At 31.3% G+C, this 144,179-nt stretch overlaps 4 protein-coding genes across 8 annotated transcripts in view; 2 read left to right on the top strand and 2 right to left on the bottom strand.

Annotated features, from left to right (window-relative positions):
• Positions 1–41,535: 41,535 nt before the first annotated feature.
• On the top strand, positions 41,536–56,460 carry LOC116774240 (calpain-D). Of its 3 annotated transcripts, none has more exons than XM_061524867.1 (21): positions 41,536–41,973; positions 42,987–43,118; positions 43,334–43,392; positions 43,608–44,871; positions 45,361–45,519; positions 45,673–45,800; positions 46,231–46,345; positions 47,217–47,326; positions 47,806–47,875; positions 48,019–48,161; positions 48,250–48,362; positions 48,440–48,644; positions 48,866–49,065; positions 49,374–49,470; positions 49,670–49,866; positions 50,040–50,296; positions 51,344–51,508; positions 51,998–52,109; positions 52,569–52,838; positions 53,061–53,203; positions 54,051–56,460. In XM_061524867.1, exons 1-21 carry the CDS (start codon positions 41,732–41,734, stop codon positions 54,238–54,240), a joined length of 4,371 nt encoding a protein of 1,456 aa, XP_061380851.1. In that variant the 5' UTR covers positions 41,536–41,731; the 3' UTR covers positions 54,241–56,460. The 3 variants fall into 3 exon arrangements, with proteins under 3 accessions (XP_061380851.1, XP_061380850.1, XP_061380852.1); XM_061524866.1 differs by having other exon boundaries at positions 47,217–47,332; XM_061524868.1 differs by lacking the exon at positions 41,536–41,973 and adding an exon at positions 42,054–42,199 and having other exon boundaries at positions 47,217–47,332.
• Positions 56,461–61,493: 5,033 nt separating this feature from the next.
• Positions 61,494–72,468, bottom strand: LOC116774489 (myb-like protein X). 3 transcript variants are annotated; one of them, XM_061524939.1, is made up of 7 exons: positions 70,855–72,468; positions 66,966–67,033; positions 65,911–66,003; positions 64,610–64,768; positions 64,137–64,301; positions 62,405–62,506; positions 61,494–62,095 (listed from the first exon to the last, which is right to left on the bottom strand). In XM_061524939.1, exons 1-7 carry the CDS (start codon positions 72,389–72,391, stop codon positions 61,910–61,912), a joined length of 2,310 nt encoding a protein of 769 aa, XP_061380923.1. In that variant the 5' UTR covers positions 72,392–72,468; the 3' UTR covers positions 61,494–61,909. The 3 variants fall into 3 exon arrangements, with proteins under 3 accessions (XP_061380923.1, XP_061380924.1, XP_032523127.2); XM_061524940.1 differs by having other exon boundaries at positions 65,933–66,003; XM_032667236.2 differs by lacking the exon at positions 65,911–66,003.
• Positions 72,469–93,006: 20,538 nt separating this feature from the next.
• On the top strand, positions 93,007–121,482 carry LOC116774453 (helicostatins). The gene is made up of 4 exons (XM_032667192.2): positions 93,007–93,129; positions 120,372–120,584; positions 120,904–121,031; positions 121,110–121,482. Exons 2-4 carry the CDS (start codon positions 120,373–120,375, stop codon positions 121,415–121,417), a joined length of 648 nt encoding a protein of 215 aa, XP_032523083.1. The 5' UTR covers positions 93,007–93,129; position 120,372; the 3' UTR covers positions 121,418–121,482.
• Positions 121,483–140,484: 19,002 nt separating this feature from the next.
• Positions 140,485–144,179, bottom strand: part of LOC116774361 (apoptosis-inducing factor 1, mitochondrial-like) — an 11,322-nt gene continuing 7,627 nt past the window's right edge. Inside the window, exons 13-16 of the mRNA XM_032667073.2 lie at positions 142,600–142,721; positions 141,521–141,644; positions 141,123–141,247; positions 140,485–140,605 (exon numbers count right to left, since the gene is read on the bottom strand). Coding sequence (XP_032522964.2) covers positions 140,590–140,605; positions 141,123–141,247; positions 141,521–141,644; positions 142,600–142,721 — 387 coding nt within the window. The 3' untranslated portion in view covers positions 140,485–140,589. The remainder of the gene's footprint in view (positions 140,606–141,122; positions 141,248–141,520; positions 141,645–142,599; positions 142,722–144,179) is intronic.

Genomic DNA, 144,179 nt, shown 5'->3' with positions numbered 1-144,179 from the left:
ACTTATTGGTCGTCGTTACTATTGTTAAAAGTAAAACGAAATCAAAGAGAATAGAACTATGTTTGAATTCTGGTATAAATATGACGTCTGGACGCACGACAGCGGACTGCAGAGTTCAGCGGGTGCGGATCATAAAGAATGTGATTATGAAGAACCTTCGAGAAATACAAGAACATTTAGAAGAATTGAAGTTTCATTTTGAAATATCTGGAACGTACTGAAAGAAGTGACATTAGTGACGTCAGCGAGGCTGGCGTCCTCTCTTTAAAATAATGGATTTGTAATAAATCCGATATATATAATATATATTGAGTTCCAGTTGATAGAACACTCAGTATTGATGTACCTACTTGTATCTAAATAATGGTACATAATGAAACTAATATAAACAAAAAAAGAGGTATGGCATTAGAAATTAAGTGGAAGTACACTCGCGTGTCTCTTTAACACATTACGTTAAACGACTTTCATATTACATGTAAGGTTAAATCGAGTATTTATGGTAGTTTGTTTCAATTGAACTCTGAGTACATTACATCGTATCGTGTTAGCAACGAGTCCACACCTTCGTTACTGTCGACATAATAACTTGCATTAAGAGAGTATAAATCAAATTTCACATCATACACATCTCAAGATATTTTCTGTGCCATTTTTATATTAATTTTATTTGCATTTCTGTATTAGCAAATAGATATTTAATAAGTATTTCATTTGAACGCAGTTGATAATTATTACTTTACAATGACCATTGCTGTTTTTGTGATTTACCTTAAATACTCTTTATAAAACTTTCAACTTAAGCTTTATGGAGATTCTAACCTTCGTGAGTACGAACGGTTCGTGCCAATATAACATTTATATATAAATTAATAGCTAATGTGAGGAACTGATATATTTGGACCGTACGTTTAAGAAGGACGCAAAATGCGACAGTCATGGGGACGTTAAGAACAGCCTTTTTATGCCAATGGAAAAAATACACGAAAGAATTTTATTGGATTTTGAAAAAGGTAGGATGAACATATTAATGGCACAAACGTCCTTTGAAGACACAAAATAAAAGCAACATTGAAACTATTAAAATTTTTTGTCCATATAGTCAGAACATTAAAGTTGAAAATCTCGGTAACGTAGATGACAGACTTGAAAGGTAAAATTCAACAAAGCTAAAAGACTTAAATGTAAAATCTAGTTTTTTATATTATGAAACACGCTCATTCACATTGTTTTAAAATTGTAAGTGTTTTTAGCCACTTTATCTATATGACAAATCCCTCAAAAGGAAATGTTTGCTGAAGTCTTAAGTTGACCAGATCGTGGAGGTCAGTTTAAGTTCCTATCTCTGTGTTGTTTGCTAAGTAAGTTTGTTAACATCACAACCAAACTTCTCAACAGCTCTTTAATAAATTTATGTTGGTTGTTATACAAAGTGTCCTTATTCTGTTTCCTTACAAAGTTTTATGCCATCCCACATTTAGATTTATTTATTTACAAAACCAATGTTTCATTTGTCAGCTCATCTTCTACCTTGTTAAGTCTCCCTTCTACTTTTGTATTTAGTGACTGCAGCCATTGTATCGAAATGATAATGGTCCCTACATCCTCATTGTAAACAAAATCGACTGTACTTTTAAAAGAGAATGTTTATTAAAACACCGTTTTCAAATCAATGTACTTATTGTTATTCATTTAAATATAAACCTAGCACGTCACTCCCATCTGTAAACTCCAGTATGGGCGATTAAATATACTACATTGCATAGACTTTTACTTCACTTTTTTTATCATGATCGTTTATCAAAATACTCCTTTTACATGTAATGACAAGTCTTCTTAATAATACAAAATATATGAGAGTAAAATGGTAAACAATCGTAAACAAATCTCTCAGTACGAGCTTATTTTGCTAGTTTATAAATAGCCTCATTATGTTTTATACCGACATGAGCAGGCATTCACCGCAAAATAACATTCTTTGTAGAAATAATTTTATGCATAAATTTAAGGTTGTATACGCTACAGCGTGCCACATTTCCCAAAATACCAAATGCTGCTCCTATGTATTGTATACATTCGATAAAAATCTTTTCAGAGTTTAAAAAATAATGATTGCTTACTCTACAACCTAAACTGATTTTATGATTATTTGGCAAAAAAATGATTTTGATTTTAGTAAAAATTCATGCCAAGGTAAACCCGTCCTACAAATAGAGACTGATTTAAGTTCACACTTCTCGTGAACTGCCATAGGTTTCACAAAGTGTCTAGTTACTCTAACAGATCGGTTTAGTATTTTATTTAATTTGTGTATATGCTTCTGGGTACTACTATAATGAAGAAAATTTTAATAGTCTCTTATACTTCTTATTACAGCAGTAAACGACGCCTGGAATTTATCAATGTACTTCCCAACCTGAACCTGATACAATTTAAAATTTATTAATTGTTCTAAAGTAATTTTGTTTCCAATGAATATAAGGGTATCGATGAATTATATGCTGAGTCTAGACTTATTAACGATGAAGTCACAAAAATATTTTTTTAAAATGGACAGCTACTTAAACTTTTGATTGCATGTTGATTTTGATCTAAACTTTGTCAAATTTATTTCCTCTTCGAACGTAATTTACTCTTGAGAAGTTATGTTTGTAGACAAATTTGGGATAGTAATAGAACTAATAAATATATTACATATTATACCGTTTCGTCTGAATCGTAAGTATTGAGACTGACTGATACATGAGGATTATAACACAAAATCATTTGCGTATTGTGGAATTGTCACACTATTTCCGACAATATTACAAATTTCCGATGTTACAATATTATACTCCAAGGGAGACTGAGAGTGGCCTTGTTCTAAGCCGTGGTTTTCCTGCAAATCGTACAATAAATCCTCCTCTTCCTCGAATCATTAAATTTCTTTCTCAAAGGAAGTTCCAAATATATTTACTTATTTTACTACCGACATCCAAAGAATCCCAACATTTTACCAAACAAAACGACTCGATGTTATTATAAGCCTTATTTAACTCGAATAAGCGTGCAATCTTGTTTGTGTACACTCACGTTAATTTCTACTAACAAATGAAGATTGATTTTAAATATCGATTAACATTTATAAAACCGTTGGAGGGGTTCAGTAATATATTATTTTGTTCAATAAATTATTTTAGTGTTATGAAAATATATATAATCATGGATATTTATTTACAGAAGCAAGCATAGTCTCAACTTAGTTAGGGTATTGGTAAAGTTGATGTGTTTCGCCATTACTTGGGTTTAAAATTGTATCAACAAATATATGTACTTATAAAATTCCAATAACAATCCTTTGCCGCTTACTGGTAAAAACAGAACATATTACACTTTATTTCATAAAACCGGGTGAAGCACATTGCTTTGTAGACATATTGCGTTAATATATTTGTAGACATAAATCATTGCGTTGTAATAATCAGTTTGTAAGTCCAATGTTAAAAAAAAATTTGATTCAGATGCAAATCTTTAACCAATAAGTTTATATTTCATTAAATTATTTTCAACGACCTCATTTTATTTTACACATTCTTTTGTGTACCTAGAACTTTCAACTTATGTAAGTTACAAATACTAACGAGGCAAAAAAACGAATGCCAGGATTTATAGAGGTCCTCACGTCTTAATTTCTGAGGGTAAACTACATTTCGCTCTCAATTTTTCCAAATAATACATTAAGTTTTGAATATTGCTTCCTTTCAAATTATTTCTGTCTGAAATCTACATGATATATTGCAATTTTCTCGATATCTTTCAAATGCTTCCTTCTTTTTCGAATGTCATGTTCACGTTCATTTTTTGCATGTTGAAAGATTTCACCAGTTAGGAATCACCGTCTTCCTTTTGAGTCTATGCAACCTCAATGTATTATTTAGATAAAAAATAGACTATGATGAATTTCAAAACATTTAAAACCTAATAATGTACTTCAACAATTGTATGTGTCTCTTAATAAGACAGTATATGGCAAAGTCCTATTTGCTATGATAACTCCTGTAACAGCATATTACAATCTACATGTGGATTTAACATAAAGATAAATAACACAATTGTTATTTGTATTACATGTGACATAATACACAACTTATCAAATTAGACATCGATAACATTAAGGAGAAAAATATATTGTATGTAGGTATACATACTTCCGAATACACAACATCTTATTTATAGCTCGTTACTTCACCCGCGTATTGTCGTGGTCTATCAGATAAGGTCGCCATAATATTGAGCTTCCTTCACTTCTGTTTAATATTTTTGTGATCACGTACTTTATAGTAGACATACGATCCAAGCTTATGACGTCATAAATTGTAAGTTATGCTACCAATATTGATTGCTTTTTCCTAACATGCACCGTATTAACTTATGGTTTGAAAAGGTTTTTTAAAAATAATTGAATATGTTTTATAAACCGTTTTAAGTAGTTCAATATTTTGCCTTAATATCAATAAACATTTGACTCATTTAAGGTACATACTTAAAATACCAAAACAAAGAGAAAGTAAAAAGAAAATTAAATAATTTTGCATATACCTTCATGAATTTAGCATAATCTATAAAATTACTTTCAATTTAGTTACTTTTAATAACAGATAGATAAATTTTCTGATCTAAAAACAATATTTAAATATTTCGTATTATTGTTTCATTTTGTTTTGTATTTTTCAAAAGTAATTGTAACTAATGCTGTCTAAGTCTGTGCTGACGTCGATAAAACATGGTTAGAGTGGCTTATTAATTAAAGAACATAATAAAAACGCAAAATGTCGTTTTCATGGCAATGTATAGCGATACTCGAGTGTATACAATAATGACATGTAATTGAACATTTATATGTATATAAATATTCAATTAAACATGATGATTTATTTCTTTTTAAAGACTGCGATAAATTCTAAACTGAAATTTTATTATATTTCGTAATGTGTACTTCTAATAATAAATTGAAAATATTTTTTCTTGTAGCAAACTTTCTATTCGGTACATAAATATTTAAGAGCTAATTTACATGTTTACGAGGTATTTTGAATCTTAAAGCTATTTTTCTTTACCTTTTTACAGTCACACTTATATGCATCAGTCTAGATACATCATTTTATGTAAAGTACACTAACATAACGCTCAGGGAGTTGTGTGCTGCAATAAGATCCGAGAGTGAGTTATTTTTCAAGAAAGGAAAGGAACTAAAACCATAATACCTTTTTGAATGATATAAAATGAAAAGAAGTATAATTTTTGATATAGTATTAAAGCTGATCGCGAGATTTTGGTGAATGTCATACTTGCTTAGTATGAAAGATTTTAATGTTAAATAAGTTATTTGATTTACTTGTTTTTCTGTACAAGTAAATGTTAGGCAAATAGTTTATTTATTATATTACTCTTTGTGCGTTCTCTATTTCTAAACAATTTACATACAAGTTGAAGTATACTTAAACACCTTCAAAGCTTTTTAACATATTATACTTATATACACTTATTTTTGTAATTAATTAATATATTGTAAGAATGATCTCTCTTCAATTAAAACGTTGAATAACATTAATGTACCTAGATCAATAAACATTAATTTTTATGGTATATCACGTAACTAAAATTTAATAAAAAAAATATTTAGAGAGGAAAATAAAATATCATAAAATAAAAAGCATATATTTTTTTAATATATAATTTATAATTATGTATTAAAAAAAATAACTTAAAATCCCTATCATCTAATTTATAGACTGTTACGTCACTGATTTATCGCTGAACGCTTTCAGATAAAGTTATATGAGAACGTTAAACTCACTTCGACTCGTCTTTCTAACTATTACTTTACTGAGGACAATTTCAATGACGTCACAACTAAAAAACCTTACAATTTTGGTAAAATATTTTATAAGCACCATGAAGTTTAAGCTTCCTATCAAAAAATTGCCACCAAGGACGGTTTGTATTTGAAACATTTACAATATTGTATTAAGCTCGTGTAGTCACAACATAAATAGACCTTACAATTGCTTTTACTTTATTAATAATTTTAACTTTTACTTGAGAAGAATCTTTGATAACTTTACCTCTATGGGTAATAGAAAACTATAGGAGACAAGGTTACAGGTTACAGATTAAATACACTTTAATTTTAAACCTTAATACAATGTTTTTAAAAATTAAAATCCCTAATAGTAAAATTCATATTGAACCTAAACGTGGTTCGAATAACTGCGGTAAGCATCTGTCTATAATAGTAGTCCCACTTTGGGCGCCACTTACAGTAAACGTTTATATTAAGTATACAATAGTTGTAACTTCCAATTAACAATTCGGGGGCCGTCTAAAATACTGTTTTATATATTATTATATCATACCTTTATATACATCACTGAATTTTTCATAATGTTTAAATCTTTCAGCCAGCTGCATCTTTGCAAATTTCTACTGCTTACTTAAGGAATTGTAATTGAAGATTAAACCTGTAATAATAAGTGATTAAACATTGAATTATCTTATATCAAAGCGAAGTATCGTAAGAAAAATAGTAAATTTTAAAAATTTGAAATGATAATATATTGAAAATATTAAGTTCAAGGTTATTGACTTTATTAATATTTATATAAAAGAGAAAATTTTTAACTGTTTTCAATATCACTGTGGATATTGAGTATCAAATTAAATGAACATACTTTTGACGAATGACGACAATCTAGAACTCATGTGAGATGGGAATCAATAATAATAATAATAATATTCTTTATTGTAGACCCTTAAATTAACAACTATTAGGATTACGTTACATAAAAATGTACAACTTGGCGGCCTTATCGCTAAAGAGCGATCTCTCCCAGACAACCAACAAGGAAGAGTAAAATATACATATTAGGTATTTAGTGGACGTAAGCATAAAAGAAATCGTAAAATAAAGTAATGACTTAAATGAAAATAATCTAAATATTTCACGCTAAATCTTAACTAAAAAATATAAGTATATCATATATATAATACAAAATTTTTAATTTTATACATAGCATGATAACATTGATTGAGGTAGTGAAGCTTTACCAAACGCTTATATGACTTTTCTGACTTCGCAACTTTAATATGTAGAGCAAGTTCATTCCAAAGTCGAATAGCAGTGATTGTAAATGAATTCGTGTAAAAGGAAGAAGAGTAGGAGGGAACTTTTAGAGTGAAGTTTTGTTTAGAGCGAAGAGAACGATTGTGGGAATCGCGACGAAACTAGAAACGTTCTTTTAAATAGAATGGAGTTGAAGGGTTGAAGAGTATACCGTAAAGAAGAGACAGGATTTGAGTCTACCAACGGAAACGGATAGGAAGCCACTCTAATTTTCTGCGAAAATCAGATATATGGTCATATTTCTGAAGTCCATAAATAAACCTAATACAAAGGTTTTGAAGGCGTTCTAGTTTCATTAATTGTTCTTCTTTAATGTCCGGGTAGCAAGTGTCTGCATATTCTAGAATAGGAAGGAGAAGAGATTTGGCTAGGGCAATTTTGGTAGAGATTGGAAGAAAATTAGTCTTCTTAAGGAACCCACAGACGCCACAGATGCATACATCCTCCTGCTCAACTCAGTTAATTGAGGGCCCCAGGACAAAGTTTCATAAAAAATGACCCCAAGGTTCTTTACTTTTTGCTAAAGGGAATAACAATGCCATCAATGACTACGGGACTTAGTACAATTTCAGACAACCGTGATATAAGCTTAGAGCTTCCAAGTACAATTACTTCTGTCTTGTTGGGTTTGATTTTAAGGCCCAAACAATTACTCCATTCAGAAATGCATTGCATATCTTCATTAACTAGGTCAAAGGTTCTGGAGAGATCAGTGAGATTTGATTGCCGATATATTTGGAGATCGTCAGCGTACAGGTAATAGAAAGAAGTAATATTTGAGCAAACTGTGTTGATAAACACTGAGAACAGCAGGAGAGACAACACGCCACCCTGCGGCACACCAGCATTGACATAATTCCAGTCTGAATAAATGTCATTCAACCGGACACGTTGTCGGCGGCCATGCAAGTAGCTGTGAAACCAGCCAATGACTGACGGAGATATGTTAAGAGAATACAATATTGCAAGCAAGATATCGAAGGCCACGGTATTAAAGGCGTTACTAAAATCAAGCAATGTTAATACCGTAACCTGCCGATTCTCCATGCCTGACCTGATTTCTTCCGAAATTTTTATCAGAGCAGTCGTCGTACTGTGAACAGGTCGGAAGCCGGATTGGAAATTACTTAATAAGTTTTGCTTCGAAAGGAAAAGGTTTAATAGGCAGCGAACCAGACGTTCGAGGATTTTTCATAGGAAAGGAAGAATGGATATTGGCCGGAAATCGGCAGAACAACTCGGGTTATTTTTTTTAGGAAGAGGATTAATGAAGGCTTCTTTCCAGCAGATAGGAAATTGACCCGTAGTTATTGAGTTAATCAATTTGTTACTAAGTAGTTATACGTAAAGGTTTACAATGTTATACCTAAAGTTAATTATTTGTTGGTTTGATTTAGGTGTTAGTTAAATTGTGCAATGTATACTTTCAAGTTATTATGAAATAATAAAAAATTACGATCTCACTACAACAAGATTTACAACCTAAATTAATTTCATTTATCTATTAAAATAGACCACTAATTTTAGCGATTTCAGGTCGGTTCACTTTCGTTTGAATAAGTAATAACCGAAAAGGCCTTTAAGCTCTTCAGAGAACTAATCTTTATTGAATGGGCTTAAAATGAATAAATTTATTTATAAAAAACATCTAAGTCTAAAGTCTTTTCATTGATTTCATTATTATATTATAAGTTGCTGAGAAATAAAATATAAGTATAAGTGTAGTATACAGAAAAAAGTAAATTAATAAAAATGATTGATAATAAAAATAAAAATTTTGAGACTAAATAAATACGAGGACGTAAATCTCTTGCACCTATATTAAAGCTCGTGTTTTATAAAACCAAATAACCATAATATAACAAGCCAATCAAAACAAAGTATTCCTACTGAGATTTCTTTTCCTCTTTTGATTCCAACATTCATCAAGCACATTTCTGTAATTTTCATTCTTACTCTAAATCATTTGTTTAAATTGAACTCATCAAAACGAAATGATTTTTTGATTGATGGTTTAGAATAAAATCAAAGAATTTTAGTCTAAGATTATGGCACTCATTCATATTTGATAAAATTAGATGAGGGGTTATTTTATAAACAAATTAGTAATAATTGTAGATTGAAATGATTTTTCTCTTAATTATTTGTTATAACTTTTTCCAGTCACAGTATTTAATAAGATGAAATACAATTAATAAGTTTAGAATTTAAATAAAACTACATACTTCGGTTTCGGTTACTATGCACCAACCGTGATTGTGACTAATTATATAATTGATTTGAAAATGGTGTTTTAATAAACATTCTCTTTTAAAAGTACAGTCGATTTTGTTTATAATGAGGACGTAGGGACCATTATCATTTCGATACAATGGCTGCAGTCACTAAATACAAAAGTAGAAGGGAGACTTAACAAGGTAGAAGATGAGCTGACAAATGAAACATTGATTTTGTAAATAAATAAATCTAAATGTGAGATGGCATAACACTTTGTAAAGAAACAGAATAAGGACACTTTGTATAACAACCAACATAAATTTATTAAAGAGCTGTTGAGAAGTTTGGTTGTGATGTTAACAAACTTACTTAGCAAACAACACAGAGATAGAAACTTAAACGGACCTCCACGATCTGGTCAACTTAAGACTTCAGCAAACATTTCCTTTTTAAGGATTTGTCATATAGATAAAGTATAGATAAAGTGGCTAAAAGAACTTACAATTTTAAAACAACGTGAATGAGTGTGTTTCATAAAATAAAAAACTGGAGTTTACATTTTAGCCTTTCAGCTTTGTTGAATTTTACCTTTCAAGTCTATGTCATCTACGTTACCGAGATTTTCAACTTTAATGTTCTGACTATATGGACAAAAATTTTAAATAGTTCCAATGTTGCTTTTATTTTGTGTCTTCAAAGGACGTTTGTGCCATCACTATGTTCATCCTTCCTTTTTCAAAATCCAATTAAATTCATTCGTGTATTTTTTTCCATAAAAAGGCTGTTCTCAACGTTACTATGATTGTTAGATTTTGGAAGAAATACATTTAAAAAAATTAAAATCTTACGGAGTAACTCATAACAAGAAACAAAAAAAAAGAGACTTTTTTTAAAATGTGGAAAATGTCGGGACATATCCTTTTTCCAAGCCAAGCACAGACAAGTAACAAGATGACTTTATAAATCTTACGTTTTCTGTTTGTAAGTTACTTGTTTAAATATAAATATTTTGAAGTTTCAATTTAAAATGGAATTCAAATAATTTGTAATATAACTTTTAACGATGAACTTTATTCCTGAAATGTAAACGATCCGCTCTCTAAGTTTCACGTGTTAGTTCAGTCTAGTACATTTGTTAACATATGTACATATATAAATCAGTCCAGCGTCATGGAAACATTCTATATATATGTATTTAAACTTGTGGTAGATCCGTTTGGTCATATAGAAATGATTAAAATGAAATGCTTTCTAAGAGAGTCGTGTGTCAGGAATTGTTATCATTTACGTAATTTGTAGCATAACTTAATGAGGGTTCTTTCTTTGAATCTTGAATTCGTTCATTCCTTGTGCTTTTAATTACTTGGTAAATTAACGAATTTCAATAATAAAATTGCCAAATTAATTTTGTAAACAGAATTTGTTATTACTTTTACAATTGATTGTACTTTTAGCGGATGGAAAAATAATTTGCTGTAATAAATATATTTTTTAAGTACTTCTTTGGCAAGGTAGGAATATCAGGTAAATTTACTAGCTCTTTGGTGGTATGGCTTAAAACATTACAATCAATTGCAATTGCAAACAATGCATTTTATGAAACTTTAAAAATTATAAGTTGTAACATACTATACAACTATGAAAAAGATGTTGACTAACACTGAGGACTAACTGATTCAATTGTCATTCACACAATGGACTCGAATAGTTTGTTTCATATCTAAGTATACATATATTTTTATTCATAAATATGTTTGTCACTTGTACATAAAAGTGTGGTCCCTGACTTCATGAGCACAGATTATGATAAGGTTGGGGTAGATTTCAAAAGTTGTACAAAGTGAAGTAAGGTAATAAAGGCTCTTAAATAGATTACTGAACCTAGTTTAATCCTTTGAATCACTTGACATTATACCACGTTTTTCTAAAAAAGTGCTTTTCCAAAAACATTAAAAAAAACTAATTTCGTTTTTATATTAAACTATATTGTTAATGGTTTATGCCAATTGAGTTATGAAATACAGTAAAATTCAATAGTAAATAATAATTGAATCGTGTCCATGGCTGGAATCAAGATGTCGGATGCTGTTAGTGGAGTGAATTAATAAGATAAAAATAATAAATTCTCCAAGTTTTATCTCACATCAAACATATTGCTAAGTTTGAAATGTGTCCAAACTATAAATATTTATACGCTCCGTAAGGGGCGAGCAACTCGCGAGGAAATCTTGAGTTACTTGTGAGTAGCAAATAGAAAAGCTTATGTTGAGGCATCAGAGACATATCAGGGCTCTGAGTGCTGTTTAATCTCACCCCAAGGAACTAGAGTCCGGGTACTAGTATATTAGAAATTAAATTACGAGTTATGTTTTACCGTTCTTACACATCAAAGAGGAATTATAAAATATATTTAGTTTTTTCTATTACTATAATAATTAGAAGCAGTGGCGACCCTATATAATATAGTAAATATTATGTTAGTGATAGATCAAACTAAAGTTAAAATTTTTGTTTGTATTAATTGTAGTGTGAACAAAACTAGCTTCAACGGAGATATGCGAAACAAGTCCTAAAGATTGAAACTTAAACTAATTGTAACTAACTAAAATATAGTATCGTATAAGACACAAAAGTGACAATTACTTATTTTAAGAAGGAGTTCCTTTCTTTTTACTGACTTTTCCCTAGAGGGAGATTTTTTTATTGATTTACAATTCATAAAAAATACTTTGAAATAAATATTTTACAACTGAAAGTTTTCTGATATACTTAAACATAATCTTTGTCTACACGACAGGGGCTTACTTCACTCAGTTAAATCCTCAGACGACTCGAAGGATACAAGTCTCTCGAGAGTCATATTAACTGAGTCTTGTAAATAGTTATATGTGTTGAAATACACATTTATATAAATATAAAGAACTAAATGATTTAATGATTAAATAAACTAATGTTAACATAAGTTCCCCTTCAATATAAATATATAACATAAACTTATTAAATTATATAGATTAATAATTTAATCAATGTTTTTAAAGTATTAGTTTTGACAAAATTGTAATTTTAATCATATCTAATAAATTATATAAATATATTTTTGCATCTATCTGATCCATGGTAATATAACATGATAAACAGAAAAAAAATATATAATATAGTGATGAAGTCATCCAAAAAAAGTAATTTAATTTTAAATGTGTGTAGAAATACCTCCTCAGTATAGGGTATTAATGAAATACAGCACAGTAGAGATACACAACTTCGATTTACTGCAATACATTCACACGCGTATACACCGAATATTTTCTAACAGTTCTAACTCCCGTCCGACCACTGCTTCCTATTTTTATGTCTACCGTTTTAACGTTTTTCTACTTTAGTCATCCCTCCCTCCGACAATGTTGCCAGAGGCTAATATTACAATAATTATCTTTATATAAACAAAATCGAATTAATTAATGATTACAAATGGGTGGATGGTCTTATAAATAAGTTTTGATGACAATAATATTGTTTGAAATATAAATTATAGATTATTAAAATTAATTTTCCCTTGGACTTTATTATTTAATTAACAAAACCTTACATATGTAGACGCGAATATCTTAAATATCATTTTTCCCATTTCTTTAGATTTCGTATTAAAAAAATTACCTTTCATTTAATTTTAATTTTAAAGAAAGAACGTTATTTAAATCTCATACATGCTGTATTTACTGTAGTGACAAACTTATGATAATTAACGGTTAAATTTTTATGCAAGTATAAATGGTTTTGATACTGATGATCAATTTAAGGGTTCTCAGTGAAAAATGGCTTTTACATTCACATTTTAAAACCAAAATGTTAAAATCCCACGTCGGGCTCACTTTTTGTAGAATTTCAATTAAAAATCAATGCCATCGGTACGTGATGTATTTGTATTTTCGATGCAATAAATATTTGCAAGTAAAATTCATTGTAAATATTGAAAGATAAAGATACATGCGGGTATCCATGAAAAAACACGCTATCAGAAAATACTTTATATATTATATTGCAGGCAAAATATGAAATGCACCTGGATTACTGAAATTATTGTCAAAATTTTGGAAAGTGATAGATAAGAACAAACCTGACAATCTTAAATTGATATATTTTCAGAAATGGCTCCTATGCTCTCAATGCCTTTTTTAAATTATTTTTCTTTTCATTAGAAAAATTCAAGCCAAAATATATTTGTCTTCGAAGATATTATATAATAAAACAAGTATAAACTATTCAAAACACAAATTTATAATTATCTAACTTTTACAATCAATTGGCATTATAATGTCATTGTAAATCTATGTCCAAATATACATACACATATATATACATTAAAATTAATCGACTTAAGTTATTCTTACATCTGATTTATGATGCTGGCTGTGTCGCTGGCATAGGCTATGGAAAGCTCCCGATCCGACCCGTGGTTAAAACTTCGGTTCCTCTTCGGTCTCCCACTCCAAGACAATAGTCAACTTTTTTCATTGGCGACGAGACAAGCTCCTAAATTGAACCAAAGGGCGTCCAGCACTCCACCGTTTCACCTGTACCTGAACCCCACACCATTTAAACAAGCTCGAAAATTTAAGATGGACTGATATAGGATAGAGCACATATAGACATTCGAGAAGAGGAAAGGGCAACCGGCTCTCTCAACAGCAAGCAAGCTCAACAAATATCCTCAAGCAGCGCAAAACTAGGTAACTAGTGAGAGGATTATTCTCTCCGAGAAAATGCTAACGAGAGCTATACACTTGCTCTAACACTTACATGACAATGTGTAAATCAAATAGTTATTGAGAAGTTTAATTAAAAATAAATAATAAATTTGTAATATATTTAGTACCTTGAAAAATAACTAATAATTATAAAAAAAATTCATAATTCAATATTGAATTAAAGTATCTGCATAGTTTCAATCCAGATATTACATTCATCCAAAACCTAAAAGACAGATAGATCCTTATATTTTATCAGTAATTTAAAATACTTTATAAAGTATTCTTCTATTTTATAAGAATAAATTGAAAATATTTTTCTAAAACTTGTACCTAAATCTTATACTCGGTAAATACATATTTACAAACACATTTACATGTTTACGCGGTCTTTTAAATCTAAGAAGTTATTTCTTTCAATGTCTTGAAAGTAAATTCTTACACATCAGTCAGGATTTACTTTATGTAAAGTATACCGACATTACTTTTAGAGAATAATGTCGTGTATCATAAGGCTGAATGTTTAGAGAGCATGTTAGACCAAGTTCTTTCTTACACTGCAACTATATCAAGATCATTATTTAAGTTATTGTAATAATATATTATTTCTTCTATGATAATAAAATATCCGTTTTGTTTTAATTGAATTCACAAGCTAAGGCACGTCATAAAACAAGATAAATAGCGTATAAAGCACACTCATTCGCCTCTTCTTAATAAAGATAAAAGCTGTCATTTTATATAAAGTAAGAAAGTGTTTTGGTCATTATTATAAAATGGTATTTAAGTTTCATATACCCATTCCAGTTTTGTTATCCAGAATCGTTTTAACAAAGCAAACGTTATATTTCTTTACTAAGTTGTGTTCAGAAAGTAATAATATAGAGTGCGGTTACGCTCAACCTGAGGTTTCAAGAAAATTAGGAAACTTATTTAGACGTATATTCACACAATTTTGATAATGAATACTTACAAGCTTTGCTTAAATCAACATGATTTCCCCGTGTAAGGATAGCAATGATATCACACTTGTTGTGTGGCGTCAGAAAACTTCTGATTCACACGACCAAGTGTTCATTTCTCGGAGGAATCAGAGTCATTGCACGCGATTTTGTCCCCCGTTAGTTCGTTATTAGTTGTATTGCCCCGGGGACGCTCATTTAACTTTCAATATATACTTCGCGTACGCAACTAAGTAAAAAATATACATATATTTAGTATTATCGTTTATTATATGTGAATGCATTTATATACAGTCATTTAGATTAAAGAACAATAAACTGAGTCCAACTTAAAGTATATGATCACAGTATCAAAGCATGTAAAGTCGTTTAAAATTCTCAATGCTTAATGTTTATACTACAGGACCAAAGAAATGTTTTTGTGTGGGGTCAGACGTAAGCTACCTTTTAAGATATCCTATATCGAGACAAAGTTAACAATTTTAAAGGTGACATGAGTAAATTGAACTTTTGTCATGATACATCTAGTCTTCGCAAAGGGTCTAGCCTCACACCTTGTGTCCCATACGGTTTCATAACAATTTCCCCCTACTAACGCTGGAATTATGGAATAATATTGATACCAAAATTCTATGGAGTTCTTCAACAGAATAGTGAACAGCCATTTGGGGGTTTGGCAAAGTGCAAGTGCCCGTACAAAATCCCGTTATATTTCAGGCATCTGTATGGTACAGCGACACTTAATATCATGCGGTACGCTTATTTCCCACCACTGCGGTATAAAATTAATAAATAACTGGAACAGATTTGTCATTATACGACAGCAGACACTCCATATCACGTCAGTGGTAACAATGATATGTTTATAGAATTATAATTAAAGAAATATAAAAAGCATTTTATTGATAAAACATAATACAACTGCAACTTACTTATTTTAGTTTTGGTAATCACCATGATCGGTTTTAGGGTAAATAAAGAAAAATATTGCCTAAAAAATTGAGGCATGTATCAAATGTGTAATTTTGAAACCAAGATTTTGCCACCAAGAACCAACAGAGCTGTTATCGTAGGGAAAATATATAAGATCGCGTAATCGAGCAAACCTAATAAATTATAACAATAGGACTAATTTATTTTATCAAACTAGACTACTTCTCAAACCTGTATACAATTCTTTAATGTAAATATTATATTCACCTCGAAATAATTTAGAATACACTGGAACAATGCCTTTATAGCCAATCATCTTTATCTTTCAAAGCCTAATTTATTGAAAAATCTTCGTATTTTAACGAATCAATTCACTTTACAAAAAAAAATCATAAATGGTGTAATTCCACAAGCATAGATAAATCTAGAATTTGGATATCAGTCCGTACCATAGACGCACTGATGAAAAAAAATTAAATTTGTAATACTTTTATTAACAATATCATCAACTTCAGTATTGAACATTTTCTACTATAAGTCTCTTTTATATGAAAATTCAAAAGGAACTTAAACGTCGTTCAAGTAATTGCGGTAAGCAGCTGTCCACGATAGTAGTCCCACATCGGGCGCCATTTACAGTGAACTAATATTTTTAGTATGAAATATGGAATAGCTGTTGGTTCAGTTATGTTACGGAAATAATGTTTGTAATAATAAAACATTGCTTTGAATATAATTAAAGAATAATTGAAATGACTATTTTCTAAGAAAGTAATAATTATGATACATAATGAGATCTAAGACTTTCGCTAGTATTATTCATTTAAATGAAACTAATGTATTTTCGGATATACTACGCGGATTTTATTATTTTAAAACTACATGATCCCGACGTTTCGGTTACTTTTCAGCAACCGTGATCACGGGCAGACGAGATGTCGTCTAATAAAATCCGCGTAGTATATCGGAAAATATATTAGTTTCATTTAAATATGATAGATTATAATAATATAGACTTTATATATATATATATATATGTCATTTACATCGACTAATTATACTATGTGGTGCAAAGTTGTCTTATAATGTACATAAATATTTAGTTTATAATATTTAGAATAAAACTTCGGTGAAAGCAAAATTTTAAATCCAAATCCGAGTTAATCACAAGCCACTGATTTATACTTAAGTCGTTAATGTGTTTTTGCACTCATAACAAATATATAAAAGCGTCTGAAACAAAATGAATAACTACCCTCTCCTGGAGAGTCGCGGTAAATTATAATTTTTATGAGTTTATTTACTTTGATTAAATTAAAAATACATTTAAACTAAAACTGGTTAATAATTCCGAAGATATATCGTAAATAACTTAATATTTTATCGGATGAATTTTATAGGAAGCTTGAATCACAGGAGATTGCGGTGCATACTGATGCGAACTAATTTGGGTATCGCCGGCCGTGGAGTGCCGACAGAATTTTCTGGTGGTCCCTTAGCACTATTGTCGGGTGTTCCCCGACAACTTAAACTTAAACTGTTGTTTAAACTATAATATATTTTACGGACTAGATCGTATCGAATGATATATGTATATTAAAAAATCATAATAAAATAAAAGATCACATATATATATATACATGTGATATTCATACATTACATATATATTTATATCTTTCTCTTTTGCAGGTATTTTTTTGTAAGTTATAAGTTTCTTTTTTTTTCTTTACATTAAATCCTATCATCTTTATTTTCCACCGTTTACAAAATCAATACATGTTTAGTCGGAAATATACGGCAGCTGAATTAGCAGTTTAATATGCTATCAAAAATAAAAAAACGAATAATAACTAAAATAACATAGGTTGAACATTATATTGCTACTACCATAAAGAGCGTGCTCAGTACTCACTCGCTGTTCAATTGGATGACATCTGTAAAAGTCTTTATATGAACTGTAGAGGAGTGTACTCATCGTTGTTGCTTATTGCCTAGGTTTGTAACATAGTATTTATATTTTCACGTTTGCAAACTGTAATTTTTTTAAATGCTAAAGATGTCAAACGAGCAAACCGCCTACCTGATGGAGGCCGTTACTGTCGCCCGTGGATATCCTCAACATAGGATAATAACTTTTAAAGTTTTATATGGAATTAGACTTATTCTCAAATTGCACGATTTTATTGTAAAATTCATTACAAACAACATAACTCAAAATATATCTAGTAAGTTTTTATGTGACTTTCATTTTTATCGAAATTATTTAACAACAATTCCCGTTGCTCTTGGTGTTTTTAATCGCTTAATAAATAATCGAAATTTAGAAATATGAAGCCTTGTTCAGAAATGATCGGCTTGGGATGATTGAGACTAGTTGTTTAATTGTAATTAGAATACAAATATGGAAATTGTTGAATGTTAACCTGTATTTTATAAGGTTTGAGCTATAGTATGGCGTTTTTAATACATTGAACTAAATACTCATCATCCCAAAACCTATGCAATGTTTAAGTTATAAAATATATAGTCGAATATATTTTCCACACGCTCCCAACTTTTTATTTGATTTTACATACATCAAAACTTACTGATTTTCACGGCAAAAGCGTATATTATGTCTTGAAATAGAGAAATTTTATTTAGTATGTATGTATATAAATAATATAAGACCTTGCAATACCAGAGGCATTATATGAGCTTTGGTGACCTTTCAAATACCTGTACAAGCTTCTCTTGAAGGACCCCAAAATATGATTAAAACATACAAATATTTACATCAATAGTTTTATTGCATTTTTATCAATAGCTTTGTTTTTTTCTTTTAAAATAAATTAGTTTTTCAAAAACGAGACCTCTAAGAACATTAGTTAAATTCAGGAAAAAAATGAGCAATTAAAAAAATATAACACGTATGAAATATAAATAAAATATTCTTCAAAAATGCATTTTAGGATATAATTCGTATTTTACGTAGTCATAGTAAACAACTCCTTCAAAATCATACAACTAAAATACATTTAACTTATTGCAATAAATTAATCTTTACATCTGAAGAAAAAAGTATTATTTCCTATTTTCTGGAATCGTTTTTGTAATGAGATTTTAAAGTCAATTAGAATTAACTTTTCTCAATATAAAAAATAACTTTGTAGATTTTTAACAGAATAATATATTATTAAAGATGATGTCGCTTGGATTTCATGTCCTTGTTTTACAATTAAATAGGATGCCACTGAATTTTATATTTGTGTCTAAACTGTACTGCGAACGAATTTTTGGAGAACTGATAATCATTGATTATTATGATGTAAAAATACTTCTATAAAGTATAAATACATTAACAACTGAATCCAACTATTTAAATACTAAGTCCACTTTAAAAATAATTTGATACAGCACAAATAGAGTGCATAGCTTTAACCTCAAAGCGTAGTTTAGATTTTACGCGAATATCATCAAAACTTTTGTATGTAAACAACAAATAAATATAACTTTATAGTTTACAAATACTAATTAGGTACGTATGTTACATAAGCAATATTATTTAATTCAAAAAGACAAACAAATGAAAGACAATATAGATAAAAATCACTAGAAATAAATACTGATAGCTGTTACAAACGTACCTAGTAACTTAACCTGAATACTTCAGGTTCGACATTTGGCTGAAAAGTAATGAGTTTTAATAGTATAGTTATTTGATAGACTAAGTTTTAAACGTATTACTGCTTGGGATGAAACACTAAAGTTTTGGTTTTAATCAAATCTCTGTTCAGTCACACTTGACCATACATTATACCTTCAAATGTCTACACTTAAATAAAAATTATAAAACATTGAAAGGATTTGTGTTAAATTCCTTGGTGGTTTATGAAAAAGGCTTATTTATATTAGCGCCAGTCATGTTATGCCATTTTTATATATAGTTGATATATGACCTACATCAGTAAGCAGAAGTGTCTTACCTTTATTTAAGCATTAACGTCTCACTGGCAGTGAAAATCGATTATTATACTAAATACTTTATATTCAGTCACAAAGATATAGATAATAAATAAGTTGCACAGAAATATTTTATGAACATTGATATTTATGAAATCTTTATTATTACGGGATCTTTTGAACTTTTCTGTGGTTCCTAAAATCACAGTCAAGTAACACTACAGACTGACAAAAATAGTGTGACTTCTGCCAATATTAGCATAAGATATTTTTGGATACAGGTTAGGGATCAAGAAAGGAAGAGGTGTTAAAATGAATGGAAAAGACTTCTTTGTATTATAAAATATTACACTCGCCTTATCGGGATGTATCTTTTCGCTTTATTCTCTTTTCTGCATGTGGCTTTACCGCATCTGATTTATATTCGTACTTTTATGAAACAAATACTTCTACGGTAAAAAATACGCATCCTTTTAACATACAAAGTCTTGGTATTTTTATTACTTTTTTCGGATCTTACATTATATTATATTATTACAGTTAACATGATTACTAAATAAATATATCTGTTCGTGTGTAAGTAGAGGCATTGCTTAGATTAGTTTAAACTTATACAATATTTTATTATTGATTAACATATGTCTAGAAACATCCCAATATATGTTTACTAATAAATAAGAAACAAATAAACACATTAATATTAAAAAAATGTTGACTATAATTTTTAAATTCTTTAGGCATTGAAATTTAAATTAGTATCTGTATAATATATATATAAATTTATATATGTATGTACGATTAAATTGATGAATCTTTTGTGTTACACGTTTCTCCCGTTACGTTGATTTCCCTCGTGAATTTAAACACATTAATACCAAATATTTAAATCACTTACTGTCTGTCTGTTTACTTCATCTGCATTTTTAAATTTCCAAGCGTAACCTTTATTTTAACTAAAATTTAAGTAAATTCTTTCATTTAGTATTAGCTAGTTGCTGGTTCATATCTGCATCCACGCTATTCTTAAACAGATAAGTTACCAAAGACGGATGAAAGTATGAAAGACGCCTTTTTAATTATGAAGCCTTTAGAAGGAATTGCGTCTTGTATTAGATAATAGGAAAGCAAATAGTTACAGTCCATGCTTATCTCATTAGTATCACTAGTAGGCTATTCTTCTACCCAATATCATTAAGGGGATATTATTTTATATTAAGTCTTTAGTTCAGCAGACACTAGTCATAACATGACTCAATTTTCTTTGTAGCTCACCGTTACCTTACCAGTAATATTAAAGATCTCAAAAAAATCAAAACATCAATATTAAAGAACAAAAGTATACAAAAAGTTAAATGCTTTTTCCGTATTCCTTAAAAAAATATTATCAATTAATGCCTTATAAACAAAGTCCAACAAAAGACTTAACTCACATGTATGAGGTGTGTTCATGTGTATAGATATGAAGGCACCTCATGCGATCAATTAATTATAAAATATGCGATTTATTATATTTTCTGTCATTGTTCAAAAGCTAAAATTCATTCAATGGTTAATCAGCAACTATAGATAATTAATGACTACACACAAATACACTATTCCCATTCCCATAATTAACAAAACCAAACAGCTATATATTATTGAAACTGTTTTGTAAGAAAATAATAGAATTATGTTAATATAACATAAATTATAAATATATAAATGTTGTTATTTAAATATATCGGGTTACTAACAATAAATATTGTCGTACCAGAAGCTACAATATGACATGATGGTTTTATTAAATTGAGAATATTATCTAGATTTTTAATTTTAAAGAGAAAATACCCCTGCTAATATTTAATAAATTGTAACCTATACAAAAAAAAGTCGTACAAAATATGCTTAAACCATTTTATATCCATAAAAAAATACCGTCTTTAAAACAAATAGACACAAAGAAGATAATAATGAGGATACAGATATAAAATTAATTAGAGTTGAAATACAGAATATAAGTTATATTGACATAAAATATATATAAAAACTCTTTTTATGAATGAAAATTTTAATTGCTTATACACCAGTTTTCGTCTCCGACTTTGTTCGCGTGAACATCAGAATTGTGCTAAGAGAGAGATGTATAAAACGTGTTAAAAGAATTGCTTCTCGCAAAACCGCAACATTATCTACGTTTAAATACACGACACTCTACTAATACTCATTCATAACATGAAGTTCACATTCTCAGAATGATATTTAATTATTATTAAAACACGAAATGAAAGCCATCCAGCCAGCGGAACAATCCAGCATTGAAACTTTGGCTGTGAAAACAGTAACATAAATTGTAAAATAAGTCGAGAATTCAACCGTTTATTTGGGAAGATTCCTTAAAACATTTTCCTTATCTGGTGCAGGTTAGAAGCTCACACTGTTTGTGGTGGAATCATATACATATAATAAGACAGTAAAAATCGAATTTCTGTACATTAAATATTTTTCCAAAAAAACTGATAGGAGGCCATTAAAGAAGAGTCAAGGAACCCAAAAAGAAAAAAATTTGGAATTTTTGTCTGTCTGTCTGGTACGTTATAACTTTAAAACTACTCGACGGATTTTAACGCGGTTTTCATAGTTGGATTACATATAATTTATCAAAACTTTGTTCCGTCAAAATCGGTTAAGAGAAAAAGAAGTTATGGTCAATTTTAAGTTTCATATATATATGGTTATGCGAAAAGCGACCAAAACGCGGGCGGAGCCGCGGGCAACAGCTAGTATTAAATATGTATTCTATAAACGTTACTTAGTGACTGGATACATTTGCATTTTTATACTAATCTAATTCTTACGGTAAAATACAAAAACTATTATCACTCAAAAAGATACAATTTTATGTTTTCAAAGAAATTAATGTTTATAACGTAAAATAAGAAATTAATATGTTTGTAATAAAAAAAAATATTTGAAACTATACTATCGCCAGTAGTGTGAGCTGCATTCGCTGGAGCCTCTTCATACCAAAAAGTTTGTTTCAGGATATCTCTTAAACAAACAGTTAAATCCTAGGTTTGTTTTACAATATATTTGAGATTCTGTTCATAGTAAAAGTTTCATTATTAACTAGATTATATAGATTACATTATATTGTTACTAGATTATATTATATTATATTACACAGGCTTTCATATCTTTCATTAATATATAAACGTTAATATTGAAAGTATATTATAAAAAAATATTTTAATTAATAATGTTCTAACCTTGTGTTATATACATAATATTATGAAGATCTCGAATCTTTTTCTTTTCAACAAAAAAACAGTCTATAATGCATCTTTATTTCGACTTTAGTTAATTTAAATTATGTTGTGTATGACTGTATAATTACTTTACAATTTTTTTTCATATTTTTTGTGTGACTTTTAAGTCAAATCAGATTAAGGTCAATAACTAGATTGAAATGCTTTCGAAAACTCGTTCGGAACAAATAGTTACAATTTTTTCCAATTCATTGTGTTCGAGCTCAGTTCGATGACAAATAGGCCTAATAAAAGTCTACTTTCACGTTACAAACGAGGAGTGACATTGGTTTTTTTTTTATGAATTTTGCGAACTGAAATCGACAGCAGAATTTAGATACAATTTTTTTTTTATTATATAAAGCCAATATTCAAATTTAAATAATTTACACTTTCGTTTTATTTATACAACTGAATTAACTTAATCATATCAATCAATCAGTTAGTTAATATTATCCAGATTTAATGATTAAATACATATACGAATTTTCAGTGTGGGGGACAAGATTTTATCGTCAAAAAATAACAAATGATTCTTCTTTAAGGTCTATATTTTGGACTATTTTTAGCAGAACTTATAACTTTGATATCTCTTAATCTGTTTAAATATCATATGAATGTGAAAAGGACAAGAAAATAGAGCGCAAACAAATTTCATGACAGGAATATTAAACAGGGCGTTTGATAAAAACTAGAGGGTATGTTGAAGTCAAAAGTTAGTCGGACTTATTTTCACAAGGCCTTTGTTTGATTTGATTTGCTTACTTTCATAATAAAAAAAATTTTACATGGTCAATCATTTAATAATTTTATCATTCTTAATTTATTTGATGATACTAAGATTTTAGAAGGCCATAATATCTATCAGACAAACTCATGTCACGCCGCCAAATGCTTTGTTGGCTCATAGCGATATGTTGTCTACTGAATCCGCATGAGGATCGGGCATAAATAGTTACAGCCATACAATTTAAGCCGAGTACGATACGCCAAGACCGAATGATCGATTGCATCGTTGCTTATGTCATGGAGTGTAGCGGTATTAAAAACGATTTGTCTGCTAGTCTCCCGAAAGGCTATCACGTAAACTGTGTATAATCCCAGACTGGCTGCATCATACCAGTTTGCAAACCTATTGAGAGAACTCGATGGCGATCTTATTAGGTATTCGGGCGTCCCTGTACAGTACAGATTAGGCCCCTTCTTGCACGGCGATTATGTTTGTGTTGTTGGTCTATAATTTCAAGGCTTTGTTTAGCTTCCATCCCTTATTTTAATCTATTGACTCTCATCACAATATGAAAAGAACAAAAAAATATGTTTAGAGCTTTCAAAATATGTATATATATAATTAAATGATAACTAAGTGTATTTCACTGCCTTTAACGTGGCTTAAATATTTAATGCTGGTCATTTAAAGTGCTATCCACTATCAGTGAAACTGTATTGTCAACGACTTTATTTAAAATTTGGATATGCAGCTTTATTTGTTCATAAAAAACACAATTTTATTCGTGTTTATATGCTTTCTTCATACAGGAATGTAAATTCCTCTTGTCAGACCAGATGTAAAAAAATATCTGAGGCAAAGTTAGAATCAACCTTTCCGTTGATAAATAGAAAATCATTTGAATCAATAGCTCATGATAAAAATAGTTACGACGTCTTTATAATTAAAACCTATTATGTACATTTTTTTTTAATTTTATTTAATTACAAACGAATATAGGTCGTTCCAAGTGATCGGACAGCCAAGCTTGTATTTAAAACATGAAAGTGAACGTTATGATCAACATTTTATTTTGGAAGATAAATGAAACACATTAATTTTTGTGGTCACGAAAATACGAGAACATTAATATCAATGGAAATTAAAAAGGAAGGCTCGCCGCAGGGAATTTAATATAATTTGTTGATACCTATTTTTCTTTTTTATATTTGTACAAATTGAATCTATTTTGATGATAAAATGTAGGTTATCTAAGCAAGTACTTATATTGCGGGTTTTCTTTATAACCATCCACCCGGCTTCAAAAAAAATATTTTATTTCAAGAAACTAATTAATTTTTAAGCAATATATAAAGGACAAAAGACATCGTTGAGCGTTCTTTTAGTATATTTTACTGAAAAAACAAATTGTTTATTATCGTTATTTATTATTTAGTAGAAAAATAACAAAAATAATAATTTATTCCCATTATTCGGCTTATTACGTGTTTTAGATTTAAAAAAAACTGTCAATTACATACATCATGCAGAAGTTACTGAAAATTTTATTGATTTTCAAATAAATAAATAAATTATGCATACACAAGGTTTTGTAAATTTAATAGAGCGTACTCGCTATACATCACAAATCAATTTCTAAGATCTAAAAGGTTGTAAAGTATATCAAAAATTGCAAATCATTTATCTCATAAAGTACTATAAATTGCATGTGAAATAAATAATATGATACAATGTGTTCCAATTTCGTTTTTCAAACACCTGATCCAAAAGAGCGATTAATGAAATGATTTAGTATAAAATAAAATCTAGCTGGTTTTATCGTCCAGTTAAATAGCTAGCTAATCTTTGCATTAAGTTTTTTGAACCAAAACTCATTTCATTACAATGGCCTTTTATAATACAGCGTTCATCCTACAATTTGCTTCGGTCCAATAGATGTTTATAGCGATTTTTGGGGGACGAAAAAGTTTGTTGAGAAATTCTTGCTACCTTAACAGCAAGGAAAAAAGCGATTACTGCTTTCCCTTTTGGTTCCTCACATTCCATGTTTCTAATCACTTTATAACTTGTGACAACTGTATATAGATTAGACTCGAGGCTCGGCTAATTCGAAAACGGGAGAATTAATTAAAGCTTTTACTTTACATTCAGTAAGACGCATTTTTTCAAATCTTACTTAATAGTCTTTTGCCTTTAGTAAAAACTTTTATATCTTTATGAAGTTTCAGAGCCTTAATAAGGCTGCAAAATTTTTATCCAATAAAAAATATAATCTCGCACAGCCACATATACTTTTCAGAGTGAAACTTATGAGCAAGTGGGCAATTTGTTGATACTCTTTTTAACAAGCTCTGGTCAGAGGTTTATAATAGAGATAATACTTCTGTTAATCGTCATAAACTATTTTGTCATGCATGCAACCAATATTTTGGGTCTTCAAGGTAATAGTGACATTGACAGCAGATGTTTTTGCGGACAGACACACATATTCCGGCTCATTGAATAAATCTAAACTTGCAAGCGTAAGTATGGTATGTAAGGAAGGGCGCCTCTGCTGAACATATAATCTTCATCTCGGTCAAAAAGTAAAGTGTGACTTACTAGGTGATTTTAAACTCGCAAGAGATTACATTACAGACCTCTAATGACACTGAGTTGTACTTTTAGAAAGAGGAAGTCAGGGCTTTTCTTCTTTAGACTTTTTAGCTATTTTTTTTAAAGTTGTATAGTAAATACAGACCAAAATCATTTAGCAAAATCTGGATGTTATAACCTAAACACACACCCAGAAACGATGTGCCTATGAAGGATTAATCTGGTGATTAATCTGCGGAGATGCCCGAAAGCCCACAGGGATTTCAAAACAAACTGTTTGGATCGCAGACAAGCTTTTTATGAAGGCTACCCCACTAATTAGATTCCCTACTGACTTTAGGAGGCTAGTAGAGCACCCGTCTTTGGATTCCAGTAGCCTCAATGACCAAGCAGCCGACACAACAAAGATCATGTCGTGTCAACACAAGTCCACTTAACAGACCCATATGATTTCATCAGACAACATACCAGAACCTGACGAATAGGCAGGTGACAAAACTGAACTTATATACTTACTGTCTCCTCATTACATAGAAAGTTGCGATTTAATATTGTATACATAACATGATGTAATTAATTCCTGGTCTATGTTTTATTGAACAATTATTTTCTTCCACTAGACCATATATTTCTGTTAATTATAAGTCAATAAAATAAATGAGGCAAAATGGTTTCCAGATCTCTATATTTTATTTTATTTCGTCAATGAACCAGTCCATCCTCTTTTATATTTTACAACAAATTAAATAATTTATTACTTGTAAGAACCCTTTAATAAAAGGTAAAATTTGAATTCAGTTAATGGCTGATTTATATTTTTCGTAACAATTAAAATTACTTATTTTCCATAATAATTTCAGTAAATTGGTTTTTTAGAGCTTATTTTCATAAAAGTGAATTGTTTATCGTTAATAAATAAATTGCTCCGATCATTCATAACGATATGGATATGACGTAGAGGGCTTTAACTTTTGTAACGATTTAATTATAAACACATAAATTGATAAACACTTGACACAAACGACTTCCGATAAATAACGAATCAACAAGAATATATTAATTACAATATATTGAAAGATCATTTTATAACATTAACCACATTTTCTTGGACTTACATAAACTGTTCTCCAATTCCCTGAAAAAACCATGACAGTGTGTGAAGACAATAAAAACTAAAAGTATTCACTATTCTTCAAATGTCAGCACGAAATGATTACAATTTCCATGCATCACGACGCCAGGTTGTGCTGTCTCTATCAACCTTCGCAGTTATTGAAATATTTTGATATTTAAGTTTAAAGACAGCACAATATGATTTCTGACGCACTGCTCCATGGGAATAGTAATAATCTTCGAGCCAAATACTCGTATAATTAAATAAAATGGTAAGGTAAGTTTATTTGATTGTTAATTATAATTGTGGTAAAAATAGCGCACTTACATCCGCTATGTCGATAGGATTATAAGTATTGAACTCATACTAGTGACGACATTTGCACACAGACATTAATGAAATCACACTTAAGTAATGACGTGATTATTTTAAGTAGGTACTTCAGTATTGTTTTTCTTCTACATGCATTTAGAAGGACGGTGTACACAACATATACTGGTTAATGTATAAAGGTCTGTTTATAAATAAATAATGTTGGTTGTAAATAAGATTGGATTTGTTACGCATCTTATTACAGTAATATTAAACGAAATAATTTTATTTAAATTCAAAAAGAGTTTTTATAAATGTTTTGCTATCTTAAACTTTATTAATAAACTGGTTCATATCGTGACAACTACTGAGCTACCACAGAGAGTTAATTTACGTATATATGTGTCTGTAGGTCTGTGTATTGTTGGCCGTGTGTTAAATCACACGTATGACCTAATTAAATCAGTTCTGTTCTCACCCTGGATAAAGTTCACCTTTTAGTTTGTGATAAATGAGATCGTTTAAGACTAAAATTCGCTTTGATATAATATGAAAGTTTAAATGGTTTCCAGATAGGAGTTTTGGAAATATTTTATTAGTTTTAAAACTTATCAAAACATATATATGTATATATATAAATATAAAGTAAAATTATTTATAAACGTTAAAAAGAGTTTTATGAAAATAATGTACGTGAAATAAAACGAACAGCTGCCAAAATAAAACTTCTAGTTACACGAATGATTACTTTTTACATTGATGAATATGCAATAGAAAGTCGAATATCAACAAATTAGAATTTATAGCATTATTCTGTCATTTACAACAGAAGTAAGGTCTAGAAATAAAATACAATAATTATAAAAAAAATATGGTGGTAGAGCCTAGCTTTACTTTTGAGGTGGAAAAACCTAACTTTGGTCCAGCTACTACAGCTCGAACATGGGCTGACTCAACCGGGAAAGTACCACCCTCTTACAGAAAATCGGCGCGAAGTCGTCATTGGGCTTCGTTTTATCCGATGAGTGAGAAAGACGGTTGTCATACATACAACAACATAAATTAGAAAACTTTCACAAGACAATATTCAGATCTCTGCCTACGAGTATATTAGGCTTCTACAGCGTCACATCATCAGATGTATTTAATTCCGAGTTTAAAGTTACAAAGACGTACAACTTCGCTTCTTTCGCTCAAAAACTGATACAGAAGCAGTCGGGTCATGAAGCGGAAATATCGGACAGAAGTTGGACTATAAAAGTTACCCAGTAGAAAGTATTAATAAGCAAAAGGGGGAAGGAGAGCTTCTTAATCCGCTGAGATGTTCTGAAAAGATTGCATGGCATAAACTAGTTTTCCTTAGCACCAGACGAACAAATCAGCTTCTTTGAAATGTGCCTTTACTAAAACCGGGAAACTTGTTTGATTGAAAGTAAGCCTTTCGTATACTACGCGGTTTTTATTATTTTATAACTACATAATCCAGACGTTTCGGTTATAAAATATTAAAAAACGCGTAGCATCCGAAACTCTTTCTTTCATTTAAATAAGTACTCGCGAAAATCTTGGATATCATGAAACAAAACTCATGTTTACTGTAATATTATATATCAACTATAGCATACCACCAATTACAAAAGGCTAATTATTTATATCATTATTTTAATCACAAATTAATTTTAAATAAACAAAACAAAACAAAAAGATATATGTATAAATTATTGTTATATACACATATTATCTCAGAGGAGAGCTGTCTTAGCAATTGAGTATTACAAATTGTCTGCTTCCAGATGTGAAAAGAATTTAAATTTATAGTTGAAGTAGTTTATTAAAGAATAGTTAATAGTTTTACACTCATTGTTATAAACATATCCTTAACTGTTAATAAAACGGATTCCAAGTTTAATAATTGAACTTTAATTTCACATGGTATAAATTACTTAACCGCAAATAAAATCGCATTCTTTTCATTTATATAGGTGGATTTAATTAAAATAATTATAACATACATTGGAATGCAATAGTTATATTGTAATATAAAATAAATTTATGTATACAAAGGTAGCATTTTGAGTGAACAGTATAACCAGCACCTATATTTATCTCCTTTTTTATGAGATAGCTGATAAAAGAGGAGACGGCCTACTTGATGAAAAGGGAAGGGTGGGAATAAGGAAATGGCAGGAAAGGGTGGGAATAGGGAAAGGACATTTTTTTTAATCCTATATATAACATGTGAATGCCTAGAAGATAAAATAAGATTATAGACAAACAGCATATTACTAATAAAAAATTATTAATTTTTCGTAACATAGAATTATATATTGATTATATTAAACACAAAATTGTATTGAAAATTTAAACACAAATCTAGTGTTGTGATGATCTTTAATAAATTGACTCTATATGTATATAATACATATAGTTATGTAAGCCTAGTCCAGGAATAATTTCTATTTCAAATGAAAATGATTTTTTTAAGTAATGTATCATTAAAATTTATACTCACATATTCATAAAGTTATAGGAAAACATAAAAAGGTATTGCGAATTTTTAACTTTGCTTTTTAGACAGGCTTTTAATCTTTTTTATTTTACGCGCTGTTTCTAAGGGAAGTTTCCCCACTGCTTGTTCCAAAGTATTTTTAAGAGACTCGATGACACCTTATCGTTTAGTTTAAGCCATGAACTCTAAAACTGACCATAATTCGAAGTCTAAAGTGTTGATTTCTGGGGACTAGATGAGGGCCAATCTTCAGCTCTTATAAAGTCCGGAACTTTAGTTTCAGGCCAGGCAGGTAGCTCGTGTCTTACTCCATGTGCAGAGTCTTGCTGGAATGTGATCAAACAACATCACCTAAGACTGTATCTTGATATACTTCAGCTGAAATGTTTCACTGCTCTTTAACAAAAACGTAGTTTTGTAATACCTTGATAAGACAATCCCCACCAAACCATTACTGGCGCATAATAATGACCGCGTTAAACATTTCCGATAACTTGTTCAGCTTCTTTAGAACTGTGAAGGTACACTTTAACATTTTCCCTTTTTTTAGGGTTGAACGTAAAAACTATTCCCTGATGATCCAACCTTCTACCGTATTTAATTTATATGTATTTATTTATATATATAATGTAAAGGATCTCTCCAACAAATCGTTATGCTCATAAATAAATACTCTGAGTAACAAACTACCGAGTAATAAAGAAATACAAAATAAAGAGATGCACATTTAATTAAAGATTACTTGGGGTAACTGATCTGTTGCACCTGAAGTGTTAAAGAGAAATATCGTTTTATACAATAATAATAGGTTATCCTTATTATTATCAATTTACAAAAATATCATTTATATCTAAAGGAACGATTAAGGGCAACTTTCAATATTTGTAAGTTAAATTCTTCAGAACTCATTACTATGCCTCTCAGTGCCAAATGTCTTCGCAGTCGTACCACAAGTTTGAATCGTCACACTATATAAACAACGTATCCAGATTTTCGTGTTAAAACCTCCATTACTACGAACGTGTACGAATATTTATAAGGAATACGCTCCGTATTGAGTTAGATGTAATGTCGTGGTATGAGTGCTAAAGTTCGAGTGGTAGTAAATTGAAACAACTTTATTTCATTTCTAACATCCGTATATAGAGGTAACGAAATTAGTTTATTAATTAAGGGAGCGTAAAAGCGTTAATGTTAATTATAACTTCAGGATTTTCATAAAAGAACTTAAATTACGTCGTTACCACGACATAACGCGACGTGACGCGGCTATGAGACGAGGCGGTTATTTTGGTAAATCTAATATTTAATGGAAAGTAAATCTGAAAGTTAAATTTAATATATATAAAATATTTAGATGCCATTTGAACGAGCCAAGGACTTTATGAAAGTGATTTTTAATTATTTAAATTGTTTATTATTATAAAATTATTTTTTATTTAATAACAGAGATACATTGATAAATTTATCTTAATACGTCTGAGCAAAACAAAATACTCGATTTATTGAAAAATAAAACGTGTTTTTAAGCTCAGTTAATAAATTCGATAGATAATATAAGTTCACATTAAATAAACGTAAAATTTCTATCCTCAAAATTGACCGTTACTTCATTGGTTCATTGTTATACGCTTTCTGATAAACTTATATGATAAAACTATACTTACATCAACTTGCCTCTTTATGGATTGGTTTTTATTCGTCCAATATATCTTTTATGTATTGTGAACAACATTGATAAAGTCAGAAGGTCAGAGTTTGAGGTAACATTTTCATACCAAAGGTCGTATAATGTTATGAAAATAAAGTTTGTATCAGTGATAGCTAAATCGTCTCGCAATATATCTTATGGCGAGTTAGAACAAAATTTATTTGAAATGTTAACGCGTCTAAATAAAATAATTGCCTGTTCCTTAGTTAATAACGGTTACCTGGGATAGTGTGAATGTTATGATGATTGGGTTAAAATAAAACCAATAGATATCACATTAGCTGAATAAGACAAAATTTTAACGAGATAATAGCTTATCACCACAAATGTAATAAATCAATGATAAAAAAGCCTACAAATCATACTTTACTCGATAATTTACCATCACGATAACTAAACCGCAAACATAATAGCGAATAAATATAACATTTTATGGGAAAATAGAAACAATGCTACGGAAATAACTGTGTTACTTACTAAACATTGCATGTGCATTTACAGTTGGAATTTACAGTTGAATTTACAGTTTGAACACTACACAGTTGTCAAAAATTATTAGAATTATTACTTAATGAGTATGATTACTAAAATAACCAGATAAAAGTAAAAGAAAGATTCAGTTAGTTGTTGATTTATAAAATACAAATTAAAACATCAGATGAAATGCAAACTTCTGTGAAAAGTAAGTTAAGTTAAATTATGAAAAACATTTGAAAGTTAAAAAAATATATATTTTTAGTTCAAGTTGAGCAAATCGTTGAAAGTTATTAAAAAAATGCCTTTTAAAAATATATATCTTTTTGTAGTTATCATTATTTTTTTTTGTTAGCTTTAGCACGGCTTCAAATGAATATATCATTACCAATTTTCGATCTTTATTCTCAGAATTATAAAAATGATTTTAGTATAGAATGTAAAATATATTTATTTGTAGTAAATACATATATATATTAATTTGTCAAGTTGTTCTTATTGAGTAACCGTACATTATAATGAGAATTTAGTTTTCAGACACAGAGTACAATTTAAATCTTCCGTATGTGGTGCTTACAAAACTTAATTTAACATGTTCTACCTTTATGAAGTAGTTTCTACCTTCGGAGTAGTTCTTAAGAAAGAGTGTGTTCAAACAATAGATACGTTCTCTGTTAATTGACTTCATCAAAATGATATTTGGATGTATTATCATGACGTGTATCCGAGATATCTAGTCAGATACATTAACACGATTAACTTATAAATTGCAAAGAAATAATATTATTTTCTTCTAAATTGTATAATTAGTAATTTACAATCACAGTAATCTGTGCAGTCTCTTCAAGATGTTTTTTTTACCCTTTCATATTATGAAACATCTGTTAGAATATAAGGCACGAGAGGAATATAAAATCCAAATTCATATTACTATAACAAAACACAGAAAATACTACAGATATTTGTAAAGCATCAACATTGAGAGCTAAATAAACAATTATGTTTGACAATTCGTATTATTTTTGTTCCTTTGTTGCATTCTATTTTATCTCTATAGACTAATAGGACATATTTCGTTACTCTTTAAGCCTAACGGCACATGTAACCACGAAAAGTCAGTTAAGTTACCAATTTGTTAAGTGAAACTACTTGTTGGTTATAGGTACAGACTTGTACATAATTTATGAATATTTAATATCACTCCTCCGTAACAGAAAGACATTTAAGGTCCTTATACAAAAATAGAATCATCTGGTTTTTCGTGTTCCCAGTGGGTATGCTGGCCTTATACCGGATTACACTCTGAGACGACTAAGAGATTAAGGGAATGCTTCCATTAGCAGTTTGCAATTCTGTCAGGAATGTAAATTCACATAACCAGATATTTGGGGTAGAGTAAGCAAAATATGTTTGGAAAAAAATACCAATTTTCATCATAATTTCCTCCTCTAAAGCATTGATAACATGAGATCTAATATTTTCGCGAGTATTGATTTAAATGAAACTAATGTCTTCGGATTACTATGGGTATTTTATTATTTGTAACGGGCAGACGAGATGTCTCCCGTGATCACAGTTGCTGCAAAGTAACCGAAACTTCGGGAGTCTGTACTTTTTAAATATAATAAAATACGCGTAGTAATCAAAACATCGTGAGAAAACCTGGTCTTATATCCAAATTATAAGTTTGAAATCGCCAACCCGTCTTGAGCAAGCGTGGTGATTAATGCTCTAACCTTTTCCATGTGAGAAGAGGCCTTTGCTCAGCAGTGGACTCCGATAGGTTGATGATGATGATGATGAATCAGAAAATATTAGTTTCATTTAAACATTGATAATATTCGCGCATAAAGTACAGCAGTCCGATCAGAACCAACATTTATATATTTTATAAATCTATCAACTGACTCTGAACTACGAAACTACCTTAAAACGATTACGATCTGTCCATCACCACTTTATGAAAGTTATTTAAATCGGAATATCCAGTGGGAATCCAAACATTCTTATTATTATTTGAAAACAACAAATAAGGAAAACAAAACAACTTATTTGTGTGTACACAACCTACTAGCTATTCAAAACTATCATAGTACTTTTTATTAAAACGAGTAAAATTACGTTTTTTTTTATTTAAATCTAAACTCGTTACTTAGTAATTATTTTAATTCTAACAATAAACAATAACAAATGACAACGACAAATTCAACACTGCAATGACAATTGAAAATGTGCTCGTAATTAATATCGTCAAACATACATCACCAGTACAGAGTTCACAGCTATAATTTTCCATGATTCGTTAATAAATTCACTCATTAGCTAGTTAAAACTTATCCACTTGCGCTTAGAAACAGTGGTGTTGTTGAGGCGGACGCTCCAGTACGTCGATTCGGTACTTCCTTTTTGGACAGGAACGCTTTCCGGATATAAAGATGATTTCTGATAAGGAGAATTGGCTGACGTATTGAAAAAAAAAATTAAAAGACTTGCAGATCTTTTTTTAAACAATATAACTTTAGTTGTTGTATAGGCTGGGTAAGCAGTGTTTATTTGCATCTATGTTGTTCACGCCACTGCATATAACCTCAATGAAACTATGTTAAGTGTTATTATGACTATGGAAATTAATAAATACGTTGCCTAATATATATATATTTGTTATTAGCAGTTCGTCTGAGTGTACCAATGTTTAGGGTCAAGGTTTAAATGCCATGCATATTCTAAACTCCACTATAGACAAAGTTCAAAATATAAATCTATGTTGCATATACCAGGGTACATTCTCTTGTTTCCTCCCAAGTGACATATACGTATACCAAGAAGAGAGATGAAGATTTCTCTCTTAAGAGACAATTATATAAACTTTTGGGGAAGCTGAATTGAAACTTAAAAATTGTATTCGTTACTACAATTTTTGAGCATCATTATACTGTATAAATATACATAAGGTCGGTTATACATTAATTACATTAAGATACATTAATTACATCAGTTACATTAAGATTAGGTACATATATAGTGATATTATTATAACTTAATAATAACCAATTTTATAATGGTTTTAAAATAGCTTTAAATTTTCCAATTGGAGCAAACGTAACTCCTATCTATTTAATCTTGCAATTTAAATTAAATTTATTATCTGTATTTAATTTTAAAAAAAGAGTAATATTCTTCAATAACCTTGCACGTCATGTTGACTCATAGTTTCTACTCGGTGAACACACCCTGATATCAGAGCAGGTTTTATGAGGTGGTAGAGCCTAGCTGTGGTTAAGTAATTACAACTCGAACATGGACTAACTCGCCGTTGAAGTACCACCCTCTCACAGAAGATCGGCTGGAAGTAGTCTTTAAGGGCTGCGTTTCTCCGATGAGTAAGAGAGCCGGTCGTCCTTTCAATGTTGATACCCTTTCCTGCCATTTCGTTATTACCACCCCTCCCTCTCCCTCAACAACCATGGTTACCAATAAGGGATGTTGTGGATGTCCTTGGGCGACGGTGACAACTACCCATCAAGTAGGCCGTCTGCTCCTTTGCCACCTTTAGCATAAAAACACAAAGGTTTGATAAATACTACATATACAGTTTGTTACCACCGACAAGCTTAAATAGTTAAAATAAAAATTCGGCATCCATTTTTATTGAATTAAAAATAAAGTAGAATTTGGACGTGCTGCATCTGTTTTTGCGTGAAAGGAAAAACCTTTGCTTGAAGAATTTTAATTAAATATAATATTAAAGATTCATTGATAAATATATAAATTATGTAGGAATACATTTATTTTTATATAATAGTTTTAAAATGATATATTGCTGTAAATAAACCGCGAACCCTTTTGTTTGTCCACTAATAATATATTAACGAGACAATTAAGATCAGGCTTCGTATGGAACTGAACATTTTTAGTTAATTAAGTAACAAAAGGTATTACTTGTATAAAATTAAAATGTTTTTATTATAACAACAAATTAAAATGTTTATTGTTTGAGGTACACTGTCAGTCTCGATTTCAATGTTCAGCATTACTTCCGCTTATGTCCTACAAAATGCCTGAAGTCAATATTTATAGTTTTCAGGTACAAGTGGATACTTAAATGTTGCCATTACAAAATTGCAATGGTTCAGTAATATAATTAATTATAATGGGACATAAATATAATTCTATTGATTATAGTATATTGTAATTAGTACGGCACAGATGGCGCCACTTGTAACACTATTTCTGCCCTCCTTATAAAAGTCACGTTGATAAATATTTTACAAAATATTATTATTAGTAATAATATTTCTTTCTAATATCTCTATCCTTAAAGCGGCTTCGGATTGGACTATAATTATGGATACGTATGAGAAACAATACAAAATCCCAGAGAATATTTGTGCCTCCCCCTTCAGACCAGACATATTTATGTATTCGCTAATTTTAAAGCGCGTTGTGATGATAGAGCTTACGGTTCCTTGGGAAACCAATATCCCCGAAGATCATGCCATCAAGGACAAATATTACGAGCTCACAAACGAACTCACTCGAAATAGGTTCGTCGTGGATTTATACGCGGTAGAAGTGGGAGCGAGAGGTGTAACGGCAAAATCTCTCTACAACCTACTAAAAGACCTGGGCCTGTCCAGAACTAACATCAATTCATTCTTGGAACGTACTTCGAAGGCAACCCTAGTAGGTTCTTTTCAAATTTTGCTTAGGTAGAGAGAGGAGCTTGGACGGTGGAGGTGAGCGTTTAACGTGCACTGGATAGGGGCCCATTAAACCTACACCTGGGTCGCAAGTCCCAGGCACTGTTGAAGCTCCTCTCCCTGCAACGCGATGGACCCAGCACCCGCACCGTGAACCCATGGAATGCTGAGAGGTTTCATCTCATTAACCATTACAATGTCCGTGTAAATCTATGTTCCACTATGAGCCCCTGAACATATAGATACACAAGCCCACATTGAACTCAACCAAATGCTCTTTAGTTTGTAAGTCTTTCCTGAATCATTTTGAATTTAAACTGCTACTATTATAAAAATTGTTTTTTCCATTACAGTGTATTATTTTAGTTTCTTCTGATATTTCTTTTTCATAATTGTATGACAGCAATAAAATAATCAAATTTAAATTGTAAGACGATGATGAAATATATATAATATAACTATATTCTTCTGTCCTGGGACTTCAAGCCAGGCGCTAAATTATATATGTTCACGTAATTAATTATACATAATTAATTTTAAATATGAGTATGAATATATATATATGCACTATAAAAATCAAAATAACTTCATAATTATTTAAAAAATCTGTTTTCAAATCATTAAAGAGATTCATTTAAGGAAGTATACGTGTTATAAATAATTAATAAATATATGTTTAATCCATGACAGACGCAGGTAATAAGTTACGCTGTCAATAGACGGATATTATAGAAATATAAAACAATTTTCAACAGCTTTTTAAAATTAAAATTAATCTCAATGTACGGCCTCAATGTAAGCCTGTATACAATAGTAGTATGAATATTATAAGTAACGGACGATTATTTCTAGAAATCAATAACAATCGAGACATTCATTTAATATAAGATAACATAGCCATTACAAAGAAGTTTATAACGTAGCTCCAGACGACTAATAGTATTTGTCTGAGCAAATACCTATTAGTTACGTCATTAATAATTAAAGGTGATTAAAATTAGCAAGTGTTACCTGCAGAACCACCTGTGCAAGTGCAGTCACAAAAATGAGTTTGGATTGGTATAAATAGAGACGAGAGAACAGATTAAAAACATTCTCGATCGAGCCGTTGCAGCAATCGGGCCTCTATTAAAATAAAGGATTCTTCAAACTGTCTACGAGGTTATCTTAGTTGGCCTGACAGCCTGACGACAGCCGAGAAGAAAGACGTTGGTGACGTCACTTATGCTGACGTCACACTTTCATAAACGATGAAGTGGTACTATATTAAGATGATTAGATGTTTAAATCTTTGGAACTTTGATATATGCTCGTTTGTTGAATGACTTGTAAAGCTGTGAGCAATGTCCTTTACAATATTAATTAATACAACATAGGTTTCATTTTTGTGAACTATACCTTATATTAACAAGAATAAGGTAATTTGTGATATTAATACAATGGAATTAATTAAGATGACCTTATACATTGCCTCCGTCAAATAAGCTTTCCATTCATATTTGAACCTTAAAATATAAATGTATAAGTAATAAAATTAAGGATAATTTGATAAATTATTTCATATGTCAGTTTAAACTAATGACTCTAATGCTAAACCGCTGAGCTCGAACCGCAATGATTAAAAAGTGATTTGTGGCTGTTACCTAAAATAATTCAAGGACATTTAATTATATGTATATGTTACATTTTGAAAGTTTTTCATATAAATTATATTGTTTTAGAGTTATTAAAGATCTGTGGATCACACACGTCATTAGTACAGTTTCAAAGTAGTTTCCGTCACTTAATTACTACGTTTTTTCGTTTCCTGATGATTGCTTTATCAATAAAACCTTTGTAACATACTGAAGGTCAATAATGACTTTATGAGTAATAAACATATGACTGTGACATTACATCTGGCAGTATTTAAATTCGAAAATATGAATATAAAAAAAAAATAACCGTGTCCATTAAAATCATCAACATTTAAGTCGGTGAGAAACAAGTTACCAATTATAATAATATATTAAATTAGAATTATTGCCCAAGAGATACTCCACATCATGCATTATCGTAGATTAGAATTTAAATTTCAAGCACGATGGTTGATTTTAAAGAGGTTTTAAATCTGTTTCTATGAATTCTGTCTTTGTATGTTTAATATATACAAATATAATATTAAAAGAATATTAATGAACCAAGTATTGCAAAGGAACATGAGAATTATGAAGCAAAATTTTAATTACAACCGTCGTGTTTGTTGTTATTTAACGAAATAGTAAGTTCACCCTAATTTCTATAAATCATAATAACTTCGAAAAGCCAAAGGTCAAAACACATTTGTGATCCTAACTATAAAGCCCTTATCAACGTGAAACTGGCAGTTTACTCGTGTTCAAATGTCCGTAACTACAACGTGATATTTAATTATGGAGGCCATTTGTTTTAAATTTACCAGAATAATAAAAACCACAAATATTTTTTTTTTTTTGCTATATATAGCAATAAACTAAACATCGCTAATTAATATTCAGAGAGTTTACTTATAATTTAATTTTTTAAATCTGAAATATCTGCACAGGTAGGTAAATTATTTTCCTATTATTAAATGATCTCCCAAAGCTTTAGCTTTCTATTAAGACAAATGTATGTTTATATATATTTTTTTTTATGAAACTAATTTATTTATTTTAAGTAACTTTTATTTAAGATATAATGAAAAGGTTTAAAGATATATAAGCAAAGGATGTGAACGAATGTACGCTACAGATTGCATTAACAAAAAAAAAACTTTTACTGTATAATAATGTGACACGAAATTATATTATTCTTTAATTAACATACGAGTTTCTATACGCGATGTTAAATGAACTCTATTAGGATGTATATTAGGTTGATATTATCTCACAGATTATATTCGATATTAAGTTGAGTTTTATGTTTATCTCTGATAGAAGATAAATGTAAAAATAAATCGCCTCTCACTCATGTTCTCTTCCCTTCTACATTACACCTTTGTTTGTTATCGCCACCCCGTTCTGTGATGTGAACATATTAAGTCTACTCGCTAACTGTTCAAAGCGCAAACTGGTTCAGTTTGTCACAACTTGAAACTTTATGGTTAAACACTCACTTAACTTAAGTTGCGAAGCTTTAAAGTCTAAAAACATTTTCTAAGACTTTTGTCTCAAACCACTGTTTATGTAAGTCCTTTTATTTGTCCATTATACTAAGTTTCTATTTTTTTTTATATACATATAAAAATATATTTATCACCTAAACCGGTTTCATAGTCTGTGTGATATACGACCTTTTTACTAATATTGGTAAATCATAAAATACATATTTATAGAAATATTTTTTTAACAAGATCGAATAGTAGGTATCAAAATGATATAATCTGTGCGGTTATATTTGGTAATTCAGCAACATGAGAGCCTGATCTCTTGTAATCTCGAACCAATTTGCCCTAAAGCTCTCCGGTATCCAAAACAACAAATATTTTCATCCGCGATCCCCAAACAGTCGAGTACATCAATCAATCTTGATCGTGTTCAACGGGGCACAGTTGTTTCGATGTTTTCAGCGCTAAAATAATTTATCTTGATCCTTGAATCGAGCACCAAAAGCACCTGTAGATTTATTGTTGTAACTATATGCTGAACCTTTTCTGTTAGAACAGTACCTATGCCTGTATAAAACCTTTTTTAAACTCTAAAATATCTTTTGTTTATTTACTCTTCTCTATTCTAGTGGATATTTTTTAGTAAATCTCCCTTGAAATTGAAGTTTTGCTTCTTTACATGGTTGGTTACAATTTAATTTCTTTTCACCGTTCATCTATGCATTTAAGTATAGATATAAACGTCACTTTTTAAATATTCTTTTAATTTGAACCCAGTAGTAGCAGCTTATTCCTATTTATATAGGATGGTTATTAAATAACTGTTATTAAATGGTAAGAAAGTTGTTTTATAGAGTTCATGAAGTAAATATTTTTGTATTATATTTAATACAGCGCCATCTTCAAGCGAAATAACTTCACTCATAAAATCACCACAAAATGACTGTTTGTCATTAAATAGATGGCGTCTATAAGGTCTCGATCAAATTTGTTTTAATATAGAGTTTAAATTTGTGTTATTAGATTTTTTGCTGCATGTGGTGTAAGGTAGAAAAAAATATTTTCAATATTTTAGGTTTGTTACATAGGAATAATACTTTGGCATCCAAAACTTCACCAGAAAAAAAGTTATACACAAACAACATGGTGGATCAGCTGTTTTCGTTTTTCGTTAGTCCTGAATTGTTTCTTTAAAACGCGTATTGTTATGGTTTCATAGCCATGTGTGAATTAAAATGGGTTCAATCGCATCGGTGCTGCAATGGCATTGTCAGACATGCGGACAAATCAATCCTACAGAGAGTGTGAAATGTTTAAAATGTGGTATAAAGAGGATATCTGGTCATGACAGTGATATACAAAAACGTTATCATACCGGTGATTCGTCCTCGGAATACGCTTCGCGGACTGAAAAAAGCGAAGGGACGACTCCAGGTTCTGAAGCCATCGTTATACCAACAACAAACAATTTTAATAGGTAAGTTTTCATTCAAATTATTGACGCGCGAGTTCATTGTTGCTTGTGTCAAAGATTATCGATTTTTCCCAGTCCATATTTAGGTTATATTTCCATTGTATTTAGGAGATGCTTGTGTGTAATCGAAGTGCATTATCCAAATTGTCGACTGGTCTGTTTAGTGAAGTGAGGCCTTGTTATTATTTTAATGAAAATGACGATTTTAATTAGTGTACAATGAGTATAGGTATGTATTCGTTTCTTGACTGTTATAATGGTTAAGTTTTTTGAAGGAAAGCCTTTTTTTAGGCCTATTGCGTTAAAATTTTGTAAATAATACAAATGCAAGCATATAGGTACATAATGTACCATAAAGTTTAATTTAACCAATATCAGTATATGATGATAATAATACAGAGAGAACTAACAAAACATGTACGAAAATGAGAACCCCAGCTTAAGCCTTAACAAATTTTGTTTGTTAAACTAAATTGTAATATAAAGTTTAAAGGTAAAGTGGAAGGCAAAGGATATATGTACTTTCATTGTTTCTTATAAGTGTGGGTTTCTAAAGTAATTTTACCTTAGCATACTGTAACATTAGCGAACTGTACAGACTTCTGAAATGATTTTGTCTTCATTTAATATACAAAATATATGTCAATACATTCTGAAATATAATTATATATAAATATGTATGCACATGTAAATTGATTTCTAATGAGAGTCACTAGCACTTTTGGAGTTTTTACTAAGTTCCTCTAAATTCACTATCATACTAATTGATCTACGGGTGTATTTAGTTATAAGGTGTGTGTGCATATATTATATATGTAATTATATATATTTATGAATTAAGTAATTTTTGTAAATTTCTCATTTGTGATCTCCCTATAACTTAAGAATTGGAAAGTTAGAATAGGAATACATATTAAAATAAATAAGGCTTATGTGATGGCTTATAAATAGTAATGGTTCTATAACTAATCAATCAGCTGCAATGTTGTTATGACATGTATGAGTTTTATTTCCAGCGGTTGGTCATGTGTGGGCTCAGCTCCGCTGGCCAGCAGATCGTGGCGTTGTGGCTGCGGTCTTAGGAATGTATCAGCTTCATGGCGATGTGCCGCTTGCGACAAAATCGCCTCACATGCTCCCGTTTACAGGTTAAATTTAATATAGTTATTTTTATTCTCATGCAGAATTATTTGTACCAAAAATAGCTGCTTTTCTCTTGCAAAGCATCTGTAATTGTCAGTTGTCCAAGTCCCAGTATATTTGCCAATTTAAGTGACTAAATGCAAGTATGAGTATGCCTTTATTATTTGTTTATTTTTTCTTCTTCTAAAAAACTGAGCTGAAAACATTTTTTAAATTCCAGATTATCCGATGACGAGGATCAATCTTCAGGGATGACTGACAAGAATAAGTCTGATCAAGGTAATAATAAAGAATTTTTTGTTTTTCAACAAAATTAAGTCACCTATAAAAGATAGTAGTGAACATAATTTTACAAATTACACATTATGAAGATGTTTAATCTTTTATTTGTACATTATTCCTGTCCTACTGAGTGTAATATATGTCCCAAAATAAATAATGTATTTAAGTGACTTCAACATTATAAAGTTTTATACAAACACCTTGTATTCCAGATCACAGTATGATAAGATCCAACACTCTAGCAGTTCCATCGTATAAGCCTTCGTCGAGTTATTCCGGTGGTCCTTTGAATTTGGACGTTCAGTCTCTTAGGTTGTCTCCGACTCAGATCACCGATCACGCCCACGGAGTCACCAGGTCCCTGTCGCACGGTTCCGTGATCAATTCACAGCACAAATGGTGGAATGTTGATGAAACCAGAAGTACCATCAACAGACCCACGAGCTTATTGGTCTCGGAGAGATATGGCACGTCTTCGTATAACCCAAGGGAGTCGTTTCTGAGAAGCCTTCACACAGTGACGCGTCGTCCCAAAAAGTGTAACGAGAGCAAATCCAATTGGGAGTTGAATTATGTCAAGGAATACCAAAGGGAACAAACGAGGGGATTGCATCTGAAGAAGTGGGCCTGCAGTAAATGTACTCTCGAAAATTCAGGGATCAGAACCCACTGTGAAGCCTGCTTGTCTCCAAGAATCTCACCCCTGGCACGTGTTTCTAATACAAGAGGTCTTAGTGTCACAACTCTGGGAAGACATGAGACTTTGAGTGGTAAAGATGGTGCTACTTCTTTGCCAACGTCGGGAGGCATTATGATAACAGTACCAGATTGGCCGCAGACTGAAAATAACTTGGGAGACTCCTTTCAGAGGTCAATCAGTGCTCAAAATTCACCGGAAACCAGACCGACTTATCGACGCTCGTTTTCTGAACAGACCAGCGAAACTAGACCCGTCGGTAAAGTGATATCTAGTAGGAGAAGTCTAAACGATTATCAGAAATCGCTCGCCAGCTATTGCAACACACTGACGAAAAGCGACGAAGTCTCAGAGAAAAAAATCGATGAAAGCAACGCTGAATTAATAGACAAGGAATGCAGTTGGGATACTAACGCGGAAGGTGTCATATACGCGCTACCCAACAAGGGAAAGTACAAAGATCTCAACCTGCAACTACAGGTCAACAACAATGGCACCAGATATTCGTACGTTTCGGTCCAAGACACGAAAACTGTTATGAGCAATTCACAAAACGAAGTTTTATACTCCAACGACATGGGTGACGGCGACTATGCCAGAATCGATGAGCTGTTGGGAGCCGAAAATTGTATTTCTCCAGTTGGTGATAGTAATATAAGGACTTCTCATATCGGTGCGGGCAAAGAAGCAGGCAAAGTGTATAATATGTTGCCATCCGTCGGCAAAGTGTCTCACAACCCGCGCGAATCAGCCAAAGTGCCTACCGCTCAACAAGCTTCGTAAGTATTTTCAACGTGTCTGTACTTGTGCTAGCTAACACTGAAAGTTCCCGTGCAATATATGTTGACAATGTTTAATCTGCTGTCAAATTGCAAAAAATCTCATACATAAATACTGATACCATACATTTAATAGAAGACAGTGAGAATGGTTCCTGCGCAGCAGAGCTGGTCGAATATATAAACTTATTTCTTTAACTTCAATATTTATTTATTGTTATTAGTAAGTAGGCAGCATAGCACTGCTCATGACCACCGCGGTTGCTCAGATAATGAACCAGCGTCTAGTATGTATTGAACTTCCGCTCGTGTGATGACTCCGACTAATGCGATCCATAATCGCGATGTGGCTTCCAATTGTAACTTTACATGTGTAGTGCTAGATCTCATCTGAACGCTATTCTTGGTCCAGCTTAGATGTGGTTCAAAAGAACATGCTAATGCACAATATTCATATTTTTCACATGTATAATATGAATGTTTGTTCAGTCGCGAGGGTGTGGGCGCGGGGGCCACTCGTATGTGGCAGTGCGGGGAGTGTTGGTTCGCGTACAACGCGTGGGGCGCGAGGTGCGATGTGTGTCGCAGTGCTCGAGCTCCGCACGCCGTCACGCTGGCGCCCGGACTGGAGCGAGATGCGCGGAGCAGGTGCCTTTTATACATACACACACACACACACACACACACACTCGCAACAAACGACTTAGCGACTCGAACACATACAGCCAGCCAGTGATGGTTCAATTTTTGCATTCCAACCATCCAGTATTAAAATGTTTTTTGTTCTTAATACATTTTCAGACACAATTCATCATCGGAAGCCAGCGGCAAACAGGAAACGAACCGAAACGAACCGCCGAAGAAGTTAACAGTCCCTATAGCGGCGCTCGACCACGACCTCAACAGTGACGAACTACTGTTCGCTGTTGGTGCGTACTGTTGTTATATTTTAACGATTCATTTGCATACGAATCTTTTAATGGTATTAATAGAAAATTAAGACTACAAGAAAAATTCTCCTTTCTCATTAAACATATTTTGTATTCCCATCATGACCTAACATTGAGCAAATTCAATAAGTATATTTTCTGCGATTTCTTTTAATAAAAAGAAATCGAAACTTTAGTTCATTTTAAGAAAAAGGAAAGGCGTCTGATTCAAGTAAGTCTCAGGGAAATATATTATTGCATTAAGACCGAACATGTTAAAAGTCTGGCACCGTAATTCCGCATATCGAAAACATTAAATTACCAATTAATAAATTAAACAAATATGAGTGTGTGTGTGTGTGTGTGTGCGTGTGTGTGAGATAGTGTTTGTGTGTATTTATAAAAGTTATGTAAATGTTGTAATCCTCAGAATCTACTCCACCTCCTGAGACCTCGTGGACCTGTGTCCGTTGTACTCTGGACAATGAACCGGAAGACTCGTCGTGTGCAGCGTGCGCCGCCTCCAGACCCACCGATAACTACTGGTCTGATACAAGAATACACACACACACACATACACACACACACACATACACACACACACACACACATACACACACACACTATGAACCTAAACAAAATTGAGTGAGGCGGGTTGAAAGATATACTCGACTCAGGTAACCGAATGTTCGATCAAAGTCGAAGTTTTTTGGGTTGGAAAGCCCAGTTAAAAAATGTTTAGATGGGACCACCAATTTCATTTTAGGGATGGAAAATATAACCGCTGTCAAAAAAACACAGTGCGGTACCAACACGCTGAGGTCACTTCCCTCAACCTGTAGCGAAAGCTTTTTCCAGCGAAGCAAGAAAAAAATAGAAGGTGCATCTCCTATTTTAATCTTTCTCAAAGGCAAAGGTTTTTGTGAGGGCTTATTTTTGTGGGTAGTTTATAAAAAAACCTCTTCACCCTACAATATGATTACCTAATGTTATTTTTTTTTATAAATTATCTAATAAAAAAAAATTTTGTCGTCTTTAGTATAAATAAAAAGTCATAATTTTTTTTTAATCTTATAACTATTCCAGCTTCAACATCCATTTCGTATGACCTCCGATGGTGTCGTGGCTGTTGTGAAAGTCAACTTTCAAGACGAAACAAAGCGGAAAAAACTATTTCCGCTAAAATTACTTAATATTTTTCTTCAACAAAGTAGTGCTACCTTCGAAAAAGTCTTATCCCCACCACCATCTCAGTACTAGCTTGAACACATAAATAAATAAATGACTATGACATGTCAATAACAATTCAAACACTCGTATAGCCAAGGCAATTGATATTATAATTTAAACCGATATGTCGCCATTAGATATCTGTATTTCTCGGCGTGCTGTACCAGCCCCCCCCTCCGCCCGCAGGTCGTGCAGTTCGTGCACTCTCCGCAACCCGATCTCGTGGCGCGTGTGTCGCGCGTGTAAGACCCCGCCCGTCCCGCGCCACGGCCCGCCCGCCGCCGCCGATAATAACAGTAATTGTACTTACATTATTATACTATTATTTGTTTTTTGTTATATATCCGCTGAATCTCGCTCGTTTTATTAAAAGGGTCCGTAAATTATCAATATATATTATGTATTCTTTCACTAGTTCCTTGTCCTCATGTACACGTGTATACGGATATTGGATGTTTGTTGTTCCTCCGCCTAGAACATGCTTAACGGATTTTGATGAAACTTTCAAATAATGCGCCTTACACGGCGAACTGTCATACAGGATATAATAAATTGCTTCATTCCGCGCAATGTACAAAGGAACATGTCACAACAATTGTATGTAGTACAAAGTCGCCACACAGACAACAGATGTCGCTAATGCCTGGACAACATATAAAATATATTAGATACACATTTTCTATTCCCCACTGATAACAATACGGGGATAACGTGGACGAAGTCGTGGACTAAAACTAGTATAAGATAAATTTTATATAAATAATGATTGCGACAGGTCGCAGCCCTTCACGCCTGACTCCGCCGCGGAGAGTCCCGCGACACAAGACGCCTCCGCCCGAACAGAAGTACGGAACACGTTACTCTTCCACTAGATATCAATATTTCATATTACATTTGGTATTCCTCACAATTGCATGCTTTTTTTATATAAAAATACACAAGTACATAGTTTCACTTTTTAATAAGTTCCTTTCCAACGTATCCTCAGGCCGGAGCCGGCTGAGTGGTCGTGTTCTGAGTGTACGTATGTTAACTCCGGAGCCGCGCTGGCCTGCGACATGTGTCAGTCACCGCGAGCCAGGCTGCTGCCCGCCGCGCCCGACCAGGCCTCGCTGGACGACGACGACTCGCGTGAGAACACACACACACACACACACACACACACGCACGCACGTGTACCCACACACTCGCTCACTATACTAATATATGAATGTTACAGCGGAGGGCTCGGACGGCGAGCGCCAGGACAGCACGCCCATGGAGATACTGAGGCTGAGGGAGGAGAGCCACGCCTGGGCACAGTGGCAGGAGGTCATGGCGCAGTGTGCCGCGGTCAGTGACACGCACACACCTCCTACACAATACTATACAGGGACTAACCGAATGATTACAATCCGTACTCCCTACAGACTGGTGAGATGTACGTAGACGAGTCCTTCCCCGCGGCCGCTCGCTCGCTGTACTACGGCGGCGGGGCGGGGGCAGGGGGCCAGGGGGCGGAGCCCGCTGGCGCCGCCGCCAGGTGGCTCAGACCTCACCAGATACACGTGGACGCGGACCCCCGCCTGCCCTGGGTCGTGTTCAGGGACCCGCGGCCGTCGGACATATCGCAGGGTGAGGGAGGGGGGGGGGGGGCTGCATGAACGAAAATAATGTTTCACCGATCGGTTTTTTCATTTGTAATTTAAAAGTTCAGAATGTAACTCATATAACAATATATCTGAATTGAATCACTCGATATATTTTCGACAGAAAAGCACATAAGGGGAGGACGGGCGGAACTGGACGGTTATAATGTGATTGTATGGATTGAGTGTTGTGTGCCTGACGTGCAGGCGTGCTGGGTAACTGCTGGCTGCTGTCGGCGCTGGCGGTGCTGGCGGAGCGCTCGTCGCTGGTGCGCGGCGTGCTGGTGAGGGCGGAGCCGGCGCGGGGGGCCTACCAGCTGCGGCTGTGTAAGGACGGCCGCTGGGTCACCGTCACCCTGGACGACATGCTGCCCTGCAACAGGAAGGGACACCTCGTGTACTCGCAGGTAGGCGTCACCCGACCTGGTAAAGATAGGTTATGTTTATCATATTCATTAATGTTTATATACTTGTATTGTATTTTCTTTTTTCTTCAAGTGTGAGTGTGTCGGTCTAATACTCGGTCTATCGTATCTCCATGTACAGCATTTTTCCCTCGAAAATCTTAGTTTCAAGTCTTATATTGTTGTTCTTTTTCATTAGTATATCCTCATAGGAACACTGTTTTACTCACTTCGCGAACTACTCATCAGCCAAACTAATACTGAATATGGATCAGTTTGGTCTGGCTTAAGTTCAACATGTATAATTTCAGGCTAAGAGGAAACAGCTTTGGGTGCCGTTGATAGAAAAAGCTGTTGCTAAACTCCACGGCTGCTACGAGGCGCTGGTCTCCGGGCGAGCTATAGAGGGTAGAGTGACATTCTTTCAACAGAATAATAATCTTTGTGTTTAGTGTATGGAGTGTGGTGATGCCAACTTTGACTGAGTATGCGGATATATAGACAAGCCAGGCGTGTGACGTCACATATCTCACGACCGCTCCTCTCTATGCTTCAGTAGTGTGTATAAATCCTGTATGTAATGGATTATAATATAACAATCATTCAGGTCTGTGTACGTTGACTGGAGCCCCGTGCGAGTCCGTGTCCCTGCAGGCGGGGGGTGGGGCGGGCGGTGGAGCCGGTGGCGGGGGAGGGGGCGCGCCTCTGGAACAGCTGGACAGGGACCTGGTGTGGGCCCAGCTGTTGTCGTCACGACAAGCCTGCTTCCTTATGGGGGCCAGCTGTGGAGGAGGGAATATGAAGGTCGGTACCAGGAATATACGACCCTACTGCTGATGTCTTTATCGGAATTTCTCAAGATGTGATATATGTAATGTCACCCGCTAATTAGTTCCAGGCTGAGAGTAGAGTTTATTGCAGTCATGTCATTATTATAATGTGTAACTGTATTGTGTAATATGCTTGTGACGTTCCAGGTCGATGAAGAGGAGTACCAGCGTCTGGGTCTCCGTCCTCGTCACGCGTACTCGGTGCTGGACGTGGTGGAGGTGGCGGGGTACAGTCCGCCGCTCAGGTTGCTGCGGCTGCGGAACCCCTGGGGCCACTACACCTGGAGGGGCGCCTGGGCCGCCAACTGTCCGCGGTGGACCGACCAGCTGAGGAGAGCCCTGCCGGCTAACAACGCCGATAGAGACCAAGGGGTCTTCTGGATCAGTTTCGATGACGTCCTCAAGTAAGCGTTGTACCTTTCAAACATCACTGACGATAATTCAATGCCAAAGTTCTCCAAACGCCAAAGACCTTGTTCATTCACATCCCTCCTAACATTGATCAGTATAATATTGACACATGATATTGGCGAAAACTATAAGGGAACGCTACTAACTAAGAGATAGGGAGAGAGAGAGAGAGAGATAACTCAATGATTATTAATTGTATATCAAATGTAATAGAGCAGCATAGGTCATTGATAAAACAACACGAACGCCATATGTCAGAGGCTGCAGGTTCGCGTCTTGCTCGTGACAATACAATGTTTTACGATACAAGGAACTAGCTTAACAAGTAATGGGTTGATGCGCTCAGAGATACGGGGGAAGACTTACATCACTTAAATATAGCGTTGCTGTGTGTGAGACTACATGTGGGGGGCTTACGTTGAGCACTGACCCCCGGGAGGGACTTACGGGAACATGACTGTCGTCTGTATTGTTAGTGAAGGGACGAGGACGCTGTTAGTCTGTCGGGGTTTAGGAATGTACGAGAAGGACTTATAGTACTTTCTGTAAACACTAACTAAAGAAAAGTCAAACTTCGTAATTTTGTAATGAAACCAGGAAGGGGGTGGAAATTGATTTTTAATGAATTTTTTTTAGTGTTTCTTTAAGACAAACTTCATTAACATTTCATTCAAGTCACAGTTGATTGTCCGCATGCGTTCGGGCGCCCCGCATTCCCTCTCGCTCTGTCTCTCCCCTCTCCCTCTAGGAGCGTTCAACATTGAACGCAACCTTGCTGGGAAAACCATCTTCTATAGGAGTGTTTGTGTCGTGTGCAGTGATACGCCACCAGCGTGCCCTCGCGTGCTGCCCTACACACAGACAGCTGCTCGTGCATGGAAATATATTTAAGGCGATTGTTCGAATCCATCAGAAGGCAGTTGTAGAGAGATTTAGCCGTTATGCCTCTCGCCCCCACTTTTTGTGTAGGCTTAACGCTCGCCGCCACCGTCTGAGCTCCTCTCTCTCTGCACATCCATTAAAGTCCCGTATGTTTCCAGATACTTCGACTGTATAGACATCTGTAAGGTCCGCGTGGGGTGGCACGAGGTCCGGCTGGCGGGCATCCTGCCGCCGCTGTCCTCCACCCGCCACCTCACCTGCCTGCTGCTCACCGCCGCACAGCCCACGGAGGTCGACTTCACACTCTTCCAGGAAGGTCAGAGGTCAGTACGATACATATATATTTTCGGATTGCTAGGCGCTCTTTCATTATTTCAACCTGCCCGCTTCCACCGTGTCGGTTACTTCGCTCGCGGCACTGGTCCCGGGCGAGCGGCGTGTGAATGCCGCGAAGTAGCCGCGCCGCCGCGTCGGGAGCATGCAGGTTGAAATAATTTTAAACGCGTAGGACTTAATCCCAAAATATTAGTTTGCTCAGATCTTACTCTCATATAACAAAATGTCCCTCCATATTCGTTTCATTCAAACTCTACTGAAATGCTGTGGGCGTTTCGTTTCGTTGTTTATAGTGTGAGGTTACAAAAAAAACATAAAACTTTAATTCGTACATATCATAAATTGATTTTTTTAGTTTGTAAGAAGCTCTTGCACGTATCACTAACTCCCCGCAATAAACGCCGAACTGCAATACATGTGTTTATACTTATTTGAGCTCGAAGCGTATAATGTGCATAGTGTTCGTGTGTTGTCAGGAACTCCGCTAAGAGCCAGCGTTCTCAGTTGGACCTGTGCGTGGTCGTGTTCCGGACCAAGTCGGGGTCCAACGCGCAGGTCGGCAAGCTGGTCGCTCACAGCAAGAGACAGGTACACATACATCTACTGGACCGTCTGCTTGTAACATACGACGTTGAAGTACACTTGAAGGGTGATTAAATGGATAGTATGTAATGATATATTTATCAAGGCGGCGCCAGCTGTGACGCCGGCGAGTGTCAGTGGTTTTTTTTAATAATATTTTACTGTAACGTGAGCTGTCCGTCTGCTGATCACATATATATAATTTAAAATTAATAATGTTGTCTTCTAACGTAATTATTTTATTTATTCAACAATAAATTGTTTATGAAGTGAATAAGTTCCTCGGCCAGCTCTCGGTCCTATTGTTTCTCTGCTGTTGTAAATTATACTTTAAAGTTTTTATTTCTATCGTTCAATCAATTTTTATATTATCTGTCATACATTCCTTCTCATTGATGTCCAAAATACGTATTTAATTTATCGGTATAATTATCTATGTCCTGCGCTTCATACAACACGAACCAGGTGCGCGGCTTCGTCGGTTGCCACAAGATGCTGGAGAAGGGTTTCTACCTGGTCGTGTGTCTGGCCTTCAACCACTGGCACACCGGCCTGGAGGCGGAGCGAGCTCTGTGGCCTCGGCACGTGTTGGTCGCTCACTCGTCCAAGCCGCTGGGAGTGTCCCGCCCGAGCCTCCACCCTCATCTCTTGGCCGACGCGATCATAGGACTCACCCTGGCCAGGGGACAGCGACACGAGGGCCGGCAGGGGATGACGGCGTACTACCTCACTAAGGTACGTCTAGCGAGAATTATGTACCAGTGATGTATTCTCAATTAAATATTACACTAACTGAGACTTCAGATGAGTCAAGGTGTTAGGACTCACTGCCGTCGAACAACTCGTGCGCCTGGCTGAGATATTTTTATCGTTGTTTATTTAATTATCATCTCTAATTAGTAAATGTTTTAATGAACTGAACATTACGAGTAGTAATTCCTACCGTCATGTCTCCAGGGCTGGGCGGGGCTGGTCGTGATGGTGGAGAACAGACACACAGACAAGTGGATCCACGTGAAGTGTGACTGTCAAGAGAGTTACAACGTAGTGTCGACACGCGGGGAACTCAAGACGATAGACTCCGTCCCTCCTCTGCACAGGTCAATAGAATTATATATACAAACATGTTTTATGTGACCATTTTTTCGTCCATCTTTCGCATGTCGCATTACATTGTTTGCGGAGTGACGTCAAAGTTGGGAAATTCAGTATACTCGCTCTGCTGTATTTGTATTAATTCGTGTTTAAAATTAATGTTGTGTTCAGCTTGTTATTTAATATTATGCATTGTATTCAAGTTTTGTTAAATGCTTAGTACAAAAAAAGATTTTGGTAAAATTTTAATTATAAAAACTACAAGATAGATAATAACAGCATCTTACTAAAATGGAGTTAGCTTTCATTGATGAAGATAATATTTTAATTTATATACAGATATATCTGTATATAAATTAAAATATTATTTAATTTATATACAGATATATCTGTATATAAATTAAAATAACTTTCTTAATTCAAAGTAGCCCAAGTCCATATTACATCAAATATTAACCAGTGAATCATCAAAATCGGTCCAGCCGTTTCAGATATTAGCGAACAGACAGACGGACAGACGGGAAATTTAAAAAAAATAACGATGTATGCTCCGTGTGTGTTCATATATATGTAGCGACGATCACTGTAATACAACCAGCCGACGCTCTAGTTATATGAAATAGAACTAATATTTCTCGCATTTACCACGCGTTTATATTTTTAACAAAATACTACCGACGTTTCTGTTATCACTCGCAGCCGATGGTCGCGTCAGCTGCAAGTAACCGAAACGTCGGCAGTGTGCTGAAAATAATTATAAAAACGTTGGAAACCCGAAAAATATCAGTTTTATAGCAATGAATGCGGATATCTCAGATGTGATAACTCTGGTCATATTGTATAATGTTCCAGGCAAGTGATCATAGTCCTGACGCAGTTGGAGGGTAGTGGGGGGTTTTCTATCGCGCACCGCCTCACTCACCGCCTGGCCGCCGCCGCGCGCCTTCACGACTGGGCCCCGCGACCGGACGACGCCCCGCGACACAGACCGCCACTCGCACGGAGACTAAGCGGACTGCACGCGCCTAGACTCATCACATAGACTAGTCTAGACTATACCACGCGACAATACCTCGAACCAGTAGTACTCCCTCGTCGATGGAACAGCGGCCCGTACTGATATTGAATGCACGAATAAATGATATAAATAGATTCATCGGCACACCGGTCGCTACAGGTCGGGCTTGAAGCGTGTTTGTAGATTGCACAAGTTTAATATAGGTTGTTGGTGAATAATGTTAAGTCCCTCTGTAACTATTAATGAACAGATCCGATTTATGACCATCGTAAGTAATTGATAGACCCCGGTCATCTATTACAGACCTTTCTCTGTCCGAGGCCCTTAAAAGCTCTCTTTAAATGAACACTCGATGAGCTACTTCGGACGCCTGCGCAATTTTAATAGCAATGTATAAAATACGTATGAGTACATGTTTGCTTTAAATCGTATATAGGCTCTCTGTTTAATTGTGCAATCTCAGTTACAATTGTATTATATAAAATACTTCTATAATTTCAAATCCCTTTATTCTTATTTAATCAGCATCTGAACCGTACAGTCTAAGACTCTGTCTATAAACCATTCTGTTAATGATCATTCAAACGAGAGTATCGTTAGTGTCTTAATGTATATATAGTGAAATTTCTTTTAACAGTGAAATGATATCTCTCGCTCCAAAATTGATTGCCATCTCAACTGTTCGGGCAATTACAACGAATTTACCCTTCATATCAACATATCTGAGAGAATTCTTAGTTTTCTGTTATGTCTACTAAATTCTCTTCCTTAACCAGTGACACGGCATACTTGAATAATAACAACAAATAAGATTATGAGCCGCATTAGATTACATTTTATATAAAATTTTTGGTAAATATCAAAATCAATTTTCAATGATCATTAAAAATCATTAAAATATATGTTTTAAGAATAATATATTATAATAGTTTTTATTTCATCTTTTGTAGATCATACTTTATCTATTTTACATCTTATTTATTATTTATGAAGCAGTACTTTAAGTCTAATTGAGAGAGGCTACCAACTGCCATGTTTTATGAGAATTAATTTAGATACATCTCATTATAATAAGGTTTGAAGAGTTAGTAACGCACACGTGGTTAGCTAACTGTTCGGTTTAAATTTTGACAGATACTTTTCTATAGCTAGCCACGGTTTTTGACATTAAAATATAGTTACAGAAACTAGATCTATAATAGATGCTAGATGACTATCTAGACATATATTTTTACATAAAACAAACATTTAATAAGTACTACAAGTAAAAAGAAATTAGAATTAATTAAAAAAAAAATGTCCATAACATTCGGAAATAAAAAAACTATTGTAGAATTAATATGATAATGTATCCAAAAATGTCATGGGATGAGAAGTATGCATGTAATCATCTTTTAGTAAATTGCATATGCATCAGTAAAACGTACAACCAATATGCAAAATCAACGCATATTGTCAGAATCATAACTTTATACTTCACATAAGGCGCACACAAACACTATGCATTAAGTATGTATTTATTACTGTCATTAACTCTCTAAGGCACTCTGCACACGGAGTAATGTTTAATGCGTTGTAATTAGCTTGTTAGTGTTAAAAATGACTTAGTTTTTATTATCATGATATATGATGTGCAATCTTTGAAACAATAATCGTCTGTTAGTGCCTTTTCACACAGTCCGTTTGATTTTCTTTTTGACGGTTTAGTGTTGTAGTGTGAAAGGGCTTTATAATATTTGGAATAAGAAAATTACGTGTTATGTATTAAAAGTTTTGTATGTTTGCGAGCTGTGAATTATTTATTTTCTAGAAATTTTATTATGGATGCAACAAAATCCATTCCGATACTCAGTTTTGTGATTACTTTCTTGCCGTTTACTCAATAGTTTTGTTTTTGTGAAACACAAACTATTAAGCTGTAGTTTAGTGATGAAGTAAGCTAGTGGGTTATTTTAATGAATTGTAACTTAGTAATATTAGGGCACATGTAAAAAAAAAAAAACCATTTCTATCGGCTAACTTTGTACTAATTTAGTTGGGTGTCTTTGTACACAGCTTTTTGTAAACATTTATCGACGGTGTATTGAATTATGTTTTAGATTTGTTTTATATAATATTTGTATGAAAATTTTTGTTAACTGAATATGTAATGTGTAGCGGTTGTTTTGTAGAGGCTTATTTGACATATACAGTATGTGGATGCATGTTATAGTAACGATAAGGGAATAAAGTTATTTAATTTGATTATACAATTTTATTTGATATGAACTATTGGTTATGGGGGTTGGGATCAGAAAGTTTTTGTTTGATTTTTACTTGCACTGACACTAATGAGTGGATTACGAAGGATTTAAAAATTATATCGCAAGACAGGATGAATAAAGGCGAAAAAATATTTTAACCTTCCTCATCTAAAGATATTTAAATAGAAATTTAAAATTAAAAAAACCAAATAAAAAAATAAGTTTGCTCAATCTTTTTACATATATTAAAATACAGATGTTGAAATAGTAACCCAGATAGTGCATTTACCACTTAGGTTTTTTTTTCCACCAACCAGCAAGCTATCCTGTTAAACAAAAAAATTTGACTACTCACAATCTATTTATTCTGAGCACAGTAAAATTAAATCAATAAATATATATCTACGTATCCTTAGTGATCACATTCTAGAAGTTACTCCACCTATTATTTTTATATAAAGCTTCCTAAAAAAAAACCTTTGCCATTACAAATATTATTAAAGTAAATTTTCATTTATCTAGTAATTCGAAGTGATTTACTGCGTGGGCTAAAACACAATTTTCTTGACAGAAAGTACCCATCGAGGTTTAACTTTCATTACAATATTAATCACCATTATAACGACAAGTAGCAAATTGATTTAAAAAATATAAATATAATGGTTCCGGAACCAAACTAAGTCAGTAATTAAACTATAAATTTCCTTCATTTATCATCTTATGTCAAGTTGCAGACAGGTTTGTATCAACCAGTAATTTCCGTCACCTTACCCTTCAACGTTTAGAAATAAACGATAAAATTTACTAGATAGGACTAAATTATATTACATCAAACGTCAAAAGTATTTCATAACAGCATATAAAATGTTAAACAAAACAATATTTTCATGTTGAAACATCTTCGAGGCAAAAATTGTTTAGTGATTAGTGTCATAAAATACGTATTTATGATATATTGAATTTTTTACTTGACAGAAAAGTTACTTTTAAGTGTTGAAAAATGCATTCTAAATTCATCACAAACATAGAGTGATTTTTTTTAGTTTAATATAAAAAGTGTTATATTTTAAAAAAGAATATTAAAATTCCTTGTAAGTGTATGATGCATATTTTAAAATGTGCAATTTAGTTACATGTGCATATCCAGTAATTATATGTCGAGCACACAATGGCACTCGAAGTCCGGGCCTCATTACTCGAGAATTTCATTTCGTAGGGGAAATTGTACTGTTCACAGTCGTCTTGACGCGGTGACCTGGAACCTAACAAAAGTTTCAACCTCAAAAAAGATATTTTAATACTAAACCAGGCCACGTGAATGTTCGCTTGATTTGCACCGACTTTTCCCAGTACTAAAAGTAATGCATTTCATTACATTTGTTAGTTATCTGAATTGTTGTTGACTGTTTTGACTTCGCTTGTTAATCATTAAAATTATTTAACACGATCTTATAGCTTAATTATATATTAAAAAAAAGTGTGTGTGTGTGTATACACACACACACTTTTTTGCAAATCACACACGGTACAAGTGAAACTTCTGAAACGTCCCTGATTAAAAAACTTATTAGAATTTAATATATTGATAGTCGCAGACAGACCCCTTAGAACTATTAGTTTCATTTTGTACATGTGATAATAAGAGAATGAGAACATCAAATGTGTTCTATCTCATTCTCTCGCAGACTGAATCCTATATATTTGTGTTTGTGTCTCCATAGACTTATTTTTTCGTTTCATCGAGTTTGAAATCATTTTGATTTCAAAGAAGTTTCACTTCAACAAAACAATAGCAAAATACGAAATATTACAAATTTATATCGAGCTTTTTCAAAAGATGGATAAACGGAAATCATTAAAATATCATAATTACAAAATTTGTTCCTACTATTTTATAATAAATAACCCTTAATGTTAGCAGAATGAAAACTTTTTTAATATTTCTACAATCACATACTTTTAAATAAATAATAAAACGTAATAGCACTTATCAAAACTAATCTTTTATGTTCAAGTGGGAGAACTACGAGATAGTTCAATTCAAAGGAGAGTTTTCAGATATCGATATAAGTCGGTACGTTTAGAAAAGTATTTCATCTAAACTTAACCGAAATTAAAAACACTTATAGGGTAATTTTTTGTCATTCATAATTCTATTAATAGTAGAATATCAGATTTTAAGTAAAGCTTACTCTAAAGTACTAGATACTTCTGTAAAGCACTCGCTTAAAATAGACTGACGTCAAAGGTTTGACCTTTGATCTATTACAACATACCTCTAATACTGAAAAAGTAATGAATCATAATTTTTATGGCCAGATAATATTTATTTGAGATACCCACATACAATACAAAACATTTGAGTTCTTGGGAGTTGGACGAAAATTGCATTTTCCAAAAAACTTTTTATCACCTATAATATTTGAATAGCTTTTAAATGTCCTATGAATGTCCGTTAAATATCATATTCCCAGTGAACCTGCAGCTGATATATTTAACACAAAACTTTACTTCTGTTATAACTGTAATGTAATGATTATTAACAACAACAGATGATTTTTATACCCTTGATATATATGGCTTTCACGGAAGAAATTCCCTTGAATAAAACAGATTTTTTTTAGAATTGTTTATAAGTTTGACTTCTTTGAAATGAAACAAACAAAAAAGATCACAAAATTTAGCGTCATGACGGATAACCATTATATCTTTATTTATAGTCCATTAAAATATAATTAAACATACAGGAGTATATTCGTATCTATTTCCCGTGAGGCACTTAATCGAGTAATCATAAGTCAAAAATGTGTTACATTTTTAGTATAAAATATGTGACATTTGATAGTCTTTATATTGTTGAACCAATATTAACGAAACATAGCTAAGGATCACCGCAATTAAACTTTATTTCAAACTAAAAAATATGCATCAAAATAGATAGATCCGCTTGAGAAAACCCATACCAAAGGGCATAGACTAATAAACATATAGAGTGACACACACACACAGATATCGACGTAAAAGTAATAAGACCTATAGTTTTGCATCTCGTATTTAAAAAAAAGTTATTTAAATACTTCTATGAAACAAAATATATCATTTCTGGACGGAATTAGTGTCTATTATAAATATTGTATACCTACAGTTATACAGAATGCTATAGCTGCACAAGATTTTTAATCTTGCTAAAAATTAATATAGCGAGTAATGGAATAAGCAAGAGTTAAATCAACAAATAACTAATCATTTACTTTCAAAATCAGAGGCATATTTAAATTTAAATGGTATATCTTCAAACATTTATAATATAATTTAAAATAATACTCTCAGAAGTTGAATACTTTTTAATGTAGTTGATTAAAGTTGGTAATATCACGTCTTTAATTCCTTTTAAACAAAAGACCTTAATATCCTGTTCTATTTCCTTTGTAATTAAGAAGTCGTTACCTTTTTCATCTTTCCATTCTTTTAGTCGTTTTAACTTTTTTATGCTATTTACAGGTGAAGAAAGCACTGTATCCAGCATTTGAACTACATGTAACTAGTAGTTGTATCTTACAAACCTACTAATTACTCTAATATTATAATATTTATGTAATATTTAGTTAGACATTGTTTAAGTTTAACGGAAGTCTGTAATTAAGCTTTAGTTTCCGTGTGCTCTCGTTACGCCATAATTTTTTATCATCCGGACGGTTTTATACAGAAAGTAAGCAAACATTTAGATAATAAAAAATGTGTATTGAAAATTGTTGATCTTGATGAATCTCTTTGGATGGTTCCAAAAAAACTGTTCCTTTACAGGAATAGCATAGATATTGCAATTTACAAAGTGTGCTCAAAGGCTCTGAGGATATTGCATTCCAATCATTCATGCATGAATGTTCATTCTTGCATGAATGTACATTCTTGCACTTCATATGCATGCTTCAATCATAGCTCCATCAAAACGTTATCTTTGGCACAACATACTGGAATACTTTTTTGTGCCTTTAATATTTAAGTTATTTTTTTTTTTAATTATCAAATTCACTTTTACGTTTAAAAAGAATAGTTATTTAATTTAAAAGGTTTTAAAATCTGTTTATATTGAAAGTCTATGACTATTTCAGAAGTTTTTGAGAGATTGCAAAAGGATAATTTTCCTAAAGATTACTTTAAACAAAACTATGAATGTTAAAATATATTAAAAAATATATTTTATAATATAACTGTGGTGGGCTTATTATTATTCGCTGCCTCCGATTCTCGTTTTCTTGATTCAGACAGTCGTATTTATACATTTCAACGTTAAATGCTGTCAGGAGTCAAACACTGTGATATTCTCATTGGCGGATGGTCAAAGGAAATAATATTTTGCTCCACTGGATCTGTTTATCCCGAAATTGATGTTTAAATTTGTGTGTCAAATGCGTAAAGGTCATTAGGAAAATTAAAGGAAAATAAATCGTGGGCTCCGATAGGCTGATGATGATGAAATCGTTTTTTCCTTGTCAGTATTCTTTAAATTTATCAATTTTAAATCTCTATTTTATTTTAATGTATTTGTTACGGTAGCGTCTTTTGCCATTAAATCGTTCAGTAGTTTTTGAGACGGTCTATCAATAACATATATTGCTTATCATCGTTTCCATTTGTTGATCGGAAGATCTTTTGTTAAATTATATTTTAAAACATTAAAATTCGTACTTAAGTTAGGTCGGTTAAATAATTCTGGTTCCTTTTAAATTCGTATCATCCCAGTGAATGTTAACAAGGCAGATCCTTTTCTCTTACGCTGTGTATCCTTATTAAAAAGATTGATTATTTAATTATCTGTAATAATATCTCTATAAGAAATACGACTAAATATGAAGTATTTGTTTATTTAGAGCTACAAGTCTAGAGTAAAAAATTCTCTATATGTTTTATTTGTTTTTAATAGAACCGATGATATTAATGTGTTACTAATAGTTTTTAAGCATGCAACAATTTTAAAACAACGAATAATTTATGAAAACAATTTTAAGGGTAAATAAAAACATCATATACTTACAACGTTTACTAAATTGACCAAAATTATATACAGTTCCCTAAATTATTTTAACAAATCGTTAGTTAAAGAAATTACACATCAAAATGTTAACAAATGTTTTTGTAAAACGTCCCGACAAACGTAGGCCCTACATTTTAATTTATCAGATGGCCCGTCTTTGTGACCATTTAATCGCAATATCTGACACATGTCAGCTATCTTTACTTATATATAAATTCATACATTTTCTACTAAATAATTAAACACGCTTTTATATATCTTACATTAACAAAGAATTCGTGAAATTCCTTTTTAATTAACAACAAGTAACAAGTAAAGTGAGTATTAACAGTGCAGAGTCTGTTGAGGATTCCTTTGAATTCATATAATATATTATTAAACATAATAAATTTAAAAAAATATACATTTTTTAAATCTATCCATAATATTGTGGTCCGTGCTGGTAGGAGTCTGCTCTCCTGTCTATGACCACAAGGTTGGCTGTTTTGGCTGGATGGCCGTGGTGGTAGATCCATTTCCTGCCACCGTCCACACCACTTGTTTTGTGGTGAGCACCACCCTGCCCGCCGTGGGAATCGCGACCTGAAGACTGACGGTGGCCCTGGAATACATTTTCATCTTATCATTCAACAAAATTAAAATCTCGCTGAAGAGAATTCTCTATGTGCCTATGCATCTACGTTGTCTATATTTGTTAATGAAGATATTTTGAAAAATGTTTTCAAAAGAAATTTAATAGAGAATTTTTTTGTCGAATTCATGATGAATGAATTTTTTTTTTATAAAACCTAATAAATGTTGGCCGAAAATCTAAGAATTTCCAAAGAAAACTGAATTTAATAAGCTATATACATAAGAGTAACTTTAGTTATAAACATATATATAATTAAGGGCTATTTTTAAATCCTACCTTGTCGTGGTACCCATGAGATCCTTTTGAGAAGACGCCCCTATCTCCCTTCTCACGGCCGGAGTAGCCTGCCTGACGGTACCCCTTCTTGTAGTGACCACCCTTTAGACAAGTGCAATTTAATTTACTAGAAATTATAATTTATGATATCATTAGCAAGAAAATCTTAATACAATTATCTATATATTTTATTTTCACATTACTCGTTGAGTTATAAAGAATTAAAAAAGAAAACAAAACTGTCTTAATAAATGTTACGTTATATTTGTTAAATTAATTTATTTAAAGTATATTTATTCATAATCAAATCATAAACATAAATAAACAATTTGTTTTTCAGATTACTTTGCCTGCCCTTAAGGCTCATTTTTGATTATTTAAAGAGACATTTAAATTACTTTGCATTGCTATTGTTTAAGTGAAAACGTGATACAGCCGTTTTTCGAAACTAAAGTTGAATACGCTTAGTCCAAGTTCACATTGTCACACTACATGAAGAGAGCTAATAGTTTTTTATAATAGTGTTAACGTATGTTATTGAATTGAACACGTGAAACGCATAGTGTGAGGTGTGTGAAGCTATGCATACTAAACTTAAAATTTCCATATAAAATGAAAGTATGAAATAAAAACGAAATATATTTAGTTCTCAATGAGCGGCGGCTGTGGATAATCGTTGTTGACCGTCTTCCATTGGAGCGTAACCGGAGTAAGCAAAAACTTAATTTAGCATTTAACCTTCAATGCAACTCATTTCATTATTAGAAACACGATGAGCTTCGGACATTGAATGTTAGGAAACTATTTAATTTTATTAACTCTGATGCAAACGAAATATAGTGACAATATAGTCTCTTATTTAAAAATTTGTACTACTACACTACACTACTAATAAATAGTGACAATATAGTCTCTTATTTATAAATTTGTACTACTACACTACACTACTAATAAATAGTGTCAATATAGTCTCTTATTTAAAAATGTGTTTATTTTTACTTAGGGTAAGTTTTATGCTGTTCATGTACAATTTCGTATTTCTTTAATTTGTTTTTCATTAGTGACAAAAACGATAAATAATTTACATCTTATTAAACTTTTTCCTCTATAACGTTAATATTATTTATCACAAAAATTTAATAAATAGCTGTCCGCCTTTTGCCGTCAAGTTTCATACCTCTTATAGTCTAAATAAAGATTTCAAGACCAACAGAATCCTCATAAAAACATTACTCTATTTCTTTTATTCTATTAAGTTTAATATTATAAAATTATATGTCACGGACGTCAGAAAACCACACAAATGTTTACTCAAAGCAATCAATTTCTAGCTTTACGGCAGAAGGTCTACTTTACTGATGCCTTAGAAATACATATTTAAACATAAAAATGTTTATGTTTTATTAAAATACAAACCAAGAAATGACTTTTGCGGCAAATTCATTTACTTCTTACTTTCATTTATATTTAAAGTTGTTATATTTTCAAATACTTCCAAGATTCAAATCCCTCGTGTAAATAAATCTAAGTAAGAAAAGCTTTACCAGTACACGTTACTTCCATTACCGCTAATCGTTATTGATAGTATATTTTTTCTCGAAAATCATTCATCGACTTCTTTAAAACTCATCGAAACAGGAACATTCGTTTTTTATAATATTGCGAACGCATGCAGATGATTAGAATATGATTTTTTTGTTGAAATCGTTACAAAATTGTATAATTAGTTTACCGATTTACGTTCCCTCTCCTTGTGGTGGCCTCCGTCGGCCTCGTCTTCAAAGGCATCACCTTCTTCTTCAAAGAATTCGACTTTCTTTTCATATTCGTCCTTCTTGTGGATGTCGTGACTGCCTTTTGTGCTGTGACCTTTCGAATGCTTACCTGATTCCTCATACTGATCGCGACAAGAAAATAATATCAATATATTAATACAAGAATTTGAAAAACAAATAGACCTCATGCATATAAGAAAGTTGTATAAATATATAAGTTCTATTTTCATTCCTCTCAAAGGAACGCGATATTTCAAAGGAGTTTTTATTAAAAAATGTGTGTATAGTATACGTTTGCATAATAATAAGAAACGATATTAAAATAAGAATTACATTAAAGTGTTTAAATTACTTTATGTTTAAGGAGTGTTAGAAATTTTATGGCTTAAAAGTCCCTTAGAACTTATTGATACCAGTATCAGAACGATACCTTGGCATGTTTTTTGCCCGTTTCCTCGTGGTGGTGGGATCCATAATGCCTCTTTTCATCATGGTGCTTCTTCTTAACCTCTCCGTGGTCGTCGTATTTGTCCAAATGATCTTTCTCGTCGTGGTGCCCTTTATTTGTTTTGACTTCTTTATGAACTCCCTTCAGGAAAAAAATATTAATAATGTTTGCTGTTTGTTATCGTGTATATTTAAAGAGCAAAATTTTTATTCGTTTTTTTTTATCTTATAATTATTTATGCATGTGAGTGAAATAGGTGTGATTTTCATTTCTACATTCATAATCCGTTTAGATTCCAGTATAAAACAACACGCTGGATATAACTATTAAAACTATATCAGTTAAATTTAAATACAAATGTTTACAGTTCTGTTAATATAATTTCTGTTGTTCCGCTAAATTCTCGCTTTTCTCGATGTTAGTTCTAATGAACGGTTTTGTGAACACGGTCCAATCTTTCGTGTTGAGAGAACAGTTTAAGTCATTCTAAGTATGGTACTTGTAGCTTTATTAGACCTACAATTTATAAATACCAATTGAACTGAAAGCTCTCTAAGTGCAACATTTTTATTGAATTACGTATAAAGGAAAAAAAAAAATTTCCGATACCATGAAAAATCGCTCTTAAAATATAAGTTCTATTTTCGTAACACTGAGTGGATTTGTAAAGGTTATAAAGTTATAAAATTGGTTTGATATGACTCTTAGAGGATCAACATATGATCACAGAAAAGATTTTATTGAGTCTGTAGTCATATTTAAATTCTAATGTGTATAAAAGACCTGAACTGTGTATAAACAAGTGACCACAACTGAATTGTATTTAACTACAAAATCTTTGTTTGTGTAAAGTAATTGTCTTCGAATGTTTGAGATATTATTTATTTATTTTAAACATACAATTATTATTGACCGTCTATTGTTTTAGGAATGACAAACACGTCACACATTTATTAGAACACGGACAGACAATGTAACTGTTAATAAACATTGCTTGTATGCGACACGGAAAAATATACAATTAAACAATCATAACATTTATAATAATAATTAAAACAATGACTACACATTCACACGGCATTGTCCTGTAATGTTTTATTCCTTTCGACAAGATAAAACTAAGATATCCGTTTAAGTTATCTCTTTTGTCTAAAATTAAGGGCTATAAGTATTACGTATGTATTTAACAACAGTTACTCGGATTATCAGGACAACGTCATGGCTCGGCTTATTGACGATTATAAAAACGTAAATTACTCTGTTAGTTACGTCACGGAACTTACGTCCATCGTATAACAATAGTACCAGTGCTTTAACTGTTGTGGCTGCGAGCTTTGTTGGTTGCGTTCTTGGACGTTTCTCGACTTGCCCGTATCCTTTTTGTGTATACGTTTTTGAGACGTTTATATGACTTATCATAAATATTATAAAGCGGATTCATATATGATAATTAATAAGTATTAATACATTAATGTAACAGAAACAAAATTTACATATGCATATATGTTCGACGAAAATTATATCATGGTTGAAACTGGTCTGATATCTGATATTTTTGTGTAGGTTTCCTATAAAATATATGTCCTGAAAGTACAATGTACACTAGACACGCACTGCATATTAATATCGAATGCAATCACGTCCCATTCAAAAGGTTTTCGCCAGCCAGGTTTCAATAAAAACCCGATAACTCACTTGATATCTTGATTTTTCCAATAACCTTGCATATTTGATTTACAAGCTTCTCTGTTTTATTCGTACAGTTATGTTATAATATATATAGTAATCTTGAATTTATGCTATATATATACATGTATATGCATATGTATCCTGTTATAACCTACAATTTAATAACTATCGCGTTCCAGTTACCTTGGAAATTAAGATATCATGCCACCGTTTTATCTATTTCAAATTATATTATTTATTTAAAATATTATTATTATTAAGTTATATAAGCCGGGACAGAGTAAAAAAATAATGTGTTAATAAGAAATTTTAAAGTTTAATTTGTGAACAAATAATAAGATTATAAGTAGATAAATTTTAAGCACTTTAAATAACAGTACTATTTAGATATCAATATTTTAAGATTGGATATTTTTGAATGACAGAAATGTTTTTAAACACACGCGAAATATTATCAAAATAATAAAATTAACTATAGCCTATAGACTGTTCAGTAGTATTGCCTATAGCCAATACTACTGAACAGTCATCGTAACATGACAGTAGTTATTCCTTGTAGAAGTAGTTCCTGTTTTCGTTATTTATTAAGTAATTCTTATTATTATTTCATTATAATTCTCTCATAGACACATCACAAATTTGTTCGTACCTCATAAGCCTTTCTCCCGTGTTCCTCGTGACTCTCCTCGTGTTTTGAGTGATGTTCCTTCTCTTTTCCTGAAAAATATCAACAATATGTTATTTAAAACACAACTTTAGAAATACTTTATCTAGTAATAAAGCAAGCTTTGACATATAAGTGTATTTTGTCAATATTTTAATTTCTCAATGAAGCAAGTTTAATATCATCCACGCTTATTTTTTTTTACAAAGAAAGAAGTATTTTAACGATTTTTTTTTTAAATATTTTCTTGAATTTTCGTGAAAAAAATTTAGAGATCTAATCATTTAATCAGACACTTATATCACAGTTTTAAATTTATTTTTAATTTTGTCGGGTTAAATAATAAAAACTGCTTTGTTGATTATAGGTTATTGACCGGTTTCCAACTAATTAATTGAGATGCAAAAAATGCGGTTTGAATATTTATAAAGCATAAAATTAAATGTTAAAAGTAAAAGTTTTATGAAACCACAATGCAAGTAAACTTTTTCGAATTGTGGGCATTACAGTGAATTTCATTATTGAAAATTTAATTTGATTATAAATTTGAATGAAAAGATGTGTATTAGATTTCAAAATAAACAATTAAAATGCTACGTGATCGGTTAATGCCATTGGAGAAGAGACATTAGTCTTGCTGTGCTGAATGCCACGCAGTCCACTGTAATCCATTGTGAAACGATATGCGAAAGATGGTGGAAATTTTTTATCATAGTTAAATGTGACACCATAAAGCCAATAAGCCTTCTCGACCTCCAATGCACAGTTCATGAATCGATTTTTACAGTTTAAGTCACCTTAATACTTTTACCATAACAACTTTCTATTTTCACTATGACTATTTTCTATTCTCAACAATTATTCATAACACCTTTTCCATGGTGACTTCATTTTATTAGCACATCAATTCAACAAACTGTTTAGGAACTATTGTTATAATAATTTCCATAAAACTTTTGTATTAATTCAAGAAAACAAAATTCGTTTAAAGGTCACATTTGGTCATGAAAAAACATATCAAGATAATTATTAAATAAAATTGTTTAAGAAACGGGCCGATGCGTTGGCCTCGTTGAAAGGGGTAGAAATCGGATTTTGTTGAATGTTTAAACATTTCTTCTGCATGACTTTTTATTCTAAATAATGAAAATAAATCATGATTTACTTAGCAACTTCGTGATTACAAATGAAAAGTTTGTAAAACAGACGAAATTAGACTAAAAATATATATAGAATTACGATCCCTTTGTATCGATGTCACTTGACCGTATCATGATACAAAGCAATTGCTCAATAACATAACTTTATAACTTTATATAATTTATAACAGAACAAATCTAGAATGCTTTGTTAATTTAATTATTTGCGGTACATTTTCAATGAATTCTATAAAACGACTTGGCTTTGTTTATGAGGTATTTTTTTTATATCGAAAAATTTTATTGTCTAGAATTTTTTTTTCTTAATACGTCCTACATTTTTAATTCATTAGAAAAGTTTGTACCACTTATCGTTTAATTAAAAATTTAATTCTGTATAATATTAGAATATGTTTATTTTTCAATATTTCAAAAAAAAGAAACGCCTATTTTAATATTTTTAAAAACACTTTGTTATAAAATCGAGTCAGACTATTAAACTAAATAGAATTATTCAACACAAGAAATGAGTATTTTAACGGAGGATTTTTTTTTCTTAAATAAAACGCTTGTTATAGCTCTTACAAAATAAAGTGAACGCGATTGTAAAAGAAAGTAAAAGTTAAATAGTCTTTGTGGTGTGACATCTCGGAAATAAATTAACTCGCTACAGTTAAAAGACAATAATTATTAACGCACGTAAATAGACGTATCGGTTTTTAATATGCAATCTCAAATATAAAGAACACAAATTTCACGGTTAGTTCATTGAGTAAATATTTCGTGAATTCACTAATGTTTTTATATTATTACATCGACTTAATCGTTTTGACGAGATTAAAATTTATTGCAAAATGTTTAAACAAATAAGTTTTTTTTTTTTTAATTTTTCATAAATTAATTACGCTTGAGAATATTGCGATCCTCGACGTTGATCGACTGTTCTTGCAACCGCATCAAAATCTGACCTGATTTTTTTCATGAATGAAATTTTTATTGTGATTAAAATAGAAGCTATGATTAAATTAAATTTTCTCAGAAAAGCATAATGACAATAACGCACGGTCGTTGTTAAAAGGAAACAAATTCTCTAAAGTAAAAGGAAAGGAAAATAAATTTATTGAAATCGAATTAATACACTCGAAGAAAAAATCTGTTCCTAAAAATAATCCTAAATTTATCGCTAAGAAATAATATAGACATAGATAAATTACACATTTTAATACGTTAATAATAACTTGTACATCCCTAATTATGTCATAGGTTGTATTTGAATACTACCATTAAAATAACGTTTTTTAATAATTTTCTTCATAAAGCAAAATTGCTCTTAGAATTAAGAAAACTACTTTCGGAAAGATATCTGCTGTATTTTCACTTTAACCTGACCTTGATCTTGTGGTTCCTTTCTAAAGTAATTTTTGAAGTAATTAGTGTTGAAAATAAGGACTGGAGACTTATTTCAAATATAACATTATTGCAAAGAATTGAAATATAAAAAAAATATATCAAAAAAAATACTTTAGATAAAACTCAAATATGAAACGAGCGACTAGAAAGCTTCTACAGTTACATTCAAATAATTCCGAAATTAGGTACCTGATGGTGAAATTTAAAAATAATAAAATTACTATATTTTTCCAGTACTCAGTAATCCAATTAAATTTAAAGAACTTAAAACGTTGAAAATTTATCAAGCGTTATGTCAAAAGAAAATAATGTTTTTGTATATTTTTAATTTAATATAATCACGATTTAAAATCGGTTGCTGAAATATTTTATGTAATACGTATTATTCATCATTTTGACTTAATACCCTTGAACTTATTCACAAAGTTTTCAGTTACTGGAAACTATTTCCATAGATAGATGCTTTGAATATAATTATGTTCAATGTCAGAATAACGTTGTAGACATTTTATACACATACAAAACTCATAAATGAAAGGAGAGTTAAAGGAGATATTTATTCACTTTTATTTTATCATTTTATGCAGATTATATTATTTAGTTTAATAATTTATGTATATATACTCAATAAACATCTTATGGAATTTAATAAGTTCTAACCTCGATATTTAAAAATTTTGTATCTGTTTTTATATTAAAAAAAATATTTACGTCATTTCTAAGTTGTCGACATTTTAGACCAATTTATTTGATGTCCTGTTTGAAATATTTTTAACGATATATTTTATAATGCTTACGAAGAAATAAAGCAAGCAAACACCGGGCCACCCTATATACAGTACACAGATATGGAAGCATTTTAAAGCTGGTAGATTAGTGAAAGTTAAATGTCTGAAATAGTTACTTCGACTTACATAAGAAATTATTATGAGAATGCAGGAAAAACAGACGTTACATCTAATAGTGTTCAATATTTTTATAATATCATTTGAAAGAATGAATGAATGAAGTTTCCTTTAAAAGAATGAATTTATTAAAAAACAGACATAGATATGAAGTTGAGATATTCCATTCCTTTTGATACAATTTTGTAAAGTGCCCCTTATTATATTGAAGATACGAATAAAGGGATGAAATAAATTGAGGATAAAGAGATCACATCCCACATAATATAAACAGGAAATATTTTTAGAAAGATAATATATGCTTTCATTATTTATACATTTTTGGATGACTATTTTTGTACTATTTTTGGATAGTTATTAAAATAATGTAGACACATGTTCTTATAGTATTTTGTAAACGTTTAATAACTTATAACTCACCTGTTTCAACATCGTAGTTTTGGTTCTTTTTTGCTTCCTTTTTCGCCATTTCATCCGAGGGTGACGACTTGAGGTCCTGGTCTATTGCTGATGGACCGGTGTCTATTTCTGTCGGTACTGAGGTGAAGGCTGTAGACCCTAGACTTTGAGAGGCTGAAGAATCAGTATCCTGAGCTGAAGGTGGCGTGTGAGTAAATGTCGTCGATGGTGCCGTAGCATCCAAACTAGTTAAACTAATATTTCTATCTTCACTTGTAAATGAATCTGGGGCGTTAGTAGTTCTTATTCCTGGCTTCCGTATATTTTTCACTTTCGGAAAAAATAAAGTCGGTTCCCCTTCTTTAGATTCATCCTCAGGTACGAGAGATATTCTAACATTATCTTCTTCTGGAGGCGCAGAGTATTTAGATGAATATATTTTAGGCTTTGACGTAGTTAATTTAATAGTTTTAGTCGTGGTCCTTGTTGCTGTAGTCGTGATTTCATCTTCGTCGTCATTAATCATGTATAAGTGTGGGTTTCTAAAGACAGACAATTTACCAGTAACAGTTTTAATTTTCTTGGGCTTCACCTTTGCTGTTGGCTCCACAGATATTGACTTCCAATGATTTATTTTGTATTTGTCTTTAAGTTCCGGCTCTTGATCCTCATATTCATCATTGTAATCTGTTGTTACTTTCTTCCATTTTGATCCCATATGATCGTATTTACCAATGTTTGGGTGAGCTTTTATTCTATCTCTTTCAATTTCTTCTTTATGTATTTCCTCTTCTTTTGCCTTTTCTGATATAGCTCGTTGTTCCTGAGCATGCTTTGCCTTAAGTTCATCGACGCTTTGAAGTATTTTTATCTTTTTGGCTTCGTTTTCACGTTGTTCTTCTTCCTTGACAGTATCAGATTTTTGTTTTTCAGAGATACCTTCTTCATAGTCAACATCATCTTCATACCGGTGTTGTTTCTCTTTTTTGGTTTTAGGTTCACCTTTCCTAACTTCCTCACTTTCTTTTTCATTGTCAGATAAATCTTCATCAGAAATATCTTCGCCATACTCACGCTTTATCTTGTCTTTATTTTTAACCTTGCCTTTTTTTGGTTTAACTTTTCGATTCCTGGAATTTTTCTCAATGGGATTTTCAACAGGTTTTGTTATAATATTTATTATTCCGTCTATATCCGATAGATTAGCAGGATTTAGAGGGGTGTTTGCATCTACTGCTTGAACAGGTCTATGTAAATCCGACCACTCCCTCTTCTCGAAATAATCTTCATTATCACTTTCTCCTTGACCCTTGTCATAATAATCGTCGCCTTCTGGCTCAGCGACGGCCCTAAGAATAAAATTCACTGGCAGAGCGAGCCTCTTCTTTGGTTTAGCCCTCACTTGAATCAATTCTTTTAATTCACCTTCTTGCGTATTCTTCAACTGAGCCCAATCTGGATTAAAATTATTTTCTATATCTCTTTTAACATTTTTCTGTGCTCCTATACTCAGTGAGTCGCAGGATACAAAAATTAAAATTAACATAAGAAGCGACATGTTGATGTGAAAAAATGTTCATAGTATCATAACCCGGCCACGTGTTAGTAAACACTTTTAGAATGGTCTGGTCCGGCTGCGCGTCGCAGACTGTTCACACCGCTTTGGCTACAATTATTTATATTGTTTGGGAAGCTATTCTCTTCGGTCTCAGGTTTCGATCGATGTTAGCATAGCGTGGATCAATATTAATATTGATTTAATATTCTTGATCTTGTTGGATTCAAGTTATTACCTGGTGTGTAAAATTTACCAACATGAGAGCAATTCAGTCTGAAAGTTTTCCTATAATTGAATAATAATAAATAAATAATAATGACGTAATTAATTATATCAGTAAATTAGTAATATATATTTTGTTGTTCAATTTATAGTTATGTAATAGTTCTAAGTAATTGTAGTAGTTTAATTAGTAGTAAGTAGATTAAGTTGTCAATCATAGGATGACACTGGTACACGGTGAAACTCGAACGAGTTTATGATGGCGCCTTTAATAATGTGTTATTGTTGTATGTGTGTATTTATTTTAATATAAATAAATAATTTATATAGTGCAAATGACAATATTGTAGAATATCCTCATTATTACTCCCTGTTGACTATTGCTATCCAATTGCAACTAATACAGGGTTGAAGAGCCTCGACATTTTTTCGTTTTTTGGGTTCTTGCATTTTTTTTAATATTTAAGCAATGCAAAGAAATATGCAAATGATTCGTCTAAATAGTTTTGAAATACAATAATTACGATTATTTTAATTTCTCAATATTATCTGTTAATAAAACTGCATTGAAAAGTGCAAAACAAGTTCAAGACGAATTAATTTTTTACTTATCAGAAAACAGTCAAGGTGACCGTGGGTCCAGTGCAATCTTCAATTAAATGTGGAAAGTATAATGATAATGGGACATACTTTTTACGAACATCAGTGTCGGTATCTCTAAACTTAACCTGCGGCAAAGCATTTAAAAATTTAGGAAATAATTTCTTACTAAGAAAAATCTGATTTACAAAAATAGTTGTCGATACACGTTTTATAACTTTCATTATCCGTTTGCGGAATATAAGATATTAACTTAGTTTACCGCATTGTAGAGCTTAATTAATAACAGAAAATATGTAAATTTGTTTATTAAAAAATATACGAATCCAATTTAATTTCCGAAAATACAAAAAAAAAATTTTGAAAAAATGTGACGGTGATTTATTTTAAGCAATATCAATGTTTTCTAATATACTGATAGCCGAAAACTATTACAAATTCGGTACCGCAGTATGGTGATATAAATATGTTGGCCGATATACCTTTTATCAACATCTTAGCAACAGGTAACATTGTTATTTCGGAAATTAATTGAAGTCTGTTCTATTTAAAACAGTATTTAATGTGTATTTATTTAACTGATTGCGTTCTTTGACTCGTGACGTGCGGTTTGAAACGGTTTGTTAATTTTATTGTCGTACGTATAATTTCGTCTCATAGAATTAACGCGTAATTGTTTATGTTTATTTTACATCAAGGTATAATAAGATAGTTTTCTATTGTAAAATACATATTAAATTTATGTAAATTTAAATTGATTTAAATGCATTTAAATCTTCTTATACATATAAGAAGATTTAAATGCGTTCTTATATGTATAACAAATCATTTAATTCACAATATACTCTTTATTTTTTATATAAACTAGAATAAATTTGTGGGATTATTAAATTAACGCTCATAAGCCTATTTTAACATATGAGTTATAGGTTATTGTAAGAAAACTACTGCCCTATATTTTACTGAGGCATCATACAGTTTCATTGTATCCATAATACGTCCATATACTTATATTCAGTATTTTTTCTCATTTTTAATGCCAGTTAGTCAAATTGCAATTTTGAATATATTTTTCCAACTAATTTAATATACAAAATTTGAAAACATGATGTAATATTATTGTCGTTTCAATTTCATTTTATCTTATTATTTTCATGACGCATATCGATGGAAGTAATTTCATTTGTCATAAAGTTTAGTGAAATTATTTTCAGTGTATTTATAAACAATTGAATTATGTGATTAACAATTAATGTGCAATTTTTATGTTATCTTTAACCTATGAGAATTAATTCATTTACCTGTAATACTTGTCGATATTTTGTATCTTTTTAACTTTGATTATCAAACACGAAAATGTAACTTATTACTTTAAGATCTTAAATATTTATATTTTTAAGAAGGGATGTAAAGATAAGGCTTGTCAAAACAATTCTTTCTCGTATGAAACAGAAGATCTGCTAATGAAATCTCATGTTAAATAAATTTACCAACGAACTAGTCAAGGTGGCGAGATGTTAATGGATTCAGGAGGTACAAACACTGGACATCTGACTGCACATATTAATGAGACATAAGTCTGGGGCGAGTATTCATTTAAATGAAACTAATATTTTCGGATTACTACGCGTGTTTTATTATTTTAAAAACTACATACTCCCATCGTTTCGGTTACTTTGCAGCAACCGTGATCACGGGCAGACGAGATGTGTCATCTCGTCACGGTCGATCACGGTTGCTGGACAGACATTCATAAAAGTAGTAAAATAACTATTAGTAATTCCAAAATATTAAATTCATTTAAATACTGATAATAAATCAAACTTCTTCTCTATAGTCCTAAGAAGCAGTTCCGATTATTTTTGCTTTGAACTTGATAACTTTGTTTGTAAACGATGTGAACTATATAAACTAACATTTTTATATGATGTAATTTATAATATTGTTATAAAAAAAAATGTATTCAGCTTTAGGTGTTATTGTGGACTTTTTCTACCAGAATAATTATATCTATCTATGATAAATTTTGATCTCGCAAGAAATCTGCGCACCAAATTTTCCTTTACCGATTACGGAAATATTATACGGAACCTAACCCTATAATCGTTTTTTTCATGTTTACTTAGTAAACTATTCAAGTGAAGTAATTTACTTAATGGAATTGACTGACTTTATAACTAGAGAATAATTTTTCCAACTATAAGAAGCAAGTCAATTAAAGCAGGAGCCTTTTAGAAACTAGTTTTTAAAGCAGTTATTCCTAGAAATTCTAACAATTTGATGTCCTAACGATAAGAGAGCAATAAACATATCTTACCATCAGTTTTGAGGATACTCCGTGATCGATCTAGTGTGACGTATCATACATTTTCTTCCAAACTACAACTTCATATAAATTCCCAGAATATTAAATTGAAGATTTGCTCTGAAATTTATTAGCAAGTTTTCTTTTAAGTAAATGTTACATCTAAAACGACCATTGAAAAAAAAATTATTGTACTAAAATTATACATCAAATGTGTATAATAAATTGATACTTATAAAAAAACTTAAATTTGGTATAAACTATAAACTAGATATTTTAAAAGCATGGGATTATGAGAAGTGGGAAAATACTGTTTTATTGCAAAAATTAAATTATGAATTGTGGCATTCGCACCATTCATTAATTTTACTTCTAAGCTAGACCAGTCTTGTCGTATTAAATATCACCAAGATTTCGCCGCTCTGGGATTGTTATCCCTTTTCAGTATGTCCGTCTGAGACATGGATTTCAAAATACTTGTGAACAATTCACACTTTGGTTGTTGTTGACTCCAAATAAATTAAAAGTTATATTTTTAAAAATTTTTCGTTGCTTCAATAAACTATAGGAAATATTGTACATAAAACTCAGCTTGTAATTTTTTTTATAAATATCTATTATTTTGATGTTATGTTCCTGGTAAGAAAAAATTCAAGCCGGTCATGCATTTAACATATTTTTTATAGAATTATTAACTTTATACAAACGTTGCTAAGAAACCTGTACGAATGAATAAATTGTATTTATAATAAACCACTATCCACGCTCTCAACGCTCTCAGTTGTATCAAAGTTCTCAGTGTCTAGTCGCGAACTTGTTCATTCACAAATCCCTCTATACATAGTTCAGTATAATATTGACACATGATATTGGTGAAATCTATAAGGAAATGCCGATAACTAAAGGAGAAAGAGATAACCACTGTCCCATATATATATATATACTACATTATTAATTTTAAATATTGGGAAAGATTGTAATCTACAGCATCCATGACCGACATTGGCTTAATCCTGAATAAGTTCAACTTTAATGCATAAATTTGTATATTTTTTATCTTGAATAATGAATGTAGAATGATAATAATCAATAGATACTGATCCCAGAATGTAAAGGACCCAAGTTTGGTCCCAGCCGCGTACATCAATAAGTTAAATTCCACGTAAATCATTGGTTTATTTCTTCTCACCTATGTTTTAGAATCAAAAAATTAACACTTCCTCGATCTGAAGATATAATTTCTTTTTCATCTTATATTGTGAACGGGCATTTTGCTTTAGACAACTTCCTAATTCTACCATGTTTTTACCTAATAAATATTTCTGTAAACAATAGTGACTATTCAAACATAGATTATTTAAAACACAACGAGAGTGCAAGGCAAAAAATAAATTTAAGCGCTTATTTAATTCTGAAGGTTTTTTTTAATAAAACGAATAAAATTGCATAGAATTAATTAAGGCTTTATGAAAAAAGTGAGAAAAGTTACGAACTATGAAAGAACGCTTCCTTTGTCATAGTAATATTTCTAAAAACTATTCAACATACAGACAAAAAGGTTCCCACTGTTTAAAAGAATATATATATATATATATATATATAAATATTTATATAATACATATACAAATATAGTATATATGCATATATGTCTTTTATGAGCTTTTATGAGCTTGACCACAGCTAGGCTCTACCACCGAGCTGTAGTAAGCTGGAACATGTTCGGGCGGACTCGACCGGGGAAGTACCACCCTCTCAGAAAATCGGTGTGATGAAGCCTTGAGTGGCTGCGTTTCATCCGATGGATGAGAGAGCCGGTTGCCCTTTCCCTATTCCCCACCCTTTCCTGGCATTTCCTTATTCCCACCCCTCCCTTTTCCTCAACAATCAAGGTTGGCAAAGCATCCGTAACATCTATGTTTCGGATGTCCATGGGCGACGATGACTATGCCCATCAAATAGGCCGTCTGCTCGTTTGCCACCTATCACATATATATATAGACGACACTTTTTAGCATTCCATGGATTCACCGTGCGGGTGTCGGGTCCATCGCGTTGCAGGGAGAGGAGCTTCAACAGCGCAATATACGAGGTTGGAGTAATATGATTTCTCAGTATGCGAACTTGCAGAAGCGTGACAGCTAGATTTTCATCAACTATTTACTGTCTTAACAATTAATAGCGCTCAAAACATGACAAAAACAATAAGAGTAATTCAATGAAACCAACAACCATCATATTCAGGAGGTGTTCATGCAAAGATCGATTAAAGAATTACTACTTGAACTCGATAATTGCGTTAACGCAATATTTATGAAGGTTTCGCCTACGGATCGTCCATTTTAAATAATCTCACAATTTAAATAATACCTATGTTTAATTTTTTGTTACGTGTTTTCGTAGTACTGTTCTGTTAAGGAGACAGGGCAATTAAAAGTCCAAAAGCCTATCTATTTGGGATATCCGTACAAATTTATTTGTAATTTGTACAAATAAGAATATGGTAATGAAATAACTTTTTACAATTCTTGAACAAATCGACAAAAACAAACGACAATCTGATGCGAGTTACGTGAAACAGTTCAGAGCAATTCATGAATTCTTCGTAATCCTTCAGATCTTGATATAATTTGTAAGGATATTTTATATGCATGTTATTAAATGAGGGTCGGGATGGTTTCGAAAATTCTCTTTAATTTTAGACATTTAAGGTTAATCCAAGCTTACGACTTAATGGAAAATAATCGTTACGTCTTATGATATCAGTGGCCACACTGAGCTGTGAGATTTTCACGAGAACTGTTTAATATTTTCTGTCAGGTCATTGTAAAAAAAATATATTTTATATAAGTATGTAGATTTATGGATTATGATATTAAAATTTATAAAAATTGAATAGATAGATTCGGTTTTAGTTTCTTTTGGATTTAAGGTCGGGAAATATTAGCCTTATTAAGGGAAATTATAGCTCCCAGTGTAATTACTGCGAGGATATGTCTGTAATTATCCTTAAGATTAGTGGACTTTGTTAGAGTCAATACTATTTCTTGACCCGTCAAGAATCCAATTAACCGGAGGCTAATGTGTGATTGTGCTTAACGAAGAGGATATCTTAATAGATTTATTGGATCACAGACAAAGCTCTAGTTAACCAAAATAATCCTCTGAGAAAGCTGTTAATATTAGAGAAAAATCTGAAAGCAATAAGTAATTCAGTTGAGGAATAACCAATGCTTATTTATATCCTCTGATGAGGTCTATAATAAATTTTATTAGACAAACATATATAGATATATACATTTCAATAGATATTTAAATGACTTAATTTTTATCAACAATGGTCAAGAACCAAATGAAACTATCAATTCAACGAAATCATAAAATCTCAAGTTATTTCATAAGTTCAAAATACTTTCTGCAATAAGAATGGAAGAATATAAGAAAAAAAAATTTACTGATCATAATCGTTTAAAGTTAAAAAAGTGATTCGAAAAACGGCTTTAAATTTAGACATTTTTTGTATCGCTCAATCTTTTCTTTAATGTTAGATTTTTGAAAATATTACTTATATTTAATCCAACAATTGTACTTACTAATAACCTACCACTGCGAAAGCCATCGGCCGCTACGTTGGTGCCCCCCGGATCTGTCAGCGACAGGGCACATCAGCGACTGGCCGGTCCTGGCAAAGACCGGACTTACTAATAACCTGGTTTAATATACGTGAACAACGTAATTCTTTCCTAACCTTTCACAATTAAACTCTAAATTATTGCAACATTGCTTAGGTTATAAGTTTAACTTTTAAGTATCTTTATTAAGGACCATGGAGTTGTCCTTCTATCATTATATTTCCCTTTAAATTATTTCATTAGTAGTTTTTTTTTACCTTAGAACTGTTAAGCAGATTTTAACAAGACTTATGAATTCGCAAGTTCAGAAGTAGGTGAAAACATAATTTTAAATTATTTGGGGACTGCGCATAAAGAAACCAAAGTGGAATTTACTTGAGTCAAATAAAATATTAATAAAAAAACCACAACTTCTGCTTATAACAAAACAATTATAAAATATAATAATGACAATATTCGTACATTTCGTTCAATAAGTACCCTTACTATCGCAGAAGTTTAGATTCAGTTGAAATCCCACCCTTTGTCTCCCACATGGATTCGTTCGACGTTAAACAATAATGAGCCACTGGGGCTGACTTTTTACAACACACGACCGTTGGTAGTGACGAACATTTAATATATTGTGAAGAGACCATACATTCTATATTCAAATGTTTATTATTAAGATATCATTAATAATGAAACTGTCTAATCAGCGCCAATACAATACGTGATAATAACAATTACGTTACGCTTAATAAGTCTGAGAGATTTTGAAAATTCCTGTACCCAAGAAAACCCATCGTCTGCATTTTATATCTACAGATAATAGTAGACTAATACTCGTAATTTTTTCTTCCTAACTCCAACAGTAACTTCAAGGTATTCTTAATTAGACAACTAACTATATTAAATTTAATTGAATTTTGCATTTCTTAAACATTGTTCGTTAATACATTCGTCTGTACGGCAGACATCGCAATATTGTGTTTATTCCAGCGCGCATCAAGTTGCTGTCAGAGAGGCGCGGCTTAGCATAAAACTTTAAAAAGTTTACATTACATACATTTGTTGTACTAGAATATGTAGTATTGATATATCACAATGCCTAACTTTATTTTTAAATATAGTTCAGAAAGTTAAGCGATAATATTTTAATAATTAAGGCCTATTCAATGTCTACTTTAAGTCGCTTTCGGTTTAGGCACAGCACTTCACTAACAATTAAATCTCGATCAGTAAACGGATAGGCCAGTTTATTTTCTTTTCTGTTAAAAGCCCATGCCCTAATGTAGGGATGCGAAGGGATCTGTCATTAAGTGCTATCATTATTATATATTGCTCCGATTGTCTTAAAAGCTCGGTTTAAGTAAGTCTTGTATCTGAAAATGCCTTATTTGGTATGCGATATACTTTTGTTGTTTGAAAAGAAAGAAGAGGAATAATATTTATAATAGTCAGTGATAATGAGATCTAAGATTTTCGCGAGTTTTATTCATTTAAATGCAACTAATATTTTTCGGATAAACTACGCGGATTTTTATTATTTAAAAAACTACATAATCCCGACGTTTCGGTTACTTTTCAGCAACCGTGATCACGGGCAGACGAGATGTGAATGTCTGTCAGTTGGTCCTTGTTATATGTTGTTATATTATGTAGTTTTTTAAATAATAAAAATCCGCGTAGTTTATCCGAAAAATATTAGTTTCATTTAAATAGTCGGTGATGTTCACTTTATTAACATTTGGACGCGATGCTAAGCTAACTTCTAGTTGAGTTTAAACCTAATAATATTTCGACAGCTGTATTTTGTATCTTACATTGTAACTGAAATTCACTTAACAACTACCATCATATCAATCATAAAATTACCAGCTACATCCCAAATTAATTTAGTTGTGTATTCAATTTCCAAACTATATTCTTGTTGTTATACAAATGAGATTGTTGTTTTATTACTCAACGTAATATTTCATTGATACATTTAATTGTTCTGTAGTTTTTTGATGTAGAAAATTATTATAATTCTAAAAAGAAGAATTAAACTTTTAATGGAATAATTCTTTTAAGATCATTTTAAATATTGAAATGCAGATTTCAATAATACTGAAAAGAATTTAATGCTAACCTACGATTGAAGGCAAACAATTGGTGAAGTGTTGAAGTTCAGTGAGTTTCTTTTGTTCGCTCTCTTTAGTTCATAATTTATAATGGGGTTACATATATAAGTTCAGGATACCACGCTCTAACAGATAAAGATATGTAGGAATAGGACAGTGTCCAATTATTCCCTCTTCTAATCCTTATTTCCTAGTATATTCCCTTGCGACGCAAACCTTATCCGTGAGAGATATGTAAAAAAAGTTGCTGTATTTTGCTCCACTATAAAATTGTAATCAAAAATATAATTTAAGTTTTTTCAACACAATAAAGGTTACTTATTCAGAAAATCGGATAGTAAAAATATGAACCAAAATCCAACATTTAACTATCTAAGACAAACAAATATATTAACTTAATAGGTTTGAGTGATAAATTAATGCAATAGTATAATGGTATTCTTAAGAGCGTGTCTGAGCAGGTACGAAGCAAGACACTGATGCATATTTATGTGAAAAAGTTTAATTATTAAGGATTTAGCTTTATGTTAATAATATTATCAATATGCAATACTTTTAATGAATTATTCATATACTTTTTCAATACTATTTTATCGTATTAGTTGATGAGAAACTAATTTCTAAAATACTATTTGTATTTAAAAGTATTCAACGAATGAGAATATTTTAGAATCAATTATAGCACATTAAATATGGTATACTCCTCGTTTTTGTTTTAAGAATTAAAATGTTTAATATTAAGAGACCTTTGATATTTGTCTGATACAAAATATAATAGAGAAGAAATATTAATATTATTGTAGGACCTTTTCTGACACTTTTAATCCAAATTATATAAACGTACCAAATGCCTGAAAAATTGTATGTAAATAAAATGGTGACATAAAAAATATGCTCTAATAAAAATAAAACATTCTTTTAATTTTTAATTTTAATAACAATATATTTTTTTGTTATCTCGAGTGTTGTGAATGCTATTATCTAAAATGTTGTTTTTATTTTCTTATAATATATTAGGGTTCTAAGTTAAAATACGCTAATACACACATACTCGTAGAAACAAATTAAAACTTTTTTGTCCTCTTAAAATGTAAAGCTATGCATGTTATATAAGTTAAAGTTATAAATAATTATATCTTAATACGAAACGAACTTTTTAAATCCTACGCACATTTTTGTAAGCCCTATGAAATAATGTCCTCCTATTAATTTGTAAACAATCTCAACGATATAAACAAATGATTACTTCACAAAATGTATTGAGATTGTTCAAACAGATGTTAGTAAGAATCGACAACTTAAAGTTCAAGTAATGAAACGTTTTGTTGGAGCAGGTCGTAACACATTTTTAGTGTTCCCTAATTCTTAAAAGACAATTCTACTTGATCACGAACCTCAGCACGATTTCGCCCAATTTCATTTGCTCTATTTAGCTGCTAAACTATTTCATTTGATTTCTTAGTTTCTTCGAAAGTTGAGTGGTTATTTGATTGTAATAAGACAAAAAATAAGAAAAAAATAATACATTGTGATATTATTGGATTATTTGTATATCAAGAAATAAATAAAAAAACAAATGTTATTTTGTGTCAGCTTTTATATATAACAATAGATGTTATAAATAAACATAAAAATTTGGAGGTATTAGGTATGTACAGGTTCAAAGTAGATTAAATGTACTCAAAGTAGATTTAATGTACAAAGTAGATTTAATGTCTTTCCTTAAAGTAACAAGGAACTCTTTTCGATACAGAATATATAAAAAGACTATTAAGAGTCTTAATTATACATTCGTGGTTCAAACTTGAAACGAAATCATGGTATACCAAAGTTGGCACCGGTTCACAAGCATGACTTATACGCCAGAATTCGTTCACAACCCGAACAAATTGTAAATGAGCAAATAATGTTTGCAAGCGTTCTTCAAACATCGTTAAGATTAACAATTTCCTAGATTTTGTAACAAGACGATGAAATTAGTCCACCTTATTATGTATACTAACTAGCTTATATTAGTATTCCAACCACGACACAAAATATAAAGTAACTATGAACTATTAAAGACAGATTGAAGTATCCGTTTATAAATTTATTTACAAAAATATCACGAAAAACTGTACTTTGATATACATTACTGAAGATAACATAGCAAAACTAATAAAAATCGTTTCATCGAATATAAATTTACTGATATAAACTTTGTACTTGTTTCAAAAACATTATGAAGGTTATAAGAATAACACAAGAGCCGCAATAACACTTAAACTAAATTCATTTCCTACAAATTAATTTCAAATACCTCATATAAAAGATATCTTGAAATAACAAACCGAGGAAGACTGGAGTTGCGATTTATTGTTTTATTGGATTTGTTGCAGCTTGTTATTGTATTAACTTTTTAAATATGTTACCGCAACAAGTTGTATTTGTCGTGTTGTGTCGTGAGAAGTTAAGAAACCTTATATAACAAACATTAACTAACACACAGATATTCAATATATATATATTCAATAATAATTTATGGTAATTTTAAGTGGCGTCTTTTTATCATGAATTGTCAAAAACACATGAATTATCTTAAAGATTTTTGTCAATTATTTGTGCTTGTTCAGAAATTTTATTGACATCTAAGACCAAGGCTTGTAAGAATATCATTTAGGGAACTTTATAATGAAAAAGAATGAATAACCTGAGGAAACTAGATGATAAATTAATTAAGTTCGCATTTCGTTGAATTATATTAATGAAAGCCTATAACTGTTCATATTAAATGGTGGAATGACAAAAACAAAGTTCAGGAAAACATTAAAACGTTGATTACTTTATTTAGGGAATATTTTGTGACGTCATTTGTTTGGATATATTTATTTTTTTCCAACTAACCGTATGTATATAACTGTGGAAAATCATTATAATCTGATTAAATTCGCGACCCAATATATGTCTTTTTGATTATTTTTATCCCCGACGCAGAAAGAAGGGAGTGCAATATTGACCATGATTTCTTTGTGTGTGTGTGTATAACTGTCTGTTACGTCGTAACTTTTAAACGGATTAATGGTTGTCACTCTCACAACTGTCCGAAGCGGGAGTTTTGCGGTGACCCCTAAGTCGTAACAGTTCGTCATACACTGGACGCTGACAGGTTTGCCGAGACTAGGAATTTCGTGAGACAAGACCGAGGTCTTATTGTTTGGCCTTGCTGGGGCCAGCTCAAACATTTATCTCAATCAAGGGGAGGGAGTAATCGATCAAAAGCCAGATGAATTATCTGGGCCTTACCCTTGACGAATGGTGCCGCTTTAGGGCCTACTTTTCCTAGCTATTCTCGAATTATGATTTCACCGCTTTTTCTTTGGGAAGTTCCTGTCTTACGTCGAAGGGCCGTCTGCTCCATGCCAGGAATACATGCCGACATCTGAGGAAGCATGACCCTTTACTGTGCCCTTATATGATCGAGATCTCTCAACCGCGAGTCTTAAATGGTCATGCGTCAATCACAAAGTATCATCGTTATAAAAACGTTCAGGAAGTACCATGTGTTGTCGTTCCAATATTTGTTTTTTATAATATTAAATCTAACATAGTAGGAAGGTACTACATTGTTGAAGCTACTTATATACAATTTTTAATAAGACGTACACAAAGAATACGATTATGTATAGATAACAGAGACCTTTTGGAATACTTATTTGTAAAGAAAATTTAAATAAATTTTCTTTAATCAACTAATTGGAAGTAAAACATTTTTATTAATCTGAGCAAAGCTATGAAAACTCCCATGGAGTCTTTGTCTAAACAAAGTGGAATCCACTTTTATAGTTATGATACCATTAGGTGTAACGTTAGCACATATACTATGGGTTCTCAACATAAACTCGAAAGTATTTCTGCGTTTAATTCTCATTACGCTATTTATTAACATTCTTTGAAGCGACCGTTATGTTTATAGTTTTAAATTATTATATTTGTATAATCGATTTTTCGAGAATGTATTTTTAGATTATACAAGCCAGACAAAAATATTAATAGAATTGTTGGTTAAGATTTTTTATAAACTATATAGTAGACGGCTATTTTGAAAAGACACCAGTATAGTTCATATCTAAAAGTATCACCAAACCTGACAGTTTACTTGGTTTTTGTTGTATGCATTTGTGTATGTTTGCGGGCTGCGTCCCGGGTGCTGTCTTTCTATTAAGAAAGCAATTATTGTGCAACTGACTTGCCTATTTGAATGACGTCCCTGTCACTCCGCAACAATACTTAACACGTCGCGTCGAGCGAACTCATAATTTGCCCAATAAATGTCAGCGGGAGCCATATCTGGTGTCCACTTACCACTTTTGATCACCAGAAACAGGAGTAGAATACCTTAAAAATCGACACTGGAACAGTGGTTCATCGCGAACGACATAACCTTGGAGACCAACAAAGCTACCGTTACGCGGAGGGTGATATTATTAACGTCATTATGCGAGTAGACGATTAAACTTGCGAGTGACCTGGCGTTACCGGAGAAGGTAGAAGAGTTGGATTACGGGAAGATCATAAATCTCCTCGACGACCCCTTCAGACGTAAAATATTCGGATTTTTTCGGTGGTAGAGCCTAGCTGCGATCAAGTTACTACAGCGCGAACATGGGCTGGCTCGACCGGGGATGTACCACCCTCACACAAAAGATCGGCGTAAAGTAGCCTTTAGTGGCTGCGTTTCGTCCGATGAGTTTGAGAGCCGGTTGCCTTTTTCCCTTTCCCCCCCTTTCCTGCCATTTCCTTATTCCCACCTCTCCCTTTTCCTCAACAATCAAGGTTGGCAACACATCCGCAACATCTATGTTGCGTATGTCCATGGGCGACGGTCTCTACTGCCATTCAAATAGGCCTAATGATCGTTCGCCACCTTTCACATAAAAAAGGCAGTGTTTTATTCAGCAACACAGGCGAAACGCACACTCAAGGGGCGGTCAGGATAAGAGTATTGGCGACACACTGTGCACTCAAGAATTTGGAGCAGGCCTTGCTGGATAAATTCAACATTGATATGGCGCCAGAACGTAAGGGGGAAAAACTGGGGAAAAACTGAAAAACTGAAAAAAAAAATGTCAATTAATAAACAGTTACTATTCTATGTCAATGATAAACAGTTGATAATACCCGTTGCCGACGATAAATGACTTGTTATCGTCATTATATGGAGGCATTCAGTTTAGCAAAATTGATTTATCTATGGCGTATAATCAATTTTTGCTTAACGAAAACTCTCAGAAGATAACTTGTATCAACACTCAACACGGTCTCTTCAATTACACTCGATTAGTGTTTAGGTTATCAAGCGCGCCAGCCATTTTTCAGCGCGCTATGTAATGTTTGCGCTCGGGAATCGACGGGATTATAAATCTGTTAGGTGATATTTTAGTGACCGGAACACACTTAAACAAGCATAAACTGAGGCTCATCACAGTTCTACAACGATTAGATAATGCTTGGTTAACAATACAGATGAGTAAATGCGAGTTTTTCAAGGACGAGATTTCATATCTTGGATAAACACGGAGTTAGGAAATCGCAAGATAAAGTAAAATCTATTTCAAAAGCTCCCAAGCCATCAAATGTGTCTCAGTTACTTAATTTCGTGCCGGACGCGTCTTGCGAATGGACTCGTATCCATAATGAAGCATTCATACGAATTAAAAATATTTTAGCCTCCGATAAAACTTTGTCACATTTCCACCCAAACGCCATGTTTATTTTGACTGTCGACGGGTCACTGACAGGGTTAGGAGTCATACTATCTCAAATAGGTATCGATGGTTTAGAAAAGCCTGTTTCGTACACAACTCTCTTATGAGCATAATATCTTAATGCGCGGTCATAAGGTTGTAATTCCTCGATCTTTACAAAATTACGTGTGTGAGGAACTGAATAGATCGCATTTCGGTGTTGTGAAAATGAAGCCGGAGGCTCGCTAATTCTAGCGAGTGTCGGCCGCTTGTAGCGTGTGCTGTGCATTGCGGCCGGCGCCACCGCACGCACCACTCGTACTTTGGCCACTGCCGTCGTGTGCACATCGTCGACGTATAATTCGAATATCGTTATTAGCAAATTAAACGATTTCATGTCTCGTTTCGGGGTTCCGCATACGTTGGTGAGTGACAACGGTACTAGTTTCACATCTTTAGAGTTTAAAGACTTTTGTAGAATTAACGGTATTGAGCACGTTCTATCTCCTGTATATCACCCTGCTAGTAACAGACAAGCCGAGAGTTATGTAAAAATTGTAAAAAAGGGGCTAAAGTCATAATTCTGGAAGGTTGTAAAAAAAAAACTATTAAGGAAAACATTGCAAAGTTTTTATTTGATTATAGGAACTCTAAATATAGTACCACTGGTAGGTCACCATCGGAGATAGTGTCCGGGCGATCCCTGGGCTCACGGTTAGATCTTTTGAACCCTGACACACCGTCACCGTCGTCCACAGGCCTAACTCGAACCGTCGAACGAAATCAGTCCTTACAGGTTAAATATTACAGCAGTAAAAGAAGAATAGACTTTAACAAAAATGAAAATGTGTGGATTATTAAAAATGTAAATAACAAGAAAATCTTTTGGATCGATGGCTTTGTTAAAAAGGAAAATGGGAAAATTGTATACGTCATAGTAACCAGGCATGTCGACCAAATAAGGAAAGGACTACGAACTTCATCGAGTGAAGAGCCAGACTGGAACCCTGTACCTATGTCAGTCTACTATTAGAGGACGTGGCACCGCATGCTGCCATCCCTCCCGTACCTGACACACAACCTGGGAGAAGGAAATCGGTAACGGACCCGGTAGTACCGATGACGTCACCAGGTAGTCCGGCGATACCACAATATCTCCAATCTTTTCCACTCCGACGGCGACCCAAAACGCCGGAGATATCGTCAATGGTTAAGTGAATATTGCGTTACCAAAGGGGGAGCGATGTTACGTATGCATTTGTCTATGCGGGCTGCGTCCCGCGTGCCGTCCTTCTTTTAATAAAGCAAAGTGTGCAACTGACTTGCGTTTTTGAATGATGTCCCTGTCACTCCGCACAATACTTAACAGTTTTGTGATATTTAAAACTATTCCTGTTTAAGTATTGAATTTCAAACATATATTTAAATACACAAAATGTGTCAAAAATTGTATTTTAATAACATACCACAACAGTTCTTATAAAAACCGTAGAACTTAGTGAGCCTATTAAGAGAGATGAATCAAACATAAATATAAAAATTTTAAACAAATTTAATTATGTTTATGTTAAATTTTAATTTCTTGTATTAAAATAACATTACCTAAATACTTAGACACATTCGAGTTTATACACAGTGAGACACATTGAATTTATAATGGAAATTTTAGAATCATTCGGTATTACGTTTTTAAGTAACACGTACTAATTTAAAAAAATCTTTTATACCAAAATGCATTTGTGGCTTAAATATCGAAAAGGAAAATGTTATAGTTGTAATTGTTATATTAAAATCGATACAGTATTTATTTTTAAGGTATCAGTTTGCAATCATATTAAAAATATTTGAAATATATTTTTCACACCTGAGACAGACAAACGTTAAGGGTTTCGATTTCAAGCGGCACTAGGAATATATGCTACCGTATCATTTGATACGTCTCAGAATTACACAGACCAGATATAACCCAACGACATTCGACCTTTGTATATTTTATTATAAGATTATTAAATAGAGAAATACGACTTTATATAAGATTTATTTAATTCGTTTCACATATTATTATTTTATAAGACAACAAAGTTATTTTATTTCAAAATAATTCTCAACAAAATACTGCATTGATTAATAAGTTTAATAACTTTCGTATTTGATATAAAATTTTCTAGCACTAACTGGTATCGAAATAAATCTCTATATATAAAAGTTTAAAATAACATTTAGATTAAATCTCAAAGTTAACTTCGACGAAGTCACCACGATTTTGATCTCATCTTAATACCGAGTATATCATTGAACATAGTTGCTTGTGTAAGCCCAGTGACGTAAACTCCCACACGAGATGGAAATAATTCAATTAAATAATATACATGAAATATTTTACATTGTACAATATTTGCAATATTTATAATATAATATTTATTATTCTGGTAAATAGAAGATGGCGATTTGAAATTGTTAAAACGGAACAATTTCAGGAATTCTTAAATTAAAGCGCTCCTATTTATTATATCTTGAATTTCAATAATTTACAGAACTTACTTGTATATTATTTATACAATTATATTTAAATATCAAAGTATAAATAATTTTAATTATATTCATAACACATATACATATTTAGTTTCATGTATAAGGCTTTGTTTACACGATCGTTTGACATTTTGTTAGTCATATTTAAATATAAATTATTGTAAGTAATTAGTCACAGTAAAGCTTCATATACGTTACTGTAATTAATATATGTTTGTATCGGTGTGGTAATAAACAAACCATCGCGTAAATCGGGTTTATTATTGTTGTGTGCAAGACGTAGGCGGCTGGTCGACGTCCCACGCTTGCGGATATCTGATGGGAACGAAAAATTTGTTAATACATTTTCATGTTTAAAAACTTACTTAAGTATTTTTAAGACTAACAGTAAATATGATTGATTAGATAAGACAGTACGATATTATATTCAGACGTACAACCTTATTTTAAGCTAAAAAATAGAAATAAACACAAATTTTGTGACAAACCAAAAGCTTATTTAATAGATTTTCAATTATTACGAATCTCAAGTTAATATTTTTAGTTAATTTTGTTTAGAACTTTTTAATCTATTATAATTAATATTCCGTTGCTTTGTGACATTAAAACTAATAATTTTTCAAATGACGATTCATCATTAATTGTTTATAGAGAGCATCCGAAATACATATGTACTAAATCCTTTTATTCGTAAACAAGAAGTAGAAGAGAGTAGTAGAGAGTAATCATCATCAGCCTATAGGAGCCCACTGCTGGGCAAAGGCCTCTTTCTCACATGGAGAAGGTTTGAGCATTAATCACCACGCTTGCTCAAGACGGATTGGCGATTTTAGTCTGTTAATTTGAAATTATAAGACCAGGTTTCTTCACGATGTTTTCCTTCACCGTCTGTCAGTGGTGTCTAAATACTCTTAGAAAGTACATATGACTCGGAAAAGATCACATTGGTACTTGCCAGGTTTCGAACCCGCGCCCTCACGTATGAGAGACGGGCCTTTAACCTCCAGGCCACCACTAGTAAAAGTAATTGAGGTAAAAGCACTCATGTATTTAAATGAAAAAATTGTTTTGGAGTAATACGCGTATTTTATTATTTTTTAAAATACATCTTGTCATCTAGTCTGCCCGTGATCATGGTTGTTGCCGAAACGTCGGGAGTTTGTAGTTTAAAAAAAAAAAAAATACGCGTAATAATCGGAAAAATATTAGTTTCATTTAAATGAATACTCGCGAAAGCACAGAATGTCTCGCTAATGAGTACTCTGTACATAAAGTGTGGATTATGTAGCGTAATTAAATTATCCAATGATAAAGTTTTCACGTAATATACATAAAATCATGAACTTTTCCTAACATATGAATTAAATTGTATGTACCAAACGAAATGCCTTAGATTTATTTTGTGGTAAAATAAAATTATGGTACTTTGATGTATAAAAAATATAAACAATACACCATACGCTTAATTGACTTGATATGTTATTAAAAAAATACTAATATGCTAAGTTGCAATACTAAAGAAGCAGATGGTGCTGTGGTTACGCTTGGTTAGACGTTTATTACCCAGCGAGTTTATGGCAACTAATAATTTAACTAATTAATAAATGGTTAAGAATTAACACGTGTTACATATAATTTGCACTTAAAATATCATGTTAATTTTATGCTTTTTTATGTTGGTTGAACTAATTAACTATTAGCTGGTTAGTATTTAACGACGAGGAATACTGTATGTATATAACTGTATACATAAAGTGGCGCAGTAAAATATATAAGTTCATAGAAAAAACAAATCTTTATCGCTATTATAAATGGGATTTTTTTTGTGGGTTTATAACTCTTACTACAATGCCTCGATAAAAACAAATGAAATGCACATTAGAAGTACTATTTAATGAGGTAATCGAGGCGGATGGTTTAAAGACTGTTGTTCGTAGGGCTGGCATATCTCTACTTTCTGATTTTATTAAAACCACTTACCTGCAATTTCTGCTGAAAGATACACTAGACCTTTTTATCGCTGTTGAGCTAATCGCCCCATTTGATTCACCCAGACTCCCCTATATGACTTGCAGAATGGTAATTTACATACCTCCTTGTTTAAGTAATTTCCGAAGTACAGTAATTATTCAGAACTGGCTGTCCAAGTAGGGTGCAAGATGAGATTGGATTACATCAAATCCGCTACACCCCTAGCAAACAATTTTAAGACAGTTATCTCTCTAGGATATAGTTATTCTGTAAAAGCGAATTTTTACAGTCTTTTTCATAAAATGTGATCCATTAATCACTAGTCGATAAGGTAGTGAGTGACCTTCTACATAATGTACATAAAAAAAATTACTTTTTAATTTTACTTACATTTAATACTTTTATACAATGTTATATTAAAATAGATTCCATTCTATGTCAAGTTTGCTGTAGAGCTTCGTTACGTCACTTATACGCAATCGTTCGCGTTCTGTTGACATCGAGGATATTGTAGCCAATAGATAATTTATTATAACATACTTTAAATTCCATTCTATACCAATAAAGTTTCTAAATATATCGCTATATATTATTTTTTCATTTTTTTTCTGATATTCTTAGATATTAGTACGACGCGTCGTAAAGCGTTTAATCATAAACGCGTCAGCGTTTATTGGTTTACGACAACAGGGGATTATCGATAATTGTTGAAAATGACACAGAATTAATTAAGCGCACCTTATAAATTACGCCTATGTGAATTTATGATGTTGATAAAATTATTTATATGTACTTTACGATATTCGATATTTCTGTAATATGAGCGGTTACGGTTTAACAATTTGTACTATGATAATAACGTTAGATGTGAACCAGAACTTCGTAGAGGGGCTACGGAGAATAAGACTGTAACATATCATAGTAACTATTTCATGAAAATAAGATATTAATCAATAAATAAATACGGTAATTATATGTTACACGTATTTTAGAAATTATATTGATATATATATTCATATGATTAGATAAATTACATATTTATAATTAACACTCACTAAAAAGAAAATTGTACCTAATGTTATTATCTAAGTAAGAAAATAGTTTTAAAATCCTTTGGAACAAGTTACTTAGAATTCTTAACAGTAGCTGCGAAGCCAAGCTTTAATTAGAATAACCTCTGGCTTGGGGTTTTATTAAAATCATAACTAAGAAACTTTTAAATTGCATCCTTTCAATGTATGCATCCACTTAGCCATGTTTATTGGGAAATATAAAACTATGCAGAAAAACTGTTCAATGTTGAATATTAAATTAGGTCAGTTTAAATTTAAAATCTTTATATAATCAACGAAATCAAGTTGAAAATAAATAATTATGAGAATCAATAACATTAGTATAAAAAAGTTTGTTACAATTGAATCGCTTTGCGTAAGTTATAAATCTTTTTAAATGTCAGCAATGCTTATAATGTAATCCTCACCAAAGTGTGAATATTTTGATAAATAAGTTTTTAATGAGTTGAAACGTAGGCAGTATCGTTCAACAAGTCGGGCCGCCTATGGGAGGCGCCTATATAAGCCAGGGCGCATTCAAAGCTCGCAGTTAGTGACGCGTTGAGCTTAGCCACGTTTGTATTGACAACGCCGAACAAGTAAGTTAGTTTTTGCTACTATTATCATTTTTAAAATACTCAATATGATATATATTTATTAAAATATTGTTATAGTTTGAAAAGTTTTTGTCGCAAATTTAAAACTTTTTATAAGATTTAATACATTTTAGTGCAGTTGAAAAGAAATTAACAAAGTTTATAATATTGTAGTCGGTTTAGATTTTCGAAAGTTAATTTTTATGTAAAGTAATTTTTCGTGTTCCTATAAAATCATTTCGCGGTTATTGTTCCTAACTTTGAAGGATAATGTTTCGATGAACACTGTACACAAAAAATATATATATAATGATACTATGATCTTAAAGTTGATTTATATTAAACAATAAATGATAAAGATTAAATTTATATGTGAGGCAAACCGTTTAAAAAATATGAAGGCTTTTAATTTATTATTAAGTTAGAAAAAATCAAACCATTGTGAATTCCGCAGTAACTTTTCACCTCAGACATCGGTTAAAAATAAAATAAATAAATATATAATAACATTAAAATTAAGTTTTTTAAATAAAATAAAATAACATTAAAATTAATTAAGTGAAATTAAAATAAGAAAAATCATTCATTTTTATAAGTTGCATCTTCAATATGCGGTTTCTCAGCTAATCTATTGTATTAAATATATTTTCATTTATAACCTACAGTAAAATATCGACGGCTATCAAATATATACATATGCGGTTCATAATTAATAATAAAATAAATTAACATTTACTCGGAAAAAATTTGGTTTTTGTGAAATCGAATAAGCACACTAAAATAAAATCATACATATACATGTCTGATTTTATATCTTAAAAAATATAATACCACTACTTTTTTAAATTTTTTCTCTAAATAGGATTTTTCTTTAATATTAAAAAAAAAATGGCGTCATCTCTATTTGAGATTTTTTTTATTCATCATACAAACTATATTAATACTTAGTCATCAGATTATTGCCCAAAGCTTTAAGAAGTATGACATTTGAAACGTCGCTTTGTAATTTTAACCAGCACTAAGTGTATTACAAGTGGAGCAACAGGGGATGTACAAACGACATACAGATTATAAGTAAAGTAAGTGTTAAGTGCACTTAAATAAATGTCTGACAAATAATTAGAGAAAATGCAGCAAATAAAATACTATATTGTCATGGGAATAAAACATTTTTCACGGTGTCATAGCCTTCCGACATAGTTACATTAAAATAATTACACAAATGTATTACAAAATAATTTAAATAATAATTTATCAGAAAACAGCGTATTTAAAGTGCAAGACATATTTTTGTTGAAGTTGTTTAAATGCATTTTTCATTTCAATTAATTTCAGATTCTAAAACATTTTACTAACTACACAAAAGTCGATCTCGTCCGCATGAAGCAGAGGCCATTATTTGTTGCAACTTTAACACTAATCTGTTGTCACTTCGTCTCAAACCAAGTATCTTTCAGATATTCTGATAATATTTCTAACTTATGACATTAAAATCTTTTGTCGTTTACTTCTCTCGTATTGAAAGAATTATATAAAAATTTTGCACGTGAAATTAAAACTGAGACGTACATTTTCGTCTAAAGATATTTTTATAATTTAAAATATGAAAAATATGTTACATAACAATTATAAAACTGTCGTCTATTTTAAAGTTAAGATATCAAAATTATTTGTAGACAACAATGACGTCTAAAATATATTTTACCTTATTGGCTTCAAGCCAACGAATATCTACCAGATGGATCTTTTTACCATCAGATACTTAATATGACAATTTTCAATAACGAAAGCCTGTGGGCTTGAAAATTATCATATTCACTAACTCTCGTATTAATTATTCGTTTTAATTGTCACATTAAGACTGTTTCATTTTATTTATGGCCGAGATAATTCTAGTTGCTGTAACAAATTTTAATTCAACAACCCGTGTAAAATGCACTCACTAAACCTTCAAAATATACTACGTTGTTATTCAAATTGAAATTCAAATGTTCTTGGTAATATTTTTTTACATAAGTGTTTCTATATAAAATCGTATTAAAATAAGATGCATCAAGCGAGTCACCACTGCCGATAGTTTGACAGATCACCCAATGATTCTAGGGATGTGATGCTTATATGAAGAAGTCGGAATGCGATATATTTAGTAACATTTTTATGACAAATAAAATCATTTTCATCGTCATTTCCTACACTTCCGCCATCTCAGCATTAAAAATAATATAAAAGCATTTACGAAGTTATGATTTTTATGTGCTTTAACTTAAAATCCGTGCTCCATATAATGTGTGTAACATATTTGCTAAGGTTTCAGTTTAGGGAATACAACCGGTGACTTATTTTTCTTTTATAAAATTGGTTGCGCTTTACCGAAACGTTAAATTTATTTATACATATATAGTAAATTTCTAGTCTTTCTTCTATATTGCATTTACTTTCTTTTTGATCTTCTTTTTGAAAATAAAAGATCTTGATATATAACTATAGGGGTGACATTTTCTAAATAAATAATTAAGACCTTTAACTAGTGTATAGTTATTGTGAATTAAGCGATCATTTTGAGAGGAAATTACGAAACAAACTGTTTGAATATCAATTATATAACGTTTTTAATTAATGAAGATTTGAATTGCAAGATCCCTTTCAATTTATATATGCTCATGAAACAAGCTAAAGCCAATGTGTGAATCGCGTAAATAAATTTTTATAACCGTATTAATAGCAAGTCGTCTTAAAATCGAGCAAATGATAAGTTCATAATCTCGACCTAACATCGCTTATCTTATAAAAATATGAATGAATTAAACAAATAATCAAATTCATTTAAATACATTAACTTGTTAGTAAGGCTTTGATATTCGGGATTGATTACATTAAGTATTAAGACGTTACGAGAATATAAATAACCTTTAAATTATTTAGATTCAATTTTATTAATATAACGAATGGATCGGATCGTCTGTTACAATGTTATGGAATAAAAGAGGTTTATCCTACTTAAAATAACGAGTATGTGTTAGATTAAATTCATATCAAAATATTTTGCTTTTCAATGACATTAATTTCATAAAATAAATTGATATCATAATTATATATCATCGATGAAGTTTAGATAAGTTTATTAGAAATAATTTCAGTGAAACGGAAAAAAACATGTAAAGACTTTTCCACTTGACGTATTTTAATAAATTAAGTTTTGTTATACAATAGTCCCCATAACATCCCTCATATTATAATTCAATTCGTAATCAACTCGAAAACTTTGGATCTTATTGTTAACGAGTTAATTATATCTTCAGAGAGGAAATCTAATAAACATTTGTAAAGACTTCGATATCAGTAATGACAATTCATATAAATATTACATTAATTTAATGAAGCTACTGCTGGACATACATTAATTATTTTCTATAAAAATTTAAACAAATGAATGAATAGTTTTCAAGCATATATATTTAATAAATCACATTTTTTCGGTGCGTAATAAAATTAAGATTGCTTTTCAAAATAATACCCACCCACAATAGATATATGAAATAAGTAATAACTTATTTAGTACCATGATATCGCTTTTCATAAAGTGATATATTTTTTTATTAATAACATACATGAAGAGCTACATCCATATATTAATAGTTGGAGAATATTAATATTGTATGTGTGTGCAACAGCGGATCTAACTAACAGAAATCCTGTGTTATGTAAATATCCAAGCTATTATAACTACAAAAGTTTGTAAGTCGCTAACTCGTTCCGTTGGATTGTTCTTTACAATAACGTTTCATATTAAAGAATGAAAATCCACGGCAGTATGCTACGTTCTGCTTTACATGACATTTTAAAAATCGATTTAAGGTGTTTTAGACTATTTTATTTTTCTCATAATCTGTCCGTCGCTGTGTATTAGATATATATTTTTTATTGTATCTCAATCTGCAATAAAGACGAGGTAACTAAATGCGGTAATGCGTCTTATTCTTTACTCATCTAACAATAATTAAAATTCCATATCTAATTAGTTACAATAATCAAGTAATTCAAGTCATTTTGGCATATCGATCGAAAAAGTGCGATACTTCAAAGCAGAACCACCGTCTCAAAATGAAAAAAAGCAGCTACGTTTGTGTACGAACATTCAATTAATCTAAGACTATCGCTATTATTGATTGAAATAAAAGTAATATTTTCGGATTTACTACGCGTTTTTTATTACTTTACAACTACATACTCCCGATGTTTCGCTTACTTTGCAGCAACCGCGATCACGGGCAGACGAGAGGAAATTTTAACAGTTGAATTTCCTTATTTGTGTCAAAATTATGTAGATTTTTTTAGTTTTGCGTTATTTTTTATTTTAAAGTAATTCATTTAAAATATATCCTGCACATCGTAAACTGAATCTTATTATATTTTAACTAATAAAAACGCAGCCGCTTTTGTATCCGCCTTATTGGAATACATTCTTTTTAAAAGTAAATTCAACGGAAGCATTTTAAAGAATTTAACAGAATCTCGAGCATTCTTGGAATTTCAAATAAATGTCGTTTAAAACGTAACGTAGAGGCTTGTCATTCATAGCTGAAACAACAGAAGTAATCACAAATATTTCTAATATCTCAGGCATTCGACTGAATTAAATTGTTAAAAGCTATTCAATATACAAATAAATTGATTTATATTCAAATCCAATCATCAAAGTATGAAATAGAACAGTGAAGTACATGAATGTAGTTCAAAAATTTGTTCATTCTCTTATAAATTTTTCGTTAATAACTCTAGAGTCTAGAATACAATGCGTTTGAAAAGAGAAAAATTTTTGTTCATAAATAAAGGATTACTTAATCATTACGTCCATGCTAAAATGTTTATATAAAGTATGAATGAGATTTTTAGTTTGTTCTAAATATATGAATGTTATCTTGAAGATAGGACATCAGTGTCTGTTGTAGTGCAAATGTTACTCACCCGGAGATAGCTACACGGTTACATTTATGCTTTCTTTAACTATTTTAAAGTAAACAAGAGTTTTCTATTCGGAATTATAGAACATTCTTATATAACACTGAATATATAGGTTAATGAATTCTGAACATTTAAAGTGATATAGCGCTCAACTTAAACGCGTAAAAAATGGAGTCTTAGTAAATTACAGCAAAAAATTAAATGTCAAATGTTCTGAAACTTTCGTCACTGCTTCAGTTTTCCCGAATCGTGGGGTGTTATAATACTTACTTCTGTGTAAAATATAACACAAATTAAAATAAAAGTAACAACAAAATGAAGAAGCAGGAAAGACATTAAATTATTTTATTACATATTTTATTATAAATTTTATTAGCTTCCATTAAAGTGATTTAAGTAGCTTATCGCGAAGCTAACAAGTAGTCAGCCATTTTGTTTTGTGGCTAATAATTTATAGAAGATAAAACAAAGCATGAGCTTGAATATTCAAACGTTTATTTTAACATTTCAACTTTTAAAAAAACGACATACATAAGTATATCGTCGTAATTTTATTACGACCTATATACATATGTATGCACTTGTGCTAAGCATATTATACATAGTTCTGAAATAATTACAACCTAAAAATTATTATTTAAATTCCATATCAAATAGAAAAAATATGTTTACTAAAAAGTATTCTCAAGTAAGTGTTATTATATCCAAAACACCTTTATGACAAAGGAACTAACGATTAGTGTTTTATTTATATATTTATTTATGAAGCTACTTATAAAATATCTCCAGTAATATTAATAGTAGAGATATATAACATGAAGGGGTTTCGATCGCGAGCTATTTGGAATTTTGTGGCAACGTCATTTTGGTTATACGTAGGTTTTGTTTGACAGCGTCACTTTGTAGACACGCATGCTATTAAAAATTTAAGCATGCCTCTCTGTGAAAGTATATTGCGATTATTATATATATTTATATATAATGATCGTGTACAATATTAAATACTTCAGCGTTAAAGTTACGAATATAATTTTAAGATGAGACAATGTGAATTTTTTTAGATATTTTGTTGTATTCTCCAATACGAACTAAATAATTCCCACCTTTCAAAATATAGTTTTCCACGACATTACTCTCTTGAATGGCTTTTGCCTCTCGATCCGTATATTACTCAATTTCCATGTGTTTATCGGGCCTTTGTCTAGTAAAAGGTTGAGTTTATATATTAATTAAATATGTTAGAGGTTGCATTTAAGCTCAAAAAAAAAGTTAAATTGAAAAAAATAGTACGTTTATGTCGTGGTGGTCTGGAGGTTACAGGCCCACCTCTCATATTTGAGGGCGCGGGTTCGAAACCTGACAAGTACCAATGTGATCTTTTCCGAGTCATATGTACTTTCTAAGAGTATTTGACACCACTGACGGACGGAGAAAGAAAGACATCGTGAGGAAAGCTAGTCTTATAATTTCAAAATTATAAGATTGAAATCGCAAACCCGTCTTGAGCAAGCGTGGTGAATAATGCTCTAACCTTCTCCATGTGAGAAGAGGCCTTTGCTCAGCAGAGGTCTCCGATAGGCTGATGATGATGATGATGATGATGAATACATTTATTTTATGGTTATATATATATAATCTGAACAACACACAACAATTTACATACTAATCTCCATATATAATTATAAAAACTCAAAATAGGTTTAAAGTAATTAATTTTAGTACCTTCTAAGATACTCATTTTCATTCTTATAAAAATATTTTTTATCATTCGTATTTAATTGCAGAAGTCATAGAGTTACAAATAAATAGTCGTTATAGAACTTCATTATTGATGTCGGTTTAAAAATAGCCTGAGTCGCTCCTTATGACATTTCCTACCAGTGAGTGGAATTCCTTTCAAAATCAGTCCAGCCGTTTTAGAGTTTAGGCGGAACAAACAAAGAGACAGACAGACAAAAATATGAAAATTTTTATTTTTGATGCTTGTATTATATCCACATTCATATACATTAAGTGTAACGTTAATTTGTAATTACAAACAGACACGTTAATTTCATTTAATTGATATAAGGATACAGATTAAAACGTTAATATGTTAATAATATTTTATTAAAAGAAAAATTAATTGCATACGATTACTTATTTCCATTTCAAGTTATTAGATTAGTTATTATTAGATTTCTTAGAACGTTGATACATAGTTGAATATATTTTGTCATCCGACGTATTTCGTAAATGTTAAGTATGATAACATTTGCTATTTATTTTTATTTTAGTATTTGTATAAAATATATGTACGTATATGTCGCTGCTTCAAATAGAAAACTACATACTAAGTATAGGTAGTAGTGATCTTGAGATGACTTTTCCATACTTAAAACAAAATAATATGAAAATTAATCATACGAATATAAAAGGTATTATATTTAAATGATTTTGTTTGCTTCTGGACATTCAAAAATACTGAGTTTTATATTTTAATGGTTTCCTTCATCGAATTCAACATTCATAAATGGCTTCTTTTGTTATCGATACTCAGACGAGGGTTATTTTCGATGTTTTATGAAAAAAGGATTAAAATCATTGGAGTATTTAGTAAATTGCGATTTCCTTGTATTTCAATATGAGTTAGAATGAAATATTATTTTTATTATACTTCATTTAGTGCTAAAGTTTCGTTTACCTTTAAAAGATATGTGTAATGTAGTAAAGGAACAGAAGCATTGCACGAACTGCAGACTGAATATAAAATATTTACATCACCTTGTAGCAGCAAGACATTCAGTCGCCATTAAACGACGGAGGAGCCTCGTTTACATACCACAGTAACGACCAGCACATTTATATTTGTATAGTACTTTTATTTCAAATCTCGTCTACACCATTTCTGTTTTATAACTCGTGATAACCACTTATATCTTGTTCAATGTTACAGAATCTATAGATAGAATTCCGCTGTTCTCACTTCCGACGTCATTTCCCTCATGTGTATTGGAGTTCAGAATAGTTTGGAATTTATTTCAATAAACTGTAGAGAGCTTACACTTAATGAAATGTATGCATTTATTGGCGTATAGATTAAATGTATACAAGTTTTTTATGGAGCAATCTAGTAAGGATGGAAATTTATTTCTTAAGATTAAATATTTAGTTGTAATATATGCGTAATTATTATAAGGTTCCTTTTTAAGAACTCAATTGACTTCAATATCTTAGGAGTGAGTTATTATTTTCCATCAATCAATCTGAACAATCAAAATCGTAAAAAAGGTCTCGAAGATCGTTCAAATGGAACAATATAATTCCACAAAATGGCCGACTTATACTTAAATACATAAATACCACAAACAAAATGGAAGCTTGTAATAAACGATCAGTTATTGTAATACGAAATACATCTTGAATTAAAGTATTAGTTTAGATTAATTCTACAATTCAAAAGTGTGTCAAGTGTGATCAAGTTAAATATAATTATAAAGGACTAGTTTTTGTTAGCGGATTCATCTGTCAGGACTTTGTAATTGAGTTTCAAGAGACATAATGTCCTTAAAGAAGGGGATATGTTAATTGATTTGTAGCGATTTCCGTTTATAAAATAAAACTCTGTTGATGTTTTTCGTAAGGAACTACAAGGTATTTCAGTACAAATTATAGTATTTATATTATTATTAGATCGGACTATATGATTGTGATGTTTTAATGTTAATCCTTTCATATTTTTGCTTGAAAGTATAACAAACACACTCACAAACCTTTCCATTTATTATACAGGTGATCTGAAAAAAAAAACACTTTCATACAAGAGAGATAAAATATAAAGTAACAGATGTGAAAAGAATATTTTCTTTGATATATTTGAAATTACGTCATTTTATGTCATGGCCCAAGAAGTTTAAAAGCGTCGGTATTCAATAAACAGGCGTAAAGATTATTTTTATACTGCCTTTAGCGATAAGGTTTATGTGTTGTCGTGTGACGGACGGTCAAACCTCGTCTTGTTTATTATATCGTTTACTGCTAATAGGTTATGAAATTTATTAGGTTTCTGTAGCACCCCTAAATAAAGTGGCTTAGAGAGTTATCGCTTTTAGAATTGATTTTTTTAAATCTACCTCTTTTTTTGAATACGTTTTAATAGAGGTGTAGAAAAATATTGCTTCATATTCTGTTTCTGCATATACATAGATAGAATTACATTTTTTCAGTTATAAATTTTGAGTAAAATAAAATTGCAGATCCAGGAAAAAACTGAAATATAAAAGAGCTTTAGTGAGCGTTACAAAAGAAAATACAAAGATTGTGGTAGTATTTATAATTATTTCAAACCAGTTTTGTGATTATTAAAAATCTTATTAAGATTATTCTATCTATTAACCTATTATACAATACATTGCTTTGCAAGGCATTTGGTCACAATTTTTTATACAACTTGTTTCCTAGGTTTGTCTGTTATCAGTTACCACCTCGATTATATTCCTAACCAGAGAGATAAACCCATATATCATTAGAGCTGAGCCGTTATATTGAGGAATACAATGTATTCAAAATCTATAGAGCAAACTAACGCTGTATATATTTATGATACACATATTTTAGGTAGCTTGTTTATATTTTCTTTTTACAAGAACACGAGTTCTTCTCTGTTGAAGTCCCTTTGAAGTGGTTCTAAAAAGAGTTAAATTTCAGTAAAAACTTCGGTTTTACGTGACTCGTATCAATGAATATCTCGGGATCCTGCTCTATCTCACATCTCAGCGATCAAATCCCTCTCAGGATTTATAAATCTTTAATTTTCAGAGACACAGTTTATTTTAAACATTATTTCTTATTTCAAGCCTCGTGTGGTTTAAGATTAGACTTAAGATATTCTCATGGAATTTAGACGTCATGTTTAAATAATGATTAAAAGAAAAAACAGAATTAAAAAGATTTTTTATATAAATACTAAATATGTGTGTCGTTACAAGTTATAATCACATTAAGGACGAGATAAAAAATCATTTACTAAGTTAGTAACACACAGCACTAAGACTGTTCTGTGTAATTAGCAAATTAGCTCATAAACCTTGACTCGGACAAATCTTACTCGTAAGCTTATATCTTAATATTACGATTATTTTATGTTAGAAAAAATACTAATTATCACCGTAAAAATACTTAATGTTAGATTTGAACATTGAAAAAATGTTATATAATTGAACATAGTTACTTAGTTTATTTTATTAGGGAGTTCTAAATAATATTATGAAGGAAAAGAAAACAAAATGGCTGTTCGTTTCCTACTTAGTATTAAATTACATTAATAATGCAAATATCATCATATTTATTGATTTTATTAAAAAAAAAATTCAAAATGAAATTTAACAAAAAGTTTATCAAACTCAATACTACCAAAGATAAGCATTTTTAGATATTTTTATAAAAAAAATACATATAATAAAATAATTATTTTTCCACTAATTGATAGAGTAAGTTTTTTGCCTAAAAGCAATTTTCGAATGCTAAGGAAAAATTGGAGAGAAAGAGAAAAATTAGAGTTTTTTTTTACCTCAAATTCACGAATTCTAAGGTCAGTCAATAAATTGAATAGCGGCAAATATGTCACTTAGTAAACTTAACGAGGCCTCGTTCTGTAATGTTATCGTTTTTATAAATCCAAGTAAGAAAATCCTTTATTTCAAACTAATTTCCAATAATGAACTCTCACATTTCTGTTTAATAAATTAAAACATTTTTACTGTGACATACATTTCTTGATTCTCTTCTGATTTTCTTCGGATGTCTGTACGTATATATTCTACTTTTTTCATTCAACCCCTTTGAACTCTACAACATTTAAAAGCATTGTGTACTCTCTGAAAATTGTAAAATAATGCCAATTATAGCAATTGAACCTGTGTTAAGGTAAAGAAACGTTATTAAACTGATAGTATTGTTACGGAAATAAAAGTATATTCAATGGAAAAGATAACCATATATAATTTCTAATCAATTATATTTATTGACTTATTGTTTAATCCAATTGATTAATTAAAGATTTTATATATTATAAGAAAAAAAATAAAAATAATGGAAAAATAATAATAAGCGATCAAAATGGCAACGACAAAGCACGCAGCAACATACTCAAGCCGCCTCGAACGTGCCCAGTCGAGTGTTGTATTAATTGTCTGCGTACTGTAATTAAAAAACATCCGTACTTTATACCAACCGTATAAACGAGTAGAAATGTAACAGTAATAATGGTATTAATATTGTAAAGACAGACAATAAATTTAGTTAGTATGTAAAATTTTATACAGCATAAGCAATTAATTTGTCCGTTGAATATTTTTTCCTCGTAAACTTTCTAAGTGGAGTCAAGTATAGTGACGTCATCCCTTGATCGCACTGTCACCAGTCATTAATATGCAGATTGATATCTCAAGCAATATATTAGATGGAATATCACATACATTGTATGTAATAGTCACATACAATTCATTATATGTGGAACAAAGTTGTGTAGCAAAAGCATTTGTCACAAATATGAAACCAGATTTCTATGTAGTTATTAATACTATTGTTTTCATTAAATATGTATATTGCTAACGATTGAATTAGTATTAGAAATTTAACTTTTAATATTCTTAATTTATAACCATTATGTAATTAGTAGAGAGACGTTAGAAATATTATGAGAATATAATATGTCACTATAAGGAAAACATTTTGGTCATATTCGCATTTTTCTGTGAGCTGCCAAATTGTTAAGGGTTCGCCAATAAATGATTGTACCTAAAACAAATTAAATCAAACGGCCTTTAGTTGAACGACTCAACAGAGCATCTAACTTAGTAATTGTTTCTCTTTTAAAATGAACAACTATTTTTCTTTTGAGTTCGAACAAATCATGCTTTCTTTCGGAACTCTTATAAATCTTTATTTTTTATATTAATTAAGATCATACCTTTTTGTTATAAAAAATACGTTTATTAAAAAAGTTTCATGTTGGGTTATAAAAGATGTGGGTGAAAATTTTTCTTGAAGTCCATGTAACCTGATGTTTATCAATTTGCCGCTTGGGCTAAGCTACTTTATAACATAGCCTAAATCTTCTCCCCTAATCCCCTATTCTGCTTACTTTTTAACCATTGCCATGTTATTAAATAATTTTCAAGATTTTCTCCCCGAGAGCATAGTGGCTATGAAGTAAGCGAAGTTTTTGGTAATAATAGTAAAAATATGTGCAATATAAGTTCTGTTACCTATTTTAAAACTTTTGTATTATAAGTACCGGTTTTCATAAAATTTTTCGAGTGTTTTAAAAAAAACCGTATAAATTTCATAAGCATTAGAGGTCGGATTGAAATGTCATTGAGAGCACTTAAACAACAAAAGTTGATATTAATACAATTGTAAAATTTGCTACATTCAAATTTGCTTAATATGTTGTTTTTATCAATAACTTAGAATGAAAAAAACGTTAAGGTGTTCATTTGGTTTAAAGCAAGAGTAATCCAAAACCTTATATTAATTAAGTTAACAGAATTAATCAGTTCTCGTCATCGTTAAAACTATTAAGGTTTTAGTTTATTACGTATAGATTATAAGTATTCAAATAAAATCATTGTTCTATTAATCCAAATCGAGTCATAATTGAAATACAATTCTATTGAAATATGACTTGGAAAACTCAGCATTGTCTTCGGATAAACAGTTATTTTCTTGGCTTCATATAAAGTTATTAAACGATTATAATTTTATTAGAAAATTTAATAATAATTAATTGAGAATACTTGTTTTCTTGTCAAAAAAATTAAACTCACTTTACAAAGACGTAAGATTAACTTAAACAACAAGTATACATAAATATATTTTATAACTACACTCGAATTAATATTTCATAAAACTATTTAATTTAAGAGCAATAATTTAATTTAATAGTTATATATTTTATTTCATATAAAACAAACTTACATAGGTTCAAATAAATTCGATAAACAATTTAAACAAAATGTTTCTTAGGAGTGTTCACATCTCAAAATATAAATAGTATGTTAATTTTATAGTGAAATATTATCCTAGCAGAAGCTATTAAAAAATACATGAGATCTGCTTACCTGTTGCTGATAAGAGACTATCACTTAGAATTTTATTATTATTAAAAAAATTAAGGTCGTTTATTGTACGAGAAAAAAATATTTATTAATTTTGCATAAAACTAAAATTGTCATATAAGTTAAATTAATGTATGGGTTAGCTCTATGCTTTATTTTTTTAATATTAAATTTTCTTATTTCTCAATCGATAAAAACATGCATACAATACGTTAACTTATCTAGAAAAGGCGTTTTAGTTCCCTATCCCATTAAAAATATTTTTTTATTGAATAGAACAAAGTATATTTTCCTATACGAGTATATGGTAACAAAGTTAAGTATATTATTAATTTACAAAAAGAAAGTTGAGAGTTTTGTGAAGACCTCAGCTAAAGAAAATCCCTGAATTAAACGAGGCCTAAACAAACGCACGGCTACCAAAGTTTATGTAACAATAAAGTCTTAGAGGAGACAGAAATCATGAATATATTACAATTTTTTATACTAAAAATAACAGGCTTATAATCTAGCTCTACAAAAAAACACATATTGTTTTTTTCAAAATCCGTTGTATAAAATTAAAATGGCATAAAAAATGTCTCTTGTAAATGACATCATATAAAACGACTGGTTGAGCAAATACAAAAGTTAAAATGAAAAATATAACTAAATAAAGAATTATTTTAATAAAAATATACATATTTTTTTCATATTTAAATGTAAAACAAAATAATAAACAACACTAATTAAGAAGTTCCCCAAAACTATAATGAAAAGACAAAGTAATTTAATCTGAACCAAAGCGCTTAGTTGTTTAAAGTTGTAAATTAATTGCCATATTTTTGAACAATCTCCACGGGGACTGACCCGCCACTATCCCCTTGTATTATTAACTCACTGCAAACTAACCTCATCTATGAATATTATATTAATCGGTTTACGTTAAAACTACATTTTACTGTTTCATAAAATACGTATTACTTAAATCCTAAAAAATAATAGCTTGACTTTAGAATATTTCATTCATTTATTTATTTTTTTAAATGTTAGTAATCCTGCTTATTTGTGGATAAATCTTTCATTTCTTTGATTTTTCATAATTGTAGTTAATCCTTCTAAGTTGTGAATAAACGTAGCAATGCTACGTTTATTGTGGCGTAGCAAAATTCGTAGAAGTACTACGTCAGCGTATAATGCTACCAATTTTATACCTCATTTCCAGTTTTCATCAAATTTCCTACTTGAATACCTTTCGTAGAAACATTGTGATTTTTACATTCTTATACTAGCGCATATATATGACTTGCATATTTTAATATAATAAAATTATTATATAAAGTATAAAATGGAAAACATACTTAAAAATTTACCAATACCTCTGTCAGTAATAACACAAATTGTTTTAAAGTAGAGCAATATTTTGAACGTTACTTTGTCGTGTGTTTGAACAAAAGACTATTTGAAAACTTGTTTCGTAACTTTAATATTACGACTGTTAATATTGCCACTGTTTTTTAATAGAATGGACATAAAATAAATTAGTCATACATTTAAGTGGAATATATATATATCCTCTTTAGTTGATAAACTTTCGTATAACTTCTCTTTAATTATGTTATACGTTATATATTTTTAAAGTTTTCACATCTGACCTTAAATAGAGTTAGGAATATTTTTATATTAATTATAATTTATAACTATGTATAAAAGTTGTATTTTTGTAAATCCGTAACAAAGACTACAGAGAGTATTAAAATTTACAATGTGCTGGTCCAAATTAATTCCCACCTGTATAATAATGAGTTACATTCATTTGTTTGTGTTTGATAAATTAGACTAAAATATATAACTATGATAAATTGCATTAAAAATTCCTAAAAATGTAGAAAAGTTGTAAAGTTGTAGAATATTTATTAATCGTTGGTAATAATTTTTAAAAAAAGATAAAAAGATTGGTAATCTTACTTCTATTCATTTCTATGAAGAGATTTTTTTTTTTTATTTATACGTGTATACTCAATTTGTTAAAGAAACAATAAAATTTTGATTTTGTAATTCATTTTGAATATATACAAATTTAAATTACAATTTTAAAATAATATTTAGAATAAAAAATGCAAACCTGCAACCTCCGGTCTATCGCCTTCCAGTTTCTTTACTAACTGAGATGTCATGTCGATTCAATATTTCCTATTTAAGTATTAAGATTAAGTTAAAAACTATTATAAAAGATTTTTATTTCAAATTCCCTGATTGAAAATCTGAAGTCTTGAAAATTTGCATTACTAGACACAATGCGTGACTTCAGTCGCTTGTATTATTTAATAAATATTTGAATTAAAACTGTTTTATATCATTATATACAACATATTTCCTTTCCTTAATAATTTCATAAAGTATAAAGTATATTTATTTTCACTCCCAAGACTCGTGAGTAATAAATAGTAAAAAAAAATATTCATATCTTTAAATGAAATCGGTCAGATATCTTATATTCATATTATAAATGATTTTTGAATAAGGATAGTTCTTAATGCGATTCAAAATTGAATATCTTACGTCAGTTTTAAGCTACGTCAGCTAAATGCTCGGGAGATATGAAATACAAAGAGCTATTGACAAGCACATTAAACTATTGTGTTCATATTCGGATTTGAAATTACGTCCAATGCAAGCGGTTAAAATTAATTCTGGCGCATACGTCTGGCTTGGGTGTAACCATTGTCTTTATTAGAACTTGTCGTATTTAGTTTCTGGGCACGAGAAATAAAATTTAAGGAAATAAAATTTGAAGGAAATTGATAGAGAAAAATCTAAATATGAGAGGAAAAAACGAGCTCTAACTCTCAAAAGGAGAAGCTATTTTTTATTTTTTTCAAATATTAACGAATAAAGATTATTATTTTAGATTAAATTATTGTTTAGATTATAAGATATGGAGCGGTTTTTTTTTGTATAAAATAGATATTTTCATTTACTTGCGCTTGTTATCACTTAATCCATCATCAAAGTATTTATGTAAAATATGTTAATTATTTTGAGCATCACATAAAATCGTTTTAGTATGTTAGTTAATAGCAATTTTACGATCATTTCATCGACAAGCCGGCGACGGCCAGCCATTTCAAAGGACTTGATAACTCAATTACCAACTAAATAAAATGTTTACCGTGTTAAAAACTACGGTGCAAGTGAAATAATTTACGTGTCGTAAACTATTAGGTCAAAATTTTAAATTATTATGATTTAGGATATCCCGGTTTTAATACAATTTTTTTTATAGAATCTGTGTATAGAGGTACGGAATAAGTAATGTTATTTAAAACTCTACATAAACAGTTAATACTAGCCTTTTAAGCCGCTATATAAGGTGCTCTTCGAATTACCTTCCACCCCTCCGTCGTCTTCTGAAATCCAACAGGCATGAGGCATGTACTAAAAGTACTATTTTAAACAAGCATTAACATTTTAAAAATATAGAACCGATAAATTTGAAATTCAAAAGAAGACTTTTTCTTATAAAACCAAAAAACCTAAGAGTGGTTTATGAAAATACCCTTTAAAAGATAAGAGAAGGTGGAATACTGTCAGATACAAAACCTACTAAATCTTTTATACTATGCTAATAAAAGATCGTAAGTGATTTTTACTTTTCCAATTTACTACAATTCTCAATATATTTTATCCTACAAATCACAGCATAAACGACAACAACAAAGAAATCCCAAATCTAGGAGAGCACAATGATATAATTCTCTGAAAGAGGTATAAATATCAATGAAGCCTCGCCAAGCTTATAACTCTTGCTTAACTGAATTAGCTTCAGTCGGGAACTAACCAAGGACTCTAAGAATATATAAACATATTATACGTATAGATTTTTTGCTTACATGCCCTACATCAAGGCCTCTTTTATTATAAAAAGAAACACTGAAAGATAATTAATCTATTTACTTTAACAATATACTAACGCCATAAAATAGTTAAACATCCATTTAAAATACGTTTATAAAAATGATATTAAATAAAATGATATTCAGTTTACGTTCTAAAAATAATATACAAGGTTACCAATATTAGTTTTATATGCAAATATAACTCGACCAGCAATAACACAGCTACGTATTTCACATGGAGTTCAAAGCAGTTTTACAAATATTGTATTGGATTTAATATTATGGGCCCATAGAAAACCTTTCCTTTCACCGCCGGTCCGCTCGGTATTCTTAGACATTTGTATCTCCACTACAATACAACGGGACCTATCAATAGCGCATCGAAGCCTAAAAAATAACACCTTTTGTTAAGAGTCCGTGTTTAAAATACCCCATTGTTGTGTGTCTAAAGATTCATTGATACGCGAATCATTGTTTTAAAACTTTTTGTTTCTTAAACATTATGTCCGAAATGTTTAGTAAAAATATTTTATAATTAAAAAAAGTAAATCTATTTCTTTGATTTCGACATAATGGCTCAAAAATAGGTTCTGCAATTAAATATAAGATTTCAAATGGAAGGTCTGTTGTCGCCTTACTTTTTGTTTTATATTCAAGTAATAAAAAGTGTGCTACTCCGCTTATTACTCGCACTATCAATTAACTAATTGAATTGTATGACGATTTAATTAATTAAGTCTGTTTGTTGTTGCCTGAAGAAATACAACATATAACTTAAGCTAACGCACCTCATATCTATGACACGTTACAAGATTATTTCTCGAAACCATAGGCCATATAATTACTGCATTATATATAGATATAAATATTTTTTATTTGAATCCTTATAACAAATAATAAGATTCATTTCCTTTATAAATAATGATCTTGTGAAGTTTTATATTTAATACAATTCATATATTTAATATTTTTCATGAATTATGTAGACTATGTCGGGTGACTTTGACCACGCCTCAACTATTGACACGTCCGACGGGTTTGTATTCAATTAGGTCAATTGAAATACACGTTTAGTCTGTATGACGAAGGCAAAAACTTAATAAAAACGTAAAACACTCATAACAAAACCTTCTCTACCCCTTTCTTAGTATATACTCAAGTAATTTTATGTGTTAAATAATTCTTAACATCGTTAAACATTAAAAAGGAATCCACTAGTAGCCATTCTTCAGTCCTTTAGAGATTGAAACTTAACTGCAAGATTTGTTCTAGAAACCTGCAAAATAAACACAGCAACAAACAGATAAGTTTAGCAAATTCTTTTAAATTTTTAATTATATAGTGGTTTTAAATTACTTGCCACTATAGTTCTCTACGTGAATGTTTCTGTACGCTATTTAATATTTAAAATGGGGCAACAGGCCAACACACTAATATATTCTTTTAAAAGGTCATTGTAACTCTCAAACAAATTAACTCAATAAGCTCTGTCTGTTATAAACTTGGGAAATTGTAAGTCACGGTTTTTAGTTACAATTTAATTTTTTACAGCAAGTTATAGCGACGGTTAATGTGAGATACTATAAAAATATGTACAGAGATTGTATTCTGTCAACTCCAAAGTTGAGCTCATTTTGATATTACAGTACATTATACATAACTGTCATTAAGATTGCGACTTTAAATATACCTGATGAAGATTGATTTTAAGTTTTTTTATATTTATTTTTATGGCTATGTTCGTCCAATAAACATTTTACAGTTATAATTATAGTAAGCTCATTACGTTTGAAGTTGAAAGAATAACTCCTTAGCCAATTACATAATTAATCGAACGTTATAAATGAAACACCTCGTCTGCCCGTGATCACGGTTGCTGCAAAGTAACCGAAACGTCGGGATTATGTAGTTTTTAAATAATAAAATCCGCGTAGTATATCCGAATAACACTAGTTTCATTTAAATGAATACTCGCGAAAATCTTAGATCTCGTTATAAATGAAAGAGTATACATACATAATATGCATTATACTGATAAAAATATTTTGTTATGGAAGTTTGAAATTGGATAACAGCACATTAAAATAGTAAAAAAAATATACCTCAAAACATATTACGTACAAAATCTTTGTTATTGCCACACTATGATTAAAACTGTATTCGGATCTGATAACTAATCAAAGCTATCTACTATATAAGTGTTACATGATATTCGTTTTGCGTCGTTTTGATTATGAGTGGGTATTTATAGCAATAACATGATGTCTTGTTTGTTGGAATCCTCGTCGTAAATTCATTCGTTACGTATTTCATTGTTATATAAACGGTAAAAATTTTTGCAAACATTTAACTGACCACAAAAGCAAAGCTTAGGTCTTATATAATCGTGTATTTTGTCACTATTTAATCCTCGGATTGAATATTTTATATTTCAGACCAGATAGGTCAGTCTAAATAATTTCACACAGCTAAAATGGCCGGTGTCCCGAAATAAACTTGTAAATAGAAACTCACTTGATTATGATTAAATGTTATAATGAAGTAGAAAGTATTTTATAATTTTTTTTTTATATATTTTCAGAAGAAAAAGATTAATTCGGAAAAAAATACATAGAAATGCAAATTATATGGAATTATTTTTTATCAAGATCATTAACACCTAGATAATGTGGAAGAAACGTCGTTTTTGGTGTATTTAAATATACTATAATATGATTTTTATAATTTCAGTTATATTTAAAACAATAGCTTCGCAATAACTTTTAATGACGTCGATAAATGATGTTGATAAATTTGTTAGAAATGTCAACAAGATCATAATCTGCGTCAAGTAAGCTATTATAATGAGGTCGAGTGAGTTAAGGTTTATGGCAAGATTCACGATATCATATATCAAAAGTTATAGGAACTTTTTCAACCAATAATATTGATATAATATGAAATTCTTAAAAAACAAATAAACTTAATTAATATTGGCAAATAGATACTTATTTAAACTACATTATGTTTATAGAGAGTAAAAACAAAAGCTATTAAAATACACTTATTAAAACACGTGATCCGGTAAGGTAAGGTAATACGGTAATATTACAAATGGAAGTTTGTATTGTTTGTTCCCAAATAATGCACACACTACAAGATCTCTTTGGATGAAGCCCTTTATATACAGGCCAGTTTCCGTGTCATAAATCTCTTATTCCCAAAATAATAAGGGTCTAAAAAACTAACGAAACCTCGGATGAAATTCAGATGACAGTTTCTAATGCGATTTTCGTACTACTTTAAGAATCTTTTCATTATTTCATTGAACCTAATTATGATAATGACATAAAAACGAACAAAAATCGATCAAGACAACAATATTATACCCAATCATAATATTTTATCTCGAGCGAGATACATATTTTATCTACGTCTGTCACAAACGAATCTCTTCTTCTTCTTCTTCTTCCTGGCAATTATCCCAGCATTAGCCAGGGTCTGCCTTCCTGCTCAAACTCCTCCACTTTGCACGGTCTTTAGCATCCGCGGTGGTAAGTCCATTGGCTCTCATATCCTGCTTCACGGTGTCCAGCCATCGCTTTCTTGGGCGTCCTGGGGGTGTTGCTCCAGGGACCGACATGTCAAGGCAAATTTTTCCGACGTAATTCTCAGGCCGGCGTGCAACGTGGCCATACCATCTCAGGCGACTCTCTTGAAGCTTATCCGCTACGTCACGGACTCCAAGACTACCTCGGATAAATGTGTTACGTATACGGTCAGCCCGCGTTACGCCACACATCCACCTCAGCATCTTCATCTCCGTGACGTGAAGCTCCTGAGTGTGCCTGGACAGTGTTGGCCAACATTCGCTTCCATATAAGAGAACCGGTCGGATTATGCTCTTGTATATTATTCCCTTGAGCTTGGTAGGTATTCTGCGATCGCAGACCACACCTGTGACCTCACGCCATTTCGCCCAAGCAGCGCTGATCCGGGCTTGGACATCGTGATCGATGCCTCCGGACTCATGCAGAATAGATCCAAGGTACCTGAACTTTTCCGACTTAACGGCTGGTTCAGGACCTATATGGATAGTGCAAGAGTCCGGGCTTCCGCAAGCCATGTACTCGGTCTTTGTCACATTTAGTTTAAGACCACCGTTCTCAAGCGTACCCTTCCAGAGGTTCACTCTTCGCTCTAGCGTCAACCTGCTCTCATCAATGAGCGCTATGTCATCGGCATACATCATCAGCCATGGAGGCTCGTCCTGGATGTTAGCCGAGACAGTGTCCAGCACTACATTGAACAAGAAGGGGCTAAGAGCCGAGCCTTGGTGAACCCCTACTGAGATCGGAAAGGGTTTTGTATCGCCAACAGCAGTCCTAACCATTGAAACGGAATCGCGGTACATGTCTCTGATGATGTCAATATAGGCCTCAGGGATCCCTTTGAATCGCAATGCCCACCAGATACATTGACGAGGCACGCAGTCAAAGGCCTTCTGCAGATCTAGGAATGCGACATGCAGAGCTCTCCTTTTTTCCCTGTATGCCTCCATCAGAGTTCTGATGGCAAAGATGGCGTCCAAGGTGCCCGATCCTGGCTGAAATCCATATTGACATTCCGAGACAGTACACTCTCGGCGGAGCCTGAGGTCGATCATACGCTCAAAGAGCTTCATGGTGTGACTCATGATCTTAACGCCCCTATAACTACCACAATCTTGAACACTGCCCCTGCCTTTGTATATAGGGGTAATGTAACTATAACGCCACTGATGTGGCATAGTCCCAGTGTTCAAGACGCGGTTAAAAAGGTCCGTCAGTATGAGCACACCAAGAGAGCCCAATGATTTCCACGCTTCGATCGGAATATCGTCAGGTCCCACCGCTTTCCGATTCTTCATGCGTCGAAGACAATTCCGAGTTTCGTCAGGTGTTATCGGGGCAATAAGTCCAAGATTAGGAGGTATTTCGGTTGGAAGACTGCACGGGTGCTGAGTATTTAGCAACTCCTTGAAGTAGCATCTCCATCTCTCCTTCACAGAGGCATGATTACACAGCAACGTGCCTTGGGAATCTTTCACGCTAAGACATTTTGCGATATCTTGCGTCGCCTTATCCCGAGCTCGTGCCAATTTGTAAATGAGCTTCTGCCCCTCCGCAGTTTCAAGTGTATCATATAATGGTGATAACCTATCACTGCGGGCTCTGGCAACAGCCCTTTTACTGGCACGTTTCGCTGCTATGTACTCTAGTCTGTCTTCAGGAGAGTTTGATTGCTGCCACTTCTTAAAGGCAGTCTTCTTTTCACGAATCACCTCCTGCACTTCGTCATTCCACCACCATGTCTCCTTGTCAATGACCCGTCCTCCCTTAGAAAGGCCTAGAACTCGTTTACCTGCTGTGATAATTGCTGACTGGGCTCGATCCCAAACTTCCTGAGCAGTTTCGGTATTAGTCGACAGATTTTGACTCTCAACCTCTGCCCGAAAGCTGGTCTGCATCGTTCCATTCAGCAACCACCACCTGAGGCGAGGCTTACGTTTCTCGGCCACTTTCTTTTTCGGGATAACGACATAGTCCATGACAAGAAGTCGATGTTGGGCCGTCAGGCTTTCACCAGGAATGACTTTACAGTTAGTCACCTTGCCGATATGACGCCGTCTGGTCAGCAGATAATCTATTTGGGTTGAGTGGGACCCGCTCTTATACGTGATAAGGTGCTGTGGAGTCTTTTGGAAGAACGTATTCACGACGGCTAAGTCAGACGCAATACAGGTTCTGAGAATATTTTCTCCCTCTGCATTGCGGCGACCATAACCAAAACCACCGTGTACACGATCAAATGTTTCCGCAGCCCTACCTACGTGGCCATTTAAGTCCCCCCCAACTATGATTACTTCAGCAGCTGGTATAGCACGTAGAACCTCTTCAAATTGCTCCCAGAATGACTCTTTTTCGGACCCGCTACATCCAGCCTGAGGAGTATAAGCACTGATCAAGTTAGTAATCACTCCCTCGATCAGTACCCGCACCCGCATCAGGCGGTCGCAGCGACGATCAACTTCAAGAAGACCATTCCGAAGCTCTTCAGATAGCACTACCGCTACACCAGCTTTACCTGAAGGCGACCCAGTGTATATCAGCCGGTAACCCTGTCCGATGTTCCGAGACTTATTGCCCTTCCAGCGAGTTTCCTGGAGGAACGCACACTGGACCCGACGTCTCATGAGTACATCTGCGAGTTCTCTGCATCGTCCGGTTAGAGAGCCAATATTCCACGTTGCAAAGCGGAGTTTCCTTTGGGGTACTAACGTCTTTACCCGTGCCCGTACTTGACACGGTAGCCCTTGCCCACTTATCGCAGGTGTAGGGCGATGTGCCTGCGCGTCGTTTATCGGCGACGCCCTAGCCGTACCCAGTCCATAAACTTTTGCAACCATAAGAGTGGCGGGAGTGGTTTTAACGGAGCGACTGCCGTCTGACCTCCAAAACCCCGTTTTCCGGGTAAAACCAGGAAAGGAAAAGATAGAGAAGGGGGGAAAGAGGTTAGGAAGGGGAATGAGGGGAGGTACGGGACACCACCTTCATGGACTGAGGATAGAGGTATGAAAGTGGTGGCTCGAGGATCCGGGGTCGCGTACCCGTATGCCCAAGGCTAAATATCGGAAAAAATATAAGCAAAAGCTATAATTTTAATTACCTATTTAAATGGTTTGCTGTAGTTGCCTTTAAGCGAGAGTATATCGTTTTTTTTAAATATATATATATATGAAAGAATTTAAGTATTAACGTGACTGTAGTTAAAAAAGTCTTAAAAGAAATAAATAACGAACTGTTTCTTTTTATCAACTTAGTTAATTAAGGTAATCATTGGTTCGGTTTCGGTTACTTTACAGCAACCGTGATCACGGGCAGACGAGATGAGAATTTATTCGAGAGTATGTAGGTAAAATAACGCATAGTGAATCTGAAAAAATTCTGATTACTTTAAGTCCTAAACTACTTTGAGACGCACTATTTACATAATAAATTAAAACTTACAACTTATTTGCATTCTTTAAAAATATAGTTTGCCATATTATACAATTCTCAAACCACCGTGCGATTTCAAAGTTCTACTGAAATAATTTCGTGTAATATTTAGTCAGGTCGACTAAACTATAAGGTCAGCTGTAACATGCATATGCTAGGACGTACCGGCTGCTGAATTAATGACTTAACTAATACGTGATCCGACGGTGCAAAACGTTCAATCATTATCGCTGGAAGTGACTGGAAACATATCGGTTTGCTGTTGGATGGACACTTACATATATAACTACGCAACCTCTGTGTATTATTGATTTGAAGGGACTTTAGTTTTCTGGGGTTTTATTAAACAATCAGTGTGAGAAACAGAAGATTTGTAACAGAAAAACTCGTCGATTTTCATGTGTTTTTTCAATTACGAACTACGTCTACATTATATTTGTTACTTTATTTCAGTTGAACTACAACTTATCACCCATAGCTAACTACTAAAAATCATCTCTTTATATATTTAAAAGCCAAATTTGGCTCACAAACACTGACCTTTGGATAACTCAATGATGCTTATTAGCAATGAGTACGGCGCGGCGTTTGCAAAACATATTCCACATCTATTTCGGGCGTATTCAAATCACTCAGTCAAATTGTGTTTTTAATACAAACAATCTTAAAATAAATCCTTTCAACGTTATAAAACATTTAGTTCATATTTTTCCACAAATAAAATATACAAAGCATTTATGTGAACCCGAATATAGTACGTTATTCTAACTATGTACTCGATACAACCATACGGATTCTCTTTTCAATCTTGCACACTTACGTACATTTCAATTCTTTCAAACAATATTAATATCATTCATATTGAATTCAAATCAGACTATGATATACGGATAACGATTTATTACATAATATTTTACTTTAGAGCAACTACGAACATTCATAAAGGTTGCAACATTCAATATTGTATTTACTAACAGGAAATGTATTACGTAATATTCTCTTGTATTCCAAAACTTGTAAGATAACCAAATAACTGTAATTGTTAAATGAATTGAATTCCAATACCATTTTTTATCCGCGTCACGTAACGTCACTGAAAGGATTTTGAAAGTGCTGTTCGGAAACAGGCGTCACGTCTCAAACATCGGCGGATCATTATGATAAAAATAACTTCCCTGAATCGCTATTTCAGTTTTTTGTTTGGAATTCATTCTTCATCTCACGCGACCTGAATAAACAAGGTCCGTCGTAACAAACCTCTTTAGAATGTAATTATAATAATTTTCTAAACTCTCATTTTTTTTACACCTTTTATAGCGAAATTTGCAAAATAAAGTGTCAATTACAAATACGACTTGGAGTTATTATAATTGACTGCTGTCAGTCTCGATTGCGTCCATTAAAGTTATTACGAGTAATTGAGATATAATCGATAAGGAGCAAATAACTTAAAAAAGGAATATCTTATAAAATAAAAGTAACTATTTTGATGTTATTCGTTAATTTTTTTACTAAATATAATTATCGTAATTCTTAAACTTTATTAAAGAATATGTTTACGTCAAAAATATCTATTCTATTTTTATATATATTTTATTTATCTCTAAAAATATATTATGACTACCCTTTCTCAATAACCTGTGTTACAGAATTCAAAAATCTGAAATTTAATATGAACTGTTCTGTTACTATTCGATAAACCTTCACTAACCGCATTTTAATCAAAGAAATCTAAACCTTAATACCATTGTAAGTCGGTTTAAAACTACTAAATTCCCACTTATTAATGTCAACGAGGAAGAAAGAAATGTTAAATAGTCAGATATAAATATTACATTTCACTCAATTTGAACACAACCGCAAATCAATTTAACGTTGTGACGAAACTTAGCCAATTAGATGTGAATTTTGATTTCAATTCAAGTGTAATTTACACGTCTATATACAGAAGTTCTTCGATTACATAGCGTTGTCTGTCTGCCTTTGTTCGACCGTTAGTTCCAGTTAGTTTAGGAGCTATAATCGAATGTGTGCATCCACCGTGAAAGTCGTATTGGAACAGTTTATAATTCGGTTATCCAAAAACCGAATGTCTGCGGTTTAGTGTACATTTACATTGATACTGAATATTATATTACGTTTGTTCATATTTCAAATATAACTCTATTTTACGTACATAAACTTATATTTGATACATGCGTAACAAAGTGTCAATATTTACGATGAACCGGCTGATATTAAAATTATTATGTTACTTAATATTCTCGTAGATCAATGTTGCTAACGTTAATGTACCAACTTAGTCATTAAAAAAATTAAAATAACAAATTTGTACAATAATTATGAAAAAATATTTAAATTTGAGTTAAACAAAACGAAATATAATTAGAGACATAATGAACGATTGACTTGCCTTTAATATCAATAAATAATACCTAAAATTATTGAAACTTGATATAATTCGATAAAAATATAATTAATAGCTTTATAAATGAAGAGTTATAAACTAAAAATGTATACAAGCTGTGGTATACACAGAGGTCCTACATACTCATTTGAAGTATCACACACTCTGACACATAAATTAATTTATAAGTTACTGTACTATAAAGTACTTTTATTTTTCTTAAAGTACTGACACTTTTTCATCATTTTCTTAATAAATTGATTTAATAGATTTAATATATATACTATAGCTGTATATAATATTCGCAATATATTTTTTAATACACTTGGCCATAAAATATATGACAGAAACTAATAATAACAATAATATTATGTAAATAATCCCTCATATTTGATACACAATGCAATAACGTCGTAATGCGAGGCCCCGTGTGGGCCGTGAAGCCTAGATTAGGCCTCCCGTTGAGGCGCAGGCCCCGAAATTATACGTATAAGTTAATAAAAGATATCCTATCTTAGATCCGTACCATAAAAATTACGTGTTTCTAAGATGGATGGATGGATAAATATGAATAAAAGACTTGTTTTACATAAATATAATATAATCTATATCTAAAAGATAAGATCATCAGTGGTATATTTATAAATAAATAAAAAAATTATATTCATATAAATATATAAAATTTTGAAAATTCTTTAACACAGAACACAATAAAGAACTTCCATGCACATTCAATTAAATACTTTACAGAAACAAAACTACGGCAAACCATTTTATTTTTCTAATAATTACGTAACCATTGATCTGTATTGGAAAAATACTTAAAAACTGGAATCATTTGAAACTTTTTCAATATTCTTCATTGACTTGAACTCCTCAGGATGATATCCACATCCGTGATCATCATGCTGATGTTTGGAGCCGCTGTCTGCATGCCAGAGACAGCTGGTGATCATGAACATCAAGATGTCCACGACAATTTGGCGTTGGAGAAACGGTCGCCACACTATAACTTCGGCCTCGGAAAACGGGCGTACAGTTACGTCTCGGAATACAAACGGCTGCCTGTGTACAATTTCGGATTAGGAAAACGGTGAGTTTTAAAATCTACTTATCTTGCTACTCTTTAAACTATGTCTCGAATTTAAGCAAACTAAACTCTGTAACGGTAAAAACGGAATGGAGTAATAATAGACTCTCGTATTAATTATTTGAGTTATATATTATGTATAAAATTAAGAGTTTTTAATAGAAAAAAAAACTAATAGAAGTTTTTGATACTTAAATAATTGATAGTATAAAATAAATAAAAACTTTTTGATAATCAATAATTACAAATTCAAAAGCAAGACAACATTGTCGAATGTTTTTCTAGTTTTGGTACTGATTGTTATTGTTTTTGTTGACTTAAGATCACGCCCGTACTCATTCGGTCTCGGCAAACGTTCAGTAGAAGACGATCAGAGCGATGAAGAGTTCCCAATGGACATTGACCAACCTACCTTGACCGATATCTTTGAACAGTATGACGAAATGCCAGGTAACTAGATATATCCATTACTTTACCCAGAAATAAAGAAAAAATTAAAAAAATTGATTAATTTATTGTTATTAACAGTATACGACGCAAAGAGAGCTCGCCCGTACAGTTTCGGTCTGGGCAAACGGCTATCCGAAAATACTGATGACGTGGACGAGAAACGCACCCGCATGTACGACTTCGGGCTCGGGAAACGACCTCAGTTGTACAGCTTCGGTTTGGGAAAACGAGCCAGGAACTACAATTTCGGTCTCGGTAAACGTTACAGCGGCAAATTCAACTTCGGCCTTGGAAAGCGGGAGAGGGATCTTCACAGGTTTAGCTTCGGTCTCGGCAAAAGATCCGCGGATTCCGTCGACGACGCCGACAATTACATGGACGTTTAGATTTATAACGATATTTGGATGGAAACTTGTGTGGAATCTGAGCTGAATATACCGTTACAAACAAACCTCGTTTCATTTATCACTTTGAATTCAAATAGAGTTTGTCTTTTACAAAATCATGAATGATTTATAAGTTTAATTGTGAAAATGACAGCCGATTTTCACAATTAAATGTTCATTAATATTATAAACATTCCACGTAAGTTTTCATTATTATGTACATTATATAAAATCGATTTGAAATTACTCTGTAAGTGAATATTTTTCCTTTGCTTATTTCCTAAAGTAGTTCTCCCTCCTAACAAAATGGCCGATAAATGTTTCAATCTATTCCATTATAATATGTAAATTACTGTTAATGTAGTCTTGTGTAAGATTATCTGTGTAAGTTGCTTATTTGTAATAAAAATATTTTGAGGCTACTAATACACATTCCACCGGATCTTGAAACTTTGTGTGCCAAAAACCTGTTCTCTTTGTCCCCCTGTTCATTTTGATGATTTAGTCAATTAGTTAAACAAGCTATAGCTGTAGTTCATTAACGGTACTTACTTTATCCAAGACTTGTAAGATGTTTTAATTATAACTGTTAATTATGGAAGTGATGAAATATATACAAATAATAGAAGATTGCATCATTTCATTGTTTTCTTCATCACCTGATTTTTACCACGAATTTTTAATTAAGTAAACTAAAGCATAGTTTGAAAATTAACAAACCTATGGATGTGAAAATCAAAGATTGCGGCTATCGTTAAAGGAACTTAGATACTATTTTCTATATACTTCTAAACACTATCACAAGTAACGTCTAAAAAATATTACTAGAAGTATTTCCTGCATTCGGTATAGATTACCTTCGTTTAATATAAGATTTATACGAAACGCAAAAGGTAACCGTACCATGCATCATGTATTATTCTTCTTAGAAAAAGGTCTATTCTAAATTTAAGGTTGTTAGTGGGACAATTGATAGCCTCCGGATTATAAAGAACTGGAACGATCAAAGCGCGAGGAGGATACGAACTTCCGGTGATTTGTAACCGTTTTGACAGGAAGTCTTTAAGGAACTTTTACTTGAGAATCTCACAAGAATATATCAGATATCATGAATTGAGAATATTTTATATCACAAATTACTATAATGTATCAAACAATAAGACGAAACCAAATTATATTTTCAAACCACCTTCACTTGTTCGTTGATAAAAAACAATCCCAATTTCGAGAAAGAAAATATTAGATGACACACGTAACTATTTCAAAATACACGACAGTAATCTCATTAAAAGAAAAAATTTTAAAATCAAATACCAAAAGAGATGAAGCTTAAATAAATAATTTATTAGACGATGGGTTTCGTTTATTTTTTTCACTCTTTCTTTATACAAATTTAAATAATGTAATGTATGTAAATGTATTTTTGTTATTAAGAAATATGCTTGAAATACATAGATATTTTTATTTGGGAAATATTAATCCGAACAAAAAATATAAATAATTATTAATATGTATTTATATATATACACGTAACTATTTCGAGACAGTTAAAGCAATGTTTGTATTTAAGTTAAATTCCAAACTTTCCTCAAACAACATATCACTTCGCAAACTAAGAATGTTTTACCAAATCTATTACATTTGGATCTTGAAGGTTAGTAACATTAAAACCAATGTAATTGTTACGTGTAATCGAGCCTAAAATTTCTTCATTAGCGCGAAAATATCTATCTGAACCTACTAAGCGTTTTCTTGTACTTGACTTTTCAAGTTTCACTTTAATTTGGATTGAGTTTTATCGATATCAAACGTAGAAAATATTCATATTAATACAAAATCCCCGAGGATGTTTGTGCGTCGGCCTCCAGACCAGACATATTTATGTATTCGCGAATCTTAAAGCGAGTTGTGATGATAGAGCTTACGGTTCCTTGGGAAACCAACATCCCCAAAGACCATACCATCAAGGTCAACAAATATTACGAGCTCACAAACGAACTCACTCGAAATAGGTTCGTCGTGGATTTATACGCGGTAGAAGTGGGAGCGAGAGGTATAACGGCTAAATCTCTCTACAACCTACTAAAAGACTTGGGCCTGTCCACAACTCACATCAATTCGTTCTTGGAACTAACTTCGAAGGCAGCCCTAGTAAGTTCTTTTCAAATATGGTTAGGTAGGGAGAGGAGCTTGGACAGTGGAGGTGAGCTTTTAACGCGCGTTAGTTAGGGGCCCCTTAAACCTACACCTGGGTCGCAAGTCCCAGGCACTGTTGAAGCTCCACTCCCTGCAACGCAATGGACCCGGCACCCGCACGGTGAATCCATTGAATGCTAAGAGGTTTCGTCTCTGATGAAACCATTATAATTATCCGTCTTGTTTGTTTGATACTAAGCTAAGTATACATTACTGCTCGCCTTTAAATATCTTTGAGTAAATCTAAAGACAATTTTGAAATATTCTTTTGATCCAACATAATTTTGTTATGTAGCCACTTAAGCAGGAGAAGATTTAACGAAAACGTGCACAAACATTACTAAAATAAGGCTTTTAACAACTTATTGAATTACAATAAAAATAGATGATATAAGTCTATAAAATTTATTACAAGATTCACAAAATATAAATTCCTAATGAATTTTAACTGGAATAAATAAAGACTGACATTTAAAGGAGGAAACCAATATTTAATGTTAAATTTAGATAATAAAAATAGTAGGATATGAATCTGTGACCTTAGGAATACCACGTTCCCGCGGTTTTTTCCATTGAACTATTGATGGGAAGTAAGCAGTGTATATATTTAACCTTTGAACCCAGGTGCTATATGTCAGTTATTTAGGAAAATTATTATTAAATTTATTTGTTAACTAACTTTAATATTCCCAATGTGGCGGATTCAAACCCTGCTAAGGCTTGTAAAATTTTCATTTAGTATTTTCTTATTTAAAAATCAATTTAATTACCAACTTTTGCATCGCTTGAATGTTATAAACATAACGAAATATGTTACAACGTAATATTTTATATAGATTTTATTGTTTTTCTATATACCGATTTTATCTCTGAGATGTTAGGGATATCCATAACCGTAGGCCTTCGGTGGAGTTTATCAGACATCTTTAATAAATATATATCAAAAATCAATCGAACCTGACAAAGTATTCATAAATAGGATAAAGGACAAAACTCAAGGAAAGGATTTTTCCCGATAACAAAGTATACTTGTAATTTAACCCATTTCATTATTATTATTTTTCAAAATATCGACTAAAAAAAAATTATGTGGTATGAAAATTATTAAAGGATTGACATATAAAAAATATAAAAATCAAATGTTATTATCCATAAACTAACTAAAACTATCCCAAAAGCGGTTAACACATTTTTTATCTAATAGTATAATTAAAACGATAGAATAATCTAACAAGCTTATACATAATTTGAAAATTTTTTGTCATATTCATGGCTTATTTAAATGTTTTATATTTAAATGATATTTATAAAAAATGTGGACAACAAGTGGATGTATAATATATTTCAATGTTTATTAATCCCTTTGTAAATATTGTTTTATAATAACTACTAGGATTTGCCCTATTTTAATATGAAAAAAAAACAGAGCGTTGCCTACGTATATCTAAAGAAAATACATACTTTTAACGTGTTTTGTTGCATATTCACAATATTTTATTACTTAAACTCATGTTATGATCATGGGAAGGATTGGGAAAGATAGTATTGAATTTTAATCTTTTTAACAACAGTGAGAGTGGAAAAATTGACTTGTAAGATGACGTAAAAAACAGTTTTACGCTGTCAAACAAAGCCATGAAAGTAATATTTATTTGATAAATATATATTTGATATTCTTTATCCACGAAAATATTATATCCCTTTATGAAATGTACTTTGAATAATCCACGGATCGATGTCACCCTGTTTTCCATAGATTATATCGAGGTATTTGGTAAATGATAACATGATGGGACTCAATTTTTATATTATTTTTTATGAATAATAAAATCAAATGGACGGACGCTTGCATGGGTGCAACTGTCATTGTCTTAGATATTGAGAAAAAGGCGGTAAGTTTTGGCTTATGTGTATATAACAGAAATCATCTTGTTCACTCCCAACCAAAATTATTTAATTCCACTTATGACCTTCCAGAACCTGTAGCCGTTTAATAATACGTCTCAACTTCGATGACTAATAACTACTAATGCAAATATTTGTTTTCCTAATATGTCAATATTTTTTTTATCTATTTCTAATACAATGCAAAAGCGTTTGAATCTTTATAGTCTATGTATAATGTACATGACAATGTTCGACAATATTTACAAATGATTTATAAAACAAATTCAATTCGCTCCCGCCTTTGAGCATATTTGAAAACCTTTTTAAATTGACACAACCTTAAAAAAACAAGCTGGTATTCGTACCTCTAAAGAGTTTGTTAATTTGAATAAAATAATTGCGACACCGACGCGAGAAGACTAAAGAAAGGCAGTTACGTTACTATAAATATATTTTAATTTGTCTTAGTGTTGTATATATTCAACAAAACCATTAAAGGAATCAACAAAAAAATATTCAGAATACTAATAAATATAATATAAAGTTATTACACCTTTAATATACTTCAAAAGAGCTATATTTTTAATGACAATTTATTAATAGATGCCTCTTTGGAAACAACTCTCGACACTAAAATATTACATTACGACGTAGAAACTATAATGAAAATTATTTTTCTTAATCACCGCAGTATAATCACAGAGAGTATAACAAAAAGAAATATTAATAAAAACTGTCAGAGAAGGAACCTTCCATTCTATAAATAAGTGTATAATAATTTTTTTTTATGTCAAAGGCGGCAAACGAACAGACGGCTTACCTGATGGAAGGTAGTCATCATCGCTCATGGACATCTGCATCATTCCTGTTATCAGAGACAGTGACTGTGGATGAGTGGGATGAAAGGATGGTAAGAGGGAAAGGGTGGAAACCAGGAAAGGGCAACCGGTTCTCTCACTTTACAAACCGCAGACATTAAAGGCTACTTCACGTCGATATTCTGTGAGAGGGTGGTACTTCCCCGGTCCAGCCAGCCCATGTTCGAGCTATAGTAACTAGACCACAGCTAGACTCTACCACTTTAAAAAAAATACTGAATAATAAGACTTCAGTTTTCTAAATTTCAGTTTTAATAAAAATTGCTAGAGTTAATTATAAATATTCTTAAACTATAAATTACTTCTGACGGTAAGATCACTTACATAACCGTTTAAAATTTGTATACGACGTAATAAATTTCTTGTTTGTTTTTTATGTTCAAAGTCCTAGTAATTCAGACTTTCTTGGTGCTTAGAAGACATTGTCAATGTTACTGTAAACTTTCGTTACAAAATATACATTTAATAACATCATATTTATACCAAAAAATTCGACAAATTTCCAAAACACAGCTCTCATGAAAAATAATATGACATTATCATTTTATTGTAACAACAATATTTGTTATTTTCCTTATAAATCTGAATATAACAGTTTGAAAGCACTATACAAGATTTTGGAGAAATGCGCTCTCTTGGGTTCACGGAGATGACAAATGGATCTTAAAAAGAAAAGAAATTGTAGCATATTATTTGACACTAGCATAACAATTACTTATAAAAAGGAACAAGCGTTTTAATCTATTTATTTTTTCAACTATATATATGTACATTTGATAATAACTATTTGGATATGAGTAGGTACACTTTGCATTTAATATGATTTGAGCACTGACAATGATTCAAAACAAATTTATCGTCAAGACAACTCCGGTTTCTCAGTACTAGATTTTTTGGTACAAAAAACCCTTGCCATTCAGGAACAGCAGACAGGTGAGTTCCTTCAAAAGCTATTATTTTGATCAGATCCTAATTATAGGCGTAAAATGAAAACAACAATGTTGCTTTTTTTTACCGTTTGTAGATGAAGAGGTCAGTTGTACCTTCTTTGCATCTCAAAGAAATTCCAGCATAAAAGCAAACCCGCTATTTTATCCTAAACTGTTGATTTGTATTGCAAAAATCGCTTTTTATAGAAAAGGGGGTGTTCAGACGAAAAATTTGACTTAAAACAGACTACGCAGCAGTTTCCAGAGATCTTCAATGGGACTAAGACTTCGATGGTGTATTTTTCTGGATCTGTATTGGTTACAGAAAACATACTTACCTCAAAAACACACGATAAATCACTGCTGTAAAATAAATATAATATAATACGTACGTATTTGTTTATGCTTCACGATCAGCTAACATTGGTCCTGGTACAATAAGTACCACTTGTCAATCAATCAATCAATCAATCAATCAATCGCTATACTACTTACTAATACAGATTACGAGGCTCTAATAAATCATAATACATCTGAGCAAATAATAAAAGCTAAGGAATAAAAGTTAAACTTCAATTTTCCTTAATGTAAATACCAAATGATATTATTATAAGTACTTGTAAAGAAAATCACAGCAGAGTAAAATAGTCGTCGATTAAAAATACAAAATGTCATTTAGATTTTAAGTATAGAATTTAGTTTTGAGAAATTTGCGCGATGTGGCCATACACTAATTAATTCATAAAAGAACATAAATCTTGTAACGCTAAATCATTACTTAAAGTATATTAAACATGCAATAGGAAAACTTTGTAAACCAGAGGTAAATCACAATCGTTTTAACTTCACTATTAATATTTTATTTTACAAAAAGTTTTCTGCTATTTCGACCATTATTTATCTACATTTTCAAACTAATCTTTAAATTAAAACAATACTTTTGATTGATAAATCATTTTGTTAATAGAAGAAGAAATATTAAACTATGTATTTCAAAATGTAGTTAAAGGTGGGTAGTGAACAAATCTACAAGACTACTACTACTAACAAGACTAAGTAGCTAACACCCGAAAAATTAAATTCTTTTAATACTTATAAAACTTAAGACATCTACATAGTGATGGTTTATACAATATAAGCAAGGATGGTTCCTTTATGAGGTTTTATTGTATTTTTTTAAAATAGCAAATATCATAGTTTAAATGAATGCTGTGAAGTGGTTTAAATTAAGAGGTATCTTAAAAAAGATTAAAAATAAGAGATATTGAATCAAATTCTTTACAAATAATTTACACTATAGTTACAGATATCAATTTATCTCATTCAGTGTAATTTATTTAACTCTACCAGATATTTTGATTCGTAATAGTATCAATGATCATAGAAATATGAAAATAAATATTCTGACAAAAAAATTAGGTACAACTTGATATATATTTGTAGCATCATTTAAAGTTAAATGTATTGAAATAATGGCAAAATTATCATCACATTTAAATTCATAAAAATAAAAATAATTAAATAAAAAGAAAGCTGCCTCACGGAACGCGAGCAATGGAGCTTGTAAAAGTACAAAGCTTTTTCCTTTCGATGATACAATTCATTTTCTCTTTACAACACCTAATTTAATTTAGAGTGAAATTTATTCAAATATCAAAAATATAATAAATCACTAATGATCTTGTTATGTTGGAGATAAATAAGGACATAATTATTTATTAAATTCTTCAATAGAGATGACACAAATTAAAAGAAATCAAAAGTAAATGACACTGTATGCGGGAGAAGGAATTCTGCATATACGAGTACATAGGTTTCAGAATTTAAGATGGATGGATGGATTGGATGAAGGTTGATAAATCTCTGCAGGCGTCATGTTTGTAGCTCGTGCTGAAACTCGTGCCATCACATCGCTCACTTTGATACTAGAATAAAATTTTATATGTCGCCACGTATATACTTAAGATGCAAATATAAAAATTATTCCTACATTAAAAGCACTTAAACAGTTACTTTATAAATACAATTAAACGTTTTTTCATTCAATTAACACCAATTTACTGAATTATTACTAACGGGTTACGATAATAGGAAATAAGTTATAGACCGCATATTCTATTATAAATTTTAATACTAATATGCGTATAACTTAAAGAGTACGAGGTATATAACATATTTTCAATTCTACTAAACGCGAGTTAAATATGAAAACTATGAGATTATAGAAAACTAATTATAATATTTGTTTAAAATACTGGTTACGCAAAGATGAATGCCACACATTTACTAATAATGACTATGTATGTTAGCGACGTATCGCTACTAAGCGTCTTTCACCTTACCCCTACTACATGACTGGATGAAATGAGACATGCAATAGGTGAACATATTTTTATTTTGTAACTTTATTTTGAATCTACACTTTATAATCAGATATCTCGTCTGCTTATTCATATTAAGTGCAACAATTTTTCAGTTAAATTTCAATTAATTGTTCAATATCCACAAAGAATTTCATAAAACCACACCACAATATATTTGTTAAACTTTAAATGTAAATAAAATAAATAAAGTAATATATATTTCTACTTTTCATATTGATTTATTTCTCGTCGAAATTTCAAGCCCTTTTACATTTGTAAATACTTTAATTCAAAATTTTTCACATGAATTCCTGACGATCTAATATATTGTTGTCATTTTTGCACTTAGGCAAATGAACATTCGAAGGCTTTTATACTGTTTGGTTATAAGTATTATGTGAGTAAAGAACGTCATAAAGGCCTTATTTCTATACTTATCTATATAATTTTTATCAAAAATATTCACGCTATAATAGTATTCAAAACTCATTCACAGTTGTTTTAAAGATCATCTCGAAAAAAGTAGTATTATTTTATTTAAAAAATCGTGTAGATATCTGCATTATATGGAAAAGTTGAATGCTTTAGAAGAACAAATACTATTATTTTGTAAGCCTCTGTTACGTTAAGGGAATGAAAGAAGTGATAAATTAAATAATATTAAATAAAGCAATTGAAAAAATTACAGAAATTTATAGTATTTTGTACCTACAATAAAAAAAAACTGCTTTAAATTTAACATTTCACAAATGCTTATAATTCCAGACAAATAAAGCAACCTTTGGGTGTAACATCGAAACAGATCATTGAAATTCAAAAGGTGAAGGGCTTTTATCGGAACCCAGTATTTTTATTGGTAATGAAAGAAAATTTTTTCGTGTTACAAAAATAATACTTAACTTTCTTTTGAAAACATTAGAGGATAGCAGTGTTTTTTATTTAATATTGACACATAAATACGGTATGATTGAGTAATGTACTGTTGCAGTCAGAAATTTTCTATTATAGGATTTTACTATCTAAGTAACTGATTATTTAAATAGATATGTGAACAGGTTATTATAAAGTGTCTCATCGAAGCTTTTTCTTAATTTACCACACGTCAGAACTGTCAGAGTCTTAATAAAACTTAAATACGATAAAATATTTCAACACATTATATTATAATGTATGTGTTACTTCAAATGATTATATAAAATGGCTGACAAATACCAACAAAAAATCTATTAAAGGTTTCAGTAAGGTTCATTTTTTCGACTTTAAAATACCTATGTTAAGTCTAGACTATCCTTAAACAAAAGTCGTCCTAACTTCGTCTTTGTTTCGTAAGTGTTATTTTACTTACTTATTTACTTATTATAGTTTGTTGTAAAAAGGTATAAACATAATTTTTATAACCGTAAAAACAAAATATCCAGAATGCTTAACCATACTACCAGCATGCGAATAATTCTCTAACCTTTTGTTAAGATAAATGTTAAGGAACGACCATTAAACATGTACAACTTATTAATTTTAATAGTAAACTAAATGTTATATTTAATTATTCACGTTATATAGCTGGAAAGGCACTATAGTGTACATAATTGTATAACAGTACTTAAAAGTTCAAGGGAAAGATAATAAAGGCTGTCCCGAAATTCATTTATAAAGCAAATACCATTTTGACCAAGATTGAAAAACCCTTTTTAAATTGTCTCGCCCTTAAAATAACCAAGTAGACATGTTTGTGCAGTTAAAATTACACTCGTAAGATAATATAAATATTAACCTTTTTCATACAAACATGCTTTTTAAATTTATTTTTCTGTATCTTTTGTTATCCAATAGATTTTATAAATAAAAATATATTCTAGTCATCAGAACTAGAGGATCTTTATAATATTGTGGACCTTACATGCTTAGTAAGGGGCACATAAATAACTGTTTTATTCCATAGCCAAAGAACTTTTATATCTCTTAAATTATAAGACCCGTACAAGTCAAGTATATTGAATCACAATCTTATAATTTAAGAATTATTTTTATCTTATTACGATGAATAAAAATGTAAATAATTTGTAATGTTAAGTTAATATATATTTGCTTTTGCATGCGATTTTATCCTCTCAGAGGACTTATGTGAACTTTGGGAGGAAAGGAAAACGCGTGTTTAAATCAAATACATATGGCAACCAATTGACAGCGTTGTCTATGGTGTCAGTTGCTACAAAAGACATTGTTACATCGATTGTTGGGTACTCTGATTTCAAATTATATAATACCGATATAAACAATTTCGTTTATAGCTAGCAGTCGAGTACTTTGGGAGTGAAGAGTAACAGACATTACGACAGACCACTTTATTCGTTGAAAATTTCATTATTATAACATTGATAAGTAAATTATCAAGTAACCTGTTAAATTGGTCAGCGTGGTCATTTAAATGTCAAATTTAACGGTTTAAATTATTTAGTGCAATAACATTTTTTAATGTATATCATTTTAAAAGCAATAAAGCTCTTGTACATTTTAAAATTTTATAAATCAACTAAACCTATTTTTCGACATACTGGTTTCGTGATGTAAAAAAAATTACATTTTTAATAACCGTACCTACATCTAACATTTTCTACAATTTAGAAAAAAACAACAAAAGCTTGCACAATACAAATTTAGGTCCATACACAATTACAAATATTTTATAAAAAAAAATAACATTAGCTTTTAAAATACACCAATTTTTTTGAAGCATTCATTCTATAAGTGTTGTTTTTAACAATAACCGCACTAAAGTATTCATGAATTTTCCACCCTATATACCTTGTTACCGTACATATATCAGTCGTTAGAAATATGATTCCGTAAAAGTACTTACATACATATATCATAAGATATTACTACAACAATTAGCAGTACGACGATTACAATACATATAAATACAATACAATTTTTTAAAGCGTTTCCGCCTAAAATAGTTTCACTGTTTTCTATTTATATACATAAAAATTAATATATAAACATTAACAATGAATAATATAAATCAAAATAGCAAAGTTAATACTTAAAAATCCTTTTTAAACTCATTGTTTTGGACATGTCGCAAGTACCTAATGCTTTAGGTATCCACTTGCATGCGATAATATAATGAAAGCGATCGAGTTACTGGGATCAAAATAAAAACTACGTCATTTAGAAAAAGTAATACCAATAATAGTTTGTTATTAAATTCGATATGGATAAAATCGTTTAATATAAAAAACCTGACAAACGGCGAATTCACTTATTCTTCATTGAGAACTACTTTATTGTCTTATTTTATTCAGCGTATGATAATTAAATATTTTCTTTCATGAACACAAACTGTAATGCTAAATATTTTTTTGAAAAATCATTGCAATTTAGTTGCAAATACAAAAAAAAATGTAACACGTATTTATTATCCAAACTCCATACAATTTAATTATTCATATATATATTTGAAAAACTGTGAAATAAATACGATTCACTGAAGTACGTTTCAATTACACTATTATCAGCTAGACTTAACACTAAACTAATAAATAAGAATTATATTTAAACTGCAATTAAATATTGTATATTAGAAACATTTAAATATACTTATGTATAGAATAAATTCTGTCAATTAATTTTATCAAAGAGTTTGTCTATACGAGTCGATTCCATTACCATTATATTCTACCTCTATATTTTCCTAACAATGAATATACATACAATGTTGTCAGCCTTTTTAGATTATTAGAATAAAGGTGCCTTTACATAAAAACAAAAACAAATGTACCTCATACTCTCATAATATTAAAATAATATTTTCACAACCAACAATAACTAAATATTAAACTTATCCAAAATAATTTTATATGTATATTATATAAGTAGTTTCGTTTGTAGAGTGGTTGCCTTGCCAACGTGTGAAACTCCCGAGGTAACTTAGACTTCATTAAATATTTGCTTTGACCTCATTTCAACGTTATCTAAGGTTAGTTCTAATGACTGGTATCAAATGATTAATTATCGACTACTGGTTTAGATTGCAGCTTTGATCTAAATATCCACAGGAGCTTTTATACATCAAAATATCAGTTAAAAAACCTCTAACTGTCGAACACTAGATGACGCAACAATCGTGTTAGAGATTTAGATTGGAAACCTTCAGTTTAAGTCTAATAATTTAAGCAATTAAAAGCATTTACTTTTTTTATATCATATTTTAATTCAATATAAAAAAAGACATAAAATTTAAATATGTGTTCAATAATTCTTAAAACAAAAAGGTTTTATATCGAAAAGAAAAATTGTGATCTTAATATTTTAATTAATTATGTAATCATGCAATAATAATGTCAATATTACTAGAAACAGGATAATTGTGAATTAAGTTCTAATGTAGAGTGTTTTCTTCATTTAATTATTTCGAGTGAACCTTCTCCTGCCTATTATATAACTTCCGTTTCCTCTTTAATTATTATCATGAATGCCACAAAATTTAATATGTAACATTACGTAAAACATTTCAATTTAAACTAATCATTTCTTTTAAATTTTTTATATCAATTTCTTTTTTATTCTAATTTGTTAAAGATATTGTTTAACTTTCAATATGTCACCAGCATTTTTGAACAGATATATTTTTTTAATAATAGGTTGTCAAATATCTCCGATATCTCCGACTTTTTGTCCCTTGAATTTCGCGGCTATGTACAAAGCGCTACAGAGCTCGTATCTGGCAATACTATACATCATTTGACACGTCTTGACATATACTAAAAAATTACGCTATGCATGATTAGTTTGGATATTGCGTTCAACTGTTATAGACGTGGGAATATGGACTTCACTAACGCCGAAATTCGAGCTATTTTAAAACTTTCCTTCGTTAAAGGCTAATCCGCTAGAGAACGTTCCGTGAAATTAATGGTGTTTTGGGGGATAGTACTTTATCACTTCGAACCGCAGAGGAATGGTTTTGACGATTCAGAGCCGGTGAAAACTACACCATAGATAAGGCCGCCGGCGGAAGACCTGTGTGGATAAATACCGATAAAATCTTGGAAAACATTGAGTTAGACCGGCACGTGGCATCTCGTGATATCGCCCAAAAGATAGAGTTAGCCATCAAACCATTTTAAAGCATTTGCAAAAGGCTGGATACAAAAAAAGCTTGATGTTTGGATGCCGTATGATTTGGCGCAAAAAAAAATTGTGGACCGAATGAACGCCTGTGATATGCTGCTGAAATGTAACAAACTCAACCCATTTCTGAAGCGGATTGTGACTGAAGACGAAAAATGGATCACATACGACACTATTAAGCAAAAAGGGTTGTAGTCGAAAGTCGTGAATCATCCTAAACAGTAGCATAGCCGGGGCGGCCAGAAAGGTTTTGCTGTGTGTTTGGTGGGATTGGAAGGGAATCATCCACTATGAGCTGCTCACATACGGCCAGACTCTTAATTCTATAATCTACTGCGAACAACTGGACCGCTTGAAGCAGGCAATTGACCAGAAGCGTCCAGAATTGGCCAATAGGAAGGGTGTAGTGTTTCACCACGACAACGCCAGACCAAACAATTCGTTAATGACTCGTTAAAAGATACGGGAGCTCGGATGGGAGGTTTTATTGCATTATTGCAAGGGTATTATGAAATTGATGTCTAGATAGAAACAAATTATCGAACAAAACGGCATATATTTGAATTAAATCAGATCACTGTAACACTTTTTATAAAGCATTGAATAAAGATCAAAAAAGCGGAAGGAAGATATTTGACAACCAATATATTGTTTTGAAATTTTAATATAATCTTGTTCTTTTCTTAGCAATTTTCTTAGCACAAATATACTTACATTTCTCTGATTACCGGTCTATATTAATGTTCTATTAAACATTTTGTTTTTTAGATAAGGTATAAGTGTCTTTGTACAATCACTAACTTAACGACTTTCTTCAAATTAAATCTTTTTGATTATTTTTATCCGACGGATACTACAGAACGTCACTTGAATCGGTGATATAAGTTTATATATATCATATAGCAGAGAATTTTCCAAGAAGTAAAAATTTCTCTTTAAAAGATTAGTTTAAATTATCTATGGTAACTTTTTTCACACTACTATAAAGTATAAAGACTTGTATGAGGTTTGATTTTAAACACTTTTACATAAAGGTTTATTCTTTACTGAGATTTTTTTAAGTACAATAGGTTGCAAAGCTTTATGTCAGCCTGTTTAAATTGTTATTCGATTAGTTTTTCAGAGAAGTAATCAGAAGAAGCCTATCGAGTCAATATAAACCGAAACATTTTTATGTTTTTTTTCATTTTAAGAAGTGAGATTCGTGAGTTATAAAACCAGTACAATATTTTATCTTTAAATATATATAATTTGTACGTATATATGTTAAAAATTAATTCTTAATTATTTATTCTTGTTACACATGCCAGCAAATTCGGATTATGATAATTTCGTAATTAAAAAAATGATGTTTTAGGTCAATGACACAGGAAATGATGCTTAGGACATATTATAAGGGACACATTACAGGCGAATCTTGCAGTAACGGCACGGAGATACTTCATAAAATTTAGTTGAGGATAATATCTGGAATCAAGCATAGTTAATATCGGAATTTATATCTTTTGCGATCTCTAAATAAATCCATAGATATTAAAATAATTTAATAATAAAATTTTAATTGAAATTTATATCTGCTGCAAAAAGAAAAACATTACTTAACTAAATTTACATGATAAAAAGACAATGTTCGATAATACTCAAGTAATTTTATTTTATTGCATTAGTGCCGGTGATATGATAAGGGATTTTCCCTGAGAAACAACAGCAAAATATTTATAATATAAGTATAACCATACGAAGTAATATTAAAAAGATCCTTAGTAAGTATATTTTCATTCACATTTTTCTCCTGTAGGCTGTCAGACGTTTTTAATACATTGCATCATACATTTAAGAGATAGTAAATTAATAATATTTTGCCTATAGAAACTGGTTCCCAAAGAATCACAAACATTATTTATTACATTAAAAATTAAGAAGTTCTTTCAACTTTCAAGCTTCCCAAAATTACTGTTTTGTTAAAGGCCTGTTACTCTATCTATATTTATATATAGTGTGTAATTTACATAGAAATATTTAGTGTCACACTGACGGGCACTTTAATCTCGTTTTACCATGATCATAGTTACTGTTAAGTATTCTGCGGAGTAACAGAAACGAAATTCAAATACGCAAGTCAGTTGCACACTAATTACTTTATTAAAGAAAGACGGCCCGCGGGACGCAGCCCGCAACCGTAGACAAATGCATACGTAACAGTTACTTACTGGAAAAATTCTATCATAAACAGATTGTAAATAACATGGGAGAAAGGATAATTTTGCACACATCAAAAACACTTTGCTACTTTCTTAGTATTACAAATACAACAACAACATAAAAGTAATTCTATGTTTAAAGCCAATCTTGATAATGTTGTCTCCAGTAGCAATGTTAACAATGTTAGAAGAGATCCTGCTTAATGTATTTTAATCAATGGTAAGTGTCTTATAATTTTTATATTGTTCAATTTCAATTACCAATAACTTGCTCAACGTGAGTTATGTAACATCATCTAATTATGAAAGCTTTTCTTTTCAAGAATCTCGTTGCTTGAACATGTCATTTGAAATAATTTTTGTGATCCGTGGACAAAAATATGAACAAAAATTTTTATAAATCTGACAAAAATATTAGCTGTATCAACATGTCAGCGAACCGGCTCTTTATAAAGAGAGTCAATTTAAAAAGGTCCCTGATTGTTATTTCAAGGTGGCAAAAAAGTATATTTCTTTTATAATTTATTAACGCCTCAGCACTTTGGAATATATAGAAAACATTTTAATTTTAAAACATACAATAGTGGCTAAAAATACATTGAATAAATCTTTTTAATCCAATGCTCTGTTAGTTCATATCCAATGCGTACCCTCCTCGCTCTTTAATCATCTACAACGTCACCCGCATCGCATGAGACCTGAATAATAGTTAAATAAATATTTATAAACTTGTAAAACTAAAAGCTTTTTATTTGTAGTCATGTAATCAGACCGCGCATATCATATAAAGTTGTAAACATTCCACAAGCCCGAGAAATTTCCTATTGAGTCATTTGAGCCGCTCTGTCTGCCCGTCTTCTCTGGTCGATTTAAACTGCTATAGGCAGGCATACAGGACAATGCGAGCCGATTACAGTTTCTAAACAGACGGAGACGGTTAATATCACATATAATATTGAATTATGTCATATATAATATGAAAGCTAACGAGGAGAACGATAAATTTCTACATTAAGCTGTCAAACATACTTGATCTCTGAGATAATAATAAGGTTTATTCCTAAATCATTTAAGTGAAATTGGCATTGGATGAAAAAATGGCATGTTTATGAACCTTACTTAAACTATCTGGCTATGTTTACGAACATGTTTTGTCATATCACATATCTAAACTATCCCTAACAGAAATACTTCGGTTCATTCTTTGTCAACAATCTCAAAGGCGCCAGCTAGTTTAATAGTCTTGTAGAAAAGTCTAGTCATTTTGAAGGAGCAGGAGAAAGAGGTGCTTTGAACTAGAATATTATCAATATAAAATATTATTATATTTGTTCAGCAACTAATACTTGAATACTGAATTGCAATCACCTTGAAAACATCTAGAAACTTGAAAACATCTTGAAAAAACTTGAAAACATCTAGACCAATATATAAGCGGGACCTCTGAGATTTTAAGATAAAATTGTTATATAATTTTAGAAATGTTATTATTTGAATGTATTAAAACTGCTTTAACCAAAGTCATAAAGTACTGACAACTACACGTATTAATAAAGGTTTCCCGGAAAATAATTGCTACATAGGAATAAATCATCTCCGTTAATAACGCAGCATTATGAGGAATAAGTTAAGTAACAATGTCAAATTTGCCGTCAATTCATAATGAAATTGATCTCGGGTGAATTTACAAGAATTGTTGTGGTCTACTCCGACCTCTGTACCTATTGTGCTGTAATTAAAAATTCAGGTTACATTTACCTATTTATCTAAATAAATAGTTATAAGTTCATGTTGACGATGATGTTACAAAGGCAGCAGTTCCTTGGGTGAACACTGTTTTTAAAAATAACATGAGTATCGTTTCAATCGAGCTTCCAATTTGAAAACTGCGATTCTTTTGTTGACAATTTAACAAAATACATTATAATTTTGCGAATGTTTTTGCATCGAAATGTTTTTTTAATTTTTTTAAATTCAAATAAATTTCGAGTTAACATTATTCCGACGATATCATATATACAGAGAGCCTTTTCATTATACAATCATGATTGCTTTATAATTGTACACATATATAGAACAAGCGATTAATGTGAAAAAAATATGTTATTGATTTATAAAAAATAAAGCTTTGAAATGGAACTCTAATCATTTAAAAACTTTTTTTTTTAATATAACCGAAAGCCTATTTACGTATTGATTTTTAGTTTAACTGCCAGAATAATGTCTTGTAACGATTAAATAAGGTTAATTCCTGGTAAATTTATTCCATTATTCAAGACGGTTATTTTGTTTGTTAGATTACGAATAAATGCTGCGAAGGTTTCCATAAACAAGACAATTAAATTGTAAGTTTTTCGTTGAGCTAATCGATTGCGGAGTACTATACGTCTTCCTGTAATTAACCTATTAGGTAATGAAGCATCTCATCGACATTTGTATTTATAAATAGTTACATAACTTATATTGTACAGCTCTCGGGTCTATATATATATTTAATTAGACCAAGTTGTGACATTTCACGTTAACGTTTATATAAACAAACATATTTCGTTTAAGAATAGTTTGGATTATAGTTTTGTTATGATTAATATTTTGCAATAATCTGCAAAATTAATGTATAGTGTTTAAAAATTTTGTATATCAATTAATATTTCTCTCCTCTATGGTGTCTATTTAGTTTGCTTTGTGATTATGGAAACTCGTCTAAATATCATGACAAAGATTATATCAGACTGCCTTTGTTTACATTACAGAAAACTTAAACGAATAAGATTTACACAAACCGGAATAAAGCCTTAGAACGCGTTTTTTATTGAAGTAATCAGTAAACTTCTGTTCTAACGATTTCGTTTCATTTAAAGTATTTTCCAAAAGTCAGCTCTTATTAAGAGTTTCTTGAAAAGCTTCCCGTTTTAAATTATTGTTAAATGGACAAACAACAATTTGAGTTACATCTATTTTCTTTGATAACATCCCAAAAACGTAGCCAGTTACGAAATCTCAAATGACTGCATGAATAGCCCTGAAGATATGCCGAATAGTTTCCTAATAATAAGAACATGGACTTACCTGTTTGGTCCCAATTACTTATAAATGTAAAATTATACTGTTTATAATATCCAAAATGAGTTCTTGTTAAAATTAAATATAATTTATAGTAGCATTACATCTTCTGTAACAAATCCTTTAAAGTGCATTGAATGATTAGGTAATCGTAGCCACTCGTATGATGCTAAACAAAGCTAATTGTTAATAATAGTAATAAACCAGTTTTTTATAATTTTGTAAGCTCCTTAAACTTAATATTCTTTTTAAGTTTTCTCGTGTATTAATTCCTATTTATCGCATCTGTTCTATTACATTTTCTTTATTGAAACGTAAGCTCTTAAATAAATTACAGAATAATCTGAAAATCATGTTACACTGGACGTCATTTTTTTTATAAATAGTTCTTAAGTCATTTATCAAATAAAATATAACTCGGATTACTAAAATTTATTAATACATAAGTTAATTTCACACAACATATTTTTATAACTTCCATCAAAGGTACTGTAGATCACTGCTCTCGTCCTTTAAATTTCTTTAGGGAAAACGGCGACTGAAAAAAAATTGTGGGCACATTAAATATCTTTATAATTAATATACCTAAAATTAATAACGTTGCCAATTAGTTGTACAAACTAACGCCCAAACTCTAAACTCAATGGAAGCAAGAATTTAAAAATACATCATTTAAAGACACGCGAGTACAGACTTTGACATTCATTGAAGCCCACCTCCACGCGCTCACAAACACACGAAATTATTTTGGTATATACGATTGCTGTTTAGTGTGGTTGAATCAGATTTTTATGTATTACTATAGGCACTAAAATAAAACTAAGGTTTTCGGATAATACTACGCGTTTTGTTATTACTTTATCTCTACATAATACCGACTTTTCGGTTCCTTTGCAGCAGCCAAAGCAGATGACCGAAGCGTCGATATTATAAAGACAAGGTAATATAAAACTCGTAGTATTATCCGAAAACCTTGGTTTCATTTAAATAAGTGCGAGTAAAATCTTAGATATCGTTACTGTAGGCACTACTTCAAACTATTTATATATTTTTACTTCTTTATGCATGGTCCAGGTTCTCGCAGAAGTTCCTCGCTGAGGTAATCACACTTCAGCTCCTCGAAGCCCATCAGATGAGCCAGCATGTTGATCTCTTTATAATGCGGGCGAGCTCGAAGAAGCTGAGATAATCGAACATAATATAGGCGATGTCATCACCATAAAAGTGACTTCTAATTCTATTGCGAACTAACACTTCTAAAATATTTTACATCTAAGTAGTAGTGGTTATATCTAGTATATAATTTAATGCATCCAAAGCAATATAGAGCATTGATCAACAAATAATTTCGATAAATTACCACAAGTTCTCGAACAATGTTTGTTTCGTATTATAAAACTTCAAACCATGTCTTACTTTCATAACTACCGGTTTTCGATTGTTCTGTACTCACCTCAGTGGCCGCCATGTATCGATCATCTACAGGTGGCATGTTCCAAAATATCATTCCTACCACCGTCTCATCCCGCAAGTAAAACAGCATACCTCTTTTGTACCTATTCTTGTACTCTTCCGATCTAGAATATATATAAATTCAATGCAAAGTAACTTTATAAGATTTATTATTTAATTTCCATTCAGAATTCTACTTGTCGATGTACTTTATAGCGAGTAAGAACGGCTTGAAACAAAAATCATACAGTTAGTAAACGGAGTCATTCCAATTGGTCCATTAGAATAGTTTTTAAAGCCTTATAGTGTGTTTTTTATAGGAATAAATTTATTTTTACCGTTGTGTAAGGGAGGAGGTTTAGTATTAAGTTCTTAAGTTCAAGTTTCGAGGGTCAAAAATTGTACTTCGACCGCAAGGTTGAAAAAATCCTTGCAAAAATATTTTGTATAGTATAAATTACTTGTAGCAAAATAAAGTGCCAGCAACTTCATTTCTGTTTCTTATTTTAGGAATATAGATACATGATCTTGGAACATATTACTTTTAAGCGGGGTAACTTATTTTTTGTCCATCTTCCCTTAAGGAGAATGAAGTTTAGGCTGTAGATAATTTAAGTTACTGCAAACAATGTTTTGCAAATATTCCTATATATGCTCGTTAATTAAATACAACGCGAAAATCCTTTGCACCGCCATTTAGAAGAAAAGAGTGATGATTCCAAAATTTTGAATTTAACATTCTACTAAAAGTTTACATAAGAAAAATAAAAATAACCTGTGTGAAAATGTCAACCGTTAATATGATTTTTTAATGTATGTTTTACAAGTTATATAATATAATGAATGTACGCCACTACTAAAGCAAGATAACAGAATGATATACCGAAGAATAATGATAAGTAATGACATCAGCATCTAGTGAAATAACTTCCTAATTTTTCTATGACAACCGAAACGCAAAAGCAAAATGAAATTAAAGACCAATCTATCTATACATGTGATAACTGTTGTTTTGTTTTGTTTTTGGGAAATATTATTTATAAAGAAACAGAATATTATAAAGAAAGTTCATGAACTGACTTCTTATAACAAGGTCGATCACCATCTCCTTGGGATCCAGACTTAATCTGTGGCTGGACGTCTTCATTACAAGGCTTGAATATACCGATAGTTGGCATACAGGCACCGACTTCCCCCACAGCCTGGGAACATATCAAATATATAGTATATAAATTACTAGTTTTGACAGCGACTTCGTCCACTCAAAGTAAGGAATTGGTTTGCGTGATAAATTTATAAAATATGGTAAAACAACCCATTGTAAGGACTGACGGACAAACGGATAGCGACATCTATAATCTATTTCACAAGGCTTCATACAAAAGCCTTGATCCTGCGGGAACTGTCTAGAGTTCCGGGATATTAAAATTATAGCCTATGTCTGATGTTTATCCTTACTGCAAGTTTTCATACATAACTTTTCCAGTTTTTCACTAATACACATAAGTAAATATACCTCACATGCAAGGATTTTTAAATCAAAGACTAGAAATTTCGAATGTGTTGTGATGAAAGAAACGTGTGATAAGAATGTCTTAGATACATCACTGTAAAGATTTATCAAAGTAGTTTGGTGATGATAAATTATAATTTAGTTCCTAAGTTTAATTTCTACGACACTTGATCCTTGCAAAAAAAATGTTGAGCTTCATATAATTTAAATAGTCTTTAAAAAACAACGATACTCGTATCTACATATAAACACCAGTCGGTTTTGTCATATATAAAAAGTTTATTAACGTATAAAACAATAGAAGACAAAGTTGAAATCAGCTAGTTTTACATAATTCTATGCACCGACATAAACATCGAAAACATTAACAGAACACAAAAAAATGATATAGCGTTTGTATATTGTCATCACACACAAACTTATATTTGCATATGTCGTAATGCACCTTTTTCATTTTAAAACTTAATCACAAATTATATAAAACATTCGATCTTAGTATAACACCGCCTATATTTTTTTATTGATGGAACAGTCACATGTCGATAATTCTGAATGTTTTTGTCCGAGTGAATAGAAACATTCACTGAGGTCGTAAAAATAGGAATATAAAATTTATGACACTATATAATAGCTCCTAATTTGGCATTCAAACATACGACGTGACAAAAATACACACGACAATTTTCAAATATATTTCTTATCACCGTCCACTAACTGTTATACCACCAATAGCCCTTTGGCCCTTGCTTCTTTGAATTGCAAAAAGGGGTTAACAATAATTCTATGACTTTGGAATATAAGTTTATTGAAAGAATAATGCCTTCGACGATATAAAAGATAGACATTTTGCTATCTTCCTACACATAATGGAAGTAATAAAAGCAATTTTATTTACCAAAAACGACTCATTAATTACGATAATTGTTTCTGTTAATATTTTTACTATGTTCAAGATAGCTTTGAACTAATGGCTATTGGATTTTTTCATCCATAATATAGGATCAACCCTTCTGTAAACAAGTCAAGCTTGCTCTTTCCCTGTTATTACTTTACACATTATAGTACGAGATCCCGCTGCAGGATTGGTGCGTTCATCGGTTTTTTGCTTAAAACAAAATTTCTATGTTTATTTATAATTGGGAGAATA

The sequence above is a fragment of the Danaus plexippus genome, chromosome 26 (genome assembly GCF_018135715.1).
Source record: "Danaus plexippus chromosome 26, MEX_DaPlex, whole genome shotgun sequence".
NCBI classification, from domain to species: domain Eukaryota; kingdom Metazoa; phylum Arthropoda; class Insecta; order Lepidoptera; family Nymphalidae; genus Danaus; species Danaus plexippus.
This window is presented reverse-complemented; position numbering and strand designations above follow the sequence as displayed.

Bases quoted from the DNA above. Each gene is read 5' to 3' on its own strand.
- LOC116774240 (XM_061524866.1), top strand. From the start codon at position 41,732: ATGGGTTCAATCGCATCGGTGCTGCAATGGCATTGTCAGACATGCGGA. The intron at 47,876-48,018 runs GTACGGAACACG...ACGTATCCTCAG, and splicing joins ACGCCTCCGCCCGAACAGAA to GCCGGAGCCGGCTGAGTGGT. The intron at 53,204-54,050 runs GTCAATAGAATT...ATAATGTTCCAG, and splicing joins TCCGTCCCTCCTCTGCACAG to GCAAGTGATCATAGTCCTGA.
- LOC116774489 (XM_061524939.1), bottom strand. From the start codon at position 72,391: ATGTCGCTTCTTATGTTAATTTTAATTTTTGTATCCTGCGACTCACTG. The intron at 64,302-64,609 runs GTATCGTTCTGA...TGTCGCGATCAG, and splicing joins CGGGCAAAAAACATGCCAAG to TATGAGGAATCAGGTAAGCA. The intron at 62,096-62,404 runs GTAGGATTTAAA...AATGTATTCCAG, and splicing joins CTCATGGGTACCACGACAAG to GGCCACCGTCAGTCTTCAGG.
- LOC116774453 (XM_032667192.2), top strand. From the start codon at position 120,373: ATGATATCCACATCCGTGATCATCATGCTGATGTTTGGAGCCGCTGTC. The intron at 120,585-120,903 runs GTGAGTTTTAAA...TGTTGACTTAAG, and splicing joins AATTTCGGATTAGGAAAACG to ATCACGCCCGTACTCATTCG. The intron at 121,032-121,109 runs GTAACTAGATAT...TGTTATTAACAG, and splicing joins ACAGTATGACGAAATGCCAG to TATACGACGCAAAGAGAGCT.